Source organism: Oreochromis niloticus, linkage group LG10, assembly GCF_001858045.2.
Source record: "Oreochromis niloticus isolate F11D_XX linkage group LG10, O_niloticus_UMD_NMBU, whole genome shotgun sequence".
NCBI lineage: Eukaryota > Metazoa > Chordata > Actinopteri > Cichliformes > Cichlidae > Oreochromis > Oreochromis niloticus.
The window spans coordinates 9,081,278-9,215,390 of record NC_031975.2 but is presented as its reverse complement, the minus strand read 5'-3'; the positions used below and the strand labels follow the sequence as shown (position 1 = coordinate 9,215,390).

The window sequence follows — 134,113 nt, the reverse complement described above, 5'->3', positions numbered from 1 at the left end:
CATTCATTAAATTCCTCAATCTCACTTTTTGATTATTCGCTCACTCTATTAATGAACAGAATCCACTAGTGCCACCTAATGTAAGTGTTGATACTCGTATTATTTGTGTGGCCAATGTAGGCTTATTTGGAAAAGTAATTCCTCTGTTAGAGGGATCTATGCTATGGCCCAGCCTTTTTAAGCTGCCTCACATTAACAGTGTTGGTATTTACTATCTTCCACCAGTCTGTGTAGGCTCTTTAATCAAAATGATATTTTTGATGCTTGTATATAACTATTGTTTCTATCCGTGAATGTTCAAATTCACAAAGAAAATTTTCAAAAGAAAAGCAGAAAAAACTAGAAAAGCACATTATTTTTGATTAAGAGGCCAAATTAAAGATCATACCTGCTAGTTAGTATCTGACTTATCCGAGGAGTCCAGTGTGCCAGCTCAAATTCGGGTATAAAAATTTGAATTCAGTTTATTATTTGCCTAATAAATAAGAATGGATAGAATTCAAAAATGTTTGTGTTTTCGTGTGTTTATGGCAATTGGTCTATTAAATGATTAAGTTCAATTCAATTCAATTTTATTTATACAGCGCCAAATCACAACAACAGTCGCCTCAAGGCACTTTATATTGTAAGGTAGACCCTACAATAATACATTCAGAGAAATACCCAACAATCATACGACCACCTATGAGCAAGCACTTTGGCGACGGTGGGAAGGAAAAACTCCCTCTTAACAGGAAGAAACCTCCAGCAGAACCAGGCTCAGGGAGAGGCGGGGCCATCTGCTGCGATCGGTTGGGGTGAGAGAAGGAAGACAGGATGAAAGACATGCTGTGGAAGAGAGACAGAGATTAATAACAAGTATGACTAAGTTAAGTTAAGCACTGTATATACGATATCTCTCTATATACTGTATATATACTCTGTAGAAATACTTTCTATATATAGTATATATTGCCAGACAGAGAAGCTTGATTTGTCACTCCAGAGTCCACTGCCAGCGTTCTTTACACCATTGCATCCAATGCTTTGCACTGCTGACGTAAGACTTGAATGAATGGAGCTGCTCAACCATGCATCTCCATTCCATGAAGCTCTCTATGCACTGTTCTTGAGCTAAACTGAAGGCCACAAGAAGTTTGAAGGTCTGTACCGACTGACCCTACAGAAATTTTGTGACCTCCGTGCACTATGTATCTCAGCATCCACTGACCCCACTCTGTGATTTTACATGGGCTACCACTTCATGGCTGAGTTGCTGTCATTCCCAATCACTTCCAATTTGATTTTTGACTGTGGAATATTTCGTAGTGAGGACCTGTTGCACAGGTGGTGTCCTACCACGGTACCATGCTGACATTCACTGAGCTCCTGAGAGCGACCCATTCTTTTATAATTACTGTATTTGTCGAAGTAGTCTGCATGCCTACGTGCTTGATTTTATACACCTGTGGCCATGGAAGGGATTGGTACACCTGAATTCAGTGATTTGGATGGGTGAGGGAATCATTTTGGCAATATAATGTATTTAGCACCTTTCTACTCTGTTGAACACTTCAAGTACTTTCTACTACAAGTCACATTCACGCAGTCAATTCATACAGCCTAACATTCATACACACTCTCACAGGTGCTTGGGGGTAACTTGAAGTTCAGTATCTAGCTCAAGGAGTCAGGGATCATTCATAAAACATTCATTCATAAAACCTGAGCCACAGCCTCCCCAAATGAGTGCTTAATGTGAGTTGTTGTCACCTTCCTATCAGCTTGAAGCAATCTGGTTGTTCTCCTCTGACATCAGCAAGGCATTTTCTCTTTTTCAGACCATCCTCTGTAAATCCTAGGTACAGTTGTGTGGAAAAATCTCAGTAGATCAGCAGTTTCTGAAATACTCAGACCCGCCCGTCTGGCACCAACAGCCATTAAAATGAAAAACACTCTTCTTTTTTTCTTCGAAAGAAAAAAAACAGAACAGACATTTATCACAAAATCTATGTGCCACAACAGTTTACAGTATACTGTAAATGTTCGGTCACACTGACAACTGAAATGGCAGAGTTTTCTTTTTTAACTATTCAAATCAACCAGTTTTCATTACTCAGAAAAATCACATTTAATTTTATTGTTGTTATAATAGAGATTCTCTTATTACTGCAATAACCAGACGTGCTCTATTTATTACTTTCCATGTTTCTGTACTGCAAGATATATAGCAGTGAGCAACATTGCTTTCATATTTATACTATTGTTATGCCTCATTAATAATAAGTACAGCCTAAATATTAAGAGGTATTGTAAATGTCTGTTATTTCTGACCATAAGAAAATAATAAAGAAAAGTCATTATATAGATTGCAATCCTGCAACATTTCTGTTGTAACATTTTCTGTTAGAGAAAACACTCAGACTGATATTCTTGTTCATCTTCCGTAAAACTATAGTTCCATTTGACTGTGTAACTTTATCCCATTGGGTGATGCATTGATCAGTGCTTTGTGAGCATCTCCAGATCCAGTTAGCTCATAAAGACACTAACAAACAGCTGCTTCTAAGCCCAATCTTAATTAAAAAAAAACAAAACCCAGATCTCTAAGAGCGTTTTGCAATGACTGACACTGACACGCTACAGAGTCGCAAATTGGAATTGGTGTTAAAAAATGCATTTGGGGTTAAAGAGGTTTTTTGTTGTTGCTGTTTGTTTGTTTTTTGCCAGTCTGGGTAAGTGTGCTAGCCATCTGACAGCGGAGGAAAGCAGAGGTTGCTGGTCTATTTTGGGTTACTGTGTTGTCAGCGGTGGGGGTTCCCTGCAGTCTGATCAAACTGTGTCAAGATGTTATTTTTAATGAAAATTACTTTCTGTCCTTCAGCCTCCTTATCCCGATGTCATTTATTTTGGTAAACCAGGGAGCACAGTGAACAACCAATAAAAAAGTATCACAGGTATCTCACACAATTCGCTTGTTCATTTCACAATCAGCATCCCTTGAGTGTTTTTGTGTTGAAAGACTGATGGAGGTCACACTGGATATGAGCTCCAGTTAAATGCCACAGGTCCTAAAGGCTGCCAAATGAGGTTTTGGCTCCATCTTGAGCCAGTAGCTCAGAACTCATAGCGTGAAATGAGTGTTTCTGGCCCAGAAACCATAGGACAAAGTCCAAAAAGGTTAGTCCTCTGGCGCTCAGAGTGAACATTTCCTGAGTTTCTCTGATTAAAATGACCTCACTTGATCTTAAGGCTGGTATTACATCTATATTTGCATGTATGTATAAATACAGGAAAGCGTATTTAATGTACTGTGGGTGTACGTCTATGGTAAAAGGAAAACAAGACCCATATTTTTTCACCTCACAGAACTCTAAGGCCACCGCTTGGCTTTGGTGTCACAGACTAACCTCAAAGTAAAGGTCAGATTTGAAGGGCTTGTCTTTTTTACCCTCTCTGGCTGTCTGTATGTATTGACTTATTCGTGGGTTTTTATCTAACACGTTTTTCAAAAACAAGCTTGAACAGAACCCAAATCTCGCAGCACAAGCAAAATCATTTAAACCATAGACCAAACCACAAAAGACTTGCTCTTATCTTATTAGTGGCTTTAGGCTTCCCACTAGTGGCAGCAATCAGTGACTGCAGCACCTCATGTATGTGCATGGTCCCAAAAGCATGACAAGAGCACCCACACACCCTGTGTGTTTCTCAGCTGTGCAAAGGAATGAAAAAGAGCAGATACACAACTAATTATTGCATGTGCCTTATTGGCATGATATTGATATCGAGCATCTAATAACAGATAGAAGAAAGCAGACGAAAAGAGGAGGAATAACCAAAATTGTGAATGGATATTGGGGACAAAAGCTTTAGGTGCTTATCAAAAAACGATTTGAATTGAGGATGCTTTCAATGCTATGATTTATGTTTTTTTATTATGAGTTAGACAAAACAAAAAACTAATTAGTATTTGGTGTGAGCACCCTTTGCTCGTTAAAAATGCAAAAATTCTACACTTGTTCCCTTATTTGAGTTGCCCAGCAGGCAGGCTGGACCAAACAATCATGAAAATAAAAGTGAGAATCATTCAGGGACCTGGATTCATTCAGCATTTTGCCTCAAACTAAAAACTTTGCTGATTGTCATTAGCACATTGAGTCTAAATGTTTGATTAGGCTGCAGGCTTCATGACAGTAAATTTCATGCATTTATTTATTAATTACACAGATGTCGAACTCCAGGCCTCGAGGGCCGCTGTCCTGCTTGTTTTCCAACTAACCTGCCCTTGTAACTTCTTATTGGCAAAGCACACCTGATCCAGGTAATCAGCAGCAGGTAGGGCAGGGATATCTCAAAAACAAGCAGGATACTGGCCCTCGAGGACTGGAGTTTGACACCCCTGATTTATTAGCTCTACAGGACAGTAGTCTGTCAAATTGTTATATGTAAATCTAATATAATTCCAAATGGCAAGCAAACACAGAAGAAATAAATCAGCTATGGTTTAACGCACAGGGTTGAGCAGGAAAGCCACGTGCCACAGGACATTGTACAGTTCATGCCGCCTGCTGTCGTTCCCTTCTTTTGTTTTTGCTTCACTGTCCTACCCAGCAACAAAGGCTAAAATGCCCATTAATAAATCTTAAAAGAAAGAAAGAAATGAATTATATAAGTAAAGCACGTTTGTAAGTATTATTTCCCCTCATTATGGTAACGTAAATGTGATGAACGCAGCTCTTCTCACCAGCTCTACAAACAAGAAGAATAGAACAGAATAGCCACTTTATTGTCATTCAGAACTTAAACCAGACAGTGCACATCAGTGCTTTTATTCACCATCAGACTCTACAATAAACATACATACAAATATAAATATATAAAAAGTCCAAAGGTATAAAATATATAAAAATAATATAGGATATATAGATGTAAGAATTATTCTTATTTTTGTTTTTGCTGGTGTTGTTTTATTATTATCATATTCTAACACTGTCATTCATTTAACCTTCCTCAGACCTTTTTAATGTTTTAACTCGGTGCATTAATACAAATGAGGATTGGCAGATTTTAAATTGTCCACAAGATGGCAACATATGAGAGGCAGAGGCAGCAACAGATGGTCGCATTAGGTGCCTAACAGCAGTATTGACTTAGGAATGACTCACTAAAGCAGAATTCGTAACCTGACTATATAAGTGCCCTGAGATGACTAATGATGTGGAGCTAAATAAAGAAACCTAAAGTGAATTCTGCATTCCTGCAACTTTGTGTTTGCTGTACATTTGAGGAATCCATGCTTGGTAGTCTCAGGGAGAGAAAGCAACCTCGCTGAGAAATCAGAAAAAACAAATGTCCGCCCCTGAATTTAAAGATGTGCAGGTTTTATTAGCTCATTATCCCCAGTCACATGACCTCGGGGAGTATCATGGCACAGACTGGTCTCAGTTGTGTCAGCACAATGATGTCGAAGGTGTTTAGTGAGGTAGCGTAAAAGAACATCCCGAGAGTACTAAAGTGTGAGGAAATCATCAGCTATTGATATGCCGCAAATCAAGACTCATGACCTTCTGACCTCTGGTCCCAAATAAAATGTCAGTTTTACTGATTGCTTTAAGCAAAAAAACAATCAGAGTCAACTGCCAGGAAGTCAGAGAGTGGTACATACACATTATAATCCTAATGCATATATTTGACCTTACCACAGCTAAGTGGTACATTTGTTGTTTGTTTGCAACACCAAACAGCTTCATGCTGCTGTCAGGAAGCTGTCTTGGGCATCAAAGCTGCCAATGGAAAAGCTCAAGGAGGTTCTTGTATAGAAGACAACATAAAATCCTGACAAGCCTCTGTGCAGCACTGGGATTAAAATGCATTTTTAACCCTTCATGCTGGACAAAAATGTGCATATGTAACAATATGATGGATTTGTAAGTCTCCGGGAAATGCTAAGCTGTTTTTGTGTGTGTCAAATACAAGAAACTTTTTGTGGGGTTGCAGGAAACAGTGACTGGCTGTGATAGGTACAGTAAAAGCAACAGTGATGGTTGATGCGTATATTATCTCATTTTTAATACACTCAATACAAGTTGAAAACAATTTACAAGTGTCTGCCAAAAAAATAAAATCGCTCAGCATGACCACCGTGATGAAAAACGTCTTTAACATCCATGGATACACAGGAGCAGCAACAGTTGCTATAGCAACTGAAACAAACCCTGGAAGGTTGCTTTTTAGTCTCTTTGCTATAATCAAATGTTTTGTGCCCTTTCGGTTGTTCTGATCATCCTGAGAGTGTTGATTTGAGAAGAAGTGTACAAAGATGATTTGGGAGATGTTGTTTAATGTGAAACGCGTGTCTCATATTTCAGAATCCAATTCTTTTTGTTTTAAACACCACTGTAATTACTAATCTGGAATAAAAGCCTGTCCTTCAAAGAATACATCCCACCTGAATTTCTACATTTAAAAAACTACCAGGGCATCCATCCCTCCGTCCATGCGTCCATTCATTTTCCTTATTGAATTCAGGATTACAGCAGGACAGAAGCGTATTCTAGCTGTCATGGAGTGAGCAGCAGAGAACACCCTGGACAGATAACTAGTCCAAGATGTCATCACAGAGAAAACAATGCATGCTTTACTGGCTTCTGTAGGTTTTGGAAGATTTTTGATATTTTCTGTCTCTCTTTGAGGGGATAAAGTTATGTCTCCATGCAAAACAAAGGCAGATGCATTGACTTGTAAGCCACCTATTGCTATTCTTGTAATTACTTTGTGCTTATTGTCTCATGAATCCCCTTCCCTTTACCTTTTCCATAGAGCACAATGAGTCCTTCAAAGCAGCAGTACTTGCTGACACAAGGTTACAATTCAGTTCAATTGTTTTTATATAGCATCAAATCACAAGAAAAGTTGCCTCAAGGCACTTTATATTGTAAGGTAGACCCTACAATAATACATTCAGAGAAAAAACAACAACAACAATCATGTAACCCCCTATGAGCAAGCACTTTGGTGACAGTGGGAAGGAAAAACTCTCTTTTACCAGGAAGAAACCTCCGGCAGAACCAGGCTCGGGGAGGGGCGGAGCCATCTGCTGCGACCGGTTGGGTGAGAGAAGGAAGGCAGGATGAAAGACATGCTGTGGTAGAGACCCAGAGAGCCTGGGATGTTAAGATGCCTCAAGATGTTTTATATTGTAAAGTGAAAAAACAATCATGGCAACAGTGGGAAAGAAAAACTCCCTTTTAACAGGAAGAAGCCTCCACCAGAACCAGGCTTAGGGAGAAGCAGCCATCTTTTGCTACCAGCTGGGGTTTAGGGGAGGAAGACAGACAAAAGACACGCTGTGGAAAAGAGCCAGAGATGAGTGACTCATGATTAAATGCAGAGTGGTGTATAAACACATGGAGAGTGAGAGTAACTAAGAGAGCATTCAGGGTCACCTGATCCAACTATAACTATATGCTTTAGCAAACAGGAAAGTTTCAAGAAACACCTTAAAAGCAGAGAGGGTGCCTGTTTCTCAAATCCAAGCTCAGCACTGGAAATGAGAAACTCACAAATACATAAGTATCCAAGCACTTACCAGTAAAATGACAACTGCTACAAGGAGACCCTATGAATAAACACTTTTGCATTTTAACCATAATCATCTTGCAATAGTCCATGTCTGCAGGGCACATGAGTGGAAATAACTCAAGATACTGTATCTGCTCTCTAAACCATAACTCCCTTCTACAATAACATGAATGTCTTTTGCATCATATCAGGAAACTGGGGTTTAAATGCTGCAACAGTTATTGGACGCTAAGACATAAGAAATCTTTTCCATGAGGATAATGATACACTACTGTTGAGAAGGGAATTGGAGAAGGGAGAGATATTACTTTATTACTCGGTGAGATTTTACTGTTTTCCCTTTAACTGTGTTTTTCTGTCTCCTCTTTCCAACCAGTCTGACTATTAAGAAACACAACAGACTATTGTTATTATTCGGCTATCAATCACCTCTTTTACATTATTGGCCTGTCTGGGCCACCTATTTAAGTTGATTGGTGGGGCTGTTGGACAACTAGGGCACTGCTTTGGCTGGCTATAGAGGGACAGAGTAAATGATGCTGGACACCAGTGGTGTAGACCAGTCCCATCCTATGCAAATCATCTGTGAGACTCGGTTTGATTCACTTATTTAATCACCTATCATTAAAAAACAATAAAATGAATTAATATTGTTAAAAGAAAACTAAATTAACTAAATTAAAGTAAATTAAAAAAAAAGAACCTGTACAGATGCAAACAAATTAGGTGAATTATTACAATATTATCATGTGTTTTAAGCTTTACTGAGCAGAAAGAAAATCTTCCAAGTATCCTTTAAATCCAGGTTCTCACTAATGAAGACAATGGGGAATCCTTTATCAAGCAACAGATAATGCCTGAGCTATCTCTACTGTAGGGTTGATTTGAGGGCCGGGGGTTGCACTTCATAATGCAGCCCGTGTTGGATTCATTTCCGAATATTTACCTCATCTTTTTTTTTGATTTAGGCTCCATGTCTTTAAAACTAAAAATACTTACTGATACTTAAAATCCAGTTATGGCATAATAAAAGAGAGTTGGCAGAAGCAGGTTATACTTTAAGAGAAACTGTTTCCTCCTCTCATGTTATATTTTCACTGCTTCATTATGGGGTTTGGACTATATTATAGAGTATCCTAACCCCCCTCCTTATACTGAGACTACACATTACTATAATCGATGTTGGTTGTATTAGAACACACACTATAACCACCTCTTTCTCACATTGTAACCATGCAAAAATGTTGGTGTGCAGACTGTGATACATTTAAATTATTATGTTTGTCACTTTAGGGAAGTCACACCCATAGTTGCATGTTGTATTGTGAAATGTTACCATTATTTTAATCACAGAAGCACACCCACATTATTAAAGGGCAAGAAAGCAGACATTCTTTCATGCTATCTAGTCCATTAATGCCTGTCGTTTTGATGTTCTTTTATTATTATTATTATTATCCGTCTCAGTGTCAAACCAGAGTTCCTTCAATTCTATATTTTAGCAGTGCAATCGGTGCATTATATTAAGAGTTGTTTCTAAACACCCTGCTGTAAATTGTGGGATGTAGCTTAATAGTTAAATAGGAAAGACACCTCTTAGTAAAATCTAGTCCTGTAAAACAACATTTAACTATGATCTTATACATGTTCACATATTTCAACAAAAGCATATTTGACATCAGCCCGATAGAAGACATTTGGGATGAATTCGAGTGGAGCCAAGCCAAGTCAGGCTTCCCGTACAACCACAGTGTCTGACCTCACAAATGCGCTTTTGAAAGAATGGTCAAAAATTCCCATAAACACACTCGCTGTTATAGCTACATAGGGTGGGCCCACATCATATTAAAAAATATGGATTAAGAATGGGCTGCCACTCAAGTTCATATGTGTGTGAAGCCACGCCAGCGAATACTTTTGGCACATGTAGTGTATCAAAATAGGCTCTGTCCATGGTGCTGAACAACAACGACATTACTCAAGCTAACCGAAATGTGACAAGCATACCAGCTAATCTGAACACGTTGAAGAATGTAATAGTATATATGTGTGTGCTTTCAGGGGAAAGCAGCAGTATCATTTGCATCAGAGTCGCGGTTTTCTCTGAGCAACACCTTTTTCTCTGAAGGCGCATACATCACCATCTGCTCCCACCTACAATGAATGAATAAACTGGATACAATGTTGCGATTCAGTATTTCAAAAGATTTGTTCTGCCAAGGCAAAAGGGAGAGCAGTATGTTGTTCTAAGAGTAGGTCAGTGTTTTCAATTTAAAGATCCCATTTAGGCATTCGTATCCAGGCTTGTGTGTAATGCGATTATTTGTGTTTGAATACACTGCTTCCTCTTTTTATCAAAAAAAGAGGTGCATTCAAAGACATATAAATGGCTGCCCTCAGCCTTCTGTCATTAAGTAAAATTTCTCTTGCCACTTAAACATCACAAATGTGTATGCCATAAATTGGAGCCTTCGTCACTTCATGAGTAATCAGAATTTCTCTTTAGTTCAAGGTCAGTGTTGACATGGGCAGACATGTTTTATAGGAAATATGCAGGGTGTGATGGATTAAATATGGGTGTCTTAAGTGACTTTTTAAAGAGAGACGTCTCTGCAGCTGACCGTGCAACCTTTCCACTGTCGTCAGCATCTGTTTTAAACTGATTCCTCTTTCCAGGAAGAGAAGCCACATGGTATTTGGGTTGTTTCCCTTCTTTGGTGTTTTCTGCCCACCACTCACTGTCTAATCTCTTTTATTTCTCTCCAAGGCTTCCTGTAATCACCCCTTCAAGCCTCCATTCCATGATCATCGCAAGCAATCATTCACCAGTGAAGAGTAAATGAATGTTATTCAAATGAAAGCTGTGTTTTTAGGTTTCCGCTGAGTTGCTATGGAGGTGGCAGTACCTCGGATACAGGCATTGATTGACATGCTTGATTACTGATGCTGGTGATCACCAGACAGGTAAGTTAATGACTGAATACCTCACCTGTATAATTTGAGGTGAAGCAAGCTAGTATGCTATGAATTAAATAAAGTGAGCTATGACCCTTACACATGCTAGCATTTGTACATTAAGAATAGCACAGCTGTCCCCAAAGTAGAGCTTTAAGGCTTATCTTCAGCACCATATTTTTATTACTGCATTCTACTAGCTTTGCTTGATTCATCTTTGAAAATCATCCTAATTTATTTGAAGTGGGCCCGGGCCTTGGTGCAGCTCCTGGGTTCCACTGTCTGAAGCAAGTTAATTTAGGGCCTTCCCCCTTAACTTTAACTTAACCTTCTTCTGACTGGCTGGCCCCTGCAATCAGAAGGTTTTAATTACTCTTAGTTTTATTCTTTAATTCTGCATAAAGTCAACAAGGTGCCAGAAACATTCCCCAGAGATTTTGCTCCATATTGACACGATAGCATCACACGTGATGAATATCCTGTTCCACCAATTTAATTTAATTTTGTTTTATTTTATTTTATTTATACATATGCCTTTGAAACATGCCTGTAGTTTAACTAGTTCATATGTGTCATCTAGCCTCATGGAAAGTGTCACGGGTTCAAAATATTGGGGATGGATACAGGAGGAAAACCAAAATAACAACACTGGCTGGGTCAAGTCAAACGATGATTTTAATGAACACACGTGTGGGAGATGAACACTGCACGCAGACAGCATCGATCTCTCACCGAAAACCACACAACAATAGTTTTTATGAAAATCAGGTTATTGGAACACCCCCTCATGCGTAAAGTAGGTACAATACAATCAATGTTGACAACTTTTAACACATTAAAAGAACATCTTCTTCTTCCCGAGGCCAGATCCTTCCCGGTAATCTTCTAACTCTGCTTATGCCCTGGAACAAACAGTCTCTCCTGCAAGCACAATCAAACAGCTACAAGGCCTTGCAAACTATTATTTAAATATTTGAACTCTCCCCTACACATGAGTTTAACTACTGTTTGTGTGTGTGCGTGTGTGCCTCGACCTCAGCATTCACTCTGTCTATAAGGACAGAGGCCAACTCTTCATGTGTGCAATAACCTAACTGAAACCATACATGTAATATGTTGAATAAATGTTCTAATCAAATGCCACTACTCAAAGCTTAATAAAAGAATATAAATGAATAAAGGATCATGATGAATAACATGGTATATGTGTTTTGTAAGCATGTGCGGCCTTCTACGCTCTACGTCACTTCCCTCAATAGATCAGCCAGACATCCCGCTGACTGTAGCTTTTAACCCTTACTGACTTGAGCACAACTCCATAATAAGCACCAAGTGGCAATATGTATAAAGATGATCATGGTTACACCTGCAATGAAAGATTATATGATTATACTAACACCTGTAAATAGAAGATTAACATGAGGTTATAACAATCACTGTAATACAAACGTTAATGTAATGTCAATAGCTTCAATAAATGCTTTAATGCAATGCTTATTCTGATTCTGATGCAATGATAAAATAACAGTAAAATACCTCCTCTCAAAAGATAAAGCTGGACATAATTTACAAAGCAGTAAAAATGTATGCTATGCCTTCTAATGATACTGTCTAAGGGGAACATGTATAATGTAAACAGAACTGGTCCTAGCACAGAACCCTGTGGAACTCCATTATTAATTAATCTATTAATCTTAGCGTGTGAAGAGGACTCTGCATTTATATGAACAAACAGAAGTGTATTAGATGGATACGATTCAAACAACTGTAATGGAGTGCAGTAAAATATTGTGATCATTGTTAACAAATGCTGCACGGAGGTCTAACAGGACAAGCACAGAGATGAGTACACTGTAAGAAGGTCATTATTAACCTTGACTAATGCTGTTTCTGTACTGTGATGAATTCTGAATCCTTCCATCGCAAAGGTGTTCTGTTGAGATGTGGTGACTATGGAGATCATCTCAAGTACACTGAATTCATTGTCATGTTGAAGAAATCAGTTTCATATGAGCTTTCAACTTTGTGTCACAGCATGTTACCCTGCTCAAAGAAGCCATTAAAAGATAGGAAAGATAGGCATAGATATCAGCAACAATACTCAGCTAGGCTTTGACTTTTAAATGATGCTCAGTTGGTACCCAGAGGCCAAAAGTGTCTAACTTGTATCTAACTGTTGATACAAATCAAGCTTTCATATGATTTCAAATTCTGACCCTACCATATGTTGCAGCAGAAGTCAAGATTCATCAGACCAGACAATGTTTTTCCAATCTTCTGGTAAGCCTGTGAGAAGCTAGTTTGTAGCTTCAGTTTTCTGTTCTTACTTGACATAAGTGGGTCTTGGTGTTGTGAGTTCAGAGATGCTCTGCTGTATACTTTGGTTGGAATGAGTGTGTAAATCACCTCTGATGTTTGGTTTGAATTTCAGCAGGTCGTCTTGACTATGTCTACACATCTAAATGGATTGAACTGATGCCATGTGACTGGCATCAGATATTTTTGTTAAAAATCTGTTGAAAGGTTCTACCTGAGTGGCCGGTGAGTACATAGGTATATGTTTTTTTCTCTCACACAAGTAGCCATGTATTAAAAAAATCATCTGAAGATTTAGAGCAGTCTGAAGACTGAGCTGCTCCTCACAGAGATTTCTTGCCCAGAAAGCGACATCCTTATTTTTAACTTTCTCATTGTGTAATGTGAGCTTCCATCATTTTAACAGTATACACATGATAGGAAATAAGGAAAAGCATAACAGACCCACTTTAAACACAGCATGGATTGGTAAAGGTAAAAAAACCATACTTTTTATGAAACATAATCATCCTTGGGTGCTAAATGCCCTGTTTCCAGTTTCTTATGAAACCCAAACCTAACATAATAAGCCCATCACTGTCGCAGAGTTTCCAGAGAAACAGAAAGTATCATCTTCCACACATTAAGCTTTAAAATTGCTGGCTTTTACCCTGGCACCACACTAAAGCCTGTCATGTTCTTTGGCCCAGTGGTGGTACAGATCACAATGACAAAGCACTCAGTTTTCTCTCTCTAGGATTTAGATTTGTTGACCAGAATGAAGAAACATGAGATGGTGGTGTCTTATTTCTCTCAAATGAAAGTCTAATTTACTTTGTTTTGTCTTCCCCCAACAGTAGATCAACCACATGGCTCCTATCTTTTAAAGTGATGTTAGTCTGAATTCACATGTCAGAAGAAAAACTATTTGAGGATAAGACTGAGACTATGTGCTTTTTTTTTTTTTTGTCTCTAAGTAACCATCCAGACTACAACAACGGCAGCCCACAGCAGGCGGGCAGATACATCTGGGATTTCGGAGTGTCAAAAACGAAGATCAGCTCTCTATCTTCTAGCTTACAGCAGGTTTTTTTTGTGCTGATGGGCAACCAAGATAATGAGCAAACATTCTAAAGGGTTTCTGATGGAAATGATCATTAATCCTGGTCTCCTGATGCGCAGTCAGGAGGACCAGCCGTGCGTGTAGCGCTGCTCCTGAACGTCTCCCCTCCCCTGTTTCTGCAGTGTTACTGCTTTCCCTTTCTCGCTCGTCGTTTCTTGTGCCAGTGCTGCCCACCGCGAGAGTAAGACAAGACTTCCATTCCACACCACACTCACACTCCTCTTTCTTGTGTGCCACCATCCCTCTGCTTGATATCCATCTTGTCCTGATCCGCGTACTGTGTGGTTTGCGTCCTCTCAATCCTTCACCATTCATTCACGCCCACTCTCATGTGCAGTCCTGTTTGGTTCCTTGCGTTATCCAGCTCAGGCAGAAGAGCGAGGGAATTTTTGCACTCAGTTTATTTTTCGGAAATAGAAAATACAATTAAATTCTCTTTTTTTAATTAATACTTTCTAAGATTTTTTTTCTTTGGACTGGTACAAGCGAACGAACGATCAGAGAGTGTAATTTAATTTATTATTTTACGCATCAACACGCAGTCAGGAAAGGATAAAGCTGAAAGCGCCTTGTGGTTTTTGAATAATTTACTTAGCTTTGCGGAGGGTGTCGCGGTGGTGGAACAATGGGAATTTAATGAGGGGAACTATTCCGGCTGTGTTAAGTTTGCTGAGGTACGGTACTTGTCAAAGAAAAAAGAGAGAGAAAGAAAACAGCGAACAAGCACCGTGGAAAGCTACGCGTCATTTCCAAGACACCAGCAACAAGCCAACACCATTACACCAGCCTGCCGTGTGAATGGCACACGGGGTGTCTTCCTCTGTTGAACTGGTGCAGGGTAGCCACGCTGTGACCAGGATCCAACTGAGATTCTGGGCTTTCCGTGAGTATCAGTGGGGCTGCTGTGCGCACCAAATGGACCGGTCTGTTTGTCCCTCATGCTCAGCGTACTGATCATTTAATAGGTTCTCTTGTTTTCTTTTTGTCTTTTTATTCTACATCTGTAATATCACTTACCTAGCCGTCTCAGAATCTGTTTCTAACTTAGCGTTTTGAATTGTCTCGAATCTGCATCAGCGGTGTTTTGTGTTTTTGTGCTGCTACTGGCTCACATTTATGGCTTTTTTTCTTTTTCTTTTTTTTTAAAGCTTCTCAAAATTCACCGCTGTGGAACACTCATTATTTTCATCATGGTTTTAAAAACTGACTTTATGGTATGCTCGTTTAAGATAAGCTGTATTTCCACAGAGCAGCATGAAAGATAAGTTCATCTCCTGAGGCTAGAACTTCCACTCTGGGTTGACTCACTGACAGCTGCATCCAGGTGAGTAATACAGTTTCTTACAATGTTTAAAATAGGAACTATAAGTATAAGCTAAAAAAAAAAAAAAAAAAGAAAGAAAAGAGAAGAAACTAAGCAAGCCCCTGTATGAGAATCTTGCTTGCCCCCCATTATACTAGACTCTTAGACTAACAGCTGCATGTAAATCCAGTAACACTTGTCTTAGTGCTTAGACTGATGAGTGTGCTTTGAGCTCAAAACAACATCTCGAGGAACTCCGGTTTCTTTTCATTTTCTTCCATGTTTCTGTTCTGTTTTCCTTTTGTTTATGATTTCTAATGACTTTTCCTTCCCTAAATAGCAGAGATGACATTTATGAGGCGTCTCAATACAAACTGAGTGTGCCACCATTTGAAAAGCGCGCACGCTTACACACAAAACAAGTGCAGGCTTCAAAGTGTGAGTCATTATGTGTTTACTTGCCAACCCTGGACCTTTGCTTAGCAAACAAGAACATGTTTGAGGATTAATTTAATTTGGGTCTGCTTTTTTTTAAGGCTTGGATAATTATGGAATTATTGAAGGTTAGTAACTCTGTTAGATGGAAAGTGGCATCATGCTGGGTTTGCCAGTAGTTGGTAAAGTCTTCATGTCGCATTCGGGCTTTTAATCACATACATGTTAGAGATCAGCAGATCAGAGAACTGTAGTTTTGCACTGGTAGGATACTTGCACACTTAGAATAGATGTAATGTGACGAAGGTGAGGAGATTTCAGAGTGTGTGTTTGTGTTGACAAAAAAATGAAAACATCTGTATTCTTCAGGGGAAATGAATAATATGCTTCAGTATCTCATTTACTTGTTGCTACCTGGCGACTTTAGTGAGGAAAACATATCACTAAATACTGCACAGAACAGAAAGAGACCTTTTTTTCTCTATAGTTTTCCTGCATTTCCACCAGTCGGAGAGCTTGCTTTTGCCATAGAAACGTCACCCACTCAAAATTTGTGCAGGATTGTGCGCCAGATAAAAGCAACGTATTAATTAAATCTGCTTTCGAAAGTGAAGGAATCAGTGATGATATCAATATGTGATTTCACATAACAGTAATGAGGGATATTTCATTCAGCCCGAAAAAAAGACTGTTTCATTGTCACTGATTGGAGCTGCCTGTTGCAGGAGTCGCTGTCCATGGTGCTGATCTCACTCGCTCAATCTGATCAGCAGACAGGTGTCGGGCTGTTGCTGTTGTTGTTGCACAAATACAATCTGTTACTCACTTATTTATGAGCTAACCACTGAAAGAAAGAAAAAACTGACGGCTTAATTCCTGCATCTGTGCTGCACCACTTCACCCTGAAATGTAGCCTTGATGGAAACCGTGCTCTCCTGTTATGCAGGTCAGATTGGAGAATGCTGCGTTTCACTGCCGCATGTCAATGAGAGCATGTGCCAAACATGCAGCTTTGCCAGACTGCTCCTGCTGTAGGTGTGCAACCTATTTCTGAGACGGGGATGGTCTTGAAATTTTCATTAGAAAACACCAGACACATTACCAGACATCTTTCCCTGTCCTCTTTGTTCACAGTCATGCAGATGTTAATCCTTTGGAGAGTTTAGCGCTGTACTCCCTGAAATGTTTATTCAGGCCATTAAGATACTGCTGGCAGGGGGGGGGGGGGGGCAGTCACTGTGGAGTTGTTTTTAGTTGTCCCCTGATGCCGTTTCCATTTCTTATGTAAAATTTAAAACTAAATGAAACTAAGCTAAACGGCAGATTGGCTGATCTCAGTGGTAGCCCGCATCTGCTGATTGCTCAGCACATACCCATCTAAGCGTCAATCTGGTTAATTTCATATAACACATGGTATTAAAGCTGCTTCAGCCAGCCCACGAGTTGCTGTGCATATGCATGCTGCTTTGCAACCCCACTCCACCCTGTCATGCTCTGTCTGACTTAATCAGAGAGACTATGTTGGCAAATATAAGTTACTGCATGTGGAATGGATTCTTTTAGGTAAAGTTGTGATGACTGAATTGCATTCAGGCATTCAGCTGTATATTTCACACTAGACCTGAGAGGTGTGTTGGACTCTCTAGACACAAGAGCTATTCCTCCTTTAAATCATCCTATAATATATGTACCAGTAGGGCTACCTAAGAACAACTGCTCCTTTCTTGTTATTCTCGTTGCCAGTGGATATTATTTTTGGACTCCCATCTAACTCGACAGTACGGGGTGGACTGAGTCAGTTTTTCCCTCGATACTACAGGTGCAAAGGGTAACATTTTCACTGCGGTTTAGCACAGAATGACCACATTATATGTGTGGGAGTCGTACAGGGTAGTTCAATACCAGTGACTCAACGATTAGTAGGTGCCAATATTTCTGGCTTTCTAAACTCGGACCAACGAAACTGATGGATCCCACATCATTTGCATACAAAAGAGCATGACTGCGAGCACTTTTGTGGTGCCATATCGGGGTTATTTTGAGAATATAACTGAATAATGAACATCTGACATGTGGCTTTCTCATCCACCAGGCAAATTTCTTTTTTTCTCCTGTCTTTCAGAGGTTCATGCGAACCTTCACATGTCACGTGCACTGATCTCTAGCATTAGAAGACTCAAAGCATCACCACACCATCATGTTTCTACACAAGCGTATCTTGAACTGCACTCCACCTGCCACCCCATGCATGTTCATCTCTCTTCTGCTGGTTCTCCTCCCGGGAGTCACCCGTTTCTCCTACGGCAGCAGGGATGATGACATCGGCAGCAGCCCAGGCAACTGCTCCAGTGATGACAACTGCTCCGAGGGCGTGGTGCTGCCCATGTGGAATCCCCAGAACCCCGCAGTGGGTGACAAGGTGGCACGTGCCATTGTTTACTTTGCCGCTCTCATATACATGTTCCTGGGCATGTCTATCATCGCCGACCGGTTCATGTCTTCTATCGAGGTCATCACCTCTCAAGAAAAGGAGATCACCATCAAGAAGCCTAATGGTGAGACAACGACAACCACTGTGCGCATCTGGAATGAAACGGTCTCCAACCTGACCCTGATGGCCCTGGGCTCCTCGGCACCAGAGATCCTGCTGTCTGTCATCGAAGTGGTCGGCCATAACTTTGAAGCGGGAGCTCTGGGTCCCAGCACCATCGTGGGCAGTGCTGCTTTCAACATGTTCATCATCATTGCCATCTGTGTCTATGTGGTGCCGGAAAATGAAACCCGCAAGATAAAACACCTGCGGGTGTTTTTTGTCACCGCAGCCTGGAGCATATTCGCCTACATCTGGCTGTATCTCATCCTGTCAGTGTTTTCCCCCGGAGAAGTGCATCTCTGGGAAGCAGTCCTCACCTTTCTCTTCTTCCCCCTGTGCGTTCTGCAAGCCTGGATCGCAGACCGCCGCCTGCTCTTCTACAAGTACGTCCACAAGCGCTACCGAGCCGACAAGACCCGCGGCATTATCATCGAGTCAGAGGGAGATGCCATGTTCACTAAAATGGACTTGGAGATGGATGGACAGGGTGTGAACTCTCACACTCACCCCAAAGAGGCTCTGGATGGGATGCTGGAGGGGGTGGAGGAAGGTGGTGGGATGAGCGCGGAACAAGATCAAGAAGAAGAGGCCCGCAGGGAGATGGCTCGTACTCTAAAAGAGCTAAAACAGAGGCACCCAGATAAGGACATGGAGCAGCTCATCGAGATGGCTAACTATCAAGTGCTGGTGCAGCAGCAGAAGAGCCGGGCCTTTTATCGCATTCAAGCCACACGCATGATGATCGGAGCTGGGAACATCCTGAAAAAGCATGCAGCTGACCAGGCCAGGAAGGTGGTGAGCTGTCACGAGGCCAGCGGGCAAGAAGAAGATCCTAACACCATCTACCTGCAGTTTGAAAACTCTCATTACCAGTGCTTTGAGAACTGCGGCTCACTAAAGCTGACCGTGAGTCGACACGGAGGAGAAAGTGGCTGCACTGTTAAGGTGAGGGGGGAAAGCACAAATATTGCAAATGCTCAAGGTCAATTTTAAATCACCTTTAACTGCCTGAGGCATAAAGTATTAATATTAATATTTTTATTACAACTCCAGCCACTACATATTTGATGAAGGTTTTTTTTTCCCTGCACAGGTGGACTACCGGACGGAGGACGGGACTGCCAATGCAGGCTCAGACTACGAGTTTGCTGAGGGCACTTTGGTCTTCAAGCCTGGCGAGACAACCAAAGAGTTCACTGTTGGCGTGATCGACGATGACATTTTTGAAGAGGACGAGCACTTCTACGTACGCCTCAGCAACCCGCGCATCGTGCACAGAGCCGAGGTCTCAATCCTGGAACCGAGCTCCATCACCTCCAGCAACAGCATGGTGGGCCTCCCCTCCCATATTCCTCCAAAGGCGGCACTGGGCAATCCTCACATCGCCACCGTCACCATCTACGACGACGACCATGCTGGCATCTTTACGTTTGAGAGCAACTCCACGAGGGTCAGCGAGAGCGTTGGCAACATGCAGGTGAAGGTTCACAGGACATCCGGGGCACGGGGAAAAGTGGCTGTGCCCTACCACACCGTCGAGGGGACCGCCAAAGCAGGGGAGGACTACGAAGAGGTGTCCGGCAAGCTGGAGTTTCAGAACGATGAGACCATGTGAGTGCCAGTTCCTCTTGTTCATCACTTGATTAAACATCACCACCCACACATTGGTACATTAAACTGTCCTGCTAGATTACTGTAAGTTATCTATTCTGGTAACGAATGAAAGGCCTATTTTTATGACTCACAGATAGGTTTGCTCGGCGAAGTTTAGCTCTTTTCGCAGGGACGATGTGGGAGGATAAGAGGATATAATTGTGCGGCAGATAATGAAAGATCGTGGAGATTTAAAAGAACAAGAAAAAGGAGGAGAAGAGGAAGACGAAACCCAGAAACAGTTTCCTGTGAATGAATTAAATGCAGCCTGTTGGGATTTCTGTGGAAGTTCTGTGGAAGCTCATTGTAATGCACAACACTAAAGACTTCCCTGCGGAAAACAAAGAAAGCTCACACGAGCGACAGAGTAGAAGAAGGGGGAAAAAATCAGACAGGTGACTTGCACGGCAGCTACTAAAACAGGTGCATGCACTGGAGCCCGTGTGGTTATTTCAGTTAAAGCATTCGTGGATGCGCCAGCAGAGAGGAGGAGAGAAAAAGATGAGGGAGGCAGAGTGCAGAGAGCGAGGGAGTGAGAGAGCGCTGAAAGAGTGATGTTTTTCCAGCTTTTCTTTCTTTCTTTTTTTTTCACTTGAACGCTGTTTGAAAGGGCTGGCTGAATGATGAGTACACTTGTAGTGTTTGCTTTATGACGAGATGAGCAAAAGACCTGGCAGTTACACAGAACGGTTATGTTTTTTTTTTTAAATTTCTTACTTTAAAAAAAGAAAGAAAATGCCCTTAACCGTACTGAGCTCATTACAAAATGATTTACTGCACGGCAAAGGACGAAACAAAGGAATCAAATGTGTCAGATGCATCCGTCTGCGCGAGGCTCGTGCGTAGGTGTATTGTGTAGGTTGGCCGAGTGGGAGGAAAGGCAGGTGAATACATGGTGTCAAAGAAAACGCAGATCTCCCTATTTGTCTTTCTTCTTTTTTTGCCTCGCAGCGCAGGTGAAATTTGAATATACTGCTCTGTTTTTAGCAGTTTTCTCGCGCACAATCTATGCTTTTTCTCCTTTTTATGCATTAGTCTATGTGTATAATTAAGGCCGTATTAGAGTGCTGAATCCGCTTTAAACCCACATCAAGCAACATGTCGCTCCAAAGGGGAACTAAAAAGAGCTTCTTGAGCATCCAAAGCAATTAAAGAGAGTGAAGAGGGGTTAAAGGGGTCCCAAAAGTTCCCCTCATAGCGCAGTCAGCTACAGAGGCTGCAGTTAATGAGTCAATAGTGTATAACAATGTGAAATGAGAGGCAGGCAACTGGCATCTGCATTCAAATGGAGACTGAGCAGTAGATACAATCCTTACCTACCAAGCTAAGACTGTGCTCATCAGACTGTAGAAAGCTGACAGTGACACAAGCATCTGTACACTTCATAATATCTGGAGTCATGCTTCCCTCAACAGTCGACATGCAGCAGGGGAGAGGACTGGGGGGGTGACTGTGGAGAGCGGGATCCAGTGGGGCAGGACAGTTTGTTATCAGAAAACAGATGAAAAGAAAAACCAGACCCAGCAGAAAAAAAATGCCAAAGCAGTGTTCAGCTACTCCTGTCCTCCTCGGAATAGCAAGCGAGGACTTAAAGGGGAATGCGGGAGTACTTTGATCATAGGTGGGAAAGGTTTGACTCAGATCTTGAATCGAAATTGCCAGGTCGAGCAGCTGACTTATCTTTTAAGCTGAATCTAAATGAGTTTTCTAATATTGCTGCTGGAAATGCGCTCATCTCTGCGTGCCACCCGAAGGTGTTAATGTTTGACTCTGATGCCGAGCCAAAAGTTCACCACTTTTGGAGAGCTTAAGTCGAAGACTGCCAGGCCAGATTGTGCTCCTCTTTACGCTGTTTGTGAATTCTTTATGCCAGTCATCCCGTTAAAAGATGTAGGTGAAACGGCACCACCAGGTGTCATCTTGAAGCGTCACCGTCGTTGTATGCGTCTATTTGTTTCTCCGAGCCTATAAACTCACACCCTCTCTGTGTTAAATGCACGTCTGCGCTCATTACTGCTCAGCAGGCTGCCAAAGTTCATCGTTCAAAACCGAGCTGGCTTTTCATACCCGAGTGTTTCCCCGCTTGTTCGCGACAAAGAGATGACACTCGGCGACGGTCCTCTGGGCACCTCTGTGTTTGCGTGGTTGTTACAGGGTCTCAAGCTTTGTGTGTCTTTGTGCTCGCGTACATCTGTCTTCCCCCATCAATATTTGAGCATGCAGAGGAGCAAAAGAGGAAGCCAAGTTTTTAAGCTTTTGACGCGGAGCCAGGAGGAGCGGTTTAAAATCTAGGCATGCATATAAATAATAATTTACCATTGAAATTCTGCACTGCAGTAAATAAATTATGATGTACAGACACAAACCTCTGAGCCAAAATAAACAAGCTGACATCAAGCGCCATTTTGCATTCTGTGTTTATGGATTAGAGGAAGATCTGCAATAGACCCTTTGATGCTTGTATGTAGCATAATCTCATATCTGTTCTCGTTAGTGCCTCAAAATGTGCGCGTCTATGCACTAGTTGAGTTTGAAGTGGATAATGGGGGCAGTTACATAAGCTAGGATAAAAGAGATGGAAGGGGATCACTTTTGAAAAAAAAATCAATACACTGATATTCTTTATCTCTCACGCCTGAGGTACTCGAGCTCGATGACATACTGAACTTCCTGAAAGACACACAGATTCAGGGCTTGGTAACATTAACACAAAACATTTCTCATATCATTTGCTTCTTCTGCTCACTCATCAAAGGGGAAGTGGACATGTGCTCATTTTAAGTAGTGCTTATTCTTGTGCTCATAGCGAGCAAATTGTTTGTATAATTACATTACACTTTTTAAAGTCCTGGCATGGTATTATGATTGCAGTTCTGCAGGTACTGCACATAGCTCTGCAGACCCATGTTTACATATTATAGCTGTTTAATGTAATTTGGAGGTAGCATCAAAAATATGTGGAAAAAGACAGCCATGTGGGCTACTCTTGTTTATGTTTGGGCTGTTAGCCTTTAGCTTAGCAACTGCTGCAAAGAAGACAGAAGCCATAATCTACAAATAACTTTTTTATGGCATTTTTCCTTTATTGATAAGAAAGTGTAGACAGCATACAGGAAAACCAGAATTGCTTTGGGCGGACTCAGACCCCTGGCATAACCTCTGGCATGCAGCTTCTTTAGAAATCCTCATTAAAAAGAATGAAAACATCCAACTGCAGTTATTGCTTATCCTGTCCCTTTAAATCAACTTTTCAAGTAGCCACAGAGCTAATCCCATATTAGCCTTGCTGCTTACATGTCACAAAGGACGGCACTGTTTGTCAATCAGTGCACCAACACAATTCACTGTGAAATTTCTTGACTTTTCAATGGATAACAGCATGTCTTTCATCCTGTTTTCCTTCTTTCACCCCAACCGGTCGGAGCAGATGGCCGCCCCTCCCTGAGCCTGGTTCTGCCGGAGGTTTCTTCCTGTTAAAAGGGAGTTTTTCCTTCCCACTGTCGCCAAAGTGCTTGCTCATAGGGGGTCATATGATTGTTGGGTTTTTCTCTGTGTTTATTATTGTGCTATCTACTGTACAATATAAAGCGCCTTGAGGCGACTTTTGTTGTGATTTGGCGCTATATAAATAAAATTGAATTGAATTGAATTGAATAACTTTACAGTGCAGACATTTGTGATCCCCAGAGGATGAACCTGAATGGCATTTCTTTGAGCATCGGCAGCAGGACAAAGATAACTTATCCTGTGAAACATCTCAATGTGTTTTGTACTGGGGTCAAATATTGTACAGACAAACAGTCATGGTTCTCAGAGGATGGATCCTAATGTCTTTGATGGCCTAATGTTTTCTCTTGTGCTGATATGAGGTTAACATTTGTAGCTCTGAGCGTAATATCTCTCCAATTAGTGCTATGAAATTAGGTCCACCAGTTAATGCTTACCTCTAGAGGAACAATAATCAAGTGATAGCATCCCTCTGGTCAAAATCCTTCCCAAAGCCAACCATGCTTTATATTTATTGCAAATTAGCAAGTGAACATACTAAATTGAGATAGTGAACATGTTACACAGTACACCTGAGGAGAATCAGCGTGTTGTCCTGCTGACATTAACATTTACCACTGAGCTTAAATTCAGGGGAGCAGCTAACACGGCTGTAGGGTAGAAATGAATTTCAAATTCTCCTCGTCCCACTTGTCTCTCCCTGTGCTTATTAGTTCAGACCATTCTCCATTATGTTGCCACACATTTTTGCAAGTACAAGTTATCAGTGGTGGAATAATTTGTTATTATCAATGTCAAAACGGGTTTCTTTCTGTATAAATTTTCTCTACATAATAACCCAACAACACAGTGGAGACACAGTAATGTAATGTAATGCAGCTGCTTTCTGTTTATAATGAGCTACACTGCAGCCTCTCTGGAGCTGGCTGAGATTCAATATCTTGCTCAAGGACACTTCAGCACTGTAGGCAGATGCTGACATGCCACTTTGATTCATGGCTCTTTAAATGAACGGAGGTGCTAGGTCCAGCTGTGGGTTTTGACACACTGTCATGCATTCACTCGGTCTCCCTGCCGGCTTAATTTTTGTCAGGGTCTCGGGAGGTCAGAAGCTTTCTTTTTTTTTCTTTACAGCAGGCAGAGGGTAGAAATTAGAGACACTCTCTTTGGCTACAGAGTGAACACAGTCATACCTGTGGGCAGTTTGGAGTCTCCGGTCCTCATGCCTTACTGTATATGCCTCTGGATTGTGGGAGGAAACTGGAGCATCCTTAAGAAACTGACAAAAAATGTGGAGGAGAGGGAACCTCCAAATAAAAACAGAACTACTTTAAGAGTCTCAGACGATATGTATGATGCTTTCTTTCTGTAGGTGACAATTATGACCAACCCGCTTTTTCTCATTTCTCTGGTTAAGTCAAACTAATCCTGATAATTAATTTACAAACAAGGCATACTTTTTTTTAAGCATTCAAGATACTCTCAGTAAATGTAAGACAACTGCAAAAAGAGCCAGGCAGATGGAGAACAGATTACGGTTGTTGCAGATGGAGCAGAGATCAATCTTTAGAATGCACGCAATATTGTCTGTGTGACAGATGCAATAGGAGGTTTATACCGCTGCAGCTACTCAGAAACTTTCCCAGGAATGGAGCCAACCGGGCAGCAGAGATGGCTGATGGCTCCGCAGTGTAATGTGATATGGAGCAAGCCAAGGATTTACAGTGTTGATAAAATCCAATTGTGTCTGTAATAATCAGAGTTTACATTGACCTGCGGCGACAGGGCTCATAAAGCAGGACTGTGTGCTGTTTAGAAAATGTATTTTTAAACTGAACATTTTAAACCCAAGTGCACAGAGGAAATTTTAAAGGACCACAAATTTTAAAAGATAACTTTACATTTTGGGAAATGTGCTAAAATAAAAAAGAACAACCATGATTTTGCAGGGAGTCCTATTCATTATAAGTAACTGGCTCAGCATGATTATTGTACAGTTGTGGTCAAAGGTCATACTTACCATGACAAAAATGAGGACTATGATTAAAAGCCCAGACAAACGTCAGACAGAATTATGTCAGAATTAGGCCAGAAGCTTGTTGATAGTTACCAAAAAAAATCTTGTTGATGTGCAACTTCCTAAGGGACATTTATCCAAATATTAACAAGGGATATGATGCTTTTGACACTGTGTGGTTTAAAAAATATCTAATATTAATATAAATTCAAACTTGTGTACCCAATTCTTTTTTTCTTTTGTTTTTTCAAACTCATTAAAGATGTGTGCTGTACAATCATTTCACTATGAACAAAGAACAGTTTAAAAAAATTATTAAAAGCCCAAAAGTATAATGAAGTTCATATAAAATGATGAGTATCTGTAACTTTGTTTAGGATGTTACTTCTTCACCTAAGCTGAAATCCACAAACTTACATTTCTACATCATCTAAGCTGACGTGAGAGAGCTGTGTTGTTAGTGAACTTTAGAGCTGTAGACTGGGCTCAGCTAGGCTAGCTGTTTCCCCCTCCATCCAGACTATATGCTAAGCTAAGTCGACTGCTTGCTATTCTACTTTAATAATTTGAATGCAGACATTAAACTGTCATCAATTTTCTCATTTTATTTTCAGCAATAACACAAAATTGCATTTTTTAAAATGTGAGAATATTCCTTTAACTAATTTAGCTAGTTAGTGGGTGTCTGACTTAGCTTACTTTAGCTAAATCGGCTAAATCATGATTATTTTTACCTACAATCTACCCTACAGTGAAGATTGATTTGTTATTTTGATTATTTTACATGCTTTCATTGGTAGTCATTTACATGCTGGAAACATTTAAAATTAAAAATGCATCACTTCATCATCTGAACTGCTTTTCCAACTATAGGGGTGGTGATGAGAGACAAAACCACTCACACTCTCAGCTATAGACAGTTTAGAACCAGTCAGTCTAACAAGCATGTCTTTGGATTGAGGGAGAAAACTGCAGCACCAGGACAAAAACTCAGTAGGCACAGGGGAAAAAACGCAAATTCTACGCAGAAATGTGGCAGCATACATTCTTGCTGCAGGTCAGAGTCGCTAACGAGAGAACTACTGTGCGCATGAAAATTAAAAATGTGAAATATGTTCTTAAGCTTTGGGCTTTTAGAGCATTTGAAAAAAATCTGCAACTTTCAAACTCTGGTGGTACCATTTTCTTTGAAGAACTGAAGCATAAATTCAGCTTGAATAGATTTTATTTTGCGTGTGAGATCCCCCCCCCATCCCCACCACACACAGAGACACACAAATACCTGACAAATTGCTGTTCAAGAAAAAGTGTCATGTCAGAATGATATAATCTGGTGACATCCTGTTCATTAGAGGCTTCACATTATAAGCAAGCTGCATAGAAAAAAAGATCTGGAAACTGAAATCTCAGCAGAGAAAAAGAAATCAGCTCAAAGGAATATACTCGTGCCTCTCTCCTCCTGCCAAGTTAAATTACTATAATAAAACTCTACCACACATATACACTACATGGTTAGAGAGCAGCAGAACATTGTTTCACTGTGAAGAAAGTTGTGTGGAGGTCAGAGTGGTATGTGGGGAAATTATTTCAAATTAATTCAGTAAAATTCTGTGAAACCCAAAGCTATTTCTAGTGTTCACTGTTTGGATCTAGAAGGGTAAAAATGAACAGGCACTGATCACTTGTTTTTTATGGTATGGCAGGCTGCTGCACGGTGACTGTGAATTGCAATATTGGTGCTTTCAAATAACTTAATGACTTGCCATTCCTGTTGCTCTTATGTCAGAACATTCTCCTCATCTCTGCCTCCAGTGGCTGTTGAGGTTGCTGTGTGTTAGGCCTCAGTTACACTGACCTAACACAGACTGTGTGGCAGCATATACCACTTTGCCACCAGTTTCTCCTAGCGACAGCAAACAACCTACCACACGCACCAACCAGCCAGGGGAATACACATTTTTCTCTCGTGACCAGTGGTTGCCAGATGGTTGCAGACTACTGTGCAGGACTGGAGTGTAGCAATAATTAAATCTTCCATGCTTGTCGTTTAGCCAGTCTGTTTTGCTCATCCTCCGGCTCTTTGTGAATTATTAGCTTTCTTTGATGCCATTTTCAATCATTCTTTATTTCTTTTTTCTTTTTACAGTTTTTGTTTCTTGTTGTTACTGTTACAATATATATTAATATGTTTGCTAGTAGTTGAAAACTAAACAAACTTAATAATAATGAGCCTTACGAGCACTGGGCTCGCTGTTTGGCTTGCTAAAGATGATCCGTGCTGCCTTCAGTGCCTCGCGTGTTATCGCCTCACAGCACAGCCTTTTTATCACTTTTCTGTGTTGTCTTTTTGTTTGTGCTACTAATGCTTTTGAAATATTAACAAAGGTATTATTGAATCAAGTAAAATATTTTTTTAAAAAGAGGGATGGAACTACTTTACATGAGGGACCAACTCACCAAAACTAAGAAAGCAGCAGAATGAATTTCATCACAGCTGGTTTTTTTTTAGTCTGTTTTGAAAAGTCACTTTTGATTTTCTCGCGTTTTGCATTATCACCCACCTCTTTTTGTCTGAAATCAGTGCAAATGAGCTTCAAACTGTGGCAGCAGTTTAGATTTAGACTGCCAGCTAATCAGCCCGATGCATTAAATGAACCCGGGCCCCTGCTGCTTCTCGACAGCCTTTAATTTCCCGTTTGGATTTTAGTGGAAAATGTAAATGTTCGTCTGTATATTCTGCTTATCTAGGTACGCTACGGCAAGACAGACAGTGTCTGCCCAAAATGTGATGTAATGTCAAAATGGCTGCTACATTAGCACAATCCACAGCAGCGGAGCCTTCACATTTTATTTCAAGGCCCCAGCACGGCGATTCAAAGCAAACATACCATGCACACAAACTCTTTTGTTCCTGTTGCGAGGTCTCCAGGCTGCGATTCACGTTGCTCCCACTGGCATGACTTAGCCTGACATTAGACAGCCAGTGACGTATCGTTGCTGTTTAAAATAAACTTCTTCTTCCTCAGCAAGCAAAAGCTCTTCATGCGTGTTGTCAAACCCTGAGTGTATATGTGTAGACAGAAATAGACAGCCACCCACATATCATTAGGGAGATGGAGGGAGAGGGAGAGAGAGAGACTGGCTGTGACAGTGTGGGCGAACGAAGAGGGCTGAAGAAAATATGTCGGTCACAGTTTGACAAAGCAGCCTCACGTTTTTGAGCTCTTGGATTTAAGAGCACAAACTATATACTGTATATATGTCTTATCATGAGTCCCTGTGTAGATAGGTGGTGCTTAATTTCCACAGAGACAAAGGTAATAATTCAATTCCCCATGACTTCTAACTTGAGTGTGTGGGAGGGGTGTGGGCTATTTCGCTTTAGTTGTGCTCTAATGGAATTAATGGTGCAGAAAGAGTCCGCCCTCTTGTGGGGTGTTAGGAAAATTTATATTTTAGTCTTTTTTTTCTTCATAGTGTTCGGCAGCACATGATATTTGTCAATTTGGGGGAAACGTTGAGCTTCCACCTTCTTATCTAACAGTTCTGTTTCATGATTCACTGTGTAGGCAGTCTACCTCTTAGCTACTCTGGTTTTATTTGAATGTGTACGAAAGCATAGTCTCAGCATTGGAAGCTGCTCTTACCTGCCTGGGATCTATTTTGAGCGTGTTTAGATAACAGAGGGTTACTGCAGGTTGACTCATACGGGCAGCTACTTTTATTTCCCCTAAACAAAGCTAATCCGCTTCCCCTTGTTCCCATGACCCCTCGACCTTTAGGAAATTGCTGAATGTGAAGATCATTGATGATGAGGAGTACGAGAAAAACAAGACATTCACAATTGTGTTGGAGGAGCCCGTACTGCTGGAGGTGGGACAGAGACACGGTGAGTGGATGACATCACTGTGTGCTACATGTGCAGAGTGATATGTCACTCTGTTTGGTGGCTTGAGATAAATGTGTACACTCTCCATTATATTTAATTTAAATACTTGGATTAATGCAGATTAAAATTTACAGCACAACTAATCTCAAACTTCCTCATCAGGCCTTATTCATGAAGACTGAAAGTCTAATTGATGCACTTAAAACTGCTCAGGGTTAGAGTAAAAATGTCATTATTTCATCAATGTTACTTTGGAGAACTTTTACAGTTAATCATTCAATTCAATTTTATTTATATAGTGCAACAACAACTGCTCCAAGGAGCTTTATATTGTAAGGTAAAGACCCTGCAGAAAACCCCCCCAACAATCAGATGACCCCTATAAGCAAGCACTCGGCGACAGTAGGAAGGAAAAACTCCCTTTTAACAGGAAGGAGAAAAGACACTGTGGAAGAGAGCTGTAATTATTGTGCAATAGCTCCTTTTGCAATTGCATGTTAAATTAAACTAACTAACATCAAAAAAGTACTTGTAATATAACTGTGCTCATATCACTACTCACTCAGACTCTTTGCTAAATGTGATCATATTTTAATGATTGATGATTTGCAACCTAAAAGTACTGTGGATATATTAAAAATGTGACGTGTAGTCAGAAAATGTTTGGGGAAAGTCCTGTTTATGAGACCTATTTATATTAATAACTCACAATTCTGCTTATTATTTATTAAACATAATGACAAGAAACACATATAAGAAACGATAAGCCAATAATGAATGCAGAAAAATATATCCCTGAAGTAAATTACTAAGTAGAGAATTCAACACATAAATAACAGAATACATATTCACATAATCCACTATTATAAATAAAACCACTGACATAAATAAACCTAAATCCTCTATTCCAAGTACTTTTTATGCTTTTGATTAAATTCTGAGTATCAATATGCAGGCTGTCGTGTTTTATTTGTTTCAATACGTGCCTCCCCAACATCTCTCGTGTTGGGTTTATCAATTATGATTGGCTGATCTGTCCCTCAGAGTCACTGTAATGGACTGTAGCACACACAGACGACTGACTTTCATTATTATTCAAGCACCATGTAGAAAATCCTGGATGATAGCTTATACATGTGCTGCTCTGCCCTAGGTGACACTAATGACAACAAGACAGCAGTGGGTCCGGAGGACGTGTCAAAGATGGGCTGCCCATGTCTGGGAGAGCACACTAAGCTGGAGGTGGTCATTGAGGAGTCTTATGAATTCAAGGTAACACAAAATCAGCAGCTTTGTATCTCAGAGCCACACCACACCTGATGCCTGCTTATTTTGAAATTTCTTGCGAGCTGACGTGGACTGACTTTACAACATTAACCTGGAGAAATGTTGCAATTTCACTGATGTCACAGTATTTTGGGTTTGACCGTGACTGGAAATGAATATATACATATTACACTATGGATGTGTGATAAATTATGCAACTCATGAATCTTCCAGTAGATGTGTTCACGCATCATTCAGCTTGAATAGTCAGAGTTAAACAATTTGTATCATTTTCCATGATGCAGAATTTATAGCAGTACTCCATCTGTTTTGTATTGTTAAGTTGGGTATTTTATAAGAGACAATAAATGGTAAGTGAACTGGTACTTAAACAGCGCCTTTCTACTCGGTTTGAGCACTCAGAGCACTTTTTTTTTGCAAGTTTCATTCACCCAGTTACACACATATTCATACAACACTTTCATCTAAGCCTAAGCACTTTATCTAACGTCCACATACACACTCACACGCCGATGGATGTGTTGAGGGCAACTCGGGGTTTAGTATCTTGCTGAAGGATACTTTGACATTTGGACTGGAGGAGCAGTGGATCGATCTCAACTCAGGAAAAAGTAAAAAAATTGAAAAAAGAAAGAAACTTCAGTTACCTTAACACAACATGATAGACCCAAGAAGCAACCTCAGAAGCTCGATAAAGAAGCCAGCCAAAAAGTAGCGAATAAAATGCTGCTAATTATGAAAACAAGCTTATTCCCAGAGACTCCCATTAGAACACAATTAAACAAATTTACAGCCTGGTAAGAAAAGGCAGTGGGATCGCTACTGCTAATTTTGGTATTCATGAAAAATGTGCTGATGACTATTTATTTAATTCACTTTAAGTTATATCCAGACTTTAAGTTATGTTTTATTAGAGGCATGGTGTCTTTTTGTGACGGGTAGGTGCTGACACATAAGAAAAGTCACTGAACTCGGCCTGTGAGCTAAATTTGTGGTGCCAGTGCCATTTGGAGCATCTGAAAATCTGATTGATGAGAGAGTGGTGTGCTAACGTACTAGCTAACGCTAGCAACCGTGGTTAGCAAGTAGCATCCATAGATTATATGGCAGCAACAAAATGACCTGCTGATTATTTTTCCTGCTAATAAAATACTAATACGTCACTCACCAAATCTGGAGCTCTTCGATGAGCTGTAATAAACAACAGGCCATATTCTTTATCACATAGTTGTACACAAACATCCATATTGGCACAACTGTCAATCAGCAAATCTTTGTGCTCCGCTGTAAGCCCTACAGGTACAATAACACTCCTTTTACCTCGGAGGTCAAAGCTAGGTGTGACTAGCTGAATGCATTTCAGTAGTAGTCAAAAAAGCAGGTGCTTCCTAACAAAGAGAGAAGATTCATCCATCAATAGACTCTGTTCATGAATACAGCCTGATCAGTGCTCATCTAGTGGGTCATAAATGCAGAACAGTAGTGGTATAGATTACATGTTTTACGGTTCACTACTTTTTAGTAAGTAAGTACTGCCTATTTACAAGATGCCATGTTGGTGTTTTGAAACCACAAGTGGTGAAGAAGGGACATATCTGACTGTGTCTCCATATGCTCATTAGCTAACAGCTATGAGCTGTATACAAGTGGCTAATCCCTTTTTTCAGTCCTAGAAAAGAATTCTGTGTTATGGTACTAGGAACTTGTGGCTGTGCAATGCAGCTAATAAATGTGTCATGCTATCATGCTAACAAAGCCAGCTAGCATCAGGTCTCCACTTTATGGTCACCTCTGGCAAATATAATTAAATAAATAAAGAATGTGACCTGTCCACTCAACTTAAGGCTTTAAAACAATAATACAAAAAAACAATGACTGACATGTAGTGATGGCATTTTATTTTTGTGATCATGAAATAAATAGTGCTCTGTTTGATGTGTAGTTTCCAGTCACAATCTGAGCTAACCCTTATCAGATAACTATGACATCATCGCCATTATGCTACACAGATACCACAGATTCATACTGCAATCCTCTGCACAAGTAAACTGATCCTTCAGCTTAAAATGGGTGGTGCAGCGCTCTGAGACAATTTAGGAACATTTAAGCTGTAACATGATACCGCAGTGATATTAACAGCTGCAGTTTCATGAGCTGGCTTGTGTTTCTTCACTGCTTTAAAGCAGCTTTATGCTCGTACACTCCCTTTCTCCTGGGGGCTACTGGGATTTTGTGCTCGCATCTGTTTTGGTGACTCACCATTGCTTCACACTGGGAGGACAGAAGCTGGTAATTGTATCTTGATTCACCACATCAGTGTCCCCAGTGTCATACAGCACTAAGATTGTACTGAGTATGTTATTCAGTGTGTGTTAATGCACCTTTCTTCTGCTTTCCTTGCAGAGCACAGTGGACAAGCTGATCAAGAAAACGAACCTAGCTCTTGTTGTAGGGAGCAGCAGCTGGAGAGAGCAGTTTGTTAGTGCCGTCACTGTCAGCGCAGGTAAGTCGCAGCGTCCTGAAATGCCTCATCTGTTCATCCCTCTGAAGGCAGTCCTGAAGAAGATTGAGCCTGCAGGCTGGATCCGGTCCACCAGCTGCCTGTTGTGCAGCGCTCACTTAGATATGTCTTTAAAATAAAATTCAAAATGCTCAGTTTAAGATTGCTTACAAAAACAAATGCTATTTTAATTCATTTTTGATCATTCTGAGCTTATTTGCTGCATCCATTTAAATCCAGACAGTTTATTAAAAATGCATGATGTGGCTCATCATAAAAACTAAAAGGGCCGGCTCTTCCTCAACAATTAATGGCTCTGAAGAATTTATGACGATGTTTGTGGTATGGTGAATCTTTTTTGGGGGGTCTTTCCAAAGCTGTCGGTGAACCTTTTAGATCTGCACTAGTGCACAAATCATCGGGCTAAAAGCTCACTTAGACTCCTGTGATGTGTCATTTGGTTAACATGCTTTTTTCTTTATTTTCTCTCTCTTGCTGGATGGAGAAACTCAGATTTGCATTTCTAATGTGCATATTTAAGATAGAAAGTACACTTCCTGCCTGTCTCTGATTTGAAAAGGATTGCCCAAAGATGCTGAAGGTTTTACTGATCTAAAATATGAAGATGAATATGATGACAAATTGGCACTAAATTTCTGAAAAGTCAGGATTTTTTAGTGCTCATTCACTTCCACGGTTTGGGTCTGAGCTGTATTATGATAAATATGATGATATTATAAATTATAATGTAATCTCCTGCCCTCAGCGATGGCTGTCGCTGGAACTGTAGCTCTACTAATTGTTGTGCTTTGGTCGCACTATGACACATTTGTTTTTAAATGGTGTGACACTAACTACAAGCCCCCCGCATGTGTGTAGTGCACTGACTTGTGACAACTGCGATGAGTGCTGTATTGAAGCCACTGTATTCCTGTCCTCCTGTGGTGTATTTGTTGCACGTCTGTCTTATCTAAGCACAACTGGTCCAAATCCCATTTGGCTTTAACAATGATTTCTTGGCTGTAGATAACAGGAGCAGTATAGAGCAGTCACAGAATGGCTATGATAACAACGTAATTGGCCACATACCACAAAAGCAGCCATTGTCCAAACAATATCCACATTCACAGTTTCATCCAACAGCAGTGCATATTAAATCTTCTCTCCATTTTACAGTATCTGTAGAGCATTTCCCAAAACTGCCAGTGTCTGAACAAATACAGTAACTGAAACTAAAATTATATCGATTTCATGGTGGCTTTACGGGGCTCTGTAAAGCCAAACTGCAGTCTAAATGAAGGTTGTGTTTCGCAGGCTTTCACTCATCTATTCTGTCTTTGCTAGGTGACGACGATGAGGAGGAGAGCGGGGAGGAGCGCTTGCCGTCCTGCTTTGATTACATTATGCACTTCCTGACAGTTTTCTGGAAGGTCCTCTTTGCTTTCGTCCCACCGACTGAATACTGGAACGGCTGGGCCTGCTTCTTTGTCTCTATTTCCCTCATTGGTGTTCTGACAGCTGTGACCGGGGACCTGGCCTCACATTTCGGCTGCACAGTCGGTCTCAAAGACTCGGTCACCGCTGTGGTGTTTGTGGCCCTCGGCACTTCTGTTCCAGGTGGGCATCTGTGCTTGTCGTTCAGTCCTACCAGCGGCCTTGTCCTGTGTCTCCTCTGGGCTTTTCCCCTGTGGCAGAAGCAGCTGCTTGTGTAACCTTTTCCTCCACCTGTGCTGTCAGAGGGATTCTCTCCAAAGCTCGTGTCTTGGATATTAACAAGTTGTAAACAGAGAAAAAAAACCTTGTTTCACTTGTTAGTTTCGTCCTAATTGTATTCCCTTTTCGCTATTTCCTAAACACTAACGCTGAACAAAAAACAATGACTATGAAAATTAGGTTTTGGCTTAATAAACCAGGGTTGCCAACTCTCACGCTTTGAGACTCCATCTTATCCTGTCATGCTTCCCAAACAAATCCCATGCTAAATAAGAGAAAGCCATGAAGTCCCCCTTTTTGAAAAAGTCACCAGTAATGAATGTAAACTAGGTCTTAATATAAGAGTCAAATTCTCGTGTTTTCAGTTGTTCAATGATCCCTGAACTTGACTTCAGTAATTAGCCAGCTTAAAAATAATTATTCTTGACAGTCAGAAAACAACATTGTGTTTTTTTACACTGCAGACAAGTGATCTGTCACATACAGAGTCACAGTTTATTAGCTACACATATATTATTTGATACATAACGGCATTTCTCTCGAGTCCTGAACTCCTTGACAGCTGGGGGCCCATTTTTATTTTACTGTGAGTAAAAGTCAGATCTGTTTACGAGCCAAACAATGTTTCATCAATGAGAGAAAGTTTTCTTTTTTGCAGTTTCACAGTAGGCTATTGGCTGTATTCCCATAACCACATATAGGATATGGTCCTTCTAATCATTAATGCAGGGCCACAAGACTACAACAGCCTAATAACAATTAAAGTACACATAGAGTACCATGGGTGGCTATAGAGAACAATATTACACAAAAACAATGTTATTTTCAGCTTTCATCTTCAGATTTTCAGCTTTAAATAACTGAGTTTCACAAAAATCTGGGTTGATTCTGTTCATCTGGACGTAGCGTTTTCAGTGGGAGAAACGTTTTGTCACTCATCCAAGTGACTTCTTCAGTCTCAGCTGACTGCATCTTTCCCCAGCTTTATAAACAGTACGTCACACAATGACTGAAATTAGCCCACTGGACAATGGGCTGTGAGGTTGTTAATCATTAATATGCAAATTGTCATCACCATTGATCAACAAACAGTGTTGGGAAGGTTACTTTTAAAATATATTCCACTACAGATTACAGGATACATGGCCCAAAATGTAGTTTGTAACGAATTCCGTTAAGTTACTCAATGTGAGTAACGTATTCTGAATACCTTGATATATTGTCATGCTTTTTACAACTACATGAATGTACTATTGCTGTGTGATTTATTACTGATGGCTATTTGCCACCGAGCTAGCTGGGGTTAGTTCATAGACTGCAGACTGTTAGACTTGATGGATAGCATTAACAACCTGATAGGTGTAAATAATCATGTGCAGTTCTGAAAGCAATACCAACTAGATTTTTAAATAATATAAAATGAGTAACAGGGCCGACATTAAGTAAGGCTGCAGTTTTTGCAGTGATTTCGTATAGAAAACTATTTCTGTAGTTGTTTTCTTTCTGTCTTCTTTCAGAACTGCACATGATTATTTGCAGCTAGCAGGTTGTAATGCATCCATCCATCCATCCATCCTCATCCGCTTTATCCGAAGTCGGGTCGCGGGGGCAGCAGCCTAAGCAGAGAAGCCCAGACCTCCCTCTCCTCAGCCACCTCCTCCAGCTCATCCGGGGGAACACCAAGGCGTTCCCAGGCCAGCCGAGAGATATAATCTCTCCAACGCGTCCTGGGTCTGCCCCGGGGCCTCCTCCCGGTGGGACATGCCCGGAACACCTCGCCCAGGAGGCGCCCAGGGGGCATCCTTGTCAGATGCCCGAACCACCTCAACTGGCTCCTTTCGATGTGGAGGAGCAGCGGCTCTACTCTGAGCCCCTCCCGGATGGCCGAACTTCTCACCCTATCTCTAAGGGAGAGGCCAGCCACCCTTCGGAGGAAGCTCATTTCTGCCGCTTGTATCCGCGATCTCGTTCTTTCGGTCACTACCCACAGCTCGTGGCCATAGGTGAGGGTCGGGACGTAGATCGACCGGTAAATTGAGAGCTTTGCCTTTACACTCAGCTCCCTCTTCACCACGACGGACCGGTGCAGCGTCCGCATCACTGCAGCCGCAGCACCAATCCGTCTGTCGATCTCCGGCTCCCTTCTCCCATCACTCGCGAACAAGACCCCGAGATACTTAAACTCCTCCACTTGGGGCAGGAACTCATCCCCGACCCGGAGTGGGCACTCCACCCTTTTCCGGCTGAGAACCATGGCCTCAGATTTGGAGGTGCTGATCCTCATTCCTGCTGCTTCACACTCGGCTGCGAACCGTTCCAGTGCGAGCTGGAGGCCCTCACCCGATGAAGCCATCAGAACCACATCATCCGCAAAAAGCAGAGATGAGATTCTGCAGCCTTCATTAATAGCAATAAATCACACAGCAATAGTACATCGAAGATACTGAAGTGAACCCAGGTAGCTACCAAAACTAAAACAAGGTAGTTGCATAGGCTAACATTAGTTTTTAAAAAAGAACTTACTTCCAGATGTTTCTTTAGGGCAATCCTCCTGGCACTTAACAGAGTACACTACATTACTCTGCTTGTGTCAGGGGACCCGATCCTTGGGGTGGACCAGTTTTTGGCGCAACATGTTTAAAAGCCACGGAGACGCGGTGTTTAGAAAAAATGTGTCTCAACCCTTTGGGATTTACTTAGCTGGATGATTGAGCATGCGTCAAGACAATAACTGTTTAGGATAATTTTTAAACACAACTAACATCACTTTAAATGTAAGTGTTGTTTTTAATACTTGAATGAAAAACCTTTTAGTCAATGACTGGAAACATGGACATCACCAAATCCTGTGTTTCCTCCTTTGCAGTACTCTGGCAGGCCTTTACTCCAGTCACCTCCAGCTGCTGCTTGTTTTTGAGTCTCTCTTTTTGAGGCACTGTTTGTATCAGTATTGTTTCAAATGACTATCTTAATACAATATTAATTTTATTATCAATTCATATATTTAGGGCCCGAGCACCGAGAGTGCGAAGGCCCTATTGTATCTGCTCTGTTTCTTCTTCTTCTTCTTCTTATTATTATTATTATTATTATTATTATTTCGGCAAATGAATCGGCCTTTTGAGGGCCTAAACATGCTCAAAAACTCATGAAATTTTGCACACGCGTCAGGTCTGGTGAAAATTTACGTATTTTAATGTCCATAGACATGTCCAGGGAAAATTGGCTCAGTAGCGCCACCTAGAAAAATGAGAAACGCGAGCCCCCGAGATGGGTATGACCTACATGTATAAAACTCGGAACACATATCTAACGTTCGGAGACGCACAAAAAAGTCTATTATGGCCATGTCCTAAACCCAACAGGAAGTCCGCCATTTGGAAGTGAAGGTGACATTTTGGCTCTAATTTTGCCATTTCCATGCCTCGAACTTTTGCGAACTCCTCATTGGAATTTCATCGTACAAGCTTCATATTTGGTCAGTGTCAACTACACACCTGGGCCATGTTAAATTGCGGAGCTTTTGAGTTTTCGGGTTACGGTGAGGCCGTGGCGCCACGGCGAATTTCGATGACTCGCCATGAAAATCTTATTGCCTCTCGTTCTCTCATACATTGTCCGACCTTGACCAAAGTGGACACATATGATAAGGCTCCACCCCTGAACATATTTCAACTGCCATATTTGACATCAGGGACAGCGCCACCTAGTGGGAACAGGAAATGTCATGTTTTACACTTTGGGGTACAGTATTGTAATGGGTGACATCTGCAGCCTCAAATTTCTCCAGGAAAGCCTTAAGGAGTTGGTCTTGGGTTACAGAGAAAACTGTGAGTTTTCGCTGAAGGGTGTGACCCCAGCAGCATGGCGAACATTTAGGTCTCGCCATGAAGAAACAAATTAGTGTAACTCAATGAAATCCAATCTGATCAGTACCAGATTTTACAGGGATGATGTCAGACCCGCCCTGAACAGATTGATATGCCCATTGTCAGGAATACGTAGAGCGCCACCTAGTGGCACCAGGAAATGTCATGTCTTTCATTTTGTTGTACTGATTTTCACAGGTTCATCGTGGCCACCTCAAAAGCGGTGAATATCACCATCAGTCCCTCTTGATGCTTCAGTGAGAAAATTGTGACTATAAACTGAACGGCGCACCCTGGTGGCAACGCAGTTCACCATGAAAGATGAAGTGGCTTTTGAGGGGCTTGAAAAGTTTAAAAAGTCTTGAAATTTGGCGCACACCTCTAATGTGATGAGGGATTTCTTTTTATATGTTCATTTTCCTTGAACAGCGCAAAATGGCTCCACAGCGCCCCCTACAAAATTTCAAAACAACAGCCCCTGCTCTGTGTTTTATGTATGAGTTTGAAACCTGGCAAGCTTATTGGAGATATCAAGATGTACAAAAAAGTCTCTTGGAGCAATATCCCAAATCCAACAGGAAGTCAGCCATTTTAAAATTAATGTGTAAATTTGGCGACATTTTCCCCTCTTTTCAGGCCTCATACTTTGACGAACTCCTCCAAGGGATTTCATTAGATTTACGCGATCTCCTGTGTGTGGAATCTAAAGACCTTTGTGATGTTAAATTGCGAAGCTTTTTACGTTCAGGGAAACGGGGTGGTCATGGCGGCACGTGGAGTTTCACTCACTCGCCAAAAAGCAGTAACCTGCTGTCGCTCAAAAACACAATGTCCAATCTCTCCCAAAGGTCGCAGGCGTGATGAGACTCGAGCTCGGAAATGTTTGTTATGCCATTTGTCAGCAATGGTTAGAGCGCCACCTAGTGGGACGACTATAATAATGGTTGAATGAGATGAAATTTTAGCTGGTGGTTAAATGCATGAATTCCATCAATGTGACATCAGATCGGAAGCGCTGGTTTTAGGTGTTGGGCTTGGCTCGACGCGCCGGGGTTGCGAGGGCCCTCATATCGCTGCTTGCAGCTTTAATTATATTTATATCTGAGTATCATTTTTGGGGATTTTTTTGTTTTGTTTTTTTTGTGACAACCCTTTTTTCCAGGAAAGCCTAATCAGACTTTCATGTTTTTAAGTGTAACCAGAGGTTTGCACCTTCTTATTCTTGTCTTTGTATTTCCATTCCTAAAAGCGTGTCTTGATTGTAGATTCATAAAATAATTCAGTTTTATACCTCCTATTGAGTGTTCTTGACGGAATCAATGAAACCAACCAAGAAATAACTTTTGCAATCATACACTTTAGTCTTCTGTAGTCTTTTGGGATGTGTGGTATTATTGAGCTGACCAGTCCATTTATTCGTTGTAACCATGATCTAGGCTGTTGATTTGGCCACTCTTACAGTTTAGGCTGAGTTCCTAAGTTTTTCCTTTGAACTTTCAGCCTAATCATGGCCTCGTTGTACTTGAACGGACACTTTGGACTTACATGCTAAGAGTTCCAGTCACAACTACTAAATCAACTCCAGATCTTTAATGGCTTAATTTGTCATGGAATAATAGGTAAATATGCCTCATCTGGCCATGAAACTACTTGTAAGTCAACTGTCCAATTATTTTTGAGCCTCTGAAATTGGGAAACTATATACAGTATAATAATGGCGGTACTTCCTAAATTAAGGCTTGAATTTGATTAAATACATGTAGTGCTTATGGTACAGTCCCTGGTGTTTGTGGCACCTGTACTCTGTCTGTGCACATTACTGATTACTTATATATATTTGCCCATTTCTCTCTCTTTTACAGACACTTTTGCGAGTAAGGTGGCTGCCATCCAGGACCAATATGCTGACGCCTCTATTGGAAATGTGACGGGCAGCAATGCGGTCAATGTGTTCTTAGGCATTGGAGTGGCGTGGACCATTGCAGCAGTTTACTGGCACACCAAAGGCAAGGTGTTCAAAGTGAACCCGGGGTCCCTGGCCTTCTCTGTCACCCTCTTCACCATCATGGCGCTGGTGTGCGTGCTGGTGCTGCTCTACCGCCGACGTCCCGCCGTGTCTGGAGGAGAGCTCGGTGGCCCACGGACAGCCAAGCTTCTCACCTTCTTCCTCTTCCTCTCTCTCTGGTTCATCTACATCCTGTTGGCCTCCTTGGAGGCGTACTGCCACGTGCCTGGCTTCTGAGACAGAGGGAAAGGCACAGACACAAGTCCTCTCCTTGTTTTTACAATTTACTGAACGTGTTTTCTCTCCGTTTTTGTCTATTTTCACAAAAGTTTATAACTATTTGTATCATTAGTTATTATTAATACGGCACAGTATCTGACTGACTCTGATTCTTTGGACTTTGGTACTTTGCTACCACCTATGCTGTGAAGGATAGCTTTAGCCACTGAGAATGAAGCTCTCTTGACTTTGTTCCTTTTTTTGAAATATTATATCACATGATACGTTTATCTAATCATTTCTATCACCATAAATTATATTCTGTCACTTGACGCATACAGACAGCTTCTGGCATTGGGTCCTTTCTCTCTCTGTGGACAAATTATTTGAATTTTTAGATGTTAAGAAAGCACAAGATTGAAGAAAACGTCTAGAAGAATTCTCCTTTTTGGCCTTTGTTATATATTGGAAACTTAAAGATGGTGCATGGGACGACATTACATAGTACTTGGCATTTACATTAAGTGGAAGACAGAAGTGACCAGTAAAACATTTGTGTGATGATATTTATTACTTAGTCTGTACAATTATTCATTGTATATCATGTAAAAGATGAACATTGTGCGTGAGAGTGTTGTGAAAGGTGTGCTTAGTTTTGCACGTTATCAGATAACAACAGTTTCTTGGTAATATATTTTAAAGTACTGTATGTAATATTTTGACATGGGTGTTGATGTGTTGATGTGTTTGTGTACATGTGAATCACAGCTGTATCATACTCTATTCACTGCCTGGTGCACTGTCATGTTTGACATAGCCAAGTTTTTTTTCAAAAATAGCCTTTTTTTAAGTCAACCTGGAGCAGAGTGCCTGCTTTTAATTGTACAAATACTTTGAGCACATTTATGATTTTTGTGTATGCGTGTGTGTAGGTGGTGAGTGTGTGCACCTTTGCGCTCCAGCACAAATTGTCAAAAAGCATGGCACTGTCTCTACTTTGACTCCACAAAATGGTACGGGGTGGTTTGTTGGTAACAGAAGAGAAACCGAATTTGAATATGGATATTAAAAGGACTGCAGTTTTCTTATCTGTCATGCTGACACTGTGAACATTATTCAACAATATCTCTTTTAGGAAAAGCACAGCAGAGAGCAAACAGGCTCTTTTAAATGAGAGTGGAGTACACTGTATCATATCGCAATCACCAAACAAGTCCATCATTTGACATGGAAAATGTGCTAAAAGAGAAGACATGTACAGTGTGTCCCGAGAGTGTCTCCTTGTGTTGCACAGCAGTTGATACTGAACTCTGTTTTTTATTTAACCTAGAATCTGTAGAGCCATATTTATTGTGACAGTATTATAGTAGAGGTATTTATATGATCGATTTTAGTTTTATTGATATGCACGTTTAATGTATAAAAAAGTGGAAATAAATGTTGCTCATTTATTATGCCATTAGACGCCTTGTCATCTTAATTTAACTTTTTGAACGATGGTTTAGATTATACAAACCAAGCAGGTCGTCAATGACTCTCACAAACTACTCTTAATAAAGTTAAAAGTACAGTCAGCTAGAGACTAGCCAAACAGTTAGCATGCTAAAGCTAAAGTAAAGTCAAAGAAAACTTTTAGGCATTCATGTGCTGTGGAGAGAAATTTTAATTCATGTCTGTGCCCTCAGACTCCAGCTATGAGGGATCACACCTATGTTTTATCATCTGAGAAGTGGAGTCTATCACCATATAAGCAAAAGTGCAAATAAGAAAGACAAGACATCTAGCATCTGGAAAAAATAATCAATCCTGACTTCTAGCTTCATCTCCAGAACTAAAGTGAGGGCTCTAAAACATGAAAACATGCACAAACATGCTTATTTATTCCCAATATTGTCAGCAGATTAGACATATAACCACCTGGACAGCTGACAACGAGAACAAACTAAACAACAACAAGCTAACATGATGCCAGCTAATGTTAGGCTCCTAAGAATCACTCTTTGAATCTGATAAACAGTTTAATTATATTCTTACATCGTTTGAGAGTTTATTCACTAAGTGTCCAAGTCCAACAATGTTTGGTCAACGTCAAAGAAAGTTTTACTGATGCCAGCTAACAGCAGCTAACAGCAGCTAAAAGCGGCAAAAACAACAGTGTTTACTGACAGAAAAGCTCAGGATATCTTCAGCTCACCTTAGTGTGGTGGTTATTGCTCAGTTTCATTGACTCATCAACTCATATTGAAACTTTTTTTTTCAGATTTTTACAGCTTCCTCCAGAGTAAATACATTTGGAGCATATTGAGAACCTACACTACAGACGAATTGTTTGTCCTACAGAGGCCGCCAACAGAACTCAGTTGACAGCAAGCTACAATTGACTAAAATCTGGTGGTGAGATTTTATACACTATAACTTTAAGACATTACCTTTAGACAATGAGCGGAGATGTTTTCAGAACTTTCCAGTTAGCATAAATTTAGAAAAGGCCCCTGCATGTTTTTCGTATGTGCTAAACTACATGTCGGGACGCAGTCCGCGAGTACATGACTGGCCTGTTTGGCATTGTTGATGTCCTACTGTGCATGTCCAACTACTTTTTACTTTTTCACTGCAATTCCTGAATTTATCAATGAGAGAATAACAATTATAGCCTCAGAATAAGCAGTAAAAATCAAAGCATCAATATAAAGACTCACAAATGTTGGCAGATTCCTGGAAGGAGGCAAATAGATATGAGGGAATGTACAAAGAATTGGAAAAACCTGAGGGACGAATATGTTTGTTCTTCAAAAGAAACCCAACAACAACAATGAGACTCAGAAGACGAAAAAAATACAAGTATTTAATTTTTTTCTATTGGCTGGCACCGCATAAGACACATTGGGACAAAAACAGGCTGTAATTTAAACGTTATGCATCACACACAAACATAAATGTGGGCAACAACGTCAGCCAAAGGTTCGCGGTAGAAGTCTACATCAGGGTAAAATCTTCCTGCAACTTACTTAGATGAATTACCTGAGTGATATATATCATACCATGATAGATATCACACCTTATTGCTTTACTATTTTCCGGTTTCTTTCAAAACTGCATGAAATGAGGGACGTGTCTGACAGGTTAGGGGCATTTTAAAAGTGATTTAGGTTTCATCATGTTGATAATTGCCTGATAAATAGCAGCAGCAAAAACAGAAAATAATTTCAAAGAGAGGAAAAATGGAGAATAATTTCATCATTTTCCCTCGCTGCAGCATATGCTGTGTCTTAATAACTGTCTTTTTTATTGCAGGCAGAAGAATGTACTAATTGCAAACACATTAACTGGGAAATGAGCCCCTGCTGAGGTAAAAAGAGAATATTATCATTTCTTGTAGGCGCATACATTCTACTTTTCACACTTTTGTGACTGTAAAATGTGAGTGCTAGTGCTCTGCTTTATAACTCAAAGGAATTAATTTTTCATTTTCTGGAAAAATTCATGTCTTTGAATTATAGAAAAGGAGTTCCACGCACTGTCAACTCTCTGGCACGTTCTGCATTGAAGGTCCAAGGTGCCGTATATGTTGAAGGGCTGCGGTCTGAAACAGTTTTGAATGGGAATGCTTGGGAGCTGACGAGACATGCAGAACACCGTGTTCTTTTGATCCCCCCTCCCCAGGTTGTTCACCAGGATCAGCCCTGCAATAGCGCTGAGAGCAATTTCGAAAGGAGACCTAAAACAGGAATGTCAGATGGGAAACATTGTAGAATGGCATTAATTTGATTTATATTGGATGGGCCTCGCATTATTGAAGAGAAAATGAGTGACTGACTTAATATGCATACATACGTGCTTACGCTTGATGCTAAAAGCATGCTGGATATGTGCTAGCTGTCTAAATAAGCAGGTACAGGAAAAGGTTTTTAAAAGTGTGCAGTACTAGCAGCAGCACGGAATTACAGACGGAGATATATGAACATAGCGAAGCATTCAGTAGCTAAAGAGACAGATGTTTCCCTCAGGAGTTTGAGGAGCTTAAACCCAGGAGTAACAGGACACCAGGTGGCAAATAACATGAAAGTAATGATGCTAATAATTTTCTGTCCTCTGGTTGTGTGAGTAGGAAGATGTTTGCTAACAAGTTTATCCTCAAAAAAATTCAATGGGAGACAGTGTCTGTGTTACAACTACCCTGTGGTCAAAAAATAAGTTTTGGAAACTAAGGCGTCCACATTTTAATTTCCTTGGACAGTGGTCCTCAGCTTATGTGTCCAACAATCATCCATTCTGCTTATCGAATTCTTGTTTCCCGTTGTCACAGGGCCAGAGGCAGGGTACAACATGGACAGGGTAACACAGAGAAACAGACAATCATTCACACCTACAAAGAATTTAAAATGGCCAGTGAACCTAACCACACTAACTGCATGTCTTTGGACTGTGGGAAGAACATGAAAACTCCACACAGAAAAGCTCCAGTTTGATGGTGGATTCAAACCCAGGACTTTCTTCCTGTCAGGCAACAGAACTAACCACCACACCACTGTACTGCTCTCCTCAAACATTCCCAATAGTTTAAAAAAAATATTTTGTTATGCCTCATATCACCCCCTCTAGTTTATTCCTGCACTTTCCGTACCTTAAGGCTGTCCCGTTGTCAACAAACGAAGTAACGACGACTCTCAGACCCTTTTATCCTTTTAAAGCCTGAACCCTGAATTAGCTGCCAGAAAATTCTAATTTTTTGAAAATGGAACGTTTATTGAATCTTCTGACATTTTTTTCAAAAAGACAACGAAATATAAAGATATGAGTTTAATTTGTATCATATTTGCTACATCTTGCTTTTTTGTGCAATTTATTGCTTAAAATGTATTGTGCAATTTATTTTGATTTTACAGGATTGAAACACGCTGACGATGTAGAAGCCTCAAAAACTCACAAAAAGTGTGTCAAAATACATACATGACCCATTAGGGGCCTATTTTTTTTTTTTTTTTTTTTTCCCCTGTCCCGTTTGGATCTTTAGCCATCAGAATTGTTGTCTTAAGGCCAAGAGAGATGCCAAGCGGATTTACTTTACCAACTGGATCATCATGGCCTTGCCATATTGGTCCATTTGATTGACCTTTATTATAATTATGTATTTATTTTATTTTCAGTTGTTACAGTCGGGACAGACATGACTGGGAGATAGGACAGGGAGAAAGAATGAAAGAAAGAGAGGGAGAGAAAGAAAAATTGAGGGGAGAAGAGATGGCGAGAAAGGGGAGAAGAAAGAAAGAAAACAAACAAAACATCTGGATCACCTGTATGGAGAGAAAAAACAGAAGAGACAACAAACAAACAAACAAACAAACAAACAAAAAAAACCAGCTACATAATAAATACAGCACCATCACAATAAACTAGCTAGCAGTAGATAATAGTAGATACTAAATATTAAATGTTGTTGTGCAGCACGCAAGATAGATAGCGCACAATGTGCTTTGAGGTAGCAGCCAAGAAAGGTGTAGTTTGTGTCTGTGAACACCCGTGTATACACCTGTGTGGATAAGCATGCTTGTATTCCAAAGGTTTCTCCATGTAACGATCTGCTAGGGAGTGTGGGGAGCCATAGCCCCGTCCCCCAGGGCATGAAGCAGCTATGGAGGAGATCCAGGCCCCAGACATCCAGAGGCCCCAGAGTATGAGGACCCAAGGAGGACCACCAAAGGGGGGGAACCGTGCCACCCTCCTGGGAAGAGCTGAGTAGACCCCCAAACGAGATGTCACCCAGCAGCCACAGAGCAGAGGCCGGAGGGGTTGCAGTGGCGTGCCCGCGGGCTCTGTCGGCAGCCGGCTGTGCCAGAGAGGACCGAGCTTCAGGCCTAGAGGCCAGAGGCCTGAGGGCACCCCACCCCCCGGAAGGGGCCCAGCCGGGCCACAGGTGCCAGGCCCCGCCAATCGGCCACCAGGAGTGAGCGGGTACATACATGAGTGCCCAGCCCCAGTTGACAAGAACCACCAGCACACCAACGTCTGAGGGCATCAGCCACCGGCAGGGAGTGTGATGAGGGGAGATAGGCCTCCGTACTTTGGAGGGCCTGAGATGTTCCCAGAGAGGTAGAGTCTAAGGCCCAACCTGACATATAGACACAGACAAACAGACGCACACAGACTCAAACGTGCATTCCCACCCCCATATACACAACCAAATACTCGGCACTTACCCAACATGTAGACAGACAGAAATAGACACTGCACAGACAATCACACTCCCCAAACATACTCTGTATCCCAGGTCCAGGTACCCCCGCCCCCAGAGGGGCAAGCCGCACCTAGACCCAGGAGGTGTAACCCTTCTCTCTGGGGTGGAGGCAAGCGGACCGCCCCCCCATCTGCAGTAGCAGGGAGGCCCCGCATCCCAGACCCCAATCTGACGGCCAGCACCTCCTCCCAGCCCCCCAGCCCTGACGGCTAACAGAACCGGGGTGAGTGAAGACCCCAAACCTCCCTCCGCCTATTTTAACCCTTTCATATAAACTTTAACTACTTCAAGTATTTTTTCACAGTGAAAATATTCCAGGTGATGCCTTTCTGGAAAACAATAGAAAAAACAAAGCAGTGTGTGTTTTATTACTCTGCAGTTTTGGGTTTTTTTTGATGATCCTTTTTTATTACATTTCTGTGTTTTGACAAAATTGAGAAAATTTCCTGTCTTTAAAGGAAAGAGTGTGGGAGATGATCAGAGTCTAGGTCCCTCAAGTAAAAAATGTAAAATAAATAGTCCCGAACTGACGACAGCTAGACGCATTTTTTAATGCCGTCAAGGTAGCGTCACAAAGCACTGTCCCGTTTCTATTCACACCATTTTGAACCAGTATAAACCCAAATTCTTAAACACTGCTGCTACACACACGTTTGATAGCAGTCTTTGGAGGGTTTGGTGCGTAAGCCTTACGGTGGACTGGGCCGAGACACACTTTATTAAAAGAACAGTTTGCCATTTTTGCTTTCTGGCCAAGACTTTAACAAGAACAGGTAGGAAGATTTTGTTTCCTCTGGATGGAGCGAAACACACATATTTCCAGTGTCTGTGCTAAACTAAGCCAACGGGCTGCCGGCGGGAACTGATTATGCCATCAATCTTCACATCAGATTCTCAGCAAGAGCGTATAAACATGATCAAATTGTTCCTTTAAGGTTAAGACAAGATCCTGATGGTTTTATCATGAAATTCACAAAGAAACTCAGCACAGCCAGGCACATTTCCTCCTAACAGGTACTGCAGGTGGAACTGAAACCTCCTGCGCTATTTCATTGTCATACCTTACGGGGCTTCCTGCAGCGTTTAGTTGACACATTAGAAATAGACACATTATCTAATTTACAATGCACCTGCGAAACTTGATAATTCACATTATAAGATTTACTCATCATTATATAACCACATACAGCAAGGGGGAAAAAGATCACCCTCGCCCAGTAGGATGTAAACTATTGTCTGTTCCATGCTGTTACAGTGATAGCCGTGAATGGGCCTGAATTAAGTCAGCTATGTGAAGCGACTCTAGTGCTGGCAGGGTGAGATCAATGTGTCAGCAAGTAGTATTATTTTGGAGAAACACAGACCGATTGTGTTTCTGGAATCACTGCAGAAATGCACAGCACGAATGAAGATAACATCAGACAGACAGTGTAATGCTTTTGTATTGCTCCAGTGATAACTCTACTGCAGAGGTGTCAATACAGAGATTAGGTTGAGGTGGGCCATTTTATTTTTTACTCCAATGCTTCAAAGAAGCACAGGAAGACAAAGTGTGGGTTGATTAGGATACAGTTTGTGGCAAATACATGTTTGGCAATACTAAAAGCTGAAAATTATAGTAAATTTGATGCTATGTGTAAACACACAACATAGGTCAAGTGCATCATAGCTACAGGCTGTTCTACTCCCAGATATGTTAAAAACAAGAGTAATAGAAGCCGGTGGACACAGATCCCAGCCAAAGTGAGAAACACGTAAAGTCAGTTCATTTTAAAGAATGAGTGCCGCTTCCTCAACATCTAAATGTCTCCATTTTCAGTGTGTCTCAGCAGCCTAAACTGCTTAAAATGTTAAAATTAGTCTGGAGTTTGTGGCTACATTCTACTTTCACACAAAGAGAAGATCATTTCCTAATCAGCACGACACGCATGTCAATCATCTCCCTTCCTCCCGAAGAAAGAAATGTGGCTTCCCTCTGTTCAAGCTGAGATCAAAAATATCGTACTGACATAGCTAATGGTGTGAGAGCGGGAGTGCAGATTTAAAAAAAATATTTTTTTACGATGCTTCAAATCAAACCTACAGAGAAAAACAACCAATCATGCATCTTTGACAGACTTTATAAGTTTTTAATGAAAAGCATAATGGGTGATAATGTAATTTGTCAGTTAGCTATTGGACTGGATTAATGTATTCTTTTTATTTATTCGTTTGTTGCTGATCAGACCAAATGTAACTATCAAATCTAATTTATTTATATTATGTACTCAGCATGAGGCTGAGGCATGAGAAAACAAAGTGAGCCTTTATTGGTTGATACAAAAAGGTACAAAATTAACAAAGGTGACGAAAAAGCAAGACTGTAACAATATTGTAATTTGATTGGGGATGACAAACGGGGGAGTGAGGAGACATGGGTAAAAGCAATCAGTGAATCAGGAAAAGGCAGAGGGGAAGCAAAACTAATTCAGGACAGAAAAGAAAATCTGGAAATAACAACCTGAATACCATCACTAACAAAAATATGATACAAAGGGATCAATGCGTAAGCACAGGAGGAGACCGAGGGAGGCACAAATAGAAACAATGGGGAGACTGCTACAAATAATAACACTAATAAACGAGATGTGAACCAGAGTACAAGATATCACAACAACTGAACTCATCACTAGTAAAAAAAAACTGAAAAGAGACTCAGAGATATCACAAAACTAAAGGCCGCTAAACAGGTAAATAATCACACTCACCAGAACTAAAAAAGCACAAAATGTTAGAGATCAAACAGAAATGAGAGAGAAACCCAAGCTAACAAGAACAGAAGTGAAACCACACAGAACACGTTAACAGAGATGACGAATCTTTAAATCCCAACTCCCATGACCCAAACCCTGCACCATGACAGATAGGAAACAGTGTGCAAAAAAAAAGCAAAGGACGGACAGAAGGTTGTGGAAAAGGTGAATATTTACATTTTGTCTGAACTTAAAAGGGCCTCATTATTGCAGATATGTGAAGCACTTTCACTGTACTTTCTCTGAAAGCATACATTTCACTGGAGGCTAAACATTCTGATAATAACTGTCCACAATCATCTTATTGAAGCCCAAAGACTAGAATATTAGAAAATAATGCATAACTGCTGGTGTAAGTTATGACTATTGACACAATGACCTGTTCAAACTACCTCTTGAGACAAACATCTGGATTTATTGTTTGTTTCTCTATATCATTCTAGTGATTCAGGATGATGGAGGTCAAAATGGCAAGTTAAAGTGAAACCGCTGCAGCCAGCTCATCGCTAAGAGCGGATACAGGCATAGATTCAGGAATCGAGTGGCCATCAGACACCTCCTGTAAATGGAGGATATCAAGCTGTATGGCAGGATTGAGCGAGACATCAAGTCACTGATCCACCTCACCAGGATATACAGCGAGGACATCAGGATGTCATTCGGCCTGGATGAGCATGGCCAAATGGTTGCAAAGAGAGCTCCCAGTGGTAACAGGAGCATTAGGAGCTGTAACCCTGAAACTGGAGAGTTGGCTCCAGCAGATTCCAGAGGTCTCAGTCTCTGTAAACTTTTTTTTTGTCATATATATTTCTATTCTATTTCTTTTATTGTGCTTAGTGTAGTTCTTTATAATTGTCTTTATTGTTTTTAAATTATCATTAGTTCAGTTTATACGTTTTATAAACAAACTTTGAAATTTGGAACAGAAGGGTGCAGTCCTGGGAATAGCAAATAGGCTATACAGTACTGCACAGCCCTCAAACCTGAGCTTGGGATATATACTGTACAGAGCCTGTGCTGCCAGTTTCAGGACAAAATCTGCTAAAGAACAAATTCTGAATAAAATATGCAACAATCAGAAGCTGGAAAACATTTTTAGTCTTCATCTTAAACCTGTAATAGGCACTGCCAAAAGAAACAGATGTAGCTTTTCCGTATTTATTTTTATTTTTATTTTATTTTATTTTTAATCACTTAATTAATGAATTATTGTGGGCAATGTTTTGGTTGGAGAGAGTTCCACGTAGAAGTGGGCAGATCAAGTGAAAAAGCCACAGTATCCATATCAATGCTGGTACTGGTATCAGATAGCACTGATACTTTGTTTCTATCCTCTTAAGTTCAGTAGGTAGCCCATTGAATTGTGTTAATTTTTTTGTACTTTTTTAATGAAAAAAAATAACTTAAAAAATGCAATATGGAAAATTTCTGTGCCTTTTTGTGTTGACTGTCCTTCTGTTTAATTTATAGCTTATAATCCACTTAAATGACAGAAATGGACCCAAAGTGCCGTAAAGACAGGCACATTTACATTCCAGGTCTCCAAAAGTATCGGTAACGGTATTGGTATCGGCACTGCTTGGTATCCGATCGATACCAAAATTCGCAGTACTGCACACCACCAGTTTTACATTATCCCCTCACTCTTCCACGTCCTCCTCCTCCAGCCCGCACGTGCTGCGTGCTCGCCCCTGAGTTCTTCTCGTGCGTGTCGCCATTGGTTTGGGATGATGTCATCCGCAGTAGAGACAATAGAGCCCTCCTCCCCCGTCAGTGTCTCCTCACACACGCTTCGCAGCTCAGAGTGACACACGCTCAGACGTGACGCCAGCAGAGTTAGCCAAGCACCCCTGATGACATTTCCTAATTTATCTGTTTACTGTGAGTCCGGCAGAGCTGTGCATCGTCTTGTCAAAGCAGTTTTTTTTTTTAAAGAAATTATTCTTATTTGTGATTTTTCTTTTTCTAATAAGCTTCACGTACAAACGAGCAGGCAGGAGAAGGTGTTACACATCTGGATCATACCAACACATCGGGTCGTGGTATTCGGGCCACTGCAGACATGAGGAGCTCTCATTCCGCTGCGCATAAATGATGAAAACACTACGGGACTGCCACTCTTGATGTAAGTGATGTTATCTTTTATTGAAATTTATTATTAAGTAAGTCGTCGTAGTGCACGGTCCGGTCGGCCTGCAGCCTGTGATAGTCCCCCATCAGCATCTGCTTTCAAACGGTTTATCTCACAGCACAGATCTGCTCCTGAACGCCGTCATTGTGCAGTCATATGAATGCAAGAGAGAGAAACAAGAAGAAGGCAAAGCATGATCGTGCATTTCAGCGCTGGCTGCCGGATGCCATCAGTCATCTGTGTTTGCAGTGATAAGCGGCGTGTGTCATTTATTGTGATAAATAACTGCAGCCCCGTGGAGGGGCTAAGCAAAGAACGACACGTGAACTCTTAATTATGCACGTCCACGCTTCATCAGAGGCAGGAAGTGAAGGTACAGGCCTGCTGGCCCGGGCCCGCATTAGCTTTATTTCTCGTCATAGTAAAGGTTAAAAGACCGTGCCACGGTGATGCGATTAAAATACGGAGAAATTAGACGGTGCGCCATCTACCGACTGCACAAACAGCAAGTAAAAGATTGGCAATTACTGGCCTTTAGTAAACATGAGTGCAGAGGAAGAATGCGACTGTTTATTTGCGCTTGTGGTGGTGCTGATGAGATGACGAGAAATTATTGTTTTAAATAGCAGGATCCAGAGATTTTGATGCCATTTACAGAGAGATGAAGGTGCAGACACACATAAATATACCAGCCTATATAAGTGACTGATGACCTGTACCTCCACCATTTACACAGGAGGAGGCTGGTGGATTACAGTTAGGCTGTGGTTTGAGTGAAGCAAGCAGGTTGTTTAGCAGCTTCACTAACTTTACCAACGACACACATCTGCAGGAGAATCACTGCAGTGGCATCACATAGACACAAAACAGTTTCAGATGTAAACCTGCCCTAGGCTCCATTGTTCCTATTAACATGGCTCTTTAACCTGACACAGTCAGTTGTGGGTTTAGTGATCATCCCGCTGAGAATAATCGTTCAGCTCTGCTGCTCAGTGTTGACTCAGTGCTTCGGTCAACCTGTCCAGGTGAAAGCACGAGCAGTTCTGCTGATGGTCCAACACTTCTGTTGCTAAAAACCTCCATCTATTGAACCAAGGGAAGAGACATCAAGGTAGCATTTAAAAAGTGGTTAAACTAATTAACAGCAGCTGATTAACTCTGAAATATTTTCAACCTATATATAAAACACAGGAATATGAGCATCACTTGACATTACTTTAAAAAAAAAAATCTAGGATCACATCAGAGTGATGTAGTAGCTCGAAGGACATGAAGGTTAACACCCTCATCTTCCCTGTGATGAGTATGCATATTCTTTGGGTGCTTGAGTTTAATGTCAGAAGGCACACACATCAGGAAACCATAGAAACAATGTTACAGCCACGTAGGTCTCCAAAATCACTATGTACTACTTTCACACTATATATAATGATAATGTGTGTGTCTGCAGTATTTCAGTGTCCTTAGAAAGTTCCTCATGGAAAAGTACAGCAGGTACACTGCATCATACAGATCCAACAATAATCACTGGACAAGATATAAAATAGCAATGATAACTTGGCATCTTAAATATAAATAGTGTTGACTAGAGTAAACGCTTAGTACCGTAGTAGCATTTTTCTCCATGTGGATGTGCATAATCCTCTGTAAATGGACAAAGGCCTCAAACAGGTCTTCTGTTGTCACACCCAAAGTCAGAGTCAGCAGACTAGTCAGGATGACTGTTAAGTGATCACAGGGTTTGATTGTAATGGTTACCTGAAATGAATCAGCAAACTCAGTAGCTTCTCCAGAGTGGAGCTGGCTGGTTCTTTGTTTCATGAAAAATTGAATATGTTTGAGTTTAAAACTTTTCGTGCTCTCTGACGTGTTATAGACCACAGGAGATTAACTGATCACATTTGCAGCCCTGCTGTGAGGAGAAGTAAATGATTCAGATTCAGATAACTTTATTTATCCTAATGGGGGCAAGTGAGGGGGCAGAGAGCGTTCTATAGAGTGAAAGAGAAAAGTGCAAGGAAGAAAAATAAAAAATAAAATAATATAAAACAACATAACATATACATTGAAGTACTGGTAATGATGGTAATGAATGAAGGGGTGGTTTGGAGACTGTTGGACTGTATGACTGACTGAAACAGGAGCTCTGAATGGGTGGCAAGCAGTTAAAAGTAGATGATTTAATTTGGATTACGAGCTGGTATTTAAAAAAAGGAAAACTAATATGTGTTGTCATCTGCATGCTCGAATACAGGAAGTCACTGCTTTTCATACCTGGATCCTAAATCATTTATAACAATAGTTTAAGACGTCTTACAAATGCGAAACAAAAACACTAAAATGGTTACTATGCAAGTGAAGTTCCGAAACATTACCAGTTTATTTAAAGCCAAACATACACTAAATATGGCCAAGTGAGTAATAACCCACAGGATTACCGTGTTTTTTTTAAAGAAACAGCCAATGACAGCCTGTCTGATTAATATGAAGTAATACATTGAAACATGTGATCCGGCTCCATATAGGGCTCCAGACCACAAATGAATCCTCCCAACGTGACCTCAGAATCACTCCCACCGTTAGTAATGATTAAATCATTAAGCGTTCCTCCTCCTAAATGTTGACGCCGCCGGCCGGCCTTGGCGCTGAGAGAGATGCCGCGACAGCCCCGGGGTGTCCTGTATTATTGTTTTCATGCACACTCATACTTTCTTGGAGGGTTTTTTTTTCTTTTCGAGGATATGAGGGGAAAATAGAAACCGAGTGTTGTTACCACGCTGCAACTAACAGATGCTGCTGTTGACTTTTCTTTTTCTTTTTCTGTTCGAGTTGAGCAACTCTCTGTCAAATAGCATAAGGTTTCGGTGTTACCCGCAGGAGACAAAATGATTTGGGACCCAGTGGAGCTTTTCTGCTCTGCTCCTCCAAAGGTTCTCGTGCGTGTGAGGTCTTTAGACTAGATTTAAAGCCTTCCTGCCCGCCAGTTAAACCTTCTCCCTTCACTGGTTTAGATCAGCCTTGTAACAAATGATCACACACAGTCACTCAGAGGGCTTCGCTACGCGTTGTTACATCTTGTTTGACAGTTAATCTTTAAGACTTTTTTTTTTACCTTTGTTTGCAAGAGTCGCCGTGTCAGAAAGTTACAGTGTGAACTGAAATGTGGTGGATGGAAACAAGCACATTTAAAGAGTTTTAAGGATAATTGAGACGGTGTTCTTTTTACAGAGATTATATATTCGAAGAACATTTCTCTTCTTATCTTTACCTGGCAGAGGGCTCAAGTCCCAACCAACCACAAAACCTCTTCCTGAGCTCCTTTTGTCAATGTCTATTCTTAGATTTCTATTTTAGGATTGTCATTTCTTTGGCTTTCCGATAAAACTGCACAGAGCTTAAATGCCTTCCTCATTGTTTAACCACCGCACAGCATGACTCTTTTTGCAAGGTTTAAGAATACGACATATAAACAGCAGCTCATTCGATACACTGACAATTAATGGCCTTTAAAATGTCCATGTGAACAAGAGTCCAGAGGAAGACCTTGAGTGTTTATTTGTGCTTGTGGTGATGCTGATGAGACGACGGTGAGAGGCAAAACAGAGTGCTAGTGCTAGATTCGCTAACCTAACGTTACAACCAGCGCACATCTGCAGCGTCATCACGTAGAGGCAAACCAGTTTCAAACATAAACGTGCCCTGGGCTGCGTTTTTCCTGTTAATATGGCTCTTTAAATGTGACACGGTCAGTTGTGGGCTTATTGATCACCCCGCTGAGACTAATCATTCAGCTCTGCTGTTCAGAGTTTGCACAGTTGACCCAGTGCTTTGATGAACCTGCCCAGGTAAAAGCACGAGCCGGTGATTAGCACTGGTTTTCTCCTCGTTGGTAGGTTGTATTTGGCATTTTTCTTAAATTAAAAAATGGAGAAGAAGAAGAACTGCACAGATGTGTGAGGGTTATAACACCACACGTCCTATCACTGCTTTGTCTCAGTGTTAATTGTTCTTAAATTATTTGGTCAACGTCTGTTGTGTTTAAATGTGCGATGTTCATAAACTGAGTTGACTTAACGCTCACTGATTGGCTAGTTTGTGCTGTTGCTTCCATCACTTTCTGTCTGCTGACTGTGGCGATTAGGTGATGTAATTATTTTGACTTTGCCTCACTAGCCCGTAGTGGTGGAAGCTGTGTTGAGACCGATTGCTGTTAAAAATTAAAGCATGCAAAGAACTAACGCACACCAGCAGAGAGCATAAATGCCTTTTCAGCCAAACAGCAGGGCGTTTTATTTGAGATGTTGGATATTTAAGAATGGCCGCCAATGATCCTCATGTGTCATTACTGTAACATTATCATGCCTTTGTTGGCAAAATAATCTGATTTGGGCATCTGAGTCACAACGAAGTCATCACGTACAAGTGAGTTGCCAGACATTTCCTTTGTCTCAAGTGAATGCATCATTAGATGTGTGACTAAGGTCTGATTAGAGTGTGACTCACAATGACTTGCACACATCTCTGTGCCGTTCTTACGCTTTTAACTTTTTTTTAAAACTAGTTTCTTTATCTTGTCTAACTTCACTTAGTCTGAGGTGTCAGTAGTTGTCACTTGATGTCGGTATAGAAAAGCCTGACGTTGATAACGCATTATTTATGCTATTTTAAATGCACTTCCAAAGCTTTGTTACAAAATAATATACTACTGCAATCCAATCCCTTTTTTCTGACACACACTAATGTAAAACAGGGTTGTAGATGTTAATTTTCTTGCACAAATGGACAAGAACGTGACGGTAAAGTGTACTACGAAAAAACTGAGTCGACAAGAAGCAATGGGGAGCTGTTCCTGATGTTTTTAAACAAGAAAAGGAAGAAAAAGACATTCTGGGTTCTCACAATAAGGCAGCAGCAGGGAGAATTTCATGGTTTGATCCAGGAGTTGAAGCTGTATCACGCCCGCTTTCGTACATATACCAGGATGTCAGTGGGGCAGTTTGAGCTCTACTTGTCTCACATCTGAGGTGGGAGGGAAATAATTTCAGAGAGCACAGCATGTCTCACTGTGTCTGAGGTAAAGTAGTAAATAATCAGATTGTATATTCAGTAAGGGTGCATGTTTTGTTGCCATTTGCAGGACTCTGATTGGTCAATATTGTTTATTTGCTCCAAAAAAAATTTGTCCTACGAAATTACACAGTCAGTGTGAACGGTCACATTGGCGTTTAGCATAGGTGAATCCAAAAAATATTTTTAATACGTTAAATATTCAGTTTCACGCGTCTTAAGAATGATGTTAAAGCTGAGTCTATGCCTAGAACAGCCAGAGCTTAATTTACTAACACATAGACCAACCTAAAGAGTAGTGTAATTAATTACTATGTAATATGTAATACACAATCATACCTTAGTCGGTCAATAACACCTGACACTGACACATTAACCTACTTGTTTCTGTGTCAAAATGTTATTCAGATGTGATTCTGACCCACTTTGGCAAGCAGCTATCTGTGCTGGGTGCTTTATTAGTCATTATCATTCATATCATACTTAAGATGGGCAGGCGGAGCCTCGCTCCCTGCTCCCTTTTCCTATCTGCAACCCACTGCTGTCACAATTAACATTTCTACCCTGGGGCGTGTTGAAGGGGAGACTACATGCTGCTGTGACTCCACTGTCAAGGCACACAACGATGATGGGCAGAGTATGTGTTTTGCTTACATGTAGAACAAATTTTGTGTGCTTGGTACTTGGCTGCTTCTGGACTGGATGTTTCCCACAATGCTTTGGTGGTCAGCCAAGCGTATTATCAGTGTTTAGCAGTACAACAGAGGAGGAGTTTTCTGCTGCTTGGCTTGTTGAAGTTTAATGCCAAGTCGCGCTCGAGTGTTTAAGTCCTGACAGGCCCTGATGATTGGTACATTATTCTCTGCTATCAACATCCGTGCAAGTCAAGGAAACTTGCTCTGTTTACTCTTTAATGAAGCCATAGAGGTACATAGAGTAATTGGTCTAATTCACTAAGCCACTAAAATCACTAAGTCATATATGTAGAAAAAATGTAGCTTTTGTGATTTTAAGCTATAATTTTAAAGGATTAGTCTGCACTTTTTTGCAAAGAGTTTTGTGATGAGAAAAGTTATTTTAAGTACACAATTTTCTTTGTTTTTTTATGTTTCCCAAAATTTCAAAATGTGTAGATTGAAACAACATTGAAACACTAAATGTACAACAAACCGCTGATGGACCACAATTAACAGTGTTATTACCACATCCTTCATGGGTCTAATGCCCCCGTCATTACTATGGGGGCAGATTTTGCAGGCTGACTGAGCAGGTTGCACCCTGAGGCGTGCACGGCTGCGCTGGGCAGTGGATCTCCTCTCGTAGCCGAGAGGTTTGCTGAACAAGATTTTGGGAAAAAATAGTGTGTGCTTTAATTACAGGTGATTCATCAGAACCTGTTCAATAAACTAGTGTTGCAAGTGGAGTTACATTAACAAATATTGGAAATAATTTTAAAAATCAGGCTGTTCTTTATTGCGTCAGTGTTTGGCTGTTTTTGTGCCTAACTGGGATTCTCCACTTACCTTGTCACAAATATGAAGCTGGAGGTTAGCTTGGCATGAAGTCTGGAAAGGAGAAGGAAATGCTAAGTGAGTTTTGACCAAACAATTTTAAAAAAGCCTGCTTACCTGTGCCTTTAAAAGTGTTGTATGGAAGAATTTCACTTTAAAAATTTGGTCTAGCCAAAACAGCTAGTCAGCTGATTCTCACATTTTCCTATTTGCATCTTAGCCTGCAGATAGGTTTCATTCAGCTCTGAGTCTCAGTGGCGGAATTCATCTCCACCATCTACCATTAAAGTTCAGAGAATCACCAGACACTCCACAATATTATCACAATACTTCACTCACAATAAGATAATATTGCGATATTGCAATATGTTTAGTATTGCAATAACATATACTGTGATTTATCACCTTTTTTCAGCTACAAATTACAATCTTCAAAGTTAAACTTTGACAATATCTATTTTATCCAACAAGGCAAAGCTATATCACTTCAGTTACTTATGGGTTTGTTTTTGTTTTTTTACACTGATGAGATTGACAAGCACACTCCCATAAATCAGTTTGCTATCAGTCTCAAATTGAATAGGGTTAATTTTGGAGTTATATACAATCTGTTTATTATAATATAACAATTAACAGTGATTCATTTTTGATGTGTTGCTGTCAACAAAGACAAAATTCACATTTAACTATTACATTTGACCTCAACAACCTTACTGTTCTACAGCAGTGTAACCAGAATACAACCAGCTGGCAGCCAGTTAGGTTGAGTCAACTCGAGTTGTGCTCACTGACAAAGACTCATTGGTCAGCCAGTGTTATCTAAGGATGCTGGTGCATGAGATGAGCCCTCTTGTTAAAATACTTGGTTTCACTGCATTGATAAAATATCAAAATATCGTGATACTCTGCTGTATCGATTTTTTCCCCCTCTCTCCTATTCACCACCACAATAAAGATCTGGTCATGTGGTTACACAGCAAAAGACTGCCAGCTGGTTAGCAGCTACTGAATGTTCAGAACGATGCACTTACCTTTAAAGCTTAATATGTAATACATTAATTTGCTCAAGCTGTGCAAAAGTGAGGGAGAACCTTTTAAAGGGACTATTTCCAGAACAGAAACAGTCACCACTGAAGTATTGTTACTCTAAATTTGAGGACAACAAGACTCCAGGAAGAAATAGTCCTGCAGCGAACCTTCCATTAAACTGAGAGTGGTATTGATCTCCTTGTGTTACTTCCAGCAAGAAAGGAAAAGAACACATTTTTCAAAGTGCAGAACAAATAGTCCTGCTCTTGCATTGCTTCATGATTTTAAATGGGAGTCATCCAGCGTTATAACATTATATGATGACATAATTTTCACCAAACAGTAATACACAAGCATAAAGAGCTTACTTTATTCATTTTATTATTATATGTTATTAGTGAGCGTCCATCACTAACTTATATTCCTTTTACATTTGACACTTTACACTACAGAAATCTGTTAACTAACTTTCACACCAGCAGCTATCATCTTCTGTACTGTCGGTAGCACCACGCCTCGTGTCCAGTGCCCATAACTCTTTCTTTCCATCTGTCCGTTTTTTTATGTGTGTGAAAGAGCAAAGAGAGCAGCAGGCCGCCTCCTGTCATTTTGTGCCCACTGTCAGCTCAACACAAGCAAAACTGCAGAAATGTGGATTGTCCTATGACAGAAGCAGCCTGCTCATCAGCCTCTGGAAACAAGTGACTCAAGATGACAAAGTTTCCTGCCATCCTCATGCTCGAGAACTCTTACTGTTATAAAAAAAAAGCATGACAAAAAAAACCACGTAGCAGTGGAAGAGATTCTTTAAATCAACCCATTTAGAGTTATTGAGCATCCTCACAGTGGTGTTTGCTCTGCTGCTGTCTGCTCTGCATTTGCTGTAAGGTGCATTGTGATGAAGTAGCTACTTAAAACGGGGGTGGGGGGAGAGAGAGCAGAAATATCGCTATCAATCTTGCAAAGCCAGACAACCATCTGCTCCCAAAAACACCAGCTCCCTCCCCTCAACAGCTTGTCCCCAAAAACACTCACTGCAACGCCTCTGCAGCTGGAGATGGACCACACTGCCTAAATCAGCACTGTGACTGTGGTTATGCAGTGATGGTCCTCCCACTGTAAGCTTTACACTGTCCTCCTGTCATGCATATGAGGGCCTTATTGTGTGATGCATATCAGGATGCACTTCTTTTGTTCTCGAAAAAAAATTGTTGGATTTCTTTAAAATTGCCTGGTTGACACAGGAAATCACTTTTAATGCTTCTTTCAAGGAAATTATAATTTTATTACAGATATTTCTTTTCTGTGGGAGAGTTCAGTCGTATGGAAAAACATTAGGAAGTCTACCTTTTCTTTCTGGTTCTCGCCTGTGCCTGTAAAGCCGTTATCTCTGCTCTGCTGGTGGAATATGAGCCGAGGGAGGGCGTCATGATCTCCCCCGCAGGATCATGCAGCTCTTACTAACAGAAACTGAGTGGAACTCACTTTTTTTTCCTCCCCCCAAAAATATTGCTTTTAAAGTGCAAAAGTTTGCATTTCAAATCATTTCACTTTCATGCGCTCTAATTCAGAAGCAGCTAATGTGATTTAAAAGTTTAGCGTAGTATAGATTTTTTTCCTGAAGTATTCACACATGAGTGTGTGTGTGTGTGTGTGTGTGTGTGTGTCATTCATCCTGCGGTGCTTGTTTATTCACTTTCATGTAGCTTGCTGTCAAATGTTTCATGCAGAATCCTCAGAAAAGTGCTCAAAACCTATTGAAAATATACAGTTGGCTTTGTGCACATACTGATATGAGTTATCAGACTAATAAACTTTACGTATTACATACAACAGCATTATTTACCACTATTGAAATGTTGTTTGAAGGGTCAGAGTTAGTAACACATTAATTTGGCCCATTAAAATGATGAAAGGGTTTCTTTTCTAACTTTCTTTAATATCTCAGTGAGCGATAAGCCAGTCCCTTTTGTGCCCATGCTCTGACAATATGCAATAACAGACTGCTCTTTGTTGTGCATCTGTGTGCGTGCGTGCATGTGTGTGTATGTGTGTGTGTGTTTTGGATGCAATTAGAGACAGCCTAGGATCTGTCAACTTCAGCTATTAACAAGGCGCCAACAATGAAAAGCTGTCAAATCCTAAATTGAAAATAACAAGTCTGTTTCTGTGATCACAGAATAATGAGTTTGCCCTTTTAAAGAAGCTTCAAACAAACCCTGTACACTTTGTACCCTCACTATTATTTTTTTTTTTAAATACAATTACTGGAAATGCATCAGCCCTCGGCATGTACAGCATGTTGGCAAAGCAGGTAGCTCACAGACTTTTATCAGATTCCATTAGGCGAGCAGGTTAATTAGGACCGACCAACTGCAGTGATTTTACATAAACACAGCTAATTAAACACAAATTTGATTAATCGCTTTATCAACAGCTCTCATACCCTTGTTTTATTCTCGCGTACTAACAACCCAATGTGCTTAAAGTATTAGCATAAAAAGTACTTGTTCTGCTGAGGTTTGTTAACCGTCCTCCAAGTACAGGATTTTCTGTACTGCACAAATATGGCTCTTTTTCTGTTGTTTCATATTGCATACACACATCTACATTTTGTTAAATGTTGTGCAATTTGAGGAGTTAATTGAATAAGAGAAATAAAAACTCAAGAACATCTCAAATGTAACTAGGGCCTTTAAACTTTTTTATATAACTGCTTAAAAAAAGTTTGGGGCCGCTGCTCTTTAATTCTTGGATATTCTTACTTTGTGATATTTTCTTGAAAACATCAAGTTTTTCTTATTTCAATCTTAATTAAATGCTCTATCTCACAGTTATAAATAATTTTAAGAAATCCTGGAGAAATCTTTTTGGTTTGGTCTATTTTGGCCAAACCTGACCTCTGAAATCCGTCTAACCCTGCCAACCAGGCTAATCATATCCAATCTCCTTGGCAGATGTGAAAATAGGATCTTTTATAAATCTTTAATGTTGCCTTTGAAGCACTGAATGGGCTTAATTTAGTAGATTAGGCAGAATTCTTAATTGAAACTTGAAAAGCTGTGGTGTCTTTTGTTCTTGCTGTGAAACAACATGCTAACATCACTGGTGTGCTTTGAGTGTTTTCCTTTTCTCTCTGTAGCTGAGTGAAAATGCCACTAACCAGCCTGCACTTTACAGCATGTGACAGAAAAGTAATCAGAGTGATAGTGACTTCCACCATGACAAAACTGGGTCATTGTAACACCCACCCCCCCTTCACCACAGGCAAGGCTGAAAGAGGAAAAAAAGATGAGGATGTCATCACCAGACTCTGTGCGTGGATATAAGCATGGGGACACTGGAGCGCGGTTTGCTTTCTCTATGGGTTGGTAACTGTGTTGTGGTGGGACCGAAGGCATCCCCAGATCACTTTGACGTGTCCCTTCCTTCCCCGTAGACTGTGGTTTATAGTGTCATGTTATAATCTGCCTCCCTGTATTTTAGCTCTACCCTCTTTTGTTTCTGTCAGCCGGTGTCGTCCCGAGCTATCTGTTCCTCCCAGTACCCACTTTAACCTGGTAGTCTCCCACTGTGCTGAGAGATTTTTAAATGTTGCTTCACGGTTGTAAGCTTAACAAACACTCTCTAAAAACAGCTCTATGTAATTTACCAGGTTGATTGATGGTCTTCTAGTTTGCTAGATCTGCTAATATAAAAAGATCAGCATAGGAAGTGCCTTTACGCTTTTAGGGTGAGGGTTAAATTGAAAGAAGTAAACACTGAGGGTCAGTCTGTGAAACCCAGCCACTGCAAGTGTCTGGTTAGCGGCAGACAGTGTGATTAAATACCAAAAATTAAAATTACAGCTAGGAAGGCGTCTGAGATGACAACATTCGAAAGGTGGTTAGAAGTTAATATAATGTTCTGAGGTTTATTTTACTACAAAAAGGTTCATTTCTAAACCATCTTAGTTTGTGATTAATTTTTGAAGTATTAAAGTAGATGAGTATCTAAAGGTTTAGGCTAAAGGTGTTTTACACATGAACAGTGCTAATAAAAGATGTGGAAGGGTAGAATGACAAATTAAACATTTCTTTAGGTCTTTTATCAAAAAAAAATGCTAAAAACGATGAGAGCCCCAGTGACACAGGCCTAGAGACTGGTCAGCAACCACCTGGCAACCACTGGTCGACTTCTCCAACTGGTTGGCAAATGGTTGCTGGTAGGTGAAAATGGTCAGAACGAGGTATACAGGGTTGCATTAGAAACCTCCTTAAGATTGCATCATTGCTCATTTGCGCAATCGCCATGGACACCCATAGTTTACACAGATGGCACCAACTTATCTGCAGACACTAACTTCTGGCTGTGTGGTAGTGAAACGGAAAAGTGTGGCGCATCATGGAAATGGTTACTGTTTCCCTTCAAAGTAAAAGTTGAAACGTTCTGTCTGTAGTAGCAAGGCACAACTTTAGCTTTGAAGAAGATTTGCATTGTTTCAGTGCCACTGTGCAACTAGTTGGTGAATGTTTGCAGACAAGTCAACATCTTCCATCTAAACGTTTAGCAACCAAGGAGGTTTTTGGTGCAGCAGATTTCATCTAACAACAAACCATTCACCAACCAGACAGAAAATGCACATTTTTCTTAACTACCGGCAGTTGCCAGGGCTCTGGGCTTGTGAGGCTGATGCATACAGAAAAGGCTTAGGTCCAGAAATCAATTTTCAGTGACTGAAATCAGTTGCTCCTTTCACACTTTACCAGTTTACACCAAATTTTCAATTCCAAGCATTAAACATTAAACAAGCAGACATTAAAACAGCCTCCCCCGACTTTAAGGTTAACCAGGCTGTACACCTTTTATGGCTGAAGTAAAGGCAGGAGTTAATGAATAGTTTTTATTTTCTGTGTCAGAGAAAACTGTGTTTAGAGCTTAACGTGAACATTAGCATCCTAATATCCTCCCAGCTTACCAGCCCTGGCACCAGTGCAACCATGTCTGCTAGTGTGGCAAGAAGGAAATTAAAGCAGTCCATCAACCAAACAACTCACGGCACAGTGAACATCACAGACAGAGTATACGTGCCAATGGGTGGGTTTTACCTCAACGACAATAATATGTCATTTTAACCTTTCAAAGCAGACCTAGTTTATAATGAATCTACAAAAAAAGTGTAAAAATTTCAACTCTGACATTGTGAAGTAACTGCAGCGACCTGTTATTAGGAGCATTACTCATTCAGACAGTTTAATGCTATAGAGACACTTCGATGTGTGTTTTATTATTACACTGACTTCATCTCTTTTTGCTGCGTCATGATGTGAAAACTTTCTCTCCAGCTGAGCCGTGTTGTTGTCTACGTGGTGACCTTCTGTTTATACCATGGCCTGGACAAATGCTTGTTTTTAATTGGCCCAAAGGATGTGGTTAAATTAGTTGCTACCAAAGACAGGGTGAACGGGCTAAATGGCTGTGGGCAGGAAGTCTTTCATCTCAGATAATCACAAAGTGAAGAATCTCACTGAGCCATTAGCTAACTGTGAGTCACTAGGTTGTTCCGCAGTGAAAATGCACTGCAGAGACGGAAATACAAGACATTTTGTGCCGAATTGAACAGATTGAAAAACGTTAACTGCCCAAATCAGCTTGGCTTCAGCATACAAACAAAATAAAGGTTACATAATGTTAACATCTAGAACATACCTGTGTTCAGCAGTATATTCAGCTGCTTTTAACGTGGTGTTTATGTCATGTTAACACATCTTGTTGGGGACGTCTGAGAGGGATGAAGGTTGCCGAAGCTCGTTTGATGCAGCTTTTGCAACTGAGCTGCTAAGAAGCATCACTGCTATCAGGATTAGCTAGGATTATTTGCTGCTAACAGCAAACAGGTACACACTCTTGAACCTTTGGATTCAGAATCTAACAGTTGAATGCCAACAGGATTACCCGGGAACAGTTTCAAACTGAATGTCAGATTCCTATAAATACAGATGAAGGTTAAAGCGTCTGTCCACTGGCCCTGGTATAAGCAGACTGAGACTGTGCAGTGCATGTTTAAATGGATTCCCAAAAAGTAATTACTCCTGTGATATCCATTCACCTTAAACATGCACCTCTATGGGTCTTAACTTCATAGAATTTCTCTTTCATTTGCAGCAAATATGAAGAGAAATACCCCCAAGTTAATAAAGGTCAAAACAGAGATTGTTGGTCGGTTGTTTTGTATTTACTCTTGGCATGGTTTGTCACGAGGAAGACACCTTTACAGGTGACTTACAAAAATATACAAAACGTAAAAGGCTGTTGATGTTGTGAAAATAGTTGTCATTATTGTTGAGGAGTTGGAGCTTTACTTTACATTTCACAAATAATTTTGCTCTTCAAAAAACACTGAAAACTGTAATTAAAGAAAATCTGTGTACGTCATACAAATCAGGAGCTGCAGGGCAATGTTCATAATCTTTTATGAGCATGTGCTGTTTGCATCTAAACTGAAGGAATGTAAAGTGTACCCCTCATTTCCAGTGTATATGTTAACTAAGACTAAATCCCTGACTATTTCCTCTCTCTCTCTTTTTCCCCCTTTCACTGGACAGCTTTGCATAAACCCAGATGCCTCCCCTCCCTCTTGACGAACGCATAGTGGTCATTCAGCGCCCCAAAAATTTAGCCCTTTGCGAGGCTTCCCCACAGACTATCGCGCAGCATTCCTCTCATCTCACAGCCTCCTCCAATGGACAAGTCGCTCATCCTGCTCATCTCCATCCTTCTCACTCCCAATTTTATTCACCCACCTGTAAATCTCTGACTCTGGAATGCAAGCGCAGGTTGTCCCGTGTGCAGAAATTCAAAAGCGACCAACCTGTCCTCCCGGCGGCCGTCAGACACATCCCTAGCCACTGCCACAGCAATGGCACGGTAACTCTCGGCCCGCGTCTGCCCTCACACACGCATACTATTGATATCAGAGTGACATTGGACAAAGGAGGAAGAGGTGGAGGAGGAGGAGGATTCAGCAACTCATTAGGGCGTAGCGGGAGTATAAAAAGTGGCAGAGGGAAATGTGTCCCTTCAGAACAAGGACAGTGTGAGAGAAAAACCGGAACTGCAGGGAGGCCAGGTGGCGTCGAACACAGGCCACAGCGAATTCGTCAGCTGTCATCAGCCCCTGGTGGGGTCCTCCAGTTTGTCCCCGCCCAGGCGCAGCAGCATAAGTTTAGGAGTGAAAAGGAGAAGGAAAACACTGGTTTTCTTAACAGAGGTGACCACGAGTTTTCCTCTATAGGTCACAGGACAAGCTCCAAACTGGGACCGGTCCATCAAAGCCTAAATAGTCACAGTCTGACCCACCACCACAACTCTGTCCCTTTGCCCCATGCTGCCATCCTAAACTCCACCTACCCCCCATCTCCTTCCTCCCAACCCACCTATGTCGCAGCCTCTCTTCAGCAACGTAGACAGCCTCACCCAGCCTCTCAACCCAGGGATCACCGCCCTCACCTTCTTCATGGTTTACCCCTCTCTCCTTGCTCCTCCCACGCTGGAGGGTTCCCCAGCCCTGACCACACCTGCACCATCGACTGCGCGCACCCATTCAGTTGTGGCTGCTGGAGGTTGGTAAGATGCAGAGGGTGTAAAGGGCACTCGGCTAGCTTTCAAGGAGGTGGTGGAAGCACTTCCACCTCATTTTCCTGTGGTCACAATGTTGGAGCAGTAAAGAGAGGAGGTAAAGAAATGGGCCTGAGAAATCTGGGTGGGTGTCTCTCCAACGCCTCCACCTCTAACACCTCGTCTTCTAACAGCACTGCTTCTGAGTGTCGCACGGGCCTGTTCAAACCTCTCCGCTGTGCCTCCTGCTCTGGTGAGGCTGGAAACTTTGAGAGTCCTGCTATTCTTCGCAAAAAACTTGTAGGAGGATGCCTTCCCTGCACCCCGCTGTCCTCTTCTGCCCCTCTGCGGGCGATACAGAGCTGCGTCACAGGCTGCAACCCCAAAGCTTCCCAAACGGGCAGTTCCACCTGCAGCTACTGCAGCAGCGACCCCATAGTGGTCACATACAACCCTCGCAGAGGCAAACCCCCAGGAAGAAGCATCCCAGCAGCTCATCCGATGTCTATGTATCCAGCCGATGATGACGACTACAGCGTGCGCACCATCTGGCCTGAAGAACTGGCCAAGAAGATGACCCACTCTAAAGCTCAAAAAAATCACTGTGCTGGGATAGGTGTAGGAGTCGCGAAAACCTGTGCGAGTCAGACCCAGAATGGCAGTAATGGAACAGGGCTCGTTCTCCTGGACTGTCAAAACCTCAAGGAGTACACACAGACGCAGCTCACAGACCACGCTGGACGGAGGCGGCTTCAGCAGGGCAAAATGGCAGCCCTCGATTTTATGGGCTGCAGGTCAGGACCGGAGTACGACGACGGTCGGAGCTCGCTGAAGAGGCTTTTGAATAAAGCCGAGGATGCGGGATTGAGCGATGGGCCTGACCATGACGAAGATGCAGCATATCCCTCCTCCCCCTCTCCCCGCTCTGCCTCCCCACCATCACCTGTGTCCTTTTCCCCTCCACCATCCGCCCCCACTACGCTAATCAAACCCAAGCCTTGGCAGAGAGACAGGGAGGGAGGACACACTCTGTCGTCGGCTCAGTCACTTCACCTGGCCTTGAACTCCCTGAACAGAGAGCAAGATGAGGAGAACAACAGAAGTAAGAACAGCTTAAAATCCAATTGTGTTGAGGCCATTGCGGTCACTGATGTAAACCTGGGTCATAATAGCTGGTGTCAGCTCCTTATACACCACAGCTGTTGATCAAAAATCTTTTGGTTAGCTTCATTTTATGACAGTGTTTATGTTCTAGTGCAACCTGCTTTATAATCTACCAGTAATGCACACAGAATAATATGACCCACTTTTGCATCAGGGACAGAATTGGTGATTCACTGTAGTTTTTGTCGTTGCATTGTATTCATTTTTTAAGTATTCTCTTGATTTGGTGCTTTGTTGTAGCAGTTACTTGTTAATTCACAGTTAACACCACCTCTCCACACTATCATTTCCCAGTGCGCCTCTCTCTGCCGCTCTCCTCTTCCTTGCCGGCTTCTCTTTCCGATGAGTCTGTGATGACTCCCGATGCGGAGAACGCTGTGGTCAGTCCCATCCTGCCCTTCCTGTATCTGGGGAATGAGAGAGATGCTCAGGACCTGGACCTGCTCCTACGCCTCAACATCGGCTACGTGGTCAACGTGACCACACACCTGCCTCTCTACCACGTCAGCTCTGGACTGCGATACAAAAGGATCCCAGCCACCGACAACAGCAAGCAAAACCTTCGACAGTACTTCGAGGAGGTTTTTGAGTTTATTGGTGAGCACTCCACCTCTTATACATTGATGTGTGCAGTGTTGGGCAGTGTGGTGGGATTACTTTATTAGGTAATAAGGGGTTAAAAATTCTACTTTAGTAATTATTAGTGCTGCCAGCGTTAATCTCGTTAAAATGACGTTAACGCCATAACCCCATTAACGCGGCAAATCTCCTTTAGCAAGTTAAGGTGGATTGCTCCTGCGAGGGCTGCACGGCGTCAACACATTAGCACGGTTAGTTCGTTAACGCGTTAGCGCCGTGCAGCCCCTCGCACTGGCGATCCGCGTTAACTTGCTAAGGGAGATTTGCCGCGTTAATGGGGTTATGGCGTTAACATCATTTTAACGAGATTAACGCTGACACCACTAGTAATTACTTTTAAAATACTAATCCAAATAATGGGATGGTTAGCTTGTTTGTGGACCTACCAGTATTTATATAGAAGCTTGATATCAGTTTCTGCATTAAGTAGAGCGAGAACTAGCACATGCTATCTTAGCTATCTTTCAGATGTAAAAAGGGGTTAGCCTTTACCAAAAATGTCAGCTTAGGGCCTAACTAGTAGCTGTGTCTGCATTGAAGTGGTAAACCTACTGCCAAGAATTAGCAATTTTGTTTTGAGTGGGAGCTAGCATGCTAACATCAGAGCAATGCTAATTTTTAACTGCTAATTATGTGTTATGCACAGAATACATTGCATTTGGGCATGACGCAGCGTCCCAGGAGAAAATCAGATTACTTCATTAAGCAGCAAACATTATTGAGAAGATACTCTAGACAAAAAATGTTAAGCTGGGCCAATCTAAAAACCACGATATGATTATGACACAGATGACCAGATTGGGCATCTATAACCAATATTTCCCCGAGTCATGCCCTCTCTTCTAATATTGTTTTGAATAAGCACATGTGTGTGCAGGCACCCACATAACATCTTAAAAACACTGATCAGTCACTTTATTAGGTGAACCTTGCTGGGACCCCCTGTTTGCATTAGAACGATCCAGAACTTGAAACAATGCTCAGTTGGTACTATTACAACACCACCAGCAACATGAACTATCGATAAAATGTAGCATAAGACTTCTCCAATCTTCTTTTGGCTTATTTTGATGAGCCCATGTGGATTGTAGCTCCAGTTGGCACCTGGTGTGGTCTTCTGCCATGTGATTATTGTGTTAACAAGCATTTAGGAAAGTGGTGATAATCCTGTTTTATTAAGAAATTTTATTTGAAAGAGAGTGAGAGAGGTCAAAGAAGACGTAGAAGTTTGGAAGAAGAAAAATTCTATTTTTAAAATATAATTTTGTGGCCAAGTCAGCAAACCTTTTAGAGTGTTTTTAGTAGATTTCACTGTTGATTCTATAAATGTAGTTTTTATGTACTAGTGAACAATGAAATAAAAAAATTAATTAAGGTAATACATCAAGTTGTCCAAATAAGTGCCTGAATGACTTCCAAGTGGCATACTTACTTTTAGAAGGACACTGGTCTGAACTGGTGTACTCATTTGTACCAGCATCTCACCTGTCACAGTCCCACTGCTCTTCAAATACAAAAACAAGCCTCTGTCTCATTACTGCGACAGCTAGTGAGCTCAATTAGTATTGCATGGTATGCAGGTAGGACCCGCAGTTGGTCTTGTTGATAAAAGGATAATGTAGCAAAATTAAGGTTAACAAGCTTCCCCTTACCAGAAGATCTAGGAAGGACATCGAGCGTGTGTTCATTAAGACATCGAGCAGATAGCTGTTACCGTCACTTTTATTTTACAATCATGAGCTAATGTTCAAACAGCAGTTACTCAGTGTCAGAGTGTTTGCAGGATGCTTTATTACTCCTTGCTGTGACTTCAGCTGAAGTCAGTAGTCTGCGATAACTGTTGCCTGGTAACCCGATTTTTCTTTTTGTACTGAAAGAGAGAGGAAAGGCAGTGACTTGCAATGTGATCATTAGATCCTTTGTTTCCTTTCAAAGCTATTGTGTTAGTGTCTATATTGTCTATGAAGTGAATTGCTGACTCTGTGCCATGCACTCTGTGATTCACCTACAAGTTTATTTAATAGCTGGTAGAACTTTTTCTTTAAAGTTGCATATGAAACGAATTATTAAAAGCAAGTGCTGATGATGTACATGTTGCTAAATGTGTGTTACTGATGCAGTGTTAGGTCATTTTTTTACTTCTAGAAAGAAAACTGAGCTCATCCGTTTTGTTGCTCTCATCCACAGAGGAGGCATATCAGAGTGGACAGGGAGTGCTGGTACACTGCCAGGCAGGCGTGTCCCGTTCTGCAACCATTGTCATCGCCTACCTTATGAAGCACACCCTCATGACAATGACAGATGCCTACAAATACGTGCGGAGCCGCCGTCCTGTGGTGTCGCCGAATCTCAACTTCATGGGCCAGCTTTTGGAGTTCGAGAGGGACCTCAACTCTGGGGTGACTCCTCGCATCTTGATGCCTAAGCTTAACGGTGTGGAGACGCAGGTGTGAGAAGGGTCAGGGGTCGCAAGTGTACGGAGGGAGTTAGCGCAGGTGAAAGAGAGAGCAGGACTGAAGTGGCATTGATGAGGCGTGAAGGGAGGACTGGAAAATGCTGTTGCGTTTGGCAATTAGTGTACTTTTCATACTGTGAGACAAAAGACTGGACGGTTCGGTTGTTTAAGTAGTCGTTCTTGGACAACTTGATCTCCATCCAGCGTCTTGTTTTTAAGATAATGTGCCAATATTTTGTATATATCTAACATCACTCAGATATCTCAACACGTTTTTCTTTTTCTTCCAATGCCTCTTCCTTTCCATTCCCACTGTTTACAGCCACAGTAACACACTGAAATATACTGACTCTGTTGCCATGAATCATAAATGCATGCAGAAATGGAAAGGAGGGACTTTAATACTGCTTCCACTGAACCGCTTGGATGCTTCCACCATATGTAGCAACACAGAGGTCATTTCGATGCACTTTATTTCCCATGTGTTTGTTTTAGTATCACCAACTGAATTGTCACAAAGATGAGAAGAATTTGTCATGCAGACCTCAGACAGTGTTTTTGGTTCATATTAACATTTTTATCTTTGTTTTGTTGTTGTTTTTTTACTAATTTAAACACTGTGCAATAGAGCATTATGGAGCCAGGAGGGAAACGTATCACAAAGTGACAAACAGCGATTGACGCTGGTAATGGCAGTTTTTATTTGAGTGAAGCAGCCTGTGTTGTAGAAAAGAATAGCAGTGCAGTATTGAACATTACACTTATTATGCAGGTTAATACACTAAAAGAAGCTTATAATGAAAGTGGGGATCAGAGCGCAACACCTTTTTTTACACTCTATGATTTCAAAAAATATTTAAAGGTTTTTCCTGCTAGGATGACACTGTGCAGTGTGTGTTGTTTCTTTTGTGGTTACTTTAAAAGACAGACATTTGTTAAGTATGAATCTGTCCTGTTAGGGGGCGTGGCCCAATATTTTTTCAAATTAAAGAGCACACAATAGTTTGATATAACATTAAGATTTGTTTAATGTTAGCGTAGCCTATCTGGTTGGAAACTGTGAGCTAAATTGTTTCATTTCTGTGTTTGTGGGGAATTTGTGTTGTTTTTGTTTTTCTAAACAGCAATGCGAAAAATAGATGCTTTTATTTTGTACCTGTTTAATTGCGACCTAGGTGTCGTTTCTCAAATGGGATCGCCAGAACGGGGCTGAAGTTATTTTTTCATGAATTTCACTACTTTACAAGTCCTCGAGACAAATATACTTTAATATTTTCATACCTTTGTGAACAAGTTAGAGGTTTTTAGCTAATGCTAATGTTGTTAGCCCCTGTTCTTTTGCCTTACTTTCCATACTGAATTTCTTCCTCGTGCGCGTCATGACTATGCATTCTCTTTCATTATGAAGGCTTTGGTTTGTTTAGAAAAGGTCATTTGTTTCACTGTGAATTAGTCCAAATGTAAATTCTATTCAGGTTTAAAGGGTAACATACTAAAACAATGAGACTTTAAAAACGATCTCATTGCAAAGTATAGTTACCCGACTTCCCCTTAAGTTGCTTACGAATTAGTTGCTAATAAGCCTCTAGGCAACCACTTTGAATCACAAGGAGATTGCTCCCGACTGACTGCAACTGTTTAGAGACAGGTTGCCTCCCACCAGGCAACCTGTCTCTAAACAGTTGCAGTCCAATTTGAACTGACTGCAATCACTCTCAGTCACATTGATTGACATCATGTTGCATTCAATTACAGTCAGTCTGCGTCCATGAGACAAACCTGTCTGTGATGCATCTCTCTGCAATAGGACTCGACTCAACTTGTTGTCAGCTGGTTGGATTCTGGCCTTTTTCCTATAGAAAAGCAACAGCGCTGAATTCCTGTATCATTTTGCAGTAAAATTGCTGTTCCTGCCAGAATAAATAGATCTGTTTCAGATCTATGAGGTTCTGGCTGAACTCTGAATGGAAGTCTTCTATGGTTATGTCGAGACTGCAGCAGGCTTTGACTTCTTTGATTTATTACAGTTACTCATGTATTATCACAAACAGACTGCATGTAATTGCCAACTTGACCCCAGGCTAACCGATACCAGACCGATAGCAGTCTACCTCTGTCTCACTGCTTCTTCACATTGGGCCAAAGTTGTTTTAAAGACGGCTGACTGCGAGTGGTTGCATATCTGGTCGTCGTTTCCAGAGCAACTATTTCAAAGGCAACAAGAACGCAAATTCATTGCACATGGTGACAGTAATTTGGGTCGTGCAGTGGTGGTCTGTCTGTAGCATAAGTGTGAGGCTTTGAATGAGGCTCATTGTGGCTTTCTGTGAACTGATTAGAGCTGCTGTTTTGAAATCTGCTGAGGTAGAAAATTATTTTATACATTTTCTAGTCTGATATCATATGTGAAATATGTGCAGTACTCTTCCCAGCCTCAGTTTAACAGGCACAGGAATAAAGACTCAGTCCCTCAAAGAAAGGTCTACAAATAGGGGACATTTGTGCTTGTTTTCTATTAATCCAACCATTCTGTTTATCCTGAGTCACAGGGAGGCTGGAGCCGTGCTCTCGCCTCTTAGTCCTTTAAAGACAGAAGAAAGAAGCGGTAGTGCAGACTTGCCAATGACTGTAAAGTTCAAGGATTTGGAACATGTTTCTTAATAATCTCATAGCTGACCACAATGTGACAATATGTCAGGTTACAGGTGGGAGCTATGACCCAAATAAATCCAAATTTGCTGACAAATTTGCAAAATTCACAGCTTTTAAATTAATTTTTGCGATATGTTAACCAAATCCTCGTTGTTGCTTCTTCCATATTTTAACTAGTAATTTAAAAAAAAATCCCCTGATACAATTTTCTAAAACCAAAATGCCTTCAGATTAAGCAGTTTGAATAAGACTTTAAGAAATTATCCTGAAACCTTTTTGGATTTAAGTGACTTTAAGAAAAGGTCTATATTTTTCTACCGTCTTCATCATGTTGGAGTGTACCCACGTACACGTGTTGTTGTTGTTTTTCTTTCTTTTTTTTACATGACTCTTTGTTTTGTATACGAAAGACCGTCTGTACGGAATGACATCTTCCTACTCTCCTGTGATAATGTGGATCGGATCTTCTTTGAGTTGCACTGCATCCACTGTTATCAGACCTCTGTAAACTTGGGAGTGGGTGGGTGGGTGGGTGGGTGTTTGGAGTGGGGGGCTCAACTCGCCGTATTCCTGTTTTTACCTCTCGCCTTTATTTCAGCTGGAGAAACATCAACCAAACGTGCAGTTCGCTCCTCCTGTCTCTCCAGCTCAGCTCGCAGTTAGGAGAAGCGGTAACGTTTGAAGAGGGCCTCTTACTATTGCTCCTTTTATACAGACTTTATATGCAAAGTGGCTGCCGAAGCAATTTCTTTGAATTCTACACTGTATGGACTTGCTGTGCAGTCGAGTCGTTGCTGACCTCAGATGTTTGTACTCGAGAGACAAATCGAAAGGAAGTTTCTCTTTAATTGTCATGAACTGAAGGGCCAGTGTCTCTGTGAGTGTCCGTATGTGCGTACAGTTTTTTCTTTTTGTTTTCTTTTTTTTTGTTCTTTTTTTTGCACTTGAAAAGAGAAAAGTTGTTACTGTGTGTAAACCAGTGCATTGCTTATTTGTGGGAACTGGATTAACCTGGTTTGTATTTTACTGCTTCTTTTTAGATATTGTGTTACTCCCTGTACCAAATACTGAGTTTAAGGATATTGATTCATTGGTGTGATGATGATGATGATGGGATAACTCAAGAGAAAAAGTAGACCACCCCGTTCCTAAAGGGGGTAAGAACTCTTCAGGTTTGCCTATCAGAGTAATGCTGTGCTGATTCGCTGTCCTTCCTCCTCCAGAGACCTAAAAAAAACTCATGTTATCGAACCTGTGATGCTCTTCTGTGCCCCCCTTCCCACCCTTTTCATAATGGATTGTTAATCTTAAGCAAATGTAATATTTTCATATTGTAATAACTGGTCCTCGTATTTAGAAAACATTTTTACCTTCATGTACCGACTATACTCTTCATAATTCTTTGAGGTGCACTGTGACAAATACAATGCTGCTATATCACAAAGACTATTATTCTGCACGTCACATTTAGCCGATGCCAAAAGCTAAAGGTGACAGATACAAAGTGGGCTCGAATACAGAGGCCCTGCTTCCATTGTTTGAATTCAATCCAGGCTTCTTTGTGCTGCTTCGGTGCGGTGTGTTAATCTCAAAGCGACTCTGTGCACAACCGTAGGATCTGTAGCTGTCCTGTTGGTCTTCCTTTACAAGCATGACTGGATGGAAAGAAAGAGTCAAATGTAGCAGTTTCTAAAAGCTCATCTCATTCCTGACAGTGGTTAAAAAGTCTGTGATGTCTTTTTCTGCCGATTAAATCTATTCCAAACACAGAGAAGCAATTTATGGATGAATTCTAATTAGCTGATTATTCCTAACCGATTTTGAACCATAGTGAGTTTTTTTTTTTCGGCAGGTGATGGTGCAGATGTGGAACCAGTTCTGCTTCAGTGTTCTTTGAAAATAAGCCCACATTTTGACATGTCTGAGAGGCAGTTGTTACGTAGCATTACTAGCAGAAGGTATGGAAAAAAATCCTGGCAGACAAAAACTGGGGACAGCATCTAACAACCATTGGGGAATTTTGCAGCAGTTGCACCTACAGCCACTAAATTCAGTGGTTTCAGTTTTGTGTTGCCTTTGTTCTAACTAGCACTTTTTTTTATTAAATAGAGTCAAAATAACTAGTGAATGAATTGCCATGAAATTATATTTTAAAAGTCTTCATCAGTAGATGACGAATTATTAAAACATTGCTGCCTGTGAGCTTCAGCTGTGCTTTGATATTCATCACCAGCTAAACTTCAGCATGCATGCTCACAGTAACAGTGGTTAGCACAGTGATCTTTAACTGTTTTTTATACACACATGTGAGTCCAGATGCACTATCAATGCTAAGAAGTTGGCACCAGACATGCTGGCTCCAAAGCTACTGGACAGCTACTGATGGACTACCAATGTTAGTAATTATGAGAGACGTAAACACAAAAAATGTACCAATGGTTTGCAGATGCAGCCCACAGATACTGTCTCCCTTGATTTTCTTCAAATGGAAATCAGTAAAAGTAATCTACGTAAGACTTTGGAACATTTTATTCCCGAAATGTGGGCTTGTTCTCAAAAAGCTGAAATATCTCTGCACCAGCATTGGCTTCAGTACAGCGTCAGTGGTAAATGATACCCCAAAGCAACACTGTTCTCATGGTGCAGTGCTGTTCTAGACATAATACGAACTTTTGGGGGTTTTTTGTTTTGTTTTTAAGTGCATTACAGAAATACGGTATGCCACAAAACTGAAGTGTTCTGTGCATAAGGGGCAACCAATCATGGTTTTAGCTGCTAGAGTTTCTGCTGATTTTATCTCCATGAGATCAAGAACAAGTTGCCCAAAGTGATTTTTGTTGTTTTTCTGTTTTACTTTGTTTATTGGTCGACAAGTTGAAGCCTGAGTTATAATAATGCCTAATGAAAAAGTTCCTTCAACTGAAGAAAAACTCTTTACCTGACTTTCGCATTCAGGCATTTTGCCTGAATATATTTAGACCTGGTTTCATTTGTATCCGTGTAAAACAATATATTCTTAGCATAAACATGCTTTGAGTCATATAAACTCTGAGAATATTGAGTAGACCTCAGAAATAGTCCAAAACAATACATCAAAAATTATAGTGTAGCACAAAATAATATGCAAAAAGTCACGTGGTGTTATTCTTAAATATTCTTCAGAGAATCTGTAACTAGCAAATCAGCCAGTGTCAGCCTTCTGATATATATCTCTGATGTACATCGGCCTTCATTGAGGCTTCCAGGACCTGCCAGAGAGGAATGAAGCTTGGAAGCTTAAAGTTTTGAAATGTAAATGATGAAAAAAGTGATGTGGGTTCAAATTCTTATCCAGGCAGGAGTCTTGTGCAACACAAAAGCACACTAGCTGCAAATAAGGTTCTTCATGGAAATGCTGTCTGGACAGTGGCTGCTAACAAACTCGTTCATTCATGTACTTTCTCTTCCATTTCTTACATGTTTGGTTAGCAGCAGCTCTGATTGTGCGGGTTCCCATGTTGATGACATGACTGAAGATTTCCCATCAAGTGATTAAACTGCTGTCTTGTCTCTCTTTTGTTGGTTATAGCTGAATATGATAATGTTACCATAATAGCATCCCTAAAGTGTGTGGTGCAAAACCTGATGGCTGGATTGTGAAGTTGTTCTCCATGTTTATTTCTAGTAACCACACTGGAACTGGCTCTTTTAATAAAGAAAATCTGAGAAATGATTATGTCTGGGAGTGTGTGTCATACATTTAAAAAAAAGAAAAAAACCTGTAAACACTGGGAGAACACAAACATCCAGTGCACTGTGATAGGCTGATGTACGCCCTCTTGACCGATCACCAGCACTCTCTGAATGGACTCAGTAGTGTCTGTTTGGAAAGTATTGAACGCTTAGGTTTCCATCAATACAAATGACCAATTGCAATTGACGATTCTTATGATCACCCCACCCAGATCTGCTTTGCTCATCATTATATAAAACTGGTTTGGGATTCACAGCACTGCGATGGAGCACCCCGGGGCAGATCGATCAGAGACAGAGAGGTTAAAACAAACTCAGCATCTGCCTGGTAATAACTGCTTCAAATAAAAGCAATACTGCATCAACTATATGTAACTGTGGGGACCACATCACAATGAACCTTTTCCTTGTGCATCAGTCCATACTGAAATACAGTACCTTGCAAAATGTAGGCACCTAACATGTCTAGATCAATTTGTGAATTTTGTAGTCACAAATATTCATGAATTCATTTATTGAGGCTAGTCGCATGAAGTCACCTGACTTCCTGCACACATTGCTAGAACGTTGTCAGCCATATTGGATGTGACACAACCACCATTTCCTAGGGAAAAATACGTCTTCCCCAGCTGGTTGGCAGGGGTTTGGGACTGGACAAGTGATTGCTTTGGTTGCTAGCAAGTTGCTATGGTTTTCATTTAACTTTTCATGTTCATCTGCAAATACTTGCTCCTAACTATACTAACTACTATTCGAGCGGTAGTAAAAACATAAATGGAGATTGTTCACCTTAAAGTAAAAGTTTAAGGTGAACAATGCAGAGAAAATCCCAAGCACCCCAAGACAAAAGTGGGAAGGAAAAACTCCCTTTTGACACAAAGAAATCTCCATCAGAATCAGGCTCAGGGAGGGGCAGCCATCTGTCCCTCCCTGAGCCTGATTCCTTTTCCCCTCATCCCTGGTTCAGGATGAGGGGAAAAGGAAAGAGCAGAGGGATTCTGTTCAAACTATGACCGCGGCAATATGCTAGTGACCAAAGCAGCCACGAGGAGGTTTTTCCCAACCGGTTAAGGATTAAGCATTTTTCCATAGCGACAGGTGGTTGCCAGGAGGTCACTGACCAGTATGTAGACCTGCATGACTGGTGCTTTAGCAGCCATTTTCCCAGCAACCACTTGCAACCAGTCAGGAAATACACATATTTGCTTGCCAGATGGTTGCAGACCAGTCCCTAGGCCTGCATGAGTGAGACACTATTCACTTGATCCTACATTGTCACTATAAATGGTGGACAAGTTAACATTGCATGATTAGGGGTGATGTGTCTGCAAAGCCTCAGTATAATAATTTCTGTTTCGTGGAAGATGAATCCCAATGACTGGGTTAATTCCCTGGCTCTTTTTTTTTCTAACACTATCATAAGACTCATGAAGTATTGGTTGGTTATGTTGATATTTGGTGCATACATTCATATTTGTCTGTAGAGATAAACTTTATCACTGAGCCTTTCATTCTTCATCTAATCAACTTAGCAGCCATCTTGGATTGAATCCATGTATTTACTTTGCAGTCTGTATCTATGTGAATGGTAAATGACCTGCATTTGTATAGCGCTTTACTAGTCCCTAAGGACCCCAAAGCGCTTTACACATTCAGTCATCCACCCATTCACACACACATTCACACACTGGTGTGAATGCGGAGAGCCATAATTTTAACTTCAGTGGTTCAGTGGGACATAAAAACTGCATGTATAGAACTGAGAGTTATATCCAGTAAAGGAAGAAAAAAAAGGTTTGGCAAAACGTGGCCCCAACACGTGCACATGCACTGTTTCACATTACAGCTTTTAAAACAGTTGTAAACCTTCCCATTTCAGCTGTTGACTGGACTACATGGGTGCATAGGCGTGATATCTATCTTTCATGTTCAGAATTCTCCCATAAATTTCTATTCAGGATTCTTTGAGTTCCTTATCTAATGTCTCTGCTGCCACCTGCCAGCATTGTCATTGTAAGCATGTTAGCAGTCTGATGTTGTACTGCCTAGCAAACACAGACAGCATAAAAGAAGCCCCCATGATGTCCTATTGTGAAGCATTAAGCTGAATATTTTTGGTGTTACCATCTGTGTGTTTTCGAACCAGATATGACGAGCGAGGGGTGGATCTGACTGTGGCTCTAATAATGACCGTGATTCACACAGTGATCTTCATGTTTTATTCAGTGTGACCTGAAACCAGCGTGTGAGCCCATTAAGTCATCAGGAAAGCTTTTACTGAGGTCATGGACCAAAGGAACCGAGAGCTGTTTTTCCATGGATTTCCAGATAACTTATTGCAGTCAGAAGAGTTGTTTCCTCCTCCTCCTCCTCCTCCTCCTGATACTTTCACGTGCTCCCTTTAGGTCTCGCCACAGTGTATCATCTGCCTTGAACTCACCCTACATCTAGCATCCTTTAAAGTCACACCAACTCTCCATGTTTTCCTTCACTGCATCCATGAATCTTCTCCACTATCCCTCCTCTGCACATGCCAAACCATCCCAGCCTTGCCTCTCTAACTTTGAAAGTCTTAACATCTTTTAACTTTGTCACCTCCAGCTCAGCTTGCTGTCTCTGTTTTAGTGTTACTGTCTCCAAACCAGACATCATAGCAGGTCTCACTATCGTCACGGAAACCTTTCCTCCCAGTCTTGCTGCCCTGACGCTTATCTCCACTCACTCCACCCTGCCTTTTCTCTCTTCTTCTCTCTTTTGCCTTGTCCTTTTATTTGGATGGTTGACCCCAGGTTTCACTATCTGCTCCTTGCAGCTTTACTGTTACACCTGTCTCCTTCTCATTGGCACACATGTAATCTGTTGCGTTTCTACTGATGAATCTAAACCACTATGGTGAAGATGGTGACTGCTGTCTTCGAGGCGTCAGAATGTTAGCATCGTTGCAGTTTACTCCAAAACATATCAGAGAAACCCACTATGTGATATTCAGGAAACTGGTTGTAGCGCATTCAAATATTACTCAATGGAGAATTTCCTGAATGTTTACATAGATAAAGATGTGTCCGACAAAAGCTTCACTAAGCTGCTGGCACGTCTGTTGCCACCTTTAGTACAGTGTGTGGCGGTATGATGGCAACGATCTACTCACTACAATTGCATCAGTCTCCTGAAACCAGCCTCCTATCAAAGTGTGGGCATTTTACAAGATAGCTCATCAACCAGTGGTGTGTGATGACTCAGAGGCGATTGCAGCGGATGCTTTAATGTGAAAATGTCCACACAGATTTTATTTAAAAGCGCCAGCTCTTTTTACAAGCTTGAAATCATCAGACATAAACGCTCCCACAGATAATGCATTAAGCATTTCGCTCTTCGATACGAGTATTTCACCGACTGTTGAGCTGACACACACCCAGCGTTTCAGCACCACGGCGGAATCAATGGCCCCAAATGGCTTAAAATGAAAGTCTTTTACCAACATTGTTTCAATATTTATTGACATCAACCTCGAGGCAGAGAAGTGCCCTGCGTGCTACATGCTTTCAGACAAAAACAAGGCAGTGACCGGGTCACGAGAGTTTCTCTTGAAATTGCAGTGTGTTTGGGAGGAAAGTGATTGTCCCTCTTTACTTATGCAGGGAGATAACAAGACAAGATCTTATCCTCGCTGCCATTTTCTGCCTTGTTATTGAAAATGGTCCTAAATTTGTGTTTGCTAAAAATCATTTTCCTATCAGGTGCATGGAGGGAAGCTGCAGTAAAGACATAAGATTGGTTGTCTCTCAGCTTTGAGTCTCCAGATTCATAGGTCCCAGTGTGGCACGGCAGTAATTATGTTCAACTTAATTAAGCTTTGTTAATTATGTTAAAAGGAGTGTAATAAAAGGTCATTAAAAACATCATTTAAAGGATGCAAAATGAAACACACACATAGCACCGAGTTAACACCTGAAATTTTGCTAAACTGGATTTATGCACATTTTAAGTTGACCTTTCACCGAGCCACACCTCTATTTTCTCCTGCATTGTTTTCCCACTTACGCTTGACACCATTTTTTTTTTTTCATTAGTACGGCATCAGATAATTAGCTGACTTATCTGTTGGATGTGCACCCACACTAATTATAACAGAGAATAACCTGCAGAGATGAAAGAGGAGCTCTGGTAGACCATCTGGTGAGTGCTTTAGACACAGCTCCTGTAGTCATGTAGTGGTTTGTACCTGCTGTCGCTGTTTTTTCAGAGTTTGTGCCAGCACAAAAAAACTATCATAGGGTTGAAACTGGTTCTCACAATACAAGTAATGTTGCCAAATACCTGCTGGGTTCATTTCTCAGATGTGCTGCCTGAAATCGGTCTGCTCAGCAGAAAAATACAGGACAGAAAAATGACCTGAAAAGCAGTGAACTTCTACAGCTTATGTTGGTATATACTGTATTCTATACCATACATGTAAAGAATAGGAACATTATTCCCCTAAGTCATACCACTAAAATTATATCAAAACAATATGGTGTGATGTATGGTTTATTACATATATAGTGCACAGCAGATGTGTTCATCATATTCCTGTTTCCTGTGTTCTTTCTGTTAATGTTTTATCAGTTGGCATTAAGTAGATTAGAAAAAAGCAGCAGTTATCATCATTATCATGCTATAATTTTATAATTAAAAAGCCACTAATGACGACACATTTTTAGTGGCTTTCCTTTCAGCTTTTGATGTTGCTTCTTGCTGCTGAGATTTGATTCAAATCTGCCGGCACCATCCAGCAGATGGAGTTCTTGAACCGCAGTAGCAGCTTATCTTTTCAACTTCCACCATTGTTTGCGCTGCAGCAGAGTAATCAACAGTAGATTAAGTCATGTCTGCACCATATACAGCAAAATTGTTAGTTGAAATTAAATTTGTGATTGTGTCTTCCTCCACTCTCTCTCTCTCCATGTTTTCCCACCCACGCTCCACCATTACACTATCTAATAAAGGCAAAAGGAACGAAAATTATTATTTAAGAAGAAAACAAATAAATAAGCTATGGTCTGTAACTGGAGCTCATTTATTGCTGGTGGTTATAGGTTATGCGGGAACCACTCACACCTTACCGTGGCACAAATAATGTTCACTGACACGCACAGATGGCTTTTTCCTTCTCATTTTTACAAAGAACAAATTATTTTTAATGAATTTCCTTTTGATTTGGGCAACTTTACACCAAACACAAAGTTAAAATTCTGTTCTACTGTATCATTATTATTATTATTATTATTATTATTATTATTATTTCATACCAACATAGCAACTTATGGCAAGCAAAAAGGACAAACTACCTGGAACGCGATACGCCCCTCAGTAACCAGAGACCATACAACTGAAAAGATATACCACAGTCGAAAAAGAGATGAGAAGGGCAGCAGCACAGCGCCATTAAAGTCAAGAAAACACTAGCATAGCAAAGATGGCGTCGGACTGCTTTTTCAAACTTCAACTCCGTGTTGTAGGTTTTCAGGCTGTCTGCTCGAGTTTCTCTTGATATAATTAACTTTGCTCAATGGTCAGTATTCTATTATTTTGTAGTCCAGTCTTCACTGTAGAGTTAAACACACAGAGTGGTGTTTTTTTCTTCTTCTTGTACATAGCGACAGCTATAGCTGTTGTTGGCGGTGAGCTAATGGAGCTCTTAACTTCACAGCGTCTTTGGTCTAACGGCGTCGTAAAAATCTGGTTTCTGACAAAAACTACGTCCCCTCTGCCATTTTCTTTTTCTTTAACAGTATAATATGTACAAATTGAGCCACTCTACTGAATTATTTGTAGCACATAATTATTTAAATGCTAGCCGACATCTCCCCAATTTAAAATGTGATGTAAACCATTGAGCCAGACTGCAGCAGTCCCCATAGCAACAGAGGAGAGGGTGGGCATCACAAATGGCACAGAGACGCATCATGATTCACGCCAATGGAGCTCACGTCCCAAGCTGTGTATAGCATTTTAGCACTAAAAACTAATCCCAGACCACACAGACAGCCCTGCTCCGTGTCAGAGATTGAAACCTGAGAGATTCCAGTTGGCCCCAATTTCCTCAGCACAAACGTGGTACAATCCACCCACATTAGAAAACCTTTACCAATGCTTCCCCCCTCCCTCTGTCTGGCAGGTACCACTCACTGCCGAGGGGGTTATCCTATCCATCCACCGCAAATCTAGTCCTCATTGTGGCAGAATTGCAGTGCACTGGACTGTACAGAGCAGGGTACCATCCAGGCTGTTGTCTGTGAGGGGTGGGGTCCGGCTACACTGATACCACCAACCATAAGCTGACAGAGGGACACCAGAGAGGCAGAAAAAGACGGGAAAAAAGAGAGAGAAGAGGGGGGAAGACTGCACCTGAAGAGGAATATAATACGGGTAAGGAGAAAAGGGGGGTGGATGGAGGGAGAAGGAAAAAGACAATGGGGAAAGGTCCAGAATGGTTCAAATAGATTCGCTCCTTTGATGCTATGCTTTTCCCCATTTCCTTCCTGCTGACAGTCCATTTAATTTCAGTCCTTTTTCCATCTGTGACACGTTTTTTCCCCCATCAGTTATATGTGGGCATCATTTCGTGAATGGCTGCAGTGGTTATTTCATTCTACATTTGATATTTCTGTGCCTGTTCCCGTTCATAGTGGGAGAATCTGTGGGCCATAGTGAATGATGCTTACCATTTGGCCCAGTTTGTGTGTTGCCTTTGCATTTTTGAAAATATATGGGCATTTGATCCCATATCAGATATCAGATGACATAATGTGGCAGCTGTGCCGATTCTGTGACACAGTATTGACTGATATTTATAATATCTGGCTTCTTGCTTACATTAAAGCCCAGCTTGCCTAAATACATAAATAATATAATACAATTTTTGAGCACAGGTTTTTTTTTTGTCATATGCTACTTAAGAGCTCTATATAATGTATTTGTCTAAAAACCGGTTCTCATGTGTATTCCATTTGATCAGCCAGCTGTTATTTAAAAAAAATAAATAAATATCCTCTTAATAAACCTGTAAAATGGCAATAAATAGTGCCACCATAGCTCACTGCAACCATATTTGCATTTGTAATATTTTTCATGGCTCTAAAAATCCATTCAAAGTGAAGGATGCATGCAACACACAAAAACAATAAGATGATTAATTATTTTCTTTCATTTCAGTCAAACAAATGCACAAATCTACTGAATGCTTTTCCCGTCTCTTCTATACGTGGCCGTGTTTGTGGCTAGGATGAAAGGAGACACCCCAGTGAACAGCACCATGAGTGTCGGCCAAGCCAGGAAGCTGGTGGAGCAACTGAAGATCGAGGCTAGTTTCTGCAGGATAAAGGTGAGGCGCACGTATTTATCGTGAAGGCTCAACCCTTGAAAATTCAAGTTTGGTCCAAAACAGCACAAACGAAAGTTTTCTGTTTTAAAAAAAAGCAAGAAAGGAATTCTTTGATATGTTGTGATAAGTCAGTTCTGTCAGTCAGATGCTAATAATTGTGCCGCACAAACTAAATGCAAGTTTGGTTTGAAGATTTTGTTGTAAGCAATAATGGGTAGGCAGTGATGACCTTCTCAAACGTACTTTAAGTGAAGGCTTCCCACTGGTGGCTTTCCAAATGGTGTTTGGCTTGCATGATGTTCCTAATTGCATCAAAGCCACCTTGCAGAGACACGTTGCCTCTTTGTAAGAAATAATCCATGAGCGTTAAAATGAGCAGGAGGCAAACTTTGCTCTCATGCTAACATGAGAGCAAAGTTTTAGAGATAAGCTTTATCTGCTGGCACCTCTGGCCAATAAATAGAACCTGAAGCAGAACGCTTGTCACACAGAGGTTCAGCACTCTGTCAAAACCTTTGAAACATCTGGCTGTTCAATGTAAAGGTTGAAATTGTTGTTAGAGAAAGATCCACATGAGGAGTACAAGAGCTAAATAATAATTCAGTTAACGCTCAGTTACTTTTATGTTTGCACATTTCATGCTCATATTTAGGTTTTATTAAGAAAACTATCTATTCATACATACAAACATCAATTCAGGGTCAATTAAAACAAATTCGAATCAAGTAAGAATGTACTGAATTTTAATTTTTGTTGATATGTTTGTGGTGTCGCTATGTTTTATCCTCTTTACAGTAGTATGTCCATACAGACACATTCAAATTTTTATCCAGATTTCCTGAAGCTAATTTTGACCCAGTTCAGTTTTAGGTTCTGGCTACTGTGTGTGTGTGTGTGTGTGTGTGGTTTTTTGGGTAAATGGGGTATTTTTTTTTAAAGACAAATCAACTTAAATGCAGGTTTTTTATTATTATGAAATATATTTGGTTATTTAATGCCAGTTTACAAGTTGTCTCAAGGTGCTTTATCTCGTAAGACAAAGGACCTACAGTACAGAATTAGAGAGAGAGAAACCAAACATCAGATGAGACCCTAAGAGTAAAAACTTAGTGACAGTGGAGAGAAGGAACTCAGTTTTAGCAGGAAGAGACAGAAACTGTCCCAGAAATGCACAGCCATCTGCTGAGGCTACTTGGAGCATGGGAGATAAAGAGGTATCCCAAAAAAAACAAAACCCACACACTTCTCCTGCTGTACACAGTGACATGGATGGACCCGGATGGATGAGGAACACTGATAAACAGATTATCTTTAAACAATCTTGGAAACAAAACTGGGAAAAAAGATAAAGAACAGATCTTAGAAAAGAAAAGAGAAAAAATGAGAGACAAGTGGGAAATTCCAGCCATTGTTAAAACTATAAGCCAGTACAGTAGCAGGGTTCGTGAGAGTCCTACAAAGATTTCATGTTCTGACTCTGTTCCACAGTGCACCTGTGAAAATACAGATGAGAAAGAGCAGAGGCCAAAATAATGCTCATACATATAAACGATCACAGCAAAGAAACCCAGACATACCTCAAAACAACAAGGATGAGGGTCTGAAACATCCATCAATCCTCCCATCCGTTTACTTATGTTTATCCACTTCAGGCTCATGGTGAGGCTGGAGCCTGTCCCAGCTACCATGGAGCAAAAGGTGAAGTGGACCCTGCACAGGTCACCAGTCTGTCGCATTTCTAACACAGACAACCATTCCCAGCCACTCCTATGGCCATTTTAGAATCACCAATCTAACACACACAGAACATGCAAACTCCACGCAGAATGGTCCCGGCCGGCTGGTGGATTCAAATCGAGGATTTTCTGTCTGCAATGCCACTATACCACCGTACCACCCGGGTTAAAAGCAGCATGCAAAAAATCAATAACTGTCGCTATTAAAGCACCTTGAGATGACTCCTATAACAGCAAGAGGCATCTCAAGGTGCTTTAAATTCATTTAATATTAATCACACAGTATTATAAGCAAGGATTTGGCGACTGTGGGGAGGAAGTCACTAAGTTCCTGATTTTACAGGGAAATTACCTGCAGATCACCAGGATCAGGGAGGGGCAGCCAGCTCCCTGCTGTGACCACTTGGAGGCGGGATGAGGGGAAAGTGTAAAGGGGAAAAAATGTAATTAAATGCTCTAAACCCCATCATCTCCACCTCCAGGTATCAAAGGCAGCAGCCGACCTGATGGCGTACTGCGACGCACACGCCTGTGACGACCCCCTGATCACCCCCGTGCCCACCTCAGAGAACCCCTTCAGGGAGAAGAAGTTCTTCTGCGCTTTGCTTTGAGACAAATCAGGGATTGTTGTGATGAAAAAGTACAACTGTACAGTATGTACATCTATGTACAGTGTGTACATGTACTTCCAATCTGAATAAGACATTAATGTACTATAGTAACGTTGCATAAAAGCTGCCGATGTACAGTACATAACCAACTACAAAATGTCTTGAACTAAATTCTTATACTGCGAACATCTGTCTCAATGTTAGAGGAGGGCAAACAAGAATAAGTTAACATTTAATCAATAAAGAGTTAGAAATATCACAAAGTTGCTAAAAGTCTCAAGGGAAGGGGAAAAACAAAGACGTTCATCTGAATGAAAACACATGCATCTCATGCTCAAATAGGTTACAAGTAACTGCCAGAAGGGACAACATGATCACCAAGTATCTTATTCCTTCACCAGTCACAGGCAACAGATTCATATTGAAACTGGGAAGCTAAATTACCACATTAGGTCTAGGGATTATGGAGGACATGTCTCAGCTCTCCCCATTTAAATTCCCCATAAATGAGAAGACTAATGCCGCGTAATCAAACACATTTTCATTCTTTGTCTACTCGTAGGCAGAGGTCATAATACGCATCCTCTTCTCACAAGTAGCAGCATTTTTTTTCTAATCTAATCTATTGTGACCTTCGTCATTCACTGTTTAGCCCTGTCTTGGCAGTTACTTGTTTACAACTGGACACATGCAATTGATTTGTTCTTGGGGGGGGTTTATTAAGATTTTAGCCTCTTTTTTTTTTTTGCTCATTTCTATACTATTGCCGTAGTGTGGATGTGGACGTGTGTGTATGCATAGGTGCTACTGTGAAACTTGAGCAACAATTCTGTGCATCGGATCACTGTCAAATTGAGATTTTGTAGTTAAATAGCACACACACACACACAAACCCAAACACATTCCAGGAGTTATGGACTTTCAACATCTAATCTAAGCCACTAAAGTAAGATCATCTAATCGGTTATTCTGAGCCTGTCATAATAATAATTTTCTAATTCTTTAGGACAAAAAAAAAAAAAAAACAAGTAAATGAAGCAGTCTTAATGTACTTTTAAGGACAAGTGTGCGTCATTGTCATTTTAAATGATCAGAGGATCTCCAGAGCAGGGGTGCTTAGTGGTTTCCAGAAAAGTCAAGGATCAACCAGTGTCACTTTCTCCATCTAAAGTACTGTCAGCTGTTAAGTTTCAATACCACTTTCATAAAAGGAAACGGAAAACTGCTCTTCTTCTCGTGTCCGTGACCTGGAACTTTTGGAAACGCCTCCCCCCTGCTTTGGAGCATTCAAAAAGAAAAAAAAAAAAAAAAAAAAGAGTGACATTTTCATCATGTTGCAAATATCAAATCTGGAGCTTTGGCGGAAAAAAAGGTAACCATGGAAACGAAGCACTGAAATAAAGCCTCCTGTCATCAAACATTTTCTGTCTCTTGGGGTGTTCTCTGATAAAATGCACAAAAAAAAAAAACCATGTTCAAATGTGATACTTGCTTTTTATTGTTTTATAATAAAAGCAATAGAAAAGCTGAAACCTTTTCACAGTCAAATGCAAACACGTGGGCCTGCGTTATAACAAAGAGCTGCTACACACTGGTTACATCTTCATACAGCTTGATAACTGGTGGTTGGTGTCAGCATCCATTAATTTGAACGGAAGATTATGGAATACAGTGTGAACATGCAGTGCTGTGGATTTTATACTTCTTTAGACCAAGTTAAATGTTTAAAGTAACATGCATTAAGGCATCTCATGTCTAGAAATTTAATCAAAGACAATACATCTAGCTCAGCTATGAAGACCTGACCCAAATATCAGGTTCACTGTTGTAACAAAATGCACACAGTGTAGGATTTTCATTTAAAGCCACTCAAACCAATAAAGGATATTTTATTTGTAAGTCACATGACCGTGGATTAAGAGGGTTTCTCCGCTCTTACTCAGCTTGTAAGTTGCAGAAAGAAAAGAAAGCCTACTACTTTTAATCTACATTAATTAGCTGCTAACACGGTTTTGCTAGATCTATCTATGTGGGTTTGGATCAGGATGGCTGCTGTCTGACGCTCACCAACTCGTAACTTTGCTTTCAAGACCTCTACAGAAGGTTTGCATTTTTTACTAGCAGCACAACTAGCTGTGATATCGAGCTTTCTAGCAAACACAATATCTAAGTTATCAGCAATAGAGACACTTTTTTTATTGACAGTATTATGTTTTGTTACATTGCCATCTTTATTTATATACATTTCAATCTTCAAGTCCAAACAAGCTTAGAGTAGACTAGATGTAGGACTGTGGTGCGTCTTCATTTGCAAGACCAAAACAATTCACATATATATATATTTAAATTTAAATCTCTAAATACCAATGTCAGTTGAATCTTATTTTTTAGGTTTAGTTTTCATGTTTTACATTAAATTAGCCAAATCTTCTGCCAAACAGACAATCCTTATCAACAAATCGTTGAAGCATTGTTGGTGGAATTACAGTGCATGAAACTGTGATATGATGTGCTACTTTAAAAAATGGACAACTCATATCAAACCTTCCAGTGGCATTTAAAAACAAGCAAATGGTGCAAGCAGCCCAAGAACATCAGGTGACTACAGGTGTTAGTGTAGATTGTACAGGTAAACCATCACATTAAATAGAAAGAAATGTGCTGAAATAAATGAAAACAAATCTTGAAGGTAAGAAGAGTTTACCTCTAAAACTGCCATAATGAGCTTAAAAGAGTAACTTCTTAACGCACTTCCAACAATGAATGCACTAGAAATTTACATTTTTTTAATTTTGAACAGAAAGTACGCATAGTATTCCAATAGTTGGGCCACATGGCTATTATAAGCGAGGCTGAATTAAAAAAAAAAAAATCAGAAGAGGTAATGTACAGCTTGGACTTCAGAAGTACAAAAACAAATGACTGAATGTTTATAGGAAGGCATCGCACCATTCCTTAAGACAGCCATAGCAGTCACCTTGTTGTTTGACATTTGCCCCGCAAGTGTCCTTCAGCCAGTCTCGGAAAAGCTCCTCGTCTTTCTTTAGCACTAGAAACTGTCCAAGGACGACATATGCCTGTGGAAGTGGATGTGAAGACACAACACAAGAATGTAATTAAGACCGATGTGCGAGTATCTAAGAATGAGCCACATCATCTGTTCTGATAACAAGTAGATCCAGTTTTTAACTGAACACATGAGTATTTGTTTGGGTGTGTTTGATCAAATTCATAGCTGATTTGACAAGAGAACAGCTCTTCTGCGACAACAAACATTTACAGATGTCCAGAAAAAAAACTGCAGCTTGTATTTCATTACATCACAACTTCAGTTGTGCTAGTTTTCAAAAAAAAGTTTGTGTCAGCTGTCATATACTGCTGCTGGAAGTTAACATAATTTCAATAATATTCAAAGTAATCAATACCTACTAGGTAAAATAACTTAAAATTACTGTGTGAATAAACACACTGCAGAAGCTAATCAAAAACCAATTTACCTTGTCGAAACCCTTATCCTCCAGTCTTTTGCCAAGGACTTCTCCGATGCCTGCCAGAGCCATCACAGGCTTCTCTCCCATGGGCTCGGCCACAAAGTCTTTATGTTTTTGGGATGTCGATGACATGATCTCTTTGGAGTCTGTCAAATAATAGCAGGTGCTAAACTGTAATATAAACACAGATTTGACAAGTGAAAACAATACTTACCCAATTTAGTGAAAGGAAAGAACATTTCGTAAAATTGCACATCTAATTTTAGTTATTTATATTTTTATTAGCAACGGATAGACGGCACAGAAACTTCTTTAGACAGTAGTTGAATATGATATGGTTTAATGTTTGGCTGCTCATGTCAACTCTAGTTATGAACCAAGCCTACAGTGCGAACATATCAACAAGTGCTATTTCTTTCTCTACAGCAATGACCTATTTTATGGAGCACTGAGTGCTAATGCTAATATATTTAACATCTGGGATTACCAACTGATCTTCGTTACCGAGTAGCATCTAGTCAGACTCACCAAACACAACTACACCCGTGAAATGCTTCGGCTGATGGCTTAACATAAGTGCAGTACACGCAGAGTTGAATTGCGCGCGCAACACATTTCAATGCTAACCGTTTTAGCACACCGAGCTAAAGTTCACTAGCTCCAGTTTATATTACAGCCTATTTTCCTACGTAGCCGCAGCTTCTTAGCGGGAGTTATGTCTATTTTAAAACCAGGGCTTGCTCCTAAAAATAATCAGACTATCAAGTTAACGCTGTAAAGCTAGAAAACAGGAGCTCATATTTTAGGCGCCTACAAATTAGCCTAACTTGAGCTAATGAAGCTTTAACGCTACTAAGCTAATTGTTATTTTTCCTATAAAGCTCATTTACAAATAACCTCTTCCTTTGGGGCACGGTTAAGTTTATCACAGCCAAAACCCACAGCTGCGTATCAACTTACCCGTTAGTGTCGTGTCCAAGCTGGATATTAACGTAGTTAGCGGAAAAGCTACCTGCTTTCGATTTCTGTATAAGCACCGGCGACCACAATGCAATGCGCAGGCTCTCTGCGGCGTCACGTCAAAAACCGCGTGACGTCAGACGTCATTTCACCCTGATTTTGGTCTCGCAGGATAAACAGACAAACCTCTAGGGCATAACCAACTTGTAATGAGGCATTTCTATAATCACGTTTATCTTAAATTATAATGAGCACGTCTTCATTTTTGCCTGTCACACGTTCCTGATGTGGCAGACACTTTGTAATAAATGGGCAAAGAAAACAGTGTATATTGCTTTCAGTGTGCATTTTATTAACTCAGGAGTAACAGTATACACAGACTGGTGTACCATACTTGGGATTGACTTTCATGTCATGGTTGTGCGCATTAATCATCTTCTAACTCAGTTTCTGACACCAGCATGGCATTTGCATCCGTCTTTGGGTTGAGGAGGAGAAAGCTTGAGTGGGTTTATAACTGCAACTTTCACAGTAGCTCGGGGTGTGCGGCTTCTTTTAATCAGCTCAAAATAAGCCTAGAGCTCTGGCAAAATGCTGGAAGCCAGGCTGCAGGTCAGCCCGGTGCCATCTGGCTCCACATTGAGCTTCTTTACAACTCCGTCTTCCACCAACATAGAATATCTGAAACAACATGAAATACACACTCCAATCTACTTTAGTTAAGACCAACAAAACAAATAACAGTTATGTTGTGTGCAGTTTGTCTTTAATCAGTATGGACAGAACTAAGATTGAAAAATCAGTAGAAACTTCACAAACACTGCAGTTATCTGCAACCTCAGCACGATGAAGCGACTGCAGTGGTAGAGGTGCAAAAGCAGGTAATGTGCAAAAGGTTGTATGTAAGAGCATTCCTTTCCACTCAGTCGCTGTTCCACTCTTAAGTGAGAAGTAAAGTGATTTTGGACAGCTATAAAGTCAACATAGTGTGTCATCATAAGTGTACTGTTGTGTAGTGACAGTGTTAGCACACAGAACTGCATAGAAAGTACTTATGTTCAATGCAGGAATTATTGTGGGGACGATATAGTGCATAAATTTTCTTACTGTACAAATTTGTTATTAATAAAATTCAGGCATTTAAGAGAAACAAAAGAGGTTACCTCTTGGATCGCTTATTCCCAAGTACCTGCACGATTTGATCATTGTCAAGTAACAGGTCAACTGCCTAAGGCAAAGAAAGATGAATTAATAGTCAGTCGCTAAAGCTTCAAGTAGAGCTGAAATATAAAGCAGACATTGGTTTTTACCTTTGTGAATGCTCCAGTGGGATCAGCCAGCATCCGCACCTGCAGAGGAAAAGTGGTCATAAGCTCAGCATTAAAGTTCTTTTTGGGCATTTTCCCAGGTCTTTGTCCAAGACTGACATGTCACAGAGCTCTAATTGTTCAGAAAAGCCACCGAGATGCAGGTTGTTCAGTTGTACTCTACCTTTCCATCAGCTCCATGCTCTTTTCCCCATGCAGCCATGACAAATGCATCGTTGACAGAGATGCATGCTATTTCCTGTATACCTTTATTCTTCAGTTCTGCAGCCTGCTGCACAAAACCTGGGAGGTGAGTCTGAAAACAAAAAAATCAATACTTAATAAGGTCAGCTGATTATCAATGTGCACAGGCACTGTTAACAGTGTGGACTCACTTTGGAACAGCCAGGTGTAAATGCTCCAGGTACAGCAAAGAGGACTCCTTTCTTCCCCTTAAACAGTTGATCCATAGCCACCTTATTCCCTGGCTCCCCCTCCTGGACCTCCACTGCAGGAAGCTGTTCACCCACCTGATGAGAGGCGAGATGACAATACAGAACAATGTTGACCTACATTTCACATTACTAAAGTGAGTGATACTAATGTGCATGTCCCTGGAGGACATTGCATGCACTGCTATTTGTGTTACGTTTAGTCTGCACTTACACAGAAGTGCTGCAGGATGACACAGTAGAAGGAGAGGGGTTTTTCTGTACTGTGTGCAGCTGATGCTTATTGTCAAAATATATATATATAGTATAATCAAGCATAGTTAACAGGAAAGAGCTGAAGAAATTAAAACGATTCCACATTTGCTTGCTTTAATCCTCATAGAGATTACAAAAATACACCCATCTAATATTAGGCTTCTTATTAATTAATGAATAAACAAGGCTTGAAGGATCTTGCACGGCCACTGGGGGGCGACAAATCATACAATTAGTTCAAGTAACCCAACTCCTAAATTTAATGCTGACACTGAAGGACTAATTCATTTTTTCACTGAGTGCCAAAAAGCCGTATCAACCATAACAAGAGCCAATACTCTGAACTCAAATGCACTGGAGTAACGTTATCCTACAAAAGATGGGTTAAATAAACCAATGTTGCAACGCTTTACATGGCCTTGAAGTGAATTCAGAAAAGCTGCAAGTGACCCAAATACAACATCGTTTTACTTTGGGGCACATATACTGGCTGTGATTTTGGCTGTATTTAAAACAAACAAAGAAAAACAAAATCAAAAACAAGACAGAGTAGCGGAATACTTCCTAGACGGGCATGAGTGTGCATCTATAAAATAAACAAGCCTAGTCGACTAAAGAGAAGGTGAGATTGATTTGCAGGCAAGCTACGCTCAAAACGAGTTTAACAGGTGGGGGAGGAAGGTGCGGAGACAAGCACCGACAGGACGGCTGTTATTAACAATCGATAATGATGAAGATAACGGCTGTCACGGGGACGGAATTCACACGGATAGCATCGTGAGCTACAAATAAACAACGTCACCGCTTTATTTAGCAAGTTTACAGTAAAACGCACTGACACAGTCGCATTTGGCTCGTGCATATAGAGCATACACGGCAGCGAAACGCTCGCAAGCCTTACCTGAATCGGCATTTTGGTTGTAGGAGTAATGTGCAGTAGTCTGGCGCTCTGGAGGGCACGGGAACTTCTGAGTACAGCGGATGTGATGGGGAACATTGTAGCTGTTTAGCAAGCTAGTTAGCAAGAGTTATGCAACGTATTAGGAAAGCGGTAGGTTGGTTGGTGGGGTGCTGTGCGCGCTGCCTTGATTTCCCCTTGGACACGCCCAAAACTCACTTGTCACTCTTACCTCGGTGACAGTTACCTACACTGCTGTCCCACATTAGGTGTGGCTGTAGGTACGTAGTTACCAGATTTGGGCCCGCTAAGGCTTTATTTACTGCGCCATCTGCTAGCAAACCCACATGTCTACAGTTTGGGCTAGAGACCGAAAGTAGCCCGTGGAGCTATAGCATTTCCGATAAGGAAAAATAACTTTGCACAATGCAAGGGAAGTCTTCACCAAAGTCAGGAAAATGTTATATATGTGTGTCATATCATTAAATATACCAATATTCATTAAAGGTGGGCAGATGATCCACATATTGATCATATCAATACCAATGATGGAATGAGTATCGAATGGATGTTTTGTTTCTATCCTCCTAAGTTCAGTATGTAACCCACTGAATCGTGTTAATAATTTTTTGGAGGGGGTAAATGACAAAAATATACCTTATATGCTGGCTTTATGGGTTGAAAGTGTCAGCATTGGTTTTGGCAATACTGGCCCTGCATTTACTTGGTATTGGGTCAGTATCCAACTTTGCAGTATCACACAGAGTGAATATTCATACTGTTATACTATTAGGCCTTTTTCACAGGTGGAAAAAATGATCACATTTTCCCTGCATGTATAAAGTATGTTACAGCACATTTAGCCTACCATTAAGCTGCTCCTGCTATTTTGGCATCTGTTAAAACATCCTCTGTTTTTTTAGACTTTAAAGACAGTCTTGTGTGTGCAAATGGAACTAACCAGGGTTAAATGTAGTTAACAAGGTCATTATCGTTAACTAAAACTAACGAAATAACGAAAACTAGAAGTGAAAAAACATTTTCGTTAACGGAAATAAAAATAAAAACGAAAACTAACTAAAACTATAATGAGTGTTCACAAAACTAACTAAAATTAACTGAATTTATAGCAAAAATGTGTTTAGTTTTCGTTGATGTGTGCATGTCATACAAAAGTCAAGGTTAAAAATGAAGTTTAGTTTCCACATTTTTTTCTTGCTGTGTCTCATTATGCCAGCAGGTGGCAGTACGTTAGTCGAGTCGTCTGTGTTGGTGTTCCGTCCACGCGCAGAATCATGTCAGGAAAAGTCTGGAGAAAGCGCCAGCTTCCAATTTGGGATTACTTTGAATATGACTGTGTTTTGGATAAAGCAAGTGTCTTGTAGTGGAACGAGACAAATTATGAGGGACATTTCTAAAGGGAAAAAAATCCCACAAACCTTAAAGTGCACTTGAAAAGCTCACACAAGAAGGCTAACCTAGCTTACCTGGAGAAGGTAGAGGGAGTGTTCGCCCAGGGCACCAAACAGGCTAGGACTGCCACTGACTGAGGTTGTCAGCTGAGGTTGATATTTTACAGAAAAAATTCCCCGAGGTCCACCGAGTCAAGAGCTATCAACACTGGTTCTGTGGACAAAGTCCTGGGAAAGATATATGTCGAGTGAGTGTGCATGATCCATCAGCTCACAGCTGTATTTATTAACCATTCAAAATACAGAAAGATTTCATTAAACTGGGAAACTGTATTTCTGTCTTGCAGGGAGACTCTGGTGGAGGAGTGGTTCATAATGGCAGGATTTATGGGGTCTCTTCTTTTGTGGGAGATCCGGACTTTGTATGCAGAGCACCGGCTGCCTTCATGGACCTCTGTGATCCTGAGTATGCAGATTGGACCAGGAAAACTATCAACCCATAAAAAGCTGTAAGGTGTGGATAACTGTAAACAAGCTGAAATAAATAATCTTTAGAGTTTAGCTTTGCAAAAGTTGAATAAAGTTGAATAAAACACAATAGAAATAGAAAAAAATGCCACAAAGCTGAAAAACTGAACAAAAAACAAACAAAAAACAAACACAAATTACAACAGAAATAATAATAACAATATAAAAAAAAACACAATAGAAGTACAAAAAACCCTTTCATCATAAAACTTGGTGGCAAAGTGGAATATGGTAAGGAAAGGCTAATTTAAGTGCTTTCATTACTCAAAGGTTCCTGTTAATTATGCATGAAGTGACTTCTGGAGGGGAATGAAACTTAACTGAAATGCTCCCTGTGTTTGACCTGTCAAATGCAGGCGTAACTCCTGTTATTCATTGTTGTATTTCAGGTCTGCTGTGCACGACGTCTGTGAATCTGAGTAATTTGGTTCAGATGAAGGAATAAGACTGCTCAGATGCTTTGGGTGTCACGTAATGATTCCTCAGGTTAAGGTGTCTTTGGTGCCCTTTGATTTCAATCTAACTGCACATTGAACAGAAATCCTGCCATGACAGAACACACTAATGCCTTTTCAAGGGAGAACCGATCCTAATCTGAGCTGTCAGCCCCAAGTTCTCTGCAGTCATCAAATCAAGCATAATCTGGTTTGAACAGGCTCCCTGCCTCACTGCAAAAGCCTTTTTACCAGCTGCTGTTTGACAAATTGCAAAGCCTCTGAAGAGACTTTAGAATGGGGAAAAAGGGATACGAAGAAAGAGCTGTACAAAAAGCTATCCATGCACTCCTACTGTTTAACATTTCACTTGGAGTTTAGTGACTGTATTGTATCTGTGGATTGCATTATAGTTTCTCTGAGAGCTTTGCTCCCTGAAGATTTTATGACCTGTGAACGCTGAGTCTATCTTGTGGCTGTAAACCAGTCTGCTCAGCATGTCACTGCATGGCAGAGTTTCTCTCCATTTTTTTGAATCACCTTTGCTCAGTTGTGCTCCTAACTGATCTCCTGAGTTTGGCTGTATTCCTGGACTTTGCCCTTTAGTTACTCTTCAGTCTCTTTAACACACGGGCTGCCAAATTTAGGAGAACACAGTGAGACAGATGAAGCTTGCACCAGATGGTAGAAACACAATGATCATGGTCTTAGACACAGCATCCACACTCTGCTCCGTACATGATAGTGTGTGTGTGTGTGGTGCTGTTTGCAGGAACTTGATGAGGCTTTGCTTAAGTGGAAATCCACTGATGTTCAAGCCCCAGGGAAGTGGGTGGGGGGATAGGACCTCTGGGGCCCTCTTCCTGATGGAGCCCTACCTGACTCCTTTCACTGCTAAAGCAAGAATCTGTTTAAACAAACATAATGACAACAACAAAAGTCACTCAACAGAATAGTGGAGAAGTTATTTCCTTTATTAGTTAGTGTTTAGATTTTCATGTGTTCATTTTTGTTGGTGTCACATAGCTTATAGATGTGGACAGTTTTATTGGTGCCACAGCTCACAGCTCATTGAAACAATACTTCATTTCATCAGAATCATCAAATTATTCTGTTAAAAGCAACCGCCCAGTGTACTTGCATGGCTTTAGTATGTGAAAGAGTGAACCAATAAAAATGTGAAAAGAATGGATTTGTTGATTTTACAGAGATTTGCTAAAATACTTTGAACTCGTTTGTTGGTACCCATAAAGAGACCACCAGTCCTTGCATTATAACCATATTTCAAAGTTAGTGTTTAATAAGATATTATTAACTTTCAAAGCCTTTATTGAGAAAACTGAATTGAAATTCCAAGATACACATTTAGACATTATATGTATCAGTTTCATACTATGTTTGCACCTCTGAAGCCCAACTGATCCCCCATGACTGCATTTAATATCCATCATTTATATGAGATGAGCAAAGTCTGTGTATCAAAAAGTTTCTGACAATATTGCTGGACATAATTGAGCTATTGATGTAAAAGTGCCTGGTTGTGTTACACTGACCCTATGTTACTAACTATAGGCTGTCATATATTAACTGTTCCTCTACGTTCCTCAATAAATGCAGCCATTGTTACTCCCCTGAAAACAGGAAGGAAAGAATCACAAGAGTGATTTTGTGTTGTTATCTCATGGAGTAGTTTAATGCAATGAGGAGAATGTGCGACAGCCCCCTAGTGAAGATTGGAGACACCACCAATCGATCCCAGAAAAGGCTTACTAGCCGATTAGGATTGTACAGATCGCAGTTCTCGTCAATAAAATGACAACCATTGATGCAACATGAAAAATAATAACTTTTAAACTATTTTCATATCTTATTTACATTGTCTTTATGCTTATGTCAACTAAGATGAATGTGCATTAACTGTATTACTTTTTACTTTCAGTTGTGAACCCTTTTCATATATAAGAATAAGAATACCACATGACTGTGGCCTTGTGTTACACCCTCTCTGCTGCAGTGATGCTGCAGACAAACACAAACATCGTGATTAGACATTCAAGAAGACCCTCTTAAAGATGAAGGTCTGTGTCTCTTGACCTAAACACATAATCCAGTTAAATCTGATTTATGTTCATTAATGCCCCTCACACTGTAACTTAAAAGTAATAAATCGGTCACTGATTAATTACAGAAGTACGTTTGTGAGCATAAAGATGTAAGCCTTGGACCATCAGGATGAAATGTGGTTGGGAAACTTAACAAGCAGTGATAAAACTTCATCAGTAGCTCGAGCAAGACCTCAAAACCTTCGATCACCACGGGTGGTTAGCAGACTGTGGTTGTACCATGCAGCCTAATAACATGCAGTAAATTGCAGGTTAAAGCAGTCTGCTTACACTTTAAACGAGGGAAGGGAACTAATATGGCTGTCACATTACCCTTTTGTCCCATTTCATCCCAGGACTTGATTAAATTGCTGCTCACTTTCTACAGTACTTAAAACTGATCAGTAGGACCTGAAACTGCAAACAAATCAAATCAAATCACCTTTATTGTCACGTCACATGTGCAGGTACACTGGTACAGTACATGCGAGTGAAATTCTTGTGTGCGAGCTTCACAAGCAACAGAGTTGTGCAAAATACAATAACGTGCAACAAGCAAAATATAAAAATGGCTAATCTAAAAAGTAATAAATATATGTACCATATATAAAGGTATATACATTACTGAATGTGTATACTAAATATGTTTTTCTACGTGTGTGTGTGTGTGAGTGTGTATATAGTGTGTATATACATGTTTTACAAATGAAATAGAGTAAACAATAAAATAAGATATATAAAATATACAGAGGTTGGTATGTGCAAAACAGTGGCATTAATGTACAGTATGGAGTGCATAATGTTGTTGAATGTGGGTGAGGTGTCTATGACGTGTTCAGCAGTCTGATGGCCTGGTGGAAAAAGCTGTCTCTCAGTCTGCTGGTACGGGACCGGATGCTGCAGAACCGCCTTCCTGATGGAAGTAGTCTGAACAGTTTATGGCTGGGGTGACTGGAGTCCTTGATGATCCTCCCCGCTTTCCTCAGGCACCGCTTCCTGTAGATGTCTTGGAGGGAGGGAAGCTCACCTCCAATTGTCCATTCAGCACACCGCACTACTCTCTGGAGAGCTTTGCGGTTGTAAGCGGTGCTGTTGCCATACCAGGTGGTGATGCATCCAGTGAGGATGCTCTCAATGGCACAGCGATAGAAGGTCCTGAGGATGCGGGGGCTCATGCCGAATCTTTTCAGTCTCCTGAGAAAGAAGAGGCGCTGCTGCGCCTTCTTCACTGTTTTGTTTATGTGTACTGACCATGTGAGATCCTCAGCCAGATGTACACCAAGGAAGCGGAAGCTGCTCACTCTCTCCACAGCGGCGCCGTTGATGGTGATGGGGGTGTGTACTCCTCTGTGTGTACATTCAGGCCGAGTAAGAATCAGTTGGTGAACGTATTAATCTACTACAATTAGCAAATTAATAAATAAACAGGAGAAAGTTACAGTGCTAACTGAGTCATGCAAGTTTTTGACCAGGAGGTTAAACTCATGCAAATTAGCTTCACCCAGGCTCATGAAAACACTGTCCTGCTAATAGATAGCAGATCATTTGTGTCAGTGTGTCAGGATGGTTTATACTTGAGCTTTTAGTTCACACACAACAATTTTTCTTCATTTTTTTTTAACAATTACCAAAGTCTGTGAATCCCCAAATTGTTCAGTTGTTCTTTTTGCTCCCCATCAGGTCACTTTCACCATGTGACAAAAACAACACCCCACTGTACACACTCGGGCCACCGGCAACTTTCTAAATCCTCAATAAAAAGCTGACAGGTTGCAATGATGTTCCAAATAACATTAAGAAAACAACTAAATACACAGAAAATATTATGAAAATTGGTTTATTTTATATCTCCTAGTTTGAAATGAAGCAATAAAAACATGTATAAAACATCACAAACTGCAATATTTTACAAATGGTTACGTCCTGCTGATGCAATGGAGACATCTTCCAGTGACAGTCTTCATCCGTGTGTGTGTGAGGAGGCTCCTAAACCCAACGACACAGAAGTGCATGTTCACAACTCCCTCTGTGCAGGAGGGGTCAGGACCCTCCTCACCCTTGAGGAGGGGTGGTGCTGTGGCCAGTCAGGTATGAAGTGCTGAGAGTGGATCTTTGGTCCTCTGTGCAGCTCTGTCTACTCTCAGCTTCCCTGCAAAGCAATAACACAAGAAAGACGTCATTTTAACACAAAACAGCATTTTCATAGTATGATGTTAAAATGCAATTTTAAACCCAACGTATACACATGAAAAATATAAATAAACCTAAACCTACAGTGCTGCTGACATAAGACGATGATTTATACCAACTATTGGAAGAATTTAGTCTTCAAGACAGTTTGTTGTCAATGTGAGGTGATAACTTACATAGTTGGAACACAGCACCACTCTCCAGTTTTTCACTTGGTCATCCATCCTTCTCATTGGGTTGGTCGGGGTAAGGCTGTCTTCTGGGTGGGGTGTTAGCTCCATCTTGGACGTTGAGTGTCTGAAGTGCTGAATTCTGGGAGAGAAAAAGTGTAAACCACCTGAATTTAAAGACAAAAAGAAAAGTATGAATTCACAGATCACTAATTTGTTAAATTTACTTTTCTTCTGTTACGTGTTTTTAGCTTACCTCTGATCCCTCAGCCACAGGCTATACCTTATGTAAAAACAAGAGACTACAGTCAGTTCACTGCATCATTTTTAAACCTTTTCTACTTATTTGTGTTGACATTAAGTACAGACTTACCTTTGTCCTGCATGGTGAATTGGGGCTTGGGAAAAACATATATTATTCATTTAAAAAGTTACCTGTGATACTAAGAAAAATGGAAGTAATAACAACTAAAAACTACCTTTCAGCCACAATGTAATTTTAATATTAACCTCCTAAGACCCGAACTCTTCCACGACATGCATTTTTAATTTCTCTTTGATATTTGGTCACATTGGGGCCCAATGAATGTAAAAACAAAGAATTTCCAGATTTTTTTTTTACCTTATTTTTGTTTTTAAGAAAAATGAGAGCCACAAATGAGGATATTCATTTAAAATTTTGATAGAACAGTAGCAGTATAATGTCCTCGTAAGTGGATATCAGGCCCATGTAGAGCAAAATTGAGTATTTTGGCCAAAATAACCAAAAATGTGATGTCCACATATGTGGACGGCAGGTCCTAGGAGGTTAATGTCACATATCAAGAAAAAAACAATACAAGAATACAAGTGTTACAAAGTTTAAAAACACATTCTAACATAAACTAATCAGAGTCACTGTCATCAAGCAAAAGGTTAAAAGGCCTCTCCCAGAAACGTCTGACTCCAAAACTACCTGAGGATGTTGAAGGGGCATCAAACTGGTCACTTACCTTGCACCTCTTTGCACTTACCTCTTCGGTGCAGATGTCGTCTCTGCTTCTCTTTTCTGAGGAAGGAGCAGCAGAGAGAGCAGCAGAGGGAGCAGCTGAGGAAGCAGATGAGAGAGCAGCTGAGGAAGAAGCAGCAGAGGGAACAGCAGAGGAAGCAGATGAGAGAGCAGCTGAGGAAGAAGCAGCAGAGGGAACAGCAGAGGAAGCAGATGAGAGAGCAGCTGAGGAAGAAGCAGCAGAGGGAACAGCAGAGGAAGCAGATGAGAGAGCAGGTGAGGAAGGAGCAGCAGAGGGAACAGCAGAGGGAGGAGCAGCTGGCAGATCACCAACTGGGGCAACAATTCGAGGGAAGAGTGGGGCGTTGGCCTGGCCAAAAGGCGGCATGGCGATGGGGGCAGCACCTGGAGCAATAGCATGTTGCCAATTGTGCCAAAACGGCTCTGGAGGGTGCTCCCGGATGAGAGGGGAATCATCTCTCTCATCCATGGTGTCGTACCCCGAATCACCGCTAGACCAATCCCCCCACTCTTCTGAGTCGTTCCAGTCAGATGAATTGTCAGTGTCTTCACTCACCTCTTCATCATCTACAGGTAGATAGGGGGGGTACTCACCTTCCTGTTCACCGTCATCAGCATATGGTGCTTCATGAAAAGAGGGGGAGCGTGAGAGAGGGCAAAAATACTCACCATACTCACCTTCACTGATACGCTGGGTATCAGTGTCCTGTGCTTCACCAGAAGAGGGGGAGGGTGAGAGAGGGGAAAAATACTCACCATACTCACCTTCACTGATACGCTGGGTATCAGTGTCCTGTGCTTCACCAGAAGAGGGGGAGGGTGAGAGAGGGGAAAAATACTCACCATACTCACCTTCACTGATACGCTGGGTATCAGTGTCCTGAGCTTCACCAGAAGAGGTGGTGCTCTGGAGACTGTCATCCAGGATCCAGATGACTTCGGGAAGGCCTTCTTCTGCAGGGCGTTCAACCACATAGTCAAGACGCCCTGTGAGGAAACAATTTTTAAAATAACATTAGGAATGAAATAAACACTCAGTGTTAAAGCAACAGACCTACATCTGTTAGTTTGAGCAGAGGATGAGAGAAAAGCATTTTAGGCTACATTTATGTCAGACTGAATGACACTTCTACTTGTTCATGCAAGAAAAAAACAACTAAGTTAACTAAGTTCAAATCTTTCAGTGAAGATTTTTAATAGAAGACCACCAAACCTCCACCAAGTCAGCTCACTCCGTGTACTTTTAAGGTGACACTATTGTATTTTGTGTACATTCAATTTGTTTTATTTGTTCTTTGTAAGCCTTTATGCAAACACTATGTTGGAACAGGTAATGGATAATAGGTATTAATTTGTAAATAGCCGGACATAAGTAACTTATTATATAAATATACTACAGTAAATTTATAAGTAACCATGCAGCTCATTCTCCTGTTTTATTTACAATTCACGATGTCACACATTTTGAAAAAAGCTCAGAGGTTAAATATGTGGATGTAAACCATAATGTAACATTTAGACCACATGTACCAATCTCATGTCCTAAATGTAAAAAATATATATATATTTTTAATAAAAACACAACCTCCTTGGCAAGAGTAAAAATTGCACACACACAAAGCTCTGCAGGTATGTCTGAAAATGCTGGTCAAGTGAAAAATAAACAAACAAACAGAAACTCTTAACTCAGAATCCACATTTTTAGAAATGTGCACAAGGACTGTATCTGCCATAAGGACAGATACATCTAATCTGTGGTAAACATGCTATCCCTGTGTAAATATCCCTGTGTACAATATATCTCTCTGCTATCTAATACGATTAAAAGCATTACCGTAACATAAGATACCATTATTACTACTGTTTTCATATTCTTTTGATATTATTTTATTTGGATTTTTTTTTTTTATCTTTGTGTTTTGCAGCAGAGAAAAAAATTATAGTTTATGTCAATAAAGCCTTTGATCCGGAGAAGAAAAGGATGTTAGGAGGGGACCGGTCACCGGGATCTGTGTGTTTACACCTGCGCGTTCTGACGCCATGACACCCTGAAGATGCCGTTACCACAGGCATTTTACAAATTTTAGTCCATTAAGCTATTTTTAACCATTTCATTTTAAAGAAAAGTGTCAAATTTTAAGCCTTCAAATCAAAGTAACACCTTTTTTTTCAAATTCATACACCAGCCGTTAATAATTTCTACACCTCTCCCGGAAAATTTAAAGCATACAAACAATTTACCGGGAAAAATCTTGGAATACACATATTTGATCACGTTAAAACTTGATATTCACACTGGAACTTGCTAAATTATTACAGTCGTTTAAATTTAAAGAAATTTTCAAACGTACCTGCAGCGAAGTCCAGGTGGCTGTCGATGAGTCGGGGTCCACGGCGAGCCATCTTCAAACTTGAAAAACAAAAACAAGTACAAACGATCCACAGATGAAGTACTTGTTGTCGCTTTCAAGTAAAATCCGCTTTCAGTAAAATGTTTGGCAAAACTTAGCTTTCCACAGGCTGAGGTTGGAGCAGGTCGAAACAAGTCCACGAGCAAGTGTAAAGGGACATTTGGAACCTTGTGCAGCATTTATATACCCTCGGCAGGTTATGGTTATGGTTACGGTTGTCAACGTGCGTATACACGTGCACGTGATAGAACTATATGAATGGAGCTCACCGCAATGTAATTTACAGTTAATTTATGGTCATTTACAGTCATAGCTGGACTGGCCATCAGGGATACCGTGGGCCGATGGTGATTTTTCGTTTTTTATGGGCCGATGGGGTTTTTTGTTTTTGTTGTTGTTTTTATAACGGTATAAAAAAAATGAAAGGTGGTGGATTGGCCAGATGCTGGCAGATGTGTAAAAATAACTGATGTTTGGTGGTGGCTATGGCGGAGCGTCCACAGAGGCCAGCAGGTGGATGAGGGAAAGAAGAGGAGGAGAGACCCGTGGTGGACGCAGGGCCAGCCGCGTTTTGTATTGGGCTGAAAAGGAACGCGATTTGTCCCGGACTTCAGCTTGAATGAAAAAAAAGACACGAAGCTGGAGTTATTCTGTGTCTTTATGCTGTCAGCTGCCTCTTCATCTCCCATTCTCTCTCCCTCTCTCTCCTGTTGCTACTTAAATGATGAAACTGATCAATGATCAGCTGATCGGCTTTTCCCTCTTGTTTGTTTATCATTTCGAGCCAGAAACCAGCGGATGTCACGCTAAACAACAGCAGCACGTTAAAGCTTGATCAGCTGTTGTTAGAATTTATTTACTTTCTAGTATCAGCTGATGTTTGCTGGAGCCACAGTTGTAACAGCTGCTGGTCATGATATCAGTTTGGATATGTGGTGAGAGGGAAACATGAAGATGAAACCAAGAGATGTCCTTACTGAATCATCAGAGCTGAACAGGTGGTGGAGAAACAGGTTTACCTTTTAGGTAACATGGATGAGTTGAAGAGAAGTTATGAACTGTTTCTGAGAGACAAATAACATCAGGATCCTTTTTTACGTAGCTGACAGCTGGTAGCTGTGCAGGGACGGGTCTAGCAAAGTTTTGCAAGGGGGCAGGTAACCATGTACATGCACTGTTTATAAGATTGGGGAAACCTGCAGTCAGCTGAGACTGAAGAAGTCAATTGGATGAGTGACGAAACGTTTTTCCCACAAAACGTTAAGTCCAGATGAACAAAATTAACTTTTGGAGATAGTATATAGCTCATGCTAATATCACATCTTCACATTTTTCTTTTTAGAGGTAATAATAACTTTGCATTCTCGCTCCTCACCATGCTCTAAAACAGGTATATGTTAGCAATGACAACATTTAACAAATGTTTTTAAAATTCTAGCCGTGCTAATTAGCCTTAGGATTGGTTGAGGTCTGTGCAAGCCTTTGGAACCAAAATCAGTCTTGTAAAGCTCACTATTTTCCAGGTGAGCCTATAGCACATTTGTTAAAGTCAGTCCGGACTGTACAGCTTCTAATCAGAAATAATTCAACTTTGTTTCTTTTTTTTTGCGCTCGTTAATCTTTTTCTGTCAACAGGATAGTTTGAAAGTCTTAAATAACTCATGTTAAAATGTTGTAGGGCTGTAGAGTGGGGTCATGTTAACAATCCATTAAAACTTGTGGTCTTCAAGGTCAACTTTATGATTTATGGGTGGAAAATTGACAAAAAGTCTTAGAACCTACAAACTTTGATTCCTACAACTGTGCTGTGTATATGTCTTAACATATAGGAGGAACCTATAAAGGTAACTGACCTTTGACCTCTCCTTCAAGAAGGTACATGTAATGTCTACAGTGATTAGACATACTTAGTAAAACAGTGTGGGGCACAGAATATTTTTGTGTGTCAGTGTTGAACATGTCAGTAACACTGAGGGTTACACCCACTTTGCCAGGTACACCTGTTCACCTGCTCGTTAAACACAAATATCTAGTGAACCAATCAGACGTCAGCAAATTGAAGTATTTAAGCATACAGACATGTTCATGATGACCTGCTGAAGGTCAAACCAAGTATCAGAATGGGGGAAAGAGAACGTGTGGTTAACCATAATAAACGATTAAAGACTTAATTATTATTTCATTTTTTGGATCAACCACAAACATGTATTCAAAACTGTGAGTGAGCTTCTGTTGTAGCACTGGGCCAAACTGTATTGATTCACTGTTTGAAAATTAAAATGTGTGGCTGTGATCAATGACTGTAAAAAAAAAAAAAAAAAAGGGAGCCTCTGTTAAAAAAAGGTTGATTTTAATTACTAACTTAATGCTGTAAAACTGGGGAGAAATCTCTGTTTGGGAATTACAGACAGAGTAGTGATGTTGAGAGAAGATCCAGCTTTTCCACAACAACTTTTATACAGTGACTTTTATATTGTGACTCAGCAGCACGTGTAAACTCATGGTCCTGGGGCCAAATCTGGCCCTTTCCAAATTTTAATCTGGTCGCCAGCCTGTTCAGGTTCTTGGTAAATTTTTCGCTTTGTAGTTGTGATCTGCAGATCCAGTGCACACACCTAATTAAATGTAAAGGCACACCTACGCTGCAGCTACAAGATTAGCTTACAATTTGCCAGTTAGGCTATATGATACATGTAAACAACATGATCAAAGGTAGTTGATAATATGATGACTGGCTATGGCAGACTTTTATAAAGATGTGCAGACAATATTAACAATTATTCTTTTACTTATTTTACATTTCTGTTTTGTTATGCCCCATATTACCATGAGCTGGTATATATTTTATAAAGGAACAACGGGTGGCAAATATATGACCTGGAGGCCCCCCCCCAAAAAATCTTCCAATCCAAGCCACTAGGTGGTGTTGGAGAATGGAAAAATTACAGAGGAGAGGGGCACGAATTTTGCACTTCATATTACCATAAATCACCATAAATACCATAAATCATTAAATATGTCCCCATTGCTCACTATTAAAAAATGTGTCTACAATGAAATATATATATATACATACATATCAATGTATACCATAGTGGTAACAGTACACACCTTTGGAGCTTCAGGTTAGGGACCTTCTCTAGCTAGGCTAGACCCCCACAATGCTAACCAAGCCTACCTCGGATATGAATGACAGACAAATAGCTGTGGCCATACTGACTCGGACCTCGCCCGGATTAGCAAGATCCATGTCAGGAGGCTACTGGAACAAAGGGGGGATGTTGCACAGGACCCTCAAGCTCCACGGCCCTGTGCAGGATCTTTGCTGTTCCAACAACTCTTCTGGATGCTCTTTGGATGTTGTTTCTGGGACCTACTTGGGGGTCACTGCACCAAGTGCCCCAATTACCACTGGGACCACTGTTGCCTTCACCCCCCCCCCCTTTTCTCTAGCTCTTCTCTCAGCCCATGATATTTCTACAACTTCTCGTGTCCCTTTTTGCTGATGTTGCTATAATTTGGTATTGCTACTATATCACTAAGGCTGTCTTCCTCGCCTTGTCCACCACTACCATGTCCGGTTGGTTAGCCATCACCATTTTCTCTGTCTGCATTTGTAAGTCCCGCAAAATCTTAGCTCGGTCATTCTCAACCACCTTAGGGGAGGATAGAGTTAGGGTCAATGCCTCATTCACTCCTGGCATACATCTTGATGCCATCCTTGTAGAGGATGTGGCTGACGATTGCTCCATTCTGTAGTCAGTATGAAGCAATCGGTATGGTATCCGTAGTCAGTCTTGTTAACAAGGTTGAGGCCTATACAGAACAGCAGTGGGTACAGTGGATCTCCTTGGTAAATCCCACACTTGATGGCAACTTGTGCATTTGGCGTTGTTTGCCACATCTCTATTGAATTCCTGATGAAGGCTCTTATGGTACTGTTGATCTTGCAAAGTTCTAGGCATTGAACCTGGGGCATTGAGTCATAGGCTTTCTTATAGTCAAAGGGGGGGGGGGGGGGGGTGTCACATTAATATTAGCTTGATTAAATTTATAGTGTTCATATATCTTAACTTCATTTTTAACTTTACTTGTATCAGTTTTGTACATGTAAAACGTGTTACCTCACTTCTCTATTTTAGCATTTAAGTATGTCAATAAACTTCATTTAGGCCGCCCCAATCCTGAAAACTGACTGCAAAACCTCGGCAAATCTACTCCTTTTCTATTAGTACCAATCTAAATAAAGCTTGTTAAAAATTACTGTATCCAGTCCAGTGGATCAATATTAGGGCATGTAGGTCAGTAAAAGGGGGTGTAGAGACACTGGTGCTAAAGAGAAAACCTGGGGGCAAAGCAAGGTCCAACTCATCAACAGTTAAGAGCATGTCCAAAGGTGATATGGTCAAAAATACAAGGACACTTACAGCTTCAACAGTGGTCTTCATCACAGTACCCCCATAAAACACAAAAAACCCCCACAGAAATACACATGCATACACATCCACAGGGAGAGATGAGACCAATGGTATGTGGTGGTGGTGTGTCCATTTATTACACAACACAAAGCACCTACAATAGTCCACTCCCTTTTTGCGTCAGACAGTGGAAGATCTCACTTTTTTTTCACAGTGATTTTTATGTGGACATGTTTAGACACGGACATCAAACTTTGATCTAAATGGAAAAAAAAAATAGCCTACACACAGAAATTCACAGCCAGTATCACACAAGAAAAAGAAAGCAGTGTCAACAAACAACAGTAAATTGAGTAAAAAATAGAATTTAATCATTTAAATAGTCTTTCAAAATACAAACATTGATTTGAATTTCTAAATAATATACCGTTTAGTAGCTATTCTTAATTATAACTGGCAATGCTTATGTACACCGTGGCTATACAAGGAGAGGTGTGAGGTTTGGTAAATTTATTGTATTGCTTATTTATATTAATGCGCACGTATGCAAGTAGACCCACAAATGACTGTATGACGTCAACAGTGACACTGCAAATGGCCCTCCACCCTAACCCCCGCCGTACCTAAAATGCTAGTGAATGCTAGTGAAAAAACAAATCAAAACAAAAAAAATCTACCTTTGCATATATGACCCGTTAATATGGAGAAACTTAGCGGCTCTAATTTAACCCTGGCATCTATGTTTTTGCTATCTTTAAAAAGGTTTGAGAAACATGGCTAGAAAACAATTGTTTCTTTTTAAAAAGACAGATGTATGTAAGCTCGAACACATGAAAACAAGACCAAACAGATCCATCAGTGTCACATTTTGCCAGATTTCCCATTCCACAGTGCCAGCTGTTGCTTATGTAGCACCCCTGGATTAGCAGTTGCACTGTTTTAGCTTTACCACCACATCAACTGTGCCACACACACACACACACACACACTTTCTCTCACGAGGCATTTATGAGCCATACACTCCGTAAAGAAAACAGAAACAAATGAACTGCGGGACATTCGGTACACCCACTACCCACTTTTTAAAACTGACAACAGATCACGAGTTACATTTGTCTCCACAGTTTGTTTGTTTTTTTGGCCATCTGGCTTACTCTGCCTCCTGAGGTAGCCTTCTGTAGCCTCACCATGCCACCGGACCTATAGAGCCAAGTAAATTGATCCCTAAAATCACAATCAGCCTCAGACGACACACACCTGTTTACATTAAAAACACAATCAGCATTCACTTTATGCAACCCCACAACAGTGTGTTTACAATGTAAATAAAATACCCTTAAATCCTAAAAAGGAAATCGTATGAAAAAAAAGAAGCAAGTTTCAAGTCTTTACAAATTTCAGTACACTGTGAGCTGCACATATAGAATTATAATTGGGGGTGGGTGGTTTTCTCACATTTGCTGGCTTTTTTTTTGTTTTTGTTAGTTTTTTTGGTAAATTGTCCACTATAAATTGCATGGTTCTGTTTATTTCAATGGAATTGTACATGGCTAAAAGATTAATGGCCCTTTTGGCCACTAAATATTATTTTTAGGGATCTGATTTTATCATCAGATACTGTAGCTTTGCATCGCATGGAAAGCTTACTACAGTGATCATTTATGCTGTAAATATACAAACCTGCTGAACAGTAAGCAGGACTTCCACACATCCAAAAGGGAAGATGTTGCATTTCTTGTTGCCTTAAGCCCATAATCGGGCACTTGCAAAAGTTCAACAGATCAGCTGATCTCATACAAAAGAATCTGAGATCTATGCAACATTCTTCACCACTGCAGAAAAACGCAGCGATGTCTCAACGTACACGTATCAATCATACAAATTAGTGTTACACATCACAGCCCACAAATCAAACAGGACAGACCTTTTTTCTATTTTTTTCTTCAAAAACACACCTGCTGAAGTCAAAAACTGTGATTCTAGTGGAGTAGAGAGGGCAGTATACATATATATTTTTAAAAAAGCAGATGAGGCATTTCTTTTCTAATCGCTCGTTGCCACACTAGCTTTAATGTCCAAGAGCCGTGTTCTTCCCTGATCTCAGTGTAGCTCATTGGTTTCGACTGCATACGAACAAACACACATGCTTGCTTGGATGGAAGCCATTTTTTTAGTGTGCCAGTAGGATTTACATACAACACTTTACATATAGATTAACTTCCAAGCTGAGCATTTTATGTGCATACAGTCTTCATATATACTTCTCCTGGACTGTGAATCCATTGCACAACCTTGTAAAAAGACAGCTGCACTCATACCAGCGGCTTCCACTTCACAATTTAATCCCCAAAGTGCTGCAGTTTTTTCTCAATTTTTTTTTTTTTTTAAATGTACTCATTTGGCTTCCCTGACCAAACCGGTTTCTACTGGAAGCTAGATTTTTTATTTTTTTTTTTTCTAAAAAGCAGCGCTTGGGGTCCCAAGAGTGAAGTACTACTAATCGAGGCATACAAATAGATGTCTCACCATTTGATCCACATTTTCAATGTGACAGACAATATTCGAGTCATTATATTGCTTTTAACATATTGCGAGAAATTCCTATGACTTGCCTACAACGGCACACTAAACTATAGTAAATACAAGCACTTAGTGTGCATTTTATTCTGACCCCTTGTTGGACTCTCAAGCATTTTGCCGGGTATGTTATTATGGCTTTTCATGAGCAGACGTAGTACTATTTTGAAGTTCAAAAGCCACATGGTTGCAGTCTGTTATTCGGTACCTACATGTTGTTCTTCAGTGGTTAAGTAACTGCAGATCGATGCTGTGAAGAAACATGCCGTGAAACGGTTAGAACTAGGAAATATTCTGTGTTAAATGTTCTCACGTGAAGAGCTTTTTACTGAACTCTGGCAGTTACAGCACATTATTTTCCACTTCACATTATTTTCCTTTCTTCCTGTGGCCTAAAGGAGATAATGATCGTTTCCTCATTATTAATTCTGAAATGAAAGCTGTCCTTTTCCATAAAACACACATCCACTCTTGAAGAGTAGCTCTCTGTTTGGGGCTTTCTCTGAATCCTCTCTACTCCTGCTCCTGCGTTTCTCTCTAGGGGGAGTCCATCATGGCTTCCAGCATCTCCAGGAATAGTTTGTGCATGGGCACCCCACCACGGGTCTTGATGCTGTAGAATGTGGTCAGAGCACGGCCAGCAGTCTGTCGGAGGAGAGGCAACGTCAAAAGAAGACGTCCTGCCCGCTGGGGGTCGTCTGGGCGCCGCTGACATTCCATCTCCAGCAGGGCCTGGTGGAGGAGGTCCCGCAGCTTCTGCACGGCCTCCATGTCCTCGATGTAAACAGAGTCTGACAGAACAACAGGAAGCACATGGTGAGGGAGTGTGGAGGGTGCTGAAATGTTCTCAGCTTTTGTCACAGAAAGAGAGGCTGCCTTGCCCGGTAATTGACTACAAACACAAACTAATGTCAGCTGTTATTTATTCAACAAGCAGGGCCTGTAGTTAGCACTCATCGTAGGTGGACCTCTGAGGGACAACTACATAAAGGTTATGAGATGGGTAAACAAATCGCATCATATTTACACTACAGAGAGATCATTTGTGAGTTATTGAGCTACAGTGAGGATACCTGCAAGAAAGCAGAAGACTAGCCTTTAAACTGGGAATACTGTGTTACAGTGCACCTACCACTACAAGCTACAACAAAACGCTTCAAAAGATGCGAGAAGTAAAGGATGCGTCAAAATACTGAATTCTGATTTATATGTTCCCATAGCTGCTCGGCTGCAGCTGCAGTAAAAGTACCTGAGTTGGTGAGTGCGATGGCTTTTAGCATGACAAATTCCTCCCGGTCCACGTTAAGTGCACGGAATCGGCGAGCGAGCTGACTAATAGCTGCATTAAGCTCTGTCAGTCCGGCCGCACGTGACATCTCCTCGTCAAGGACAAAGTCCTCTGCGAACACCACCTCGTCCTCACAGCCGAGCGAGCGGTACGCTACGCCCAGCACGAGCACCTCCAGCCACACTGACTGCAACACTGACATCTGGTCTGCCAGAGACAGAGACAAGAAGCCTGCAGGAGAAAGCACAATGAAAGGGAGACATTTAAATGGAGGATGATAGGTTTACTGGTACCAAGTTCCAAATAATAGTTTCATAAGGGAATAAATAATATCATCTGAGCTCTTAGAATAAGCTCCTCCTCTCCTGACATTAAATGCACACCGATTTCTTTTGACTGTACATTTTCTTTAAATTTATTCAGCCTTTAGAGCCACGCTCATGCAGGCCATTCATAACAACAACGATCAATATTCTAGTCTAGTGGTGTGAGTGATGCTCTTCAGCGAGCCTGGAAGTCTCTTCCGCTGTTGCCATGCTATTGCTGCCTCTCCTCCCCTCCTTTATTCTCTCTGCATCTCTTACCGGGAATGTGTTTGGCCCAGCCGATGATCACAACCAGCTCACGGTCAGCCAGGTCACAAAGGGTGGTGAGCGTACGCTGGGCCGTGTCCGGCTGCAGAGGGTCAGGCATGGCAAATAACTTTTCTGGCTCTGCTACTAGAAGGTGGGACACGATGATGTTGGAGGAATCTATGTCACAAAAACACACAACAAACGATGCATTAATTACTGTATACATTCAAACATGTTGATACCCACAACATCAGCACTGTCATTATCTAAACAAACGCATTCAGCTATATTTTGAACACGATGATCTCCATTACTCTTCACTGTATTATACACAGCGCTCTATGTACAGTATATAAATATGGATTTTAAAAATAGGCTTGGGATCTGCCAGCTTTGCCTGCTCCTTATGATCATTATTCTATGTTTATACCACAGCCAGATTCATGTAGCTTGAACAATCCAGGTCAAATTACATTAAATTAAAATCACTACAGAGCTAAAGCTACAGCATTTCCCGAACTGCTGATTTAAAGAGTGAAGACTAACAGTGAACCACATCAGGCACTAGGGGGAGCTGTTTTGTAGCCAATTCCAGTTTATTTGAAATGTTTTGTGTGTTGCTTTTATTTTCTGAGGAGCTTTCCTTTAAAATTTCAAAGTTTAAAGGAGAAAAATGATCATTTTCAAGCACATAAATCCACATTTTAACGTTAACTCAGTTCAAAGGAAAAAAAATCTCCCAAATTAACCGTTAACAAGGCTTATGCTACTGTTAAAAAACAAAAACGTGAATAACGGATGAAAAGGTGTTTTTGAAGACCTTTTAGGATCTCATAGTGGCTACCCTTTGATCTGTTGGTTGAATACAGTCATTGCTTCAACATTTAAGCCAGTAGACCACCCAGCAGACCATAGACCTTTCTTGATGCAAAGGTTTGATCACACAGCATACAACTGAGCATATATGTATGACTGCTGAAAATACTCATCTGTATTTCTCCCTTTTTTCTACATCACTATCTTTCATCTTCTTTCAACTTCTTGTCATGAGTAACTTACTCCTAACACAGACTGCGCTCTGCCTGTTAGTGATATGCAGTAGACATTTCTGTGAAATTTAGTCACCATCAGTGTAAGAATTCATGAGTTCTTGCCAAAAAAGTGTTTCCTGTTGCCACGGTGACCTATGACCAACTTCTAATCAGTGCATCCTTGACTCGAAGGGAACGTTTGTGCCACATTTGCAGAACTTCCTTGAAGGCTATTTCATGACACACAAAAAAAGCATAATACAATTTATTAAAGCTCACTTTTTTCGCTCTCCTTTGTCAGCGGTAGAGGAGCACTCTGGTATGTTGCATTCTCCACTTCTGGGCGTCTTTTGTACTTCTGCCTTCCACCCCTGACCCTGTCCAGACGAACTCCTACATTGTGCAAGAAACAGCAGTTTTCGTTTATGCCAGCAATAAACTAAGCAACTGCACAACAATGAACATTATGGAATAATAATTCATTAGGCTATTAAATCAAAGTCTGGTCACACATGGCTTTAACACTCACCCTCTTTAAGCATGCCTACTTTCAGGCACTTGGTGAAGCGGCATGCCTGGCAAGCCTTTCTGCGCCTTTTAGTGATTTCACACTCATTTGATGCTGGACAGCTGTATTCAATGTTACCTGCATGAAGAAGCAGAAGATGTTAATCTCAACGAATGTACAAATAAATTCGTGAAGAATTTATATACTCTATACTCTCTCTTATCTTTCAACCACACACACATCATTCTGCTATTCCCCTTTTTTTATGTCCTACACTCCGACTATACCAATCCTCATACAGGGGTGTGTGACAGTGATTCTGTTACACTCTCTGGAAAGTTACAGAAATAATGTCAGGAGTTCATGAAGGTCACAGAAACAACAATATGAAAGATTTTCAAAACTGTATACATTTCTTGTTTTTTGTGACAAAATAGCTTCTTTTTTTTGGAAAAGCAATCAAAGGTTTTAGTGGTATTCTAGAAAACAAATATGTGCTTTATACTCTGCGTTTTGTTGTGAAAACATTTAAACACATTTAAAGTGCTTTCCCTGTCATGTTCTACTAAAACTTTACCACAACACACCTTGAATGGTTCTCTTGAAGAATGCTTTGCAGGCCTCACACGACGCTACACCATAATGGTAACCTGAAGCCACATCCCCGCAAACTAGACACAGCCTCTTGGGAAGCGTGCTCAGGGCGTACTTGCATCGACCTGCCCCATTTCCAGCGGAGCCCTCCTCTGCCCCATCGCCACCCTCGTCCTTGAAATGGCAACGCAGAGCTGGTGTGTACAGTGGCGGGGAGTAACGTTTAACGTTGTCTCCTCGGGTCGCTCCGCCTCCGCTTTGAGAAGAATCTGAGGAGGCCCCGCCAGGGCTGGTCCGACCTCCCCCGCCTCCCTCTGGACTACTTGGTTCTGCCTTTATGTAGACATCTGACCGACGCTCACGGGAAGACATGATGTCTGCAGGGCAAAAGCAAAAAGAAATGTCAAAATAAATAATAGCACAGAGACTTTTAACTCACATCTATATCTCTGAGAAAATCATCATTCACAGATTTTCATGATAACAAACAAAAGTAATAAAATGATAAAGCAAAGAAAAAAAGTGTAAATAAACATCTCAGTAGTGTAGTGCCCCTTCATGGGCTACAACACTTTACCATATTCCCACCCCAGTCTTTAGTCCTTCTTAAAGCTTCTTAAACCATCAAACTGTTTGCACTACTGTGTGGGATTTGTGATGGTTTGAGCATAAACACTGTAATCAGAAGGAAACAGGCAGCAGAGAAAAAAAATATTCAAGTGCTGTGATGCAAATGCTGCTTTAATCTACTATCAAATTAACCTCAACTAACCTTCACTAAACTAAATGGTAAATGGACTGATTCATATATAGCACTTTTCTACACTGAGCACTCAAAGTGGTTTACACAACTTGCCTAATTCACCCATTCTCACAAGCAGTTTTTTTCTATGCTCTTTCTATCCAACATTTACACTCTGATGGATGCATCTTGCCCAAGGATGTCTGACACACACCACCAACCTTCTGATTAGTAGGTGACCTGCTCTACCACCTGAGCTATATATGTATATGTGCTTAAAAGTACAGTGTGTACAATCTTACAGCAGATTGTAGATCACAGTCTACAATCTGCTGTAATCAGACTTATGCATAATCCAAGCCACTGTAGGACAAACACATTAAAACACATTAAGTTTAGACTGTACTCCATAACAGCAGCCATTATGGGGAAACGCAAAGCATCTGGGAACATGTTTCTTCTACTGTTGGTGCATAAAAACATTTTTATACAGACTAAATTTGAATATATTTAAATAATATCGAAACTTGGAAAGAAATCAGGAAGGAAAAACTGATAAGTGTCAATGAAATATTTTCCAGAATTTTACATTTTTACCCTCCAGTCATCTCAAAAACTCTTGCCGCCGTTCGTCTGTAGAGAGTACAGGGTGTCACTTTGTTGTTTACCCAGATGTCAATATGTATCCATGTCTATTTATTCTGAATGATTAAAACTTTGTGAAATGAGTCTGATAGGAATCTATAAGTCAGTGAAATGTACTTCTGCCCAATAAAAGCAACACTGAGTATTGTTGTTAAGAATGTCCTGAACTTTTCTGTCAGTACGCGCTGCTGTTTTTGTTTGTCTGTTAGCTGGCATACGTGAATGTTTCTTTGAAGTGGATCAAATATTGCTGAACTCATACATGACATGAGAATGTACTCAAAATGTTTATCAAAGAAAAAGTGCGATTTTTAGGACACTCAAGCCTAACGTTAGCTGACACAGCGTTAGCTTTTAACCAGTTGTTGTTGTTTAGCCAGCTCGTTGTCAGCTATCCGGAGACGGGAGGGTCATGTGTCTAATCTGCTGACAGATTAGACCCCTGACTTCAGCTCAGGAGATGAGGCTTGAATGAGACGCAAGGGGATATTTTACCCAGATGCCAGTGGTATTGTCTCTTTCATTTGTTTTTTTTCACTTCTTTGGTCAAGGGGACCCCCTCTCAGATAATGAAACATAAGTATGAACCTTCATATTTGGAGTCTGAGGATGCAAACATAAATTAAACTGTCCCTCCACATGATGCAAATGCTCATGAGTTCTCCTTTCCTCCACCTTTGACATACTACATATGTGGCTGGTCCTCTACCTACATAGAAGAAAATGCAATTTGGCTTCTCACACGATTTAAAATATATCCTCCACCCATTAAAACAATTAATTAATTCAAGGACTCCTCAAATCAATGCCTGGACATATGACTGCATGAGACAATTGTAGCTGTTCCCTGCACCTGGCAGCTTGAAGTTTCCTGGACTAGTCTGGATGCGTAACACTTCATTAAAAGGCTGATGCACAACAAATATTTAAATGTCTGGCACAGCAGAAAGCAGATAATCATCTAGTGACTAGAAATACTTCCTACTTTAGAGAAGGAGATGTTAATCAAAAACAAATCATATTCAGCAACACAACTGATTCAACCACAAACTGCAGTATGCACAGGAATGAAGGCCAAAAATAAATGAATAAATAGTGCAATGGTTGCTAGAGTGAACTGCCCAACATCAACTCAGCCATCCTTAAAAGCAAGCCTGTACCGAGCCTCAGCAAATCCATCCGCACACTGAAATCATCAATGCAATCACGTTGCATTTGGCCAAAGATGTGTGTCTTCAGGAAAATGGTCACCATAATGGACAAAAGAGCGATTCTTAAAGTAGTAATACCTGTAGTATGTGAAACATTGCAGGGGAAAAAGAGCGTGTTTATCTAGTTCTTTGAGTTTTATTCGCATCCATCATCCAGGTGCAATGAATGAAGTAAAAGACTTCATATTATTTGTCATCAAAGATTGATTTGTGAACATTAATAAACAGGAATGTGGTGCAATACAAAAGTGAAATCAGTGGTCTGTTCATTTAGTACAGTTCTTTAAATGTTTCTTCTAAAAAAACACTGAATTTAGATAAATAAGTAGGTCCAATTTTATTTTGATGCAAAGATTTGTACAAATGTGAAATGCAATGCATGAAAGTGCAACAAAAATATTGTCACTGAACCTAATGAATAATTATGACAAATAATCATGACCTTAATGCTGAGCAAAATAATCATGATCATTATTTTGGCCATAATCTTGCCTTCTAAAGCTATCAATGAAAGCTATCAAAAAAATGTCGCACCTAAATTAGAACTACACCTCTGTCATATTTCAAGTCACTAAGATGTCTAAGGTGAGTGAATGAAGGCCAATGTGCTATAAAGAAGTCACTCAATCACATAACTTGCATTCAAATAAGTAAGCAAAAGTAGTAGTCTGTAGTTCTAACTTAAATTACGCTAGCAAAAATTGGAAATACGTTATACTTGGGATGTTTATGAATCTAAATACAAGCATATAAAAAAAGTTAATGAGTCTGAGTACACAGTCGAGATGGCATACTGTGCACTGCACCTTGAAATGCACTCCAGCGAAGGAGAGAAGTACGCAGAAGATATTGTTTGACATAAAAAATGAAAAAGAAGATTCAATTACCCAAGTGAGCATGCACTTCTAATACCAAAATCTGCATCTCTGTGAGTAATTCTGTGTAATGCTTTTAAGCTCAACTTAGTTTTAAAGCCAAATGTCAGGGTTCTTAATGTCAACCATCCATATAAAATAAGACAATCAGCTTAAGAGCAGTCTGATCTCTGACACATAATGTAATAATATCAATGGGGCATCTGAGGTTTGTCGTCTTTACGTAACTTAACAAACTGGTGGGTGAGTGTTTGCATGCACAAACTGACCACCGCTTTGCCCAACCCAAGCGAGGGTCATCAATTCAGAAGAGAGCGGTTTCACGCCTGTATTTAATCACTATAAAAAGAGATAGTTGATAAATTGCCACCAAAACGCTCTTGACATGTTTTATTATTCTACCTGAAACTAACTTTGTTTTCTTGATTTGAATTCTGAAATTGAGAAAGTAACTGTAAGTTAGAGACAGTAAGCATGAACTGTCTAAGCTTCACCTCTTAAGTGACAGCATTAATGCAGACCCTTACTTGAATGACTGTGCTCTTGCTCCTACCTAATAGATCACTGCGTGAGGACGATGAGAAGGATTTCTGTAGTCTAAATAGCCTCAATCCAGTTAAGTCCTCAGTTTCTCTTGCACACGTAGAAGCAATCCACTGCAATTATCCAACATTTTTCTATTTGTTTATCAGGTGGGCTGATAATCCACTCAAGTCTTCTATAATTACAAAACACTGCAATACTTGAGAGGAATGTATTCTCTTCATTTAAGCCTCTCTGACTGTGACAACAAAAACAGTGAAGATTCTGAGGCTTTTTGTGATATAATCAATAAACATCAGTCCTGGGCTGGTCAGCTTTGGGTGGTTTATCTCTGTCAGTTTAAAAAATTACTACTAATTACTACTATGTCAATAATAAACAGCCTCTTGTTCAGACATATTTAACATCAAACTGCACTTCTAAGACATGACCATCAAAAAAGAGCTTTCTGTCTTTGCTGATGGGAACCACTGAGAAAAACAGAACAGAGAGCCTCAGACTGAAAGCACACTATGAGAAAAACTGAGCCAGTTAGTCAGTCCTACTAACAGTGTCAGTAGGTACTTCCCAAGCAAGTAAGCCTTTATCATACTTATTGCTGCAGCAGATAACCCAATCCTATGGTTGCTGGCATACAACTTTCTTTGGAGTTTGCCCTCTCTGTATATGAGAGCTGTTTGGCAAGCCTCGGACACGTCAAAGAAACTTATCCTGTTTAAAGTTTAGCCTACCTGGACTCACTCTGAAAACTCAGTGAATCACTCAACCAGTCAGTACCAGCAGTAGCACATAAACACAGATACTGAACAGTGTCATTCGGCTTTGCTCGGACTTGAGACAGATCATCAGGTCACCATGTGCACCGCTGGCCAGTTCGACATCTGCTTTGGGAAATGTCGGTTTCTTCACAGAAAATGTTAACAAGCATGCGATGATAGCTCTCTGGTTACTCATTGATTCGACTAAAACAGCGCGTAAAACCTAAAGAGGTCTGCTAAACAGCTCTGTCATCTACTTTATCAGCCATAGAAACGCGTGGTGTTTGCTGTAAACTAATTCCAGCGTGTTTGGTGTAGCGTTAGCATGAGCTAGCTTCAAGAGTAGCGAATACATAAATGATAACTGTATGTTAGCTAACTAGGCTAGCTAGCCTACGTTAATCCTGACTATCCAGCTCTCTCCCCCTAGGGCCGAGGTTTATTTTGGTCACTCTAACCCGGACTAGGCTGCATCTTACCCGACAGCGGTGACTAGAGCAGCACTGAACGTTAAGTCTGCCCACGGTGTGCTATCATGGCACAGATCCAGCAGAAAAATCAGTGTCCAGACCACCAGCTCCTGCTAGCTCGTGCTGGCTGTGTGCGGAGATGGGCCGGCCTACAATCGGCTTTCCCTAACAGCTGGGAGGCGATGCAGGCTGAGCACATAGTAACACTTTCACACTGTCATCTGACTAAAACGTTGTGTTTGTAAACGTCTCGTTTTAAAAGTTAAGCGTTATATATTTACTATATTTTTTGAATGGAGTAAAGGAAGATCCCAAATTATACTGATCAATTATAAAATGCTTCATTACCAGCTGGAAATCTGATTGGCATTGTCAGAATTATAAATTAGCATTGTTAATGAAGAATGCAATTAAACTTCTAAACTGTAATATATAATATTTCTGATGAAATGTTTCAGCTTGCTTAAACTGACAACATAGTTACAATAATCTAGGGGAAAACAGCTAAACTTTTAACTCTTGGTGTTACACACAAATGTATACTGCTGAAGATGTGTTTCCCCTCACACAGTATCCCAAAAACAAAAAAGAAACTTAAAGTGTCACTGAAGATCCACAGGCTGATACATTAATTGTTCTTTCTTTCTGTCATCTATCCGCCTCTTGCCCCTCCCGAACCCATATTTTCTGTTTGCAGAGCAATCACGGCCTGTCCTTTCAAGTTTGTGCCCTCATGATATAATTTCGACAACAGACCAAGTGAAGTATCTGTGTTTAGCTGATGAGCCTGCTTTTCTCAAACAGGAACATGTCCTGGAAAGTGTATGACTGCAACAAAACCATCATAATATACGGGTAACATATATAAGTAATAATGAAAAATAAGGTGGTGGCACTGTAACATTATTCTCTGTTGTTTTTGCTCAGCCTCAATCCTTCTACAAACTTGCTCATATCTGTGTATGTCCTAAAGGCGTCAGCTGAAAGTCTACCACAAAGTCTACATTTATAATGACTGAATTGTGAGGAAAAAGAGGCACTTGTTAATACATAATCCCAGTTGAAGCACGGCGTAATGGTGTAACATTTCATCAACATAAAAGGTGACGTGAGAACAGCTTACCTGTTTGGTGACCTGGAGCTTGAAGCCTGTGTATGTCTCACTCCAGAAGACAGCTCAGTAAAAAGATATTGCTGTGGGCTCAAGTCTGCAGTTACCGGGACACCTGCGAAGCAAGCAAAGGCTTCTGAGAGTCATCCCAAAACTTACAGCCAAGCCAAAGAGTTTGCTTTTCATGTTTCCCCTTTGTGCTTTTAATGGTCAAATCCCCACAAGGACACCGCGTCCGGCCTCATAATGACCATAATGTATGCAAACTGGCGGCAAATGATTGGCAGGCTCCTAACAATAACTGCGGAGCTGATCTTCACATGATCCAGAGGAAGCATGTGCTCTGCCAACAGTTTTTGTTTCTTCTCTAATGAGGCGTGTGGATACACCTAAAACCAACTGTCTTTCCAAAAATACATAACCCAGCCTATCTATCCAGATTTTTACACACACTGCTCGTACCCTCCCCCTTTACACTGTGTGACACACTCCAAAGGTCACAGTCACAGGAATGCTTGAAGGGCAGACAGAGAAAAGCCAACACCTTGTCTTTCAGTCGTACAAAGTTATAAGCTTAAGTTTGGTGATAAAGCTCTGTAAATAATTAAATTACTTTGGCTTAAAAACAAACACAAACCCCCCCCAAATGGAATAGTATTCCAGCTTGTTGTTAAAGTCTATGATTGTTGAAAAAAATAAATGCCATATCCCAAAAAGGACACCTATTTTAAGCAACTTTAAAAGTGTGCAAGGCTCTTATATATCAAAACAAACTGAGATGCTTTTCCCATTTTGTTTGGAGGTTATAACAGCAGACAATTTCATTTTTATAAGTCGTTTCAGTTTCAGACTGTAATCCCAGTAGACTGTTGCACCCAAACAGCTCCTTGTCATAAATGGATTTCCAAGTACACTTTCTATTACATAAGCAAAAAGTCAAATATCACAGCTCGACAAGCTCCTTATGTCTTCAATGGTTTAAAGCTTTCTTATCGTGGTTTTGTCAGGGGCAAGGTTTCCGTCAGTGACAAGGCATCACATTCACAGACGCGACACTAAACTCAGTTTAAGGGTTTTAAATGCGGCGCACTGTGGAGACAGGGAGAACAGCACCCAGGGGTGACCTTGCCTTACTGATCTCGGACCGGTGAAAGGTTAATTGCCAAAGTGGATTATGCTTTAAGATCAGTGATCTCAATCCTGGCCCAGGAGGCTCGACAATTTACATAGTTCGGTGTGTTAAAACCGAGAGAAGGATAACACAGATTAAAATACACAGAAGAGAAGTTAAAGTGTGAACAGCTGAAGAAGAAGTGCCGGAGGGGCATTCTGCACATGAGAACTTGCTGTTTAAGTAACAACATGCAACAAAGAAAAACAGAAGAAGACACTTATCATCTGCATGTTGCTCTTTATTGGCTATAAATGATCGTTGATCTTATTTATTAGGACAATAGCGAGTGTGGCTTACTGGTGACTAGAGCACTAACCACCAACGACTCCTCTAGCATTTATTGAAGCATGAATTAGTCCCAAGGTATACATGTGTTATAAGCTTGAAATAAGGCGTGCACTGCAAATTATCCCACAGTGTAGGCTATTAACTATTTTCGGGCTCGTGCCCCATATCCCCATTAACGTGGTCAGGCGAACTTAGAGCTCTTTCGGGCAAATCGTGCATGCACATCAGGCTGTCGTCAAGACAGCTGCCACGTCCAAAAAACACTAATAATGGGCAAAACACCCCATGTGTGCTCAACCTCGGAAGTGTAGGCTAAGACAAGATACTTACTAGGAAATGTAAAAACATCACGGGGTCGTTTTTGTTCTTAAATATTTGAGGTCAGTCAAGTCTTTGCGGATTGCAAGTCCACTGGCAGTTGAACTGGATTAATGGCGCCGTAAGAGCCTCGCGACGTTTCTCACATCGCATCACGATGTTAGCATGTAAAAAAGGAGATAACAACAACCGGCGACACAATGTCTTCACCCGGTTGTTCGGCTCCGTCCACTGCTGTTAAAAAATTCCTGTCTTCGCCTTCCACAACTGAGGTTGTAGCTGAACCTTAGCGTCAAGTCTCCAACAAAAAAGCATCCACGTCCGGTAAGAGTATTTCACAGCAAAACTCCGTCGACATATTAAACCTTTTAAACATTTACCAAGCGGGAAGATGACCAAAAATAAAAAAATATCCAGTACGAAAGTCTCCCTCCTCTCCGTCAAAATCCGAAACACATTTAAAAAAAGATAGAGACGCTGATATTCTTAAAACGAACTCTAAATGCTGCTTTTATTTTAACAGTTCAACTTCCGGCACACCTCTCGCTTTCTTCCGCTCATTTGACGGAACTCAGTGACGTAGCCTGGATCTCGTGCCTGCTCTCCTCCCTCTGCCACAATTTGCGTCCACTGGGTCTCCGTTACGTCTGCACGCACCTACAACCCGCGTCATCCGCATTTTAATAAGGGCCTGCAACTCGTGAAAAAAATATGACCCACTCCACGTTAATTCGCGTACAGTCAAGGTGTATTCATTCATTTAGACGAGCTGCTTCAAAAGTGCTGATTTCAGACCATTGAGTGCTTTTTATAGCAGTGAACCCTTCCTCACTAAAGAAAAAATAACCCACGGTTTTCATATTTGCTGTGAGATTAAAAACACGGGTCTGTTGTATTATTATACGTTTTGTGGGCTATATTCAGAAAGGCTTTATGCTTAAAACACCATAACGAAAATGGCTTTGTGCAACATGCTTTATTATTATAATTATGACATAAGCTATAGGGCACAGAATGAGGCTGCATGTCCTTTCCAGAAGACCTCGGTGGAAAATGTAGTCATGCTTTTGGTCTTGTGACGCTGACCTGTCTCACTCCGCCGCTGCACAGCATCTGGACATGAGCCAAGGCAGAAGAGATGAGGAGAGCTCTGCCAAGGGTTGAGAAAGTAAAATAATTAAGGGATAGTAGTTTGAATTAAAAAAGAAAAGAAAAGAAAAACACTTGCTTGGAATACAAAGTTCGCCCCCTGTGTCATCCTGTATGGGCTTCTGTGTAAGCCTGCTCTATCAAGGTTCACTTTATTTGGCTATTTTATGATACAGCAAAGAAAACAAACGATATCCTTTTGTCAAACTTAGAAGCCTCTTGCTTCTAGAAATAGTCTGCTGCCCCTGCGCTCCCCAACACGCCTGGCAACAGCTGGCATTAAGAAAGCAGAGGAGTTGTCACGAAAGAGTTGAAAAGCTTTTCTGCTGGTGTGGTGAAAGTGGAGAGGAGGGGGTGGAAATCAAGAAAGACAAAGAAATCGGAGTAACCATAGTAGCCTATTATTTAGATATCTCCACCCCAAAGCTGCCCGGCGTGATCCGGCTCTAATTATAGCCCAGTATACGTTGGTTTCATCTGAAGCAGTGAGCGCTGTGTCCGAGGTGCGGGACAGCAGGCTCGCTGTGGTTACATAGATGCGGCGCGCTCGCGGGCAGGATTTTCGTGGCGCGCGCCTCACAGGGAAAACTGACGGCGGTGTCACTGCGACCTTGAAGCAAGGTCATTCAGCCTGTGCTGCAGAGACTGCAATTCTTCTGCGGGACTGCATCACACTGCTGCAGACTCTGCATTATCCGGTTGGAGGCGAAACCCGTCATGCTATGTTCGTTAGATTTGCGCATAAACCGCTTTAGACAGATTTGTGCGCAATAATATAGGTCTAAACACGTGACGGCGCCTTGAGTGTGAATGTGCGGGGATCAGAAAACCTAAAAAAGATATAGAAAAAAACACAGTCAATGCCAGCTGGGGTCCCTGCGGGTGATCCTCATAGCGGGTCATGACCTGAGACAGGTGTCAGCTGATAGGCTACATAAATTCTAACAAGAAGCTCTTTTTTTTCTTTCTGTATCCACAAAAGGCACTGGGCACTGCATTAGTGAGTCATAGCCAGCACGACTGACTGAAAACAGTCTCCACCTATACTACAGACGCTTATTATTAGACTACAGGCTGTAGCAGGCTGATACCAGAGTGGGGCTGAACTCATTTAGTGCACTTAGATCCACCTTAAAACTTTAAAAAAAGAAAAGAAAAGCTGATCATACAGATTCAGCCATCACCAAAAATGCGAGAGAGCACAGGGGGAAAATTCTCTTCACAGATGTTTTATGCTGCTCTGCTGTGCACATGCCATGTTGTAGTGGTTATGAATAGCAAGGTCAATGTGCGCAAATGTGGGGTGAGATCAGAGAAGGCTGATTTGATTATATGTTCAGGATGGTCATGTGAGTGCTGACTAACTATCAGTTCTGTTTGAAATGACCTGTATCGGACCGTGAATAGAGCTTCAGTGTATCCTCGTTATGGGGCACCTTTGGGTATATGTCTCTAACTGACACTACACTACAGTCTGTGTCTCTTCTTTTTTTTTTAAAAAAAAACCTGAATACCGAAGAGCTTACATATTTACAATCCTATAGAAAATATATTTATTTCGATTTTAATTTAGAGCGGATTTACTAAATCCAGGCCAGTAGTGTGCTTTAGCCCACCCATGTGGCCACCACTCGACCCCTGGTGGCAGCTCGGGGAAACTGCAGCAGCGGTGCTGATGACGTTATAGCAGCTGAGCGAGTGTCCTCCAGTTAAAGGTCACCCACTGCCACTGCACATCATCGCTGTCTCCTGACTTCCTGATTGCAATGCCAGAACAGTGCCTTTTCTTTTTAGACATCCTGCGGGGAAAGTGTCAGATTTCACAAAGATGTGTTGAAGTACAGTTGCATCTTTGACATTGAAGGTGTGCGCCACCTGCTGGCCGTGTTTAGAGAGAAACAAGCTAAGGAGGAGGAGGGGTGTGTATCTACATTAGTGACAGTCTCAACTTTTGTGTATGTGATATTTTGTTACATTAAGGTACGCCGGCGTTTCTTTAAAAAAAGGATACAGAGAACAAAAGAGCTGCAGCCACACTGTACTGCTGCACTGTGTTTGTCCTTGGTGCCATTTTCAGGTTGAAACAAGCTAGAATTTCAAACAGAGTATCATTTACACGAGTCAAATGAGCAGCTACACAGCACATTCTTAAAAGGATAGACTGACAACTCAAAGGTCCATGTTATAATGCTATTTATACACTGCATTATGTGAGATATGCAAGTCTGGCAGCGTATGCCTGATTTTGTCTCCACCAGCCTAACCTGGCCTATAGAATGCATTAAAGTCAGTGCTCGAGTTACTTTATCGTGCTTAGAGTGCTGCTTTTTCTTCTTATTGCTGTTTGTAGCTATATGCCATGTTTTCTGCCAATATGGCTGCACGCTAAAAATAAACTTTTACTTCAAATGTGATTATTTTTAACTCTAAACTCAACATCTGTTCAGTTGAGGAAAAATAAAGTATTCTCAAATCATCCCCTCAAATTAGAAAGTGATTTTTAAAAGCGTCTTCATTTTACCAGTGATTTCTTTTTAAACTGTTGGCCCTTGATTACCAAACATAAACATTAGCCTGTTCTTGCATCATTGTGATGTCGTAGGGCATTACACTGAATAAATAAAAAGTGTTTTGTACAGTAATCACTCTCTATGTCCTTTTATATGATATATTACTTAATATGTTTATTGAATTACTTTATTTCAAGGTCAACTATGACCTTGGGGGCCAACCATGAAGGTCAAGGTCAAATGCTTAGCCAGCCTAGTTACTTGTGTCCCTTATACAAGGCCTTGTATATTGTGGAGAAGGTTGAAGACGATCCATAAAAAACCGTGGGTATTATAAAGTTTTTACTGAATTTCACATTTGGTGTGACCTTGACTGAATTTTCACCAAAATGAAATCACCTTGAGCTGTTACTGGTATCTACCATCACACAGAAATTGGAAATGATATCTGGAAAACTGTGGACACTAGACTGCTAACAAACAGGCAAACAGCCAGACAAACAAACTGAACTGTTTACATACTCCCTGCGTTTCCAGGGAGAATGAACTGAAATGAACCCATTCATCCAGTTTCTTAGCTGCTTGTCCAGTTTAGGGTTGCAGGGGGGCTGGAGCCTACCCCAGCTGTCACAGGGCAAAAGGTAAGGTACGCCCTGGACAGGTCACCAGTCTATCATAGAGCTAACACGAGGAGACAGACAAGCATTCACACCTAGAGCATCAACAGTTAACCTAATGTGTATGTCTTTGGATTGCGGGAGGATGTTGAAATACTCGAAGAGAGAACCCATACAAATTCCACACAGAACAGTCAAAGTAGCTCAATGGATTTAAATTCAGGAACAGGAATGAACAGAAGCGTGAGAGATGGGGGATGATGCTGGAAAGCTTTGGAAAATGTGAAGAAAAAAGAATAAAGAAAATTGAACTTTTAAATATATTTCCATGTGTTGCAGCTTTTCCTGTTGGTAAATACTCCAACCCTCCTTGCCATTCATACTACAAAAAGAAATTAAGTAAGAGATAAACAATCTCATCATTATCATCAAGCCTGTAGACTCTTGGTGGAGCATAGGGCCGCAACAACACCACGCCAATGGACTCTGTCCTGGGCCGTTCTCTTCAGCTGGGTCCACGTCATTCCGGCGGCCTTTACTTGGTTCTCGACAGATCTTCCCCACGTCTGTTTGGGTCTCCCCACTTTCCTCTTTCCTTGTGGGTTCCAGTCCAGAGCTTGCCTTGTGATACTGAATGGTTATCGAAGTGTGTGGCCAGCCCCATTTTCTCTTCTTGATGTCTTGACAGACCGGGTTCTGTCTGGTTCTCTTCCACAGGTCTGTGTTCAAGATCTTGTCAACAATCTAATGACAGAAAAGCCTCTGTCACTATCTATTCTAGAGATTTGGGGTTTTATTATAGTGGATCCACAGTTAAAAAGAAGAACAAAATCAGTGAATTAACAAACATTTTATGTTTTATAAATACAGGACAGTCTGAGCAACAAACTCCCAGAACTTCTTTCTGTAATTTCATCCCAGAAAAAAAAAAAACTTGAATGAAACATTAGTTAAACATCTTTAGACTGACAGAAAAGGCAGTTTCACAGGTCTGGCCCACTTAAGATCAAAGTGGGCTGCACGTGGCCCATGATGTAAAATGAGTTTGGCATCGCTGTTGTAAACCTTTCACTTCACTCTATCTGCTACCTTTCTGTCACAAATCACCCTTGATATTCGTCTCCACCTACACTCTCTTCTTCACCTCTCTGTCCGATGCTTTGGATGGTTGACCCCGTGTATTTGAACTGATCCATCTTTACTACCACTGCTCTTTGCAGCTTCACTGTTGCACCCTTCTTTCCACTGGAGAGCCGATATCTGTTGAAACCTTAAAGCTCAACTGCTGTTTTACACTAAGCGACATCAGCAGCTGAATGGTCCCAGAGTTTGTCAAAAATGAGAAATCTTATTGTTCGATCACCCAAATTACATCGGCTGTTTTGAAAGTGCCCTTTTCTTATTTACAAATGTGAAGCCGGCTGCTAGAAACTTAAGAATTTTGTATGGAGTATAGTCATCGGTGACCTTTGAACTGGACACCAGTAAAGCTTCCAAATAAGATCCAAATCTGACCTGACTTATATATGATTTTTTCTCTCAGTTAGAGTACTCCAATTCTTCCTTTTCTTGTGTGATCAACAGGCAACAATCTTCATGCAACTTCAAAACACAGCTGAAGAAACCTAAGATGGGACTCTTAGTGGTCTCATTTTTAAGACTTTATTTTTCTCTTTTTGACTTTAGTTTCTGTTTTTTCAGTTTCTTTTATTTATTTATTTAAAAAAAAATTGGGGGGGGGGGTTATATAAATAAGATGATTACTATATTTCAGTTCTTGTTTTATTAAAAACAACTTTATTAGGCAGATGTATGTAGTGCAATATAATTAAATGCATTTGGCCATGAAAATCTAAATATAATGCAGTTTACAGGATTTAAAAAAGATTTCAATACATACCAAAAATGTACAAGAGGATCTCGAGTACCTGTTTATTTGTTTGAGGGATTCAGTAGTTACTGTCACAGATCAGAGAAGCCTCTCTTCAGCACACTGCTATATAAAGTTTATCTTGACTACTATAAAGCATGGTCACAGAGTCGTACTGCACTTCAGTCCTGGCCCACTAGAGAGCAGTAACTCCTCAGCAAGTAAAGGGAACACTGGCATGAAAATCTCTTCATCACCTTTAAGGGAGGCATAAACACTCACATGCTAAGAACATTAAATGCAAAACCACACGTGGCTAAGGCTTCGACATCTTGTTTTTATCTTGAATGTCTGTATGCAGGCAGTATATATTCTACAAGGAAAACTCCTCTGTCAACAAGAGTCAATACATTTGCTATCAATCACAAGGCTTGGGTGGCAAATCTGGAACGGATCTGGGGTTTCCGTTGGGTTCCTTCTTGTTAGTGGTGTTGGAGCTGTTGTTTTTATGGTTCCTCTGAGGAACTGGCCTTCTGTGGCGTCTCCTTTTTGGCTGACGGGGATTGGGCTTTGTTGGATTTAGCAGGGGATCCAAATGTAGTTTGCTGCTCTGAGTATCCGAGGACTCATCAATAAATGCAAGGTTTTCACCAAAGTAGTCCAGAGGCTGGGACAGGTGGGGGTCAGGAGGAGCCTCCTCCTGTTTGGGTTCTGCAGGCTTTTCTTCTGGGACTCGCTCCGTCTGAGTGGCCTGAGAATCTGTCTCCGACCCAGACCCTGACTCATTAGAGGAGGACGATGATGAAGAGGAATATGACCCAGACTCTTCCTGACTCTCACGCTGCTCTTCTTGCCCTTCAGGCACCCCGTTAGCTGATACACTGTGACCATGGCTTCGAGGGCCGTGGCGGCGCTTTCTCCTACGCCGTTTAAAGGGGTCATCAATTTTTCCTGGCATGCGAAAGTCCACCGACATATTTTGGATGTTCTGAGTCCAGTCAGTGGCGTGGGCTCGCAACTCCTCCATCTGAAAGGAAAAGGATGAAAGCAGAGATGATAGAGAGGAAGTAGTGGAGACAGCACGTGATAAAACAGGCATAAAAGAACAGGAGTACCTCAGCCCTGGTCTTCTTTGAAAGAACCCGGAGCCAGTTACCAATCATTGTGAGGATAGATGCAAAGTATGCAAGCCCCAACAAGATCCAGAACCACACCAAGGGTTTGTACCAGTGGTCGCTGCCTTCCTTTCCTGAATCCCCTTTGACACAAAGACACATTATACAGAAGCAGGAGGTAAACAGGGGCCAGCGCATTCACACATCCATGTAGCCATCCTTTTCCATGGAGTAAATAAACTGTTAAGATAGCAGACTAGATAATCAATAATTCATCTGTGAAGAAAATCATCATAAATAATTTACGACATTGTCTGCGCTAAGTGAACTTAATGCACCACGACTGACAGCTATATTTATGGATGACTAATTAAGTCATAGCTCCTACTTATCAACAGATCAATACCTTCAACGAAAACGAAAACTATGAAAAAGGAAATGATATAAGCTATACTGACCTGGAAGCTATGATTGTGTTTCAGCTGCATTACTTTTATAGAGCTTAATAAAGCAGGATGTCCACTAGTGGCAAGCTATGGGCATCAGTGGTGGTGCACAGGGTGTGGAGAGTGGATAGGATCTCATCTTAATAAAAATAAAAACAAAAACAAGCACAAAAAAAAATCCTGCAGACTAATTATTGGGGAGATACTGGTGGTCTGATGTGACCTCAGGGGTGAAATAAACCTGTACAGTATCAAAACACATGGATTGGGTGGGGGTGAGTGGGTGGTGGGGATCACCTCCCATCAAGCTGTTATAAAGGGAGGAACTATCAACAGAGACCAAAACCATTTCTTGTAACTGGCTAGAATGCTAAAGGGCCACCACTTGAACTAAAATAATACTGAGACAGATGGACTTTTTCCATTTCCTATTCAGTGCACACCACTGCAAGCCAGCGTGGGTGGTTGATTATATACCTGCAACATAGTCTCCAAACCCCACTGTGGTCAAGGTGATAACCACGAAGTAGGCCGATTCCAGCAGGGTCCACTCCTCCACCTCTTGAAAAACGAAGATAGGCAGCGCAACAAAGAGCACACAACCCAACAGGATGGACAGGACAGCTGAGATCACACGCACGATGGTGGGACTAACTCGCCATTTCTGTCAGAAAAGGACAACCAATTAGTGTCATGAATATATAGCCTGTATATAAAAGATGGACGTGGCGACGTGATGTCACTTATTTGTTTGTGAAGTCATTTTTTAAGGCTTGAGTTCAGTCTTTTTGCCATCTCTACTTCACCGTTTTGAAACCAGAGGTCATGAACGAGGTTTGGGTCTGATTGAGAAACCAGCCTGCCAAGCTATGCCGACCCTGAAGCATATCCTATTTTATCAAATTTCTGAGACTGATCGGACCCCAAATTTACAAAATAAAAATCTCATTATGTTTGAGAAGACTTGATACTATCAACTGAGGCCATAAATGTTTTGGATGCAGGGAACCAAACGCTTCTATGCAACTGAGACCAATTTCTTCTTTTCAAATGCAGGTGTCAATCCCTGATAGCCTTTATAAGATGTAAGGCACTGGCTTCACTCTTCGGACCCAAATATTAGATACATCTATTATTTATAAAATCTAAGTATGTATACAGTGGCAGTAAAGAAGACATTTTAAATATTTTTTGAAGCTCTGACCAGGAAGAGCTTCTCTATCTTGGCGACAGTTTTCCTCAGCCCAGTACCCAGATGGTCTCCCACTCCAGCGAGCAGGATACCAAACAATGGGATTCCCACCAGGGCATAGAAGATGCAGAACAGCTGCCCTCCTTCTGTTTTGGGAGAAATGTTTCCAAAACCTGCACATGTGGGATCAGAGGTAGAAGAGCAGTTGTTTAAAGACTTCAGATGTAATTAGTGATTCCCATCATGCAATTAAATTTAGCGAACAAGGACTTTTAGCTGGACACCCACCGATGGTTGTGATGATGGTCCCTGAGAAAAAAAAGGCACTGGCCAGATCCCATTTGCTGACAAATGTAGCGTTGCCTATGGGATCCACACCTGCTCCCGTGGCCTCTACCACCTCCTGGGAAGGGACAGTGGGGGAAAGGTTAGTACTTAGTTGATGAAACACTCTAATAATTAATGTTTCACTGGAAAAGAGGCATTAACAAACACATGAATGAATGAACGCATCCCTGGGACGGGGTACAAGATGCACTGTCATGATCAAAAGCAGGAAGTTAACGGCGATGAGCCGCTGTGATGGCTCCATTCTGTCCCGGGCATATCGAACCGCTTACAGCACAGAATCAAATTCCCTGATTCAATTATCTGAACATAAACCTAAGCATGATGAGGTTATGAATTAACATGGCCTCTGCAGAAATCATTAAAACCAATCAATTAAAAGTTTAGATTGCAGATTGTAGAAATGTCTACTGCCAAGTACGTCTGTCCCAACAGATTAACAGAAACTGACTGAACTTCTCATCCTTTCAAATTCTATTTGT

At 40.9% G+C, this 134,113-nt stretch overlaps 8 protein-coding genes and 2 long non-coding RNA genes across 18 annotated transcripts in view; 4 read left to right on the top strand and 6 right to left on the bottom strand.

Annotated features, from left to right (window-relative positions):
• The first annotated feature begins 13,836 nt into the window (after window positions 1-13,836).
• slc8a4a (solute carrier family 8 member 4a) lies at window positions 13,837-42,388 on the top strand. 3 transcript variants are annotated; one of them, XM_013274541.3, is made up of 9 exons: window positions 13,837-14,117; window positions 15,185-15,260; window positions 17,797-19,212; window positions 19,361-19,878; window positions 29,227-29,333; window positions 30,487-30,605; window positions 33,024-33,123; window positions 34,465-34,737; window positions 40,565-42,388. In XM_013274541.3, the coding sequence occupies exons 3-9, from the start codon at window positions 17,872-17,874 to the stop codon at window positions 40,942-40,944; spliced, it is 2,838 nt and encodes a 945-aa protein (XP_013129995.1). In that variant the 5' UTR covers window positions 13,837-14,117; window positions 15,185-15,260; window positions 17,797-17,871; the 3' UTR covers window positions 40,945-42,388. The 3 variants fall into 3 exon arrangements, with proteins under 3 accessions (XP_013129995.1, XP_013129994.1, XP_003450490.1); XM_013274540.1 differs by lacking the exon at window positions 13,837-14,117 and adding an exon at window positions 14,124-14,819 and having other exon boundaries at window positions 15,190-15,260; XM_003450442.3 differs by lacking the exon at window positions 13,837-14,117 and adding an exon at window positions 14,124-14,819.
• Window positions 42,389-51,653: 9,265 nt separating this feature from the next.
• si:dkey-175m17.7 (uncharacterized) lies at window positions 51,654-73,208 on the top strand. 2 transcript variants are annotated; one of them, XM_003450443.5, is made up of 5 exons: window positions 51,654-51,834; window positions 51,927-52,078; window positions 66,276-68,389; window positions 68,746-69,048; window positions 71,278-73,208. In XM_003450443.5, the coding sequence occupies exons 3-5, from the start codon at window positions 66,292-66,294 to the stop codon at window positions 71,541-71,543; spliced, it is 2,667 nt and encodes an 888-aa protein (XP_003450491.1). In that variant the 5' UTR covers window positions 51,654-51,834; window positions 51,927-52,078; window positions 66,276-66,291; the 3' UTR covers window positions 71,544-73,208. The 2 variants fall into 2 exon arrangements, with proteins under 2 accessions (XP_003450491.1, XP_025766749.1); XM_025910964.1 differs by having other exon boundaries at window positions 51,654-52,078.
• A 10,870-nt stretch (window positions 73,209-84,078) lies between these two features.
• On the top strand, window positions 84,079-88,954 carry gng3 (guanine nucleotide binding protein (G protein), gamma 3). Its single transcript, XM_003450473.4, has 3 exons — window positions 84,079-84,337; window positions 85,193-85,292; window positions 87,511-88,954. The coding sequence occupies exons 2-3, from the start codon at window positions 85,194-85,196 to the stop codon at window positions 87,637-87,639; spliced, it is 228 nt and encodes a 75-aa protein (XP_003450521.1). The 5' UTR covers window positions 84,079-84,337; window position 85,193; the 3' UTR covers window positions 87,640-88,954.
• A 406-nt stretch (window positions 88,955-89,360) lies between these two features.
• On the bottom strand, window positions 89,361-92,274 carry banf1 (barrier to autointegration nuclear assembly factor 1). 3 transcript variants are annotated; one of them, XM_003450475.5, is made up of 3 exons: window positions 92,091-92,274; window positions 91,137-91,276; window positions 89,361-90,716 (listed from the first exon to the last, which is right to left on the bottom strand). In XM_003450475.5, exons 2-3 carry the CDS (start codon window positions 91,260-91,262, stop codon window positions 90,570-90,572), a joined length of 273 nt encoding a protein of 90 aa, XP_003450523.1. In that variant the 5' UTR covers window positions 91,263-91,276; window positions 92,091-92,274; the 3' UTR covers window positions 89,361-90,569. The 3 variants fall into 3 exon arrangements, with proteins under 3 accessions (XP_003450523.1, XP_003450522.1, XP_005472006.1); XM_003450474.5 differs by having other exon boundaries at window positions 91,137-91,301; window positions 92,091-92,267; XM_005471949.4 differs by lacking the exon at window positions 92,091-92,274 and adding an exon at window positions 91,659-91,814 and having other exon boundaries at window positions 91,137-91,301.
• A 143-nt stretch (window positions 92,275-92,417) lies between these two features.
• prdx5 (peroxiredoxin 5) lies at window positions 92,418-95,376 on the bottom strand. The gene is made up of 6 exons (XM_003450476.5): window positions 95,006-95,376; window positions 93,793-93,927; window positions 93,582-93,713; window positions 93,401-93,439; window positions 93,254-93,318; window positions 92,418-92,771 (listed from the first exon to the last, which is right to left on the bottom strand). The coding sequence occupies exons 1-6, from the start codon at window positions 95,099-95,101 to the stop codon at window positions 92,666-92,668; spliced, it is 573 nt and encodes a 190-aa protein (XP_003450524.1). The 5' UTR covers window positions 95,102-95,376; the 3' UTR covers window positions 92,418-92,665.
• Window positions 95,377-96,438: 1,062 nt separating this feature from the next.
• LOC109203906 (uncharacterized) lies at window positions 96,439-99,014 on the top strand. 2 transcript variants are annotated; one of them, XR_002063577.2, is made up of 3 exons: window positions 96,439-96,662; window positions 96,762-96,928; window positions 97,332-99,014. It is a non-coding gene; the product is annotated as an uncharacterized LOC109203906 (long non-coding RNA). The 2 variants fall into 2 exon arrangements; XR_002063576.2 differs by having other exon boundaries at window positions 96,762-99,014.
• A 2,525-nt stretch (window positions 99,015-101,539) lies between these two features.
• On the bottom strand, window positions 101,540-102,366 carry LOC102078339 (uncharacterized). Its single transcript, XR_268734.4, has 3 exons — window positions 102,095-102,366; window positions 101,845-102,005; window positions 101,540-101,627 (listed from the first exon to the last, which is right to left on the bottom strand). It is a non-coding gene; the product is annotated as an uncharacterized LOC102078339 (long non-coding RNA).
• A 356-nt stretch (window positions 102,367-102,722) lies between these two features.
• LOC109203826 (uncharacterized) lies at window positions 102,723-105,392 on the bottom strand. The gene is made up of 2 exons (XM_019363566.2): window positions 105,199-105,392; window positions 102,723-103,834 (listed from the first exon to the last, which is right to left on the bottom strand). The coding sequence occupies exons 1-2, from the start codon at window positions 105,248-105,250 to the stop codon at window positions 102,723-102,725; spliced, it is 1,164 nt and encodes a 387-aa protein (XP_019219111.1). The 5' UTR covers window positions 105,251-105,392.
• A 4,397-nt stretch (window positions 105,393-109,789) lies between these two features.
• Window positions 109,790-124,698, bottom strand: esrra (estrogen-related receptor alpha). Of its 3 annotated transcripts, none has more exons than XM_013274552.3 (8): window positions 124,397-124,698; window positions 122,617-122,737; window positions 116,243-116,626; window positions 115,677-115,793; window positions 115,427-115,540; window positions 114,126-114,293; window positions 113,503-113,772; window positions 109,790-113,044 (listed from the first exon to the last, which is right to left on the bottom strand). In XM_013274552.3, exons 3-8 carry the CDS (start codon window positions 116,619-116,621, stop codon window positions 112,791-112,793), a joined length of 1,302 nt encoding a protein of 433 aa, XP_013130006.1. In that variant the 5' UTR covers window positions 116,622-116,626; window positions 122,617-122,737; window positions 124,397-124,698; the 3' UTR covers window positions 109,790-112,790. The 3 variants fall into 3 exon arrangements, with proteins under 3 accessions (XP_013130006.1, XP_003450525.1, XP_013130007.1); XM_003450477.5 differs by having other exon boundaries at window positions 122,617-122,719; XM_013274553.3 differs by lacking the exons at window positions 122,617-122,737; window positions 124,397-124,698 and adding an exon at window positions 121,503-121,666.
• A 5,744-nt stretch (window positions 124,699-130,442) lies between these two features.
• Window positions 130,443-134,113, bottom strand: part of kcnk4b (potassium channel, subfamily K, member 4b) — an 8,503-nt gene continuing 4,832 nt past the window's right edge. The window contains exons 4-8 of the mRNA XM_003450444.5: window positions 133,572-133,686; window positions 133,296-133,456; window positions 132,569-132,755; window positions 131,646-131,788; window positions 130,443-131,557 (exon numbers count right to left, since the gene is read on the bottom strand). Coding sequence (XP_003450492.1) covers window positions 130,949-131,557; window positions 131,646-131,788; window positions 132,569-132,755; window positions 133,296-133,456; window positions 133,572-133,686 — 1,215 coding nt within the window. The 3' untranslated portion in view covers window positions 130,443-130,948. The remainder of the gene's footprint in view (window positions 131,558-131,645; window positions 131,789-132,568; window positions 132,756-133,295; window positions 133,457-133,571; window positions 133,687-134,113) is intronic.

Bases quoted from the DNA above. Each gene is read 5' to 3' on its own strand.
- slc8a4a (XM_013274541.3), top strand. From the start codon at position 17,872: ATGTTTCTACACAAGCGTATCTTGAACTGCACTCCACCTGCCACCCCA. The intron at 29,334-30,486 runs GTGAGTGGATGA...GCTCTGCCCTAG, and splicing joins GGAGGTGGGACAGAGACACG to GTGACACTAATGACAACAAG. The intron at 33,124-34,464 runs GTAAGTCGCAGC...TGTCTTTGCTAG, and splicing joins TGCCGTCACTGTCAGCGCAG to GTGACGACGATGAGGAGGAG.
- si:dkey-175m17.7 (XM_003450443.5), top strand. From the start codon at position 66,292: ATGCCTCCCCTCCCTCTTGACGAACGCATAGTGGTCATTCAGCGCCCC. The intron at 68,390-68,745 runs GTAAGAACAGCT...ATCATTTCCCAG, and splicing joins AGATGAGGAGAACAACAGAA to TGCGCCTCTCTCTGCCGCTC. The intron at 69,049-71,277 runs GTGAGCACTCCA...TCTCATCCACAG, and splicing joins GGAGGTTTTTGAGTTTATTG to AGGAGGCATATCAGAGTGGA.
- gng3 (XM_003450473.4), top strand. From the start codon at position 85,194: ATGAAAGGAGACACCCCAGTGAACAGCACCATGAGTGTCGGCCAAGCC. The intron at 85,293-87,510 runs GTGAGGCGCACG...CTCCACCTCCAG, and splicing joins CTAGTTTCTGCAGGATAAAG to GTATCAAAGGCAGCAGCCGA.
- banf1 (XM_003450475.5), bottom strand. From the start codon at position 91,262: ATGTCATCGACATCCCAAAAACATAAAGACTTTGTGGCCGAGCCCATG. The intron at 90,717-91,136 runs GTAAATTGGTTT...CCACTTCCACAG, and splicing joins AGGATAAGGGTTTCGACAAG to GCATATGTCGTCCTTGGACA.
- prdx5 (XM_003450476.5), bottom strand. From the start codon at position 95,101: ATGTTCCCCATCACATCCGCTGTACTCAGAAGTTCCCGTGCCCTCCAG. The intron at 93,714-93,792 runs GTGAGTCCACAC...TTTTGTTTTCAG, and splicing joins TTACACCTGGCTGTTCCAAA to ACTCACCTCCCAGGTTTTGT. The intron at 92,772-93,253 runs GTAACCTCTTTT...ATGTTGTTTCAG, and splicing joins GGGAATAAGCGATCCAAGAG to ATATTCTATGTTGGTGGAAG.
- LOC109203826 (XM_019363566.2), bottom strand. From the start codon at position 105,250: ATGGCTCGCCGTGGACCCCGACTCATCGACAGCCACCTGGACTTCGCT. The intron at 103,835-105,198 runs GTACGTTTGAAA...GTTTCCTCACAG, and splicing joins CCACCTGGACTTCGCTGCAG to GGCGTCTTGACTATGTGGTT.
- esrra (XM_013274552.3), bottom strand. From the start codon at position 116,621: ATGTCTTCCCGTGAGCGTCGGTCAGATGTCTACATAAAGGCAGAACCA. The intron at 115,794-116,242 runs GTGTGTTGTGGT...TTCTTCATGCAG, and splicing joins CTTCAAGAGAACCATTCAAG to GTAACATTGAATACAGCTGT. The intron at 114,294-115,426 runs GTGAGCTTTAAT...TTTGTGACATAG, and splicing joins GACAAAGGAGAGCGAAAAAA to ATTCCTCCAACATCATCGTG.